The 138807-nt window shown below is 46.4% G+C and overlaps 11 protein-coding genes and 1 long non-coding RNA gene across 15 annotated transcripts; 10 read left to right on the forward strand and 2 right to left on the reverse strand.

Moving 5' to 3' along the window:
- The first annotated feature begins 1869 nt into the window (after window positions 1-1869).
- HOXA11 (homeobox A11) lies at window positions 1870-13055 on the forward strand. Of its 2 annotated transcripts, XM_069860252.1 has the most exons (3): window positions 1870-2261; window positions 10566-11103; window positions 12503-13055. In XM_069860252.1, exons 2-3 carry the CDS (start codon window positions 10584-10586, stop codon window positions 12733-12735), a joined length of 753 nt encoding a protein of 250 aa, XP_069716353.1. In that variant the 5' UTR covers window positions 1870-2261; window positions 10566-10583; the 3' UTR covers window positions 12736-13055. The 2 variants fall into 2 exon arrangements, with proteins under 2 accessions (XP_069716353.1, XP_069716352.1); XM_069860251.1 differs by lacking the exon at window positions 1870-2261 and having other exon boundaries at window positions 10289-11103.
- Window positions 13056-21869: 8814 nt separating this feature from the next.
- On the forward strand, window positions 21870-25268 carry HOXA10 (homeobox A10). The gene is made up of 2 exons (XM_069859070.1): window positions 21870-22812; window positions 24228-25268. Exons 1-2 carry the CDS (start codon window positions 21999-22001, stop codon window positions 24500-24502), a joined length of 1089 nt encoding a protein of 362 aa, XP_069715171.1. The 5' UTR covers window positions 21870-21998; the 3' UTR covers window positions 24503-25268.
- Window positions 25269-30705: 5437 nt separating this feature from the next.
- Window positions 30706-32824, forward strand: HOXA9 (homeobox A9). 2 transcript variants are annotated; one of them, XM_069860254.1, is made up of 3 exons: window positions 30706-31251; window positions 31425-31514; window positions 32487-32824. In XM_069860254.1, the coding sequence occupies exons 1-3, from the start codon at window positions 30879-30881 to the stop codon at window positions 32723-32725; spliced, it is 702 nt and encodes a 233-aa protein (XP_069716355.1). In that variant the 5' UTR covers window positions 30706-30878; the 3' UTR covers window positions 32726-32824. The 2 variants fall into 2 exon arrangements, with proteins under 2 accessions (XP_069716355.1, XP_069716354.1); XM_069860253.1 differs by having other exon boundaries at window positions 30924-31514.
- A 2786-nt stretch (window positions 32825-35610) lies between these two features.
- On the reverse strand, window positions 35611-40009 carry LOC138722337 (uncharacterized). Its single transcript, XM_069860399.1, has 3 exons — window positions 39942-40009; window positions 39332-39893; window positions 35611-35784 (listed from the first exon to the last, which is right to left on the reverse strand). Exons 1-3 carry the CDS (start codon window positions 40007-40009, stop codon window positions 35611-35613), a joined length of 804 nt encoding a protein of 267 aa, XP_069716500.1.
- Window positions 39948-43294, forward strand: HOXA7 (homeobox A7). The gene is made up of 2 exons (XM_069860236.1): window positions 39948-40449; window positions 41474-43294. The coding sequence occupies exons 1-2, from the start codon at window positions 40074-40076 to the stop codon at window positions 41755-41757; spliced, it is 660 nt and encodes a 219-aa protein (XP_069716337.1). The 5' UTR covers window positions 39948-40073; the 3' UTR covers window positions 41758-43294.
- A 1148-nt stretch (window positions 43295-44442) lies between these two features.
- On the forward strand, window positions 44443-88301 carry HOXA3 (homeobox A3). The gene is made up of 6 exons (XM_069860229.1): window positions 44443-44581; window positions 56408-56512; window positions 69685-69879; window positions 73478-73540; window positions 84564-85152; window positions 86624-88301. The coding sequence occupies exons 5-6, from the start codon at window positions 84681-84683 to the stop codon at window positions 87391-87393; spliced, it is 1242 nt and encodes a 413-aa protein (XP_069716330.1). The 5' UTR covers window positions 44443-44581; window positions 56408-56512; window positions 69685-69879; window positions 73478-73540; window positions 84564-84680; the 3' UTR covers window positions 87394-88301.
- Window positions 44445-52197, forward strand: HOXA6 (homeobox A6). Of its 2 annotated transcripts, XM_069860235.1 has the most exons (3): window positions 44445-44581; window positions 48864-48969; window positions 50466-52197. In XM_069860235.1, exons 2-3 carry the CDS (start codon window positions 48945-48947, stop codon window positions 50723-50725), a joined length of 285 nt encoding a protein of 94 aa, XP_069716336.1. In that variant the 5' UTR covers window positions 44445-44581; window positions 48864-48944; the 3' UTR covers window positions 50726-52197. The 2 variants fall into 2 exon arrangements, with proteins under 2 accessions (XP_069716336.1, XP_069716335.1); XM_069860234.1 differs by lacking the exon at window positions 44445-44581 and having other exon boundaries at window positions 48322-48969.
- Window positions 52642-54870, forward strand: HOXA5 (homeobox A5). Its single transcript, XM_069860233.1, has 2 exons — window positions 52642-53422; window positions 54452-54870. Exons 1-2 carry the CDS (start codon window positions 52855-52857, stop codon window positions 54700-54702), a joined length of 819 nt encoding a protein of 272 aa, XP_069716334.1. The 5' UTR covers window positions 52642-52854; the 3' UTR covers window positions 54703-54870.
- Window positions 65952-68221, forward strand: HOXA4 (homeobox A4). Its single transcript, XM_069860232.1, has 2 exons — window positions 65952-66562; window positions 67056-68221. The coding sequence occupies exons 1-2, from the start codon at window positions 66022-66024 to the stop codon at window positions 67382-67384; spliced, it is 870 nt and encodes a 289-aa protein (XP_069716333.1). The 5' UTR covers window positions 65952-66021; the 3' UTR covers window positions 67385-68221.
- Window positions 88302-90808: 2507 nt separating the features above from the next.
- On the forward strand, window positions 90809-95069 carry HOXA2 (homeobox A2). Its single transcript, XM_069860230.1, has 2 exons — window positions 90809-92959; window positions 93848-95069. The coding sequence occupies exons 1-2, from the start codon at window positions 92473-92475 to the stop codon at window positions 94591-94593; spliced, it is 1233 nt and encodes a 410-aa protein (XP_069716331.1). The 5' UTR covers window positions 90809-92472; the 3' UTR covers window positions 94594-95069.
- A 34-nt stretch (window positions 95070-95103) lies between these two features.
- LOC138722266 (uncharacterized) lies at window positions 95104-98848 on the reverse strand. Its single transcript, XR_011337683.1, has 3 exons — window positions 98701-98848; window positions 96365-96463; window positions 95104-95537 (listed from the first exon to the last, which is right to left on the reverse strand). It is a non-coding gene; the product is annotated as an uncharacterized lncRNA (long non-coding RNA).
- Window positions 98849-98890: 42 nt separating this feature from the next.
- HOXA1 (homeobox A1) lies at window positions 98891-101586 on the forward strand. The gene is made up of 2 exons (XM_069860231.1): window positions 98891-99758; window positions 100203-101586. Exons 1-2 carry the CDS (start codon window positions 99134-99136, stop codon window positions 100559-100561), a joined length of 984 nt encoding a protein of 327 aa, XP_069716332.1. The 5' UTR covers window positions 98891-99133; the 3' UTR covers window positions 100562-101586.
- Window positions 101587-138807: the final 37221 nt, after the last annotated feature.

A 138807-nucleotide genomic window follows, 5' to 3' on the forward strand; every position in this document is an offset into this window, starting at 1 on the left:
ATTATTATTTATATTAACCCCGTTATCGAGATTGTTTAAAAATGATGGTGGGGAAATTATTGTCCCTGGCTTGCATAAAGATATATGCGTGAGGAGCTTTATTTGCAGACGTAAAAAAATAATTTAAAAAAAGCGCCGGAGAAAATATTTGAAAAGAAAACAATGGCAAAATTTAAAAAAGAAAAATATACATAAACAGAGTAGTGTATCTATTTTCTCAGCTCCTCTAGAAATTAAAATGTTGCATGTAGAAGCTGATGTGCGGTGGGATGCAAAGAGACAGAGGGAGAAAGTTATTACTCTCTGTTTAGCGTATTTATTGAAGCATTAATGTCAGAGCAATATTTCATTCCCAGTGGTAAAAAGCAAATCATAATGAAAGGGAAAAAAAAAAAAGTTGAGTTGAGTTTCACGTCAAGTAATTCTTGTGGGATTCGGCGGCATATACTTTAATTCTCAGTGTCTGGGTGTGCTGGTTTATAATCATCTAATTCTAGGCGTCCTCGGTCCCTCCTAACCGTAATTCCCATGAGCAGAAAGTGGCCTTACGTCTTTGACTGAAGGGTACAGCAAATATTTTGTGCTTTTTCCCACTGAAAGAATTATCCGGTGTTTAATCTATTCCCGCCTCGAGCTCTTGGCAGTAGCAAAGGTGGTTTGCTATGGGAAATAAACCCTGACAGGAGCATATTTCCAAAAAAAAAAAAAAACAAAAGAATGATAAGTAGAACTGTAGAACTGCAAAGCTGTATCTTTTTTTTTTTTCCACCGCCTTTTGCTCAGGAAGGCTCACGCTTAAAAACCCACGACAGCTGAGGTGGCTTCTGAAGGGAACGCAGAAAATATGGTGTTCGATATCTAACTGCTTAGAAACTAAACTCTCCCTGTGCTTCCAGAGCAGCGAGTGCATTCTGTATTTGCCTGAGCGAGCGAGAAAGCATCTCGGCCTCTGGCCTATGAATTAGTTATTTAAAAAAAAAAAAAAAAGGCTATGTCTTAAATAAAACCCCATTCCTGCTGCATTTCAGCATTCTCCGTGGGCAGCGCTGGCAATAAAATCAAGACAGCGTTTAATACAAAAAAAATATTGGCAGGCTCTAAAAGGCCGTTTGTTGCCATTCATAACTTTTAGATGCGTTTTAATGCACTTTAATGATGATTTGAAGAGATGGCCTTCCGCCTTCTCGGTCGGTAAAGAAGTCCCAATAAAAGAAGGGAGGGAACCGAGGGGATTGTCCCCCGTGGGTGCTGGTGGCCCGGGAGCCCCGGCCGCGGGGGTTTTAACCACGCCGAGAGCCCTTCCCAGCCCCATGGGCCCCCTCCCCCTTGAATGCAGTTGATTCACGAACTAGGCTACGAAATGCAAATGTTCATTAAGTCTTTCCTCCCTCCCTCCTGCCTCCCTCCCGCCTCCGCACCCCCCTTGAAAAAAAAAAAAAGAGAAAAAAAGATTTTTTTTTTTCCCCCAGTGAATAGCTTCAACATGGCGTGCTGAAAGGCAGAAGCTTTACCCGTTCCTAGATCTGAACTGTGATTAAACATCCCCAAAGAGAGCATCTCTCTTCCTCCCGCCGCTCCCCCCTCCCTCCCCTCCCTGTAACGTAGAGGAAAGCGCCCTCTTCTACGTAGGAAAGGTCAAGTCCTACAACGCACAACCCACGGTCATTACTGTACTGTGACCCGGGCTGTACTGGGGAGGAACGGACGGGTGTCCCGTGATCAAAAATACTGGGACTCTCTTTTTTTTTTTTTTTTTTTCCTCCTGCGCTGGGAATCCATGGAATTAGGCAGCATTTTAGCCTCCTGCAATCACCTTGTGTGCAAACGGCCATCGAAAATCCTAGGGGACCAGGAGTGACAGAGACCAGGAGAGACAGAGAGAGAGAGGAGAAAGTAAATAGCAATAATAGTGGTAATAATAACAGGAATCATCGTTGTTAGCCTGTGATATTGCTGCGTTTTGGCTGAAGCTGGCAGGAAGGACGTTGTGCCCTAGTGGCTACATTTCTCTCTGTCTGTAGGAGCATCAACTCGAACCAAACAAATTATAAATCTCTAAATCAACAGCAACCCGAGTCACTGAGAGACCGAGGAGGAATCTTTTGTGGACCGGGTATTTTCAACCTATAGGAGAGGAAACAACAAAAAAAGTTGCAATCCATCCTCCTTGACCGGGATGTCTACAGCCCAGCGAGGAATCCAAGCTGTCAGTCACCGCGGAAACATATTTTTGAGCAGGCAAGAGACTTCTGGATGCTAAGGTAAGATTTTCATGCTCTTCCTGGAAGCGGCTTCAATGTTTCTTCTTTCCCCTTGCTGCTCGGTGGTGAATTAAGCAAAAGAGCCAACAACAAGCATCCTCGCAAAAGCCCCTTGCATGGCTGGAGCAAAGTCATGCAAAGGCCTTTGTGGAGGGTTTCCCAGGCCCCCCATTCACCCCATTCCCCTTCTCCCACGGTGTATGAGGCAGAAATGATGCTTCTGCTGCGGGGAGGTGGGTGAAGAAGGTCTGTCTGGGCTAATGCTAATGGGGACGGAGAGCACCTTGAGAAATTAAGGTCGTTTTCTCCTAGCTTGGGTGCTGGCTCCACCTTTCCCAGAGATGCTGCTTCCCAGCATAGGTGGGAAGCAAAGAAGGCTCTTGGCAGGCAAGTGGGCCAGAAGATGCTGGGTCAGAGCCTTAGAAGTAGGCAGATTTGCAGACAGAGCTGCTGGTTGCTTGGCTTTCTGCTGCGCCGGGTTATCTACCTCTCAGCCTGCGTGGAAAAGCTGCTCTTCGGTTTTTTTATTCCTGATTGTTTTATTCCCGTGTGTCTGAAATGATTTTAATGGACGAGGGTGGCCGGCTCGGTGTGGAAGGAGGCGGGGGAAGGATGTTTAACCTGCCTGCTTTTCGCCGTTGCCTCTGTGTGTGCGTCTGGAGAGAAAAAAAAAAAAAATGCCAGCCGGGTGTTGTAACCTGCCAGTTTAAATTAATCTGAACTTCGTCGTAATCGCCTTGATTTGCACGCGCCAAGCAAAGTGCTTTTATTTATTCCTGATCGTATAAATCGGCCTCTCCAGTCGGCTTGGGCGAGGAGGGACACAAAAGCAGAGCGTTTCAAGGCTGGTTTTAGCCTTGGAGATGCCCCAGGGTAGGCATATATATTAAAAAAAAAAAAAAAAAAAAAGATAGATTTTAATACAAAGACGGATGAGCTTGGTCTCCAGGCAGTGGCTGGTTTATGTTTAAATGTGCGAGGGTTCGCAGACTGAAAATACCGTGCTGTACAGTCATTCGATGGGAAAATCAAACCGAAAGAGAAAGGAGGAGAGAGCCCCACGCTCCGCCTGGTCTGACTCGGGGGACTTTGCCCCAGTTACCCCGATCTCCGCGGTGCGGGCTCCGATTTCTGCTAGAAGTGGTGTTAACGTCGGTGTTTGTTGAAGATTTGGGAAATAACGGGAACGGTGAGAGGGTTTCTACCCCGGCACAGGCAGGAGCAGCCATATTAGGCTTGCAGGGAGAGCTATTTTGATGAGTATCTTTGCGTGAAATATGAGAAAACAGACAAGAAGCGGTCCTTACAGAGCCATATTCGAGCATCCTCAACCGCAGAGAGTGTTTTAAGCTCGTGTTAGACAAATAGCTTCCTGCAAAGGTACAAATACAGGTACCGTTATTATAATGCAGTTCTGAGAACCCATCGAAATATGAAGTTGGGGCTTTGAAGTCGTTGATTTGACAGCCCCAGTAGAGCTAATACTTCCTGTACCCGCCCCTTGAAACAATCTCGCTGAAGAAAAGTCTTTCCCTCGGTGGTTTTCACGATACGTGGGTAAGACTCTCCTATAAAGTTAGCAGCGTGGGACAGTAAAATCTGATGTGTTTCTTGGCGAGTTGGGCAAAATAAAAAAAAAATAAAAAATACCTTTATAAATCACTGTTAAAATTCAACGTGCATTAGAGACGACCTTATATCCTATAAAATCCGCTTTAGCTGAGAATCCCAGTCAATTACCTTGACTTGAATTTCTGCGGCGAGGTGTGTGTCTTGGCATCGCAGGCGCAGTCGAGCTACGAAGAGGTTGTCTCGGCATTGAGGCGTTTCTCTTTCTGTACTTTTTTGCTCTTATATACCTCACTACTCTGGTGTGTCGCTTGCATCCTGAATTTTTAGGCAGAAAGGTGCTTGTTTGTCAGAGGCGAAGCAGTAGGATTTTTTTTTTTTCCCCTTGCGCTGAATATATTTCCTGGATTAACAAATCTAAGGTCAAGTTCAAGGCATCAGTTCTAGCAATACTTTTAAATGTAAGTTGACATGGGAATGTTTTAGCGGACTTTTTCCTCCCCCCTCCCTTGATATGTAGGATAAAGCGGAATTCCGAGCTGCGGGTGAACTTTGCATGGGAACATTGTCTGGGATGTGGCCCATCCACAGGGATAACCGAGTCGTTTAATAACACCGCATTTTCAAGGCGATGCTGGGTATGTTCCCTGAACCGCTCTAATTAAACTTCACGTCAAATATATCGGCGTGAAAAGAGGACTGGAACCTGCTCACAACAAAAGGCGCTAAGACTCGGTTCTTTGTGGATCTAGATGCGAGTCGGTGGAAAGTGCCTCTTTTTTTTCTGTACCGGCGGATTATAACCAGGGAAATTTGCTTTCTCGCTCGTGTTAGAGCTCTTCTCTTGGTCTAGACTCCCCTCTCCCGCAGCCTTTTTTTTGCACCTGTATCTGGGTAGACGGGGGGTGGTGGTGGGTAGATGTCTGGATGTGCATTTTAATGTCTCGCAGAGCGTTCAAGGGGAGAAAAAGAGACATTTATGGTAGCGTCGTCAGTCAATCAATTTCTGATAAACGTGGCCGCTTCAGAAAATACCCCTTATGCCTCCCTTACTGACAAATCTGCCTCCATTCTCCTCTAGGAGCAAGCTACGGGAATTATATATGACTAAATTTTAGAGGAGTAAATAACAAATTTACAACAAAATTTTAGAGGCTGGAGAACCAGGGGGTGAGGGAGGAATGGTGTTCTCCACGCTTGTGGAGGCACCGGGATTAGACAACAAACTGTTTGGCTGAAAAGGGGCAAGAAAATAGTCGTCGAAAATAAAGAGAAGTTACTAGTCTGGAACAAGCTTCCTCATTAGAAAAAAAAAATAAAAAGAAAAGAAAAAAAAGCCCTCGGTATTACAGCTTAATGCAGCTATTGGAGTCAGGGTCTGCCTTCTGATAGAGCCCTCGGGTGTTCGTCAGAGCAAAGGGATGCAAAATATTCTGTTTAGATCTCTGCAGGTCCATAGCCGTTTAATCCTAATGATCAAACTAAACGGGAGAATTGGAGGAGGAAATTAAAAAAAAAAAAAAAAACACGCCCTCAGAAGATTTTCCCTCTCAGCGACTTAAAAAGACACAGAGGGTGGCGGAGGAAAGGAAAGGATTTCGTTAATTGATATTAAAAAATCAGTCTAAAATACTCTGCTCAGATGGACGCAGACATCCAAGCCTTCGAAATAACGTAACGCGATTAACTACAACAGCAACGAGAAGTCAGAATAACCTTGACTGAAATCTTGTTTACATCTGCTCTATCTCTTTACACGCATTCTGCAGTTTCCTAGCAAAATCACAACCATACCGCTTCAGGTTTTGGACAATAGATAGTCTGTCCCCTAGCACAGCGCAGGATTCCCATCTTGCAGAGATAAAAAAAAATAATCACCAATTATTTAAATTATTTGAAAAATCTTGGCGAACTATTGCAACACTTCCTTTGTTTCAGTGCTAAGGGAACATGTTTAGTTTAAAAAATAAATAAATAACAAAAGAAAAAAAAAAAAGATGGCTACGTATAGCTCCTTTCCATAACAGACAAACAGAAGAAAAGCCAGTTAAGAACTTCTGAGCCCGAAATATGTAAAATCCAAACAATAAGCACGCTTTTCTGAAGCTGCGTTCCTGGCAAATTTTGCGAAGAATTATCGCCTTCTGGCCTTATTTTCATTGGAAAAGGTGGGAAGGGGTTGCGCTTTTCGACGCTAACAACGTTGCGAATTCCCTAATATTGCATGTTTTTTCTGACAAGCCTTTGTAGACTGTATTTAACCCTCAAAACACCGTCCTAATTCCTGAGATATTTTCTGCTCCTCGAGCCGTAACACCCCTCAGACTCCCCATGCGAGAGGAGCAGCAACGACTGAAACCAGCGATCGTGCAATATTTTAATCGGCTCCTCTTGACGCAAATTCCTTTTAGCACACGTTTCTCCTGTGAATTACAGGCACCCACCCTGCCGACAAGGTAAAGGGTCGGCTTAAATTTTTTTTTTTTTTTTCCCAGGCAAAACAGGGTAGAAAAAGACAACAATTTAGATACTATAGAACTTGACCTTTTGGAGACGAGCGGCTGTAAGTTAAACAGTTCCCTTTGCACACCATCTGTATATATAAAAGCTGGGCTATCGAGGCGTCCTAGCTCTGTTTATATTCCTCCAAAGAAGAGATGTAGCTTTTTTCCCCCTCGCTTTGTTTAGTTTAGCTGTGGGTAAACGTGCTCGGAGCCTCTCCAGCTCTTGGCCACGCTTGTCCCTTGCAGGGCTCCCAAATTCAGAGAGGTTTTACCCTCTCTAATCCGTCCGAAATACATGGGAAGGCGTAACGAATGCATTTGGGCTTCTCCAAACGAGATGCCTGCCTTTGTTTGTGTTGTTTTTCAGAGAGGTTAGCGAGGGGAAGGCTCGATTTTCCCCCTTCCTCCACGCGGAAGTCCCAATTACAGTATTAAAAGAGCAATTCGACATCAGACCAAATAATCAACATTGATAATTGTGCTCAACACAGCAACTTAACAGCAGGCTCCCTGCAATTACCCGCACATTCCGGGGCTTTAGGCGTACATTATCTCTGTTTCACTTAACAGCAAATAAAGCAGAGCTGCAGCCTGCGCCTTGGGTGTCGACTGCGCCCCTCGCAGCCTTCCCCATCACCCTCCTCGCGGGAGGAACCGGGAGGCGTTTTTGGGGTCCCCCGGCGTTGAGAAGCCGCTGGAAGAAACAGGCTTGCTTGGTTTGGGGAGGGGATGGGGGGCGGGGGGGGAAGATCGAGCGATTCCAAAGCAGGCATCGGGGCTGCACGTGTGCGCGCTGTGCACGCACCCAGATGCCCAGACACCCGCACACCCACGCACACACACACACACACGCCTCTTTCCAGCTGCCTTCTCGCCCTCCTTGCCTTAATTTCCCTTTGTTCCCCAAGCTCTGGCACGGCGGAGCCTCGCACTGCGCCACCAGCCGCGGGGACGAGCGGAAAAGAGCCCCATATACAAACCTGTGCCCAGCTCTGCTCCCCACTTCTAGCCCCAAGGTTTGAAATTTATTGAAATTGCAAAGGCGGGGGTGGGGGGGGAGCTGCTGCAGGCAGTCCGAGGAGGTGGCGTCCTGCGACTTAAGCGCTGGGCAGCTCTGTCCTGGCTGCCCTGACACAAGCTGAAGTTGACTGCCAAAGGGCTATAAAACCGCAGGTCAGTCTAGAACTGTTTTCGGCTCTCCTAGACGCGCCGTGTTCAATTATAGCCTTAAAAGCCCTAATACAAGTGCAAGAATTTGTTTGCCATCACACAGAGGCGGGGCGAGGCTCTGCAATGGTGGCGCCTTTGTTATCTCAAAGTCACTGAAATCCTTATACATTCCTTTTTTGTTTGAAGGGAGGGGTGTCTGAGTGCGTGGAGGGTATGGGGAGAGGTTTTTCCATCGGCGGAATTGAAGGCTAAGGGGGAACACAGGGAAAATCATCAGTGCCCCAATACCAGGGCTTCCGACCCCCCAAACCCCACCTCCCCCCCTCCACCGGTAAAAGCCAGGGGGGAAGTAAATGAGAGCAGAAGTAGAGCGTTAAGAAAAAAAAAAACAACAATCAGAGTTCTTGCACGCCACCCCAAGTTACAAAAAAAATATTTAAAAAAATTTAAAAAATTAAAAAAAAATAAAGAGAAGGAGAGAGAAGGAAAAACCCCAAACCTTTTTACAATCCCTAAACGACACTGCAGTCTTCTGCTAGCGGTTTTGACGACAAGGCAATCTCTTTCCATCCACTTTCTAGCAAATCTGTTAAGCTGCAAGATTAATTCATTAATTTCAAGTTCAGCTCGCAGACTTGCACTAAGCGTAAGAAGTTCTTGCAGCAAACCAAAATAAAGAGTTCATTACAGGGATACGTCCGGAGCATTTGATTTGTGAACAGTAACCCTTGTAAAAGACGAAAAAGGCACATAAACATTAATGCTAATAAATTAGTTTACTCTACTACAAAGTAATTACTTGATAATATTGAATTTACAGCTTGGATTCAAACGCAACAGTTAACTATAATGTAGGGAAAATACATAATGAGAATATTTTCTCTGTGCACAACATGATTAGATTTGTTATTGAGTCAGTTACGATAAGCTAAGCAATAAATAAACAAATCGATGTTGACATTTAAATACCGAAGATCTCCAGAATTTACTAGAGAACTTTCCCCGGATATATAAATACTTCTACAGCACTGCAGAGGAAGAGGGGGGAAAAATCCAAATATTCTTTCCCTAACATTTTCGTTTCCCTTCCATCAGCCTCCAAAGCCCACGGGGGCACAGATCTTGAACTGCGCCTAATTTCCTAAGAGCACCGACTTCACAATAGCCTTTTGCTGTCCTGTTTTTCTATTTTGATGAAATCCAGCCGGAACCCAAATATTTCTTTTCTGAAATCGAGCATCAGAATAGCAAAAAAAAAAAAAATTTTTTCCGAGAGCCTAGGGATGTCCATGCCTCAAAAGGTGCTGTATTCTTTGGCGTATTTCTCTGTTTTCTTTGGCTCTGCTCATTCGGTGGGGTGTGCATTTTTATTGGCAGGGAAGTACTTTTCAGTCTCTGCCCTGTACAATCCGCTTTCTATATCATCCCTTTCATGCAACAATAGTAAAAGTTTAACCACGTTTTTAAAGAGGGTCTCCCTGGGTCTCAGCCTTCAGCGACGGTTCGAAGCAAAAAAAAGGAAAGTATCTCGGCACGGCGAGTTTGTTCTTAGGGGTTAACAGTATGTCAAATAATTTTAACTAGGCTCCTGGCAATTAAACCCGGAGTATTTGTCAAGCCGGGGTAACCCAACATCTACTGGTTTTCCAAGTATTTAGTGGCAGCGTTGAGGCGGAGGGATCAGCAAACACTCTTTTGCTCCGTGGTCTGCGATTTAAAGGGCTGCCTGGCGATGCGAACGAGGCAAGGGACGGTCTGGAGCGGGTGAGGAGAGGGAACCTGCGTCCTGGGAACCCGACATCGTTAACTACCTCTAGCAAAGCTTGGCTGGAGCCGCGCGGGGTATTTGAGGTTAATATGTAAGTAAGGGAAGGAAGGCACTAAGCGCTTCGGAAGTGAACATGAATGCAAGCATGTAATCTATTCACCATGAAAATCAGTACAGACTTGACCCTGGCACATTCTTCTTAGTAACGTTTCCAGAAAAAAAAAAAACCAAACCACCAACTCTGCGCTGCGAGGGCTTTTAATTTTTTTTTTAATTTTTTCTTCTTTTTTTTTTTTTGAGGAGGGTTGGGGGTGGGAAGCCCAAGCTGAAGGAAAGCAAACCTGAGGGGAAAAAGATAAAAAAAAAAGGGGGAAGAAAAGAAAAAGGAAAACAAAAGGAAAAAGTAAAAGGAAAAATAAAAGGAAAATAAAAGGAAAAAATAAAAGGAAAAATAGAAGGAAAAATAAAAGGAAAAATAAAAGGAAAAAATAAAAGGAAAAAACAAAGGAAAAAATAAAAGGAAAAATAAAAGGAAAAATAAAAGGAAAAAATGAAAGGAAAAATAAAAGGAAAAAAATGAAAGGAAAAAATAAAAGGGAAAAAGAAGGAAAAAAGGGAAAAAAAGGAAAAAAGGAAAAAAAAAATGGGGAAAAAAAAATCCGGCCAATTTCTTCAGGAGCGTTTCTTGCTCGAAAGCAGCTTCCCAGAACCAGAAGGAACCGTGCCTGCATCTCTCCTGCGTCCTCCTCCTCGGAGCCCCAGCGAGCGGACGGACAAACCGAGCGGTCTCCCCTAACCCCGGGGGGACGGGCTAAAGCCCCGCCGCTCCCGAGCCGCCGGGTGCCGTGGGGCAGCGGCGGAGGGGGGGGGGGGCTTTTCCCTCCCCCCCCCCCGAGGCGACAAACCCCCCAAACGGGTAACCTGCGTCGGGCTGGGCGCTGGGGACGAGCTGTTGCCGTTCCCCCCGCGACGGCCACAAAGGGAGCGAGCGGGGCCCGGAGCCGCCGCTCGTCAATGTCAACGTCGGGCCACGTGACCGCACCCCCCGCCGCCGCCGGGGAGCTTTCCACGTCAGCCGACGTCTCCCCATCTCTCTTACTTCACGGAGCCGCTTCAAAGGGGCAGCTGCGCTAGAGAATCATGTTAAGCTCAGCTAATGCGGAGAAGCCGAGGTAGCCCCTAATGATGGATTTTGATGAGCGTGTTCCCTGTTCCTCTAACATGTACTTGCCAAGTTGTACTTACTACGTCTCGGGTCCTGATTTTTCCAGCCTCCCTTCTTTTCTGCCCCAGACCCCGTCTTCTCGCCCTATGACATACTCGTACTCCTCCAACCTGCCCCAGGTCCAACCCGTGCGAGAAGTGACCTTCAGGGAATATGCCATTGATCCCTCCAGTAAGTGGCACCCCCGGAACAACCTGCCCCACTGCTACCCGGCAGAGGAGATCATGCACAGAGACTGCCTGCCGGCCGCCAGCACCGCTAGCGTGGGCGAGATGTTCGGGAAAAGCAGCGCCGGCGTCTACCACCCGGGCTCCAACGTCTCCTCCAATTTCTATAGCACGGTGGGCAGGAACGGGGTCCTGCCGCAGGCTTTCGACCAGTTTTTCGAGACGGCTTACGGCGCGGCGGACAACCCCCCCCCGGCGGACTACCCGGCGGACAAGGGCGGCGAGAAGGCGAGCGCCGGGGCGCCGGCGGCAACTTCAAGTTCGGAGGGCGGCTGCGGGAGAGCGGCGGAGAAGGAGAAGGAGAGGAGGAGGCGGCCGGAGAGCAGCAGCAGCCCCGAGTCGTCTTCCGGCAACACTGAGGAGAAATCCGGCAGCTCCAGTACGTATAAAGGCAGCGCCCGAGCGCTTCTAGGCGAGGCGGCTCGGGACCCGGCGCAGCGCCGCTGTTAAATTTTTATATGCTGTTTTATAAGCATATAAGGTTTACGAAGGGCCTTTAGGTTTCCCCCCAACAAAACTTTCTTATAAAAGGCGAGATCACGTGTTTAGTGCTGAAATTGGCCGTGAAATACCCACCGGGCAATGGATGCCTTTAAAAAAAATTTTCTTTTTTTTTTCTTTTTCTTAAATAATAATAATAAAAAAGATCTCTGTGGTCAACTCTCCAAAATATAGCGACGTATGTTCGGTGCCGGCGAAAGAAAGGAGATCCCGACTCCTTTGATATCAATGTAATCCAGTGATTTTATAAAAGCCATGTGTTGCACCAGAAGTCTAGTTAGGAGCTGGATTCAAAGCCTTGGCCGTTTTAACGATTGCGCTAGAATAGCGTTTAACAGATAAAGTAGCCGCCTGAACTGTAGCAATATATTAAAAGAAACAAATTAACCTAAAGCTGGCCTTTTTGTCTAAAGGAAGCCATTTTACTAAGGCACTGTGGCAATTACGTGTTGCCTTCTGTCCAACAGTTTGTTACTTACAATTGTTATTCAATCTGTCAAAGCCTGATTTTTTTATGTGGGCTTTTTAAAAGGCAAAGCTAGTGTAGGGCTCGGGGAAAAAAAATACCTCGACAATGAACTGTACCAGAAAAGGAAGTTTTTAAAGGGGTAGCGGCTACGTTTAATGCAAAGAGCTCCTGAACCTTGAAACCTTTTATATTCTGCTTAATGAACTTTAAAACCGTAATGGCTAATCGAGAGGAGAATACCTCGATGCGGTGCTGGAAAACGTCCTTTTAAAAAGCCGGTTGGCGGAGAACGAGGCGACTTAGCCTAGGGCTCAGGGTTTTTTCCCCTGCTGGGAAAGCACAGCCGGGGTTAGCCTGGGGAGCGAGGATGGGGAGGGAGCGGGTTGTGGCTCGGGGAGGGCTGGGCTCCCCCCGCCCGCTGCAGGCAGCCAGGTGACGGCTGCTCCCGGGGCTGCTCCGCTGTGTCTGGCGCCCGGCGAGCAGCCTACAAAGGCTTTTCTGCAGCTCGTGAAACCCGCAGGAACCCCCCCCCCCACACCCCGGCACCGCTCCTTCCTCCGGCCGCCCTCCCCGCGGAGCCAACGCGGCCGGATCCCTGCGTCTCCCCGCGGGGGGTTCGCGCTGCCCGGGGCTGCGGGTCCCGGGGGGTCCCGGGGGGTCCCGGTCCCAGCCCTGGACCTGCCAACGCCGCTCCCCGAGCCGGCAAAACGCGTCTTTTCCACACGAATGGGTTTTGCTCTCCCACCCCCCCTGCTCAGCCCCGGCCACCCCCGGGTCTCAAACGCTTCTGCCTTTTGTCGCTCCACAGGTGGACAACGGACCCGTAAAAAGAGATGCCCCTACACCAAATATCAGATCAGAGAGTTAGAGAGGGAATTCTTCTTCAGCGTCTACATAAACAAAGAGAAACGCCTCCAGCTCTCCCGAATGCTCAATCTGACCGACCGCCAAGTGAAAATATGGTTTCAGAACAGAAGAATGAAAGAAAAAAAAATTAACAGGGACCGATTACAATATTACTCAGCTAATCCACTACTTTAAAACTCGTAGCGTTTTTCAAGACGAGATTAAATTCAGATTTCGCCCTTGACAAGGTCAAGCCAAGGGGTTACATGGAGGAAGGAGGTGTGTATCTGACGGGACTAGAAGAATCCGAGGTTTTACATACATGTAAATCTACTCTGGAACTTCAACGATGAAATTTTTTTTATACCTATCTATCTACATATCAACTGGAATCGCTTTGATTTTTGACACACGTGGCATCCATTTCTAAACGTGCACGTCACCTCTGAGTGCAGGATCCATACCTCACCTTTCCAGGCACTGCGGCTCAGCCTACCCACCGCTTTGGGCAGGGACAGGGGGCGATAGGACCCCTCTGTCCCCGGACTAGCCCACCCTGGCCCTCCCTCGCCCCTGTGCTGCTGTCTGGACACGGCCAGATCGAGCTCACCCAACCAGGACCACTGCAAATAGAAACTCTGAGAGATAATCTTTTCTCCATCCTTAGCGGAAAATGTCTAGGATGGAGGGAGGGCTCCACTGCCCATGGGGTTGAAAGGAGAATTTAATGGGGGGGGACACAAGGACAGGACAGACAGAACTAAATGAAGGGGGGACGACATGCCTACACCTTCACGGGGCCAACCGCGAGCAGTTGTAATGTGGATGTAGTGATGGTTCTAGTAGCGTTTCCTTTGGGGGTGAGGGGGTAGGGGGAAGAAAGAGAACTAAATGAAAGACTTAAGTATTTACTTTTAAAAATCAGGTATAAATTCGCCATATATCCTAAGGAAACAATCACTAAAAAAAAAAAAGATTTAGCAAATTTTAATTAGCTTTCGTTATATTTATGACAACTGGCGATGCGTTGCCATCTTTTCGGAGACAAATCATATTTAAATACTAAAAGCAAAACGACAAAAAAAGTATGAATTCCAGCATTTTCAAAGAAACAACTCCATAAAGGAAACTAACCTTCTGGCTTCTGGCTTCTGGCTCACAAACTTTCTTCAGGAAATACCTGTGGAGAACGACAGTTTAGCAAATACCACACAACACTTAATTGAAACTTGGAGTTGTGCAATGCACTGACATTGGATCATTAAAATAACTCGGTCGCATGTTCGTTTAAAGGTGACTAGTGAGGAGTTTAAACAGAAGCCAAACGATGTAAATATGGTAATTTTTGTTGTTGTCTGCTTTAAATGTCACGAGCTCTACTTTGTCGCCCAGTCGACATATGCAAAGAATGGAGAGTTGTTCGGAGTTATTTTAAATATCTATAAATATATATATTTCCCTGCAGGAACCAAAGCGTGAAAAAAATGCAATTTAAAGAAAAAAAAAAGAGATAAGAAGGAAAAAAGGAAAATATTTAAAATTCTATATCAGTTTACAAAGGATGCGGTGTTCTATCTTAAGGTAATTTGCTGTTGAGAATATCTGAATGTATATTTCATACAGGAACGGTGTTTTACAAGACTTGTAAATAATAAAAAAAAAAGAACCCATGACCTATTTTGTTCGAATGCCTTTATTTTTCCCTTGTTTGGTTTCTTTTTTTTACTTTCTTTGGGGCTAAAGGGCATGGGGCGTCTTTACATGTGCAACAAAGTGGTGATAAGAATGTTTTTTGATTAATAAATTTACCAAATGGATGTGATTTCTTTGACACGGTTCACAAAATGCAATATGTTTATATGACATCACTGTTTTCAATATGTATCATCTATATGTATATACAGTATTCTTTTAATATACGAAAGTATTTGGTTGCATGTATACAGTGGAACAGCGCACAAGGAAAATAAAAAATTGGAAACTTTATATTTTTACTCTGGCGTTACGTTACTGCACGTTCTTTTAACCGACATAACTCTGGGACCCAAAATTCCTCATGACCTCGTTCAGTCATTTGGGGGGAATTATTCTTCTTTTGTGAACTTCGCAGCTAAATCATCTACTCTGGAGGTAACAAGTCAACCTAAGGCTTGTTCAAGCATCGTTTCAATGGGCCATAGGAAAAGGAAAAGCGTGTTCATAGCTTGCTGTGCATTAGGCCTTTTCCTTAAGCTGCTGTAGCCAACAGGGCAAGGTCCTGTGCTCCAAGGTCTGATGTGACACTGCTGTTTGCTCCAGGAAAACTGATCGGGAAATGTTTGTGGTGCCAGTAGCATTTAGGGCAGGTTTATGAGCCCAGCGCCAAAGGGAAGGTCCAAGCCTGGCGATGGATGTGGCTAAAAGCGTGAGAGAACTAAGAAAATTGTTGTGTTTGGGGGGGAAAAAAAAAAAAAAAAGAAAATCCACACGGCAGTGTGGTGGAAATGGACTGTTTGAAATTGTCCTTGATCTCCAAGGCAAGGAGGGGGTGGACTGCGGCGGGCGGAGGGGGTGAATGGGAGGAGGGATGGAGGGAGAAAGTTAGGAGGAAAGGAGGGGGGGGGAAGAAAAAAATCCCAGACCCCAAACAATAGCTGAGATAGGAATGTGTTTTGGGAATCTTTAATGTTGACCCCAATCCTAATCGGGAAAAGAAAGTACATTCTGTTTTCGCATTGTTTACTGGCTTTGAACTTCTGTATTGCTTGGACATCACCCATAACCTTGAGGTGAAGGACTTGGTGACTTGGGGCCTTTGTTGACATCCACCACCCAGCCAGACAACTTCTACCAAAAGGAAAAGCTAAAAAGTGAGGGGGGAGAGGGGGACTTTGTTTATTTGTTTGTCTAGCATGCAAGGGGAAATGCCTGCTAAAAGGAGATGGACAGACGGACGGATGATGGGACAGAGGGACTGATGGAGAACTGAATGGCAATGAAAGTTGAAGCCAGCAAGCTTCCTTTTCCTGGTTAAAAATTAACTGGCATTCAGAGCCAATCCCAGAGACAGTTAAGCCTTGGAGTTTCTCTGGTCGGGGTTTTGATTTCCTAGCCCAATAAAATCGCATCCTCTGTCTTGCTTTGACAATGTGGCCATAAAAAGTGTCCGTGACTCGTCCGCTCGCCTGGACTAAAGGCATCGCTATAAAGGTTGCAGAGCTTCTCCGGGAGGTTTCTACACCGGGAGGGTGAGCGATCACAGCCCCCAAACCACCGCAGCCGTCGATCCGACAGCCAGTCCGCACCCGCGGAGCTCCGCGGGTGCGGACTGGCTGTCGGATCGACGGCTGCGGTGGTTTGGGGGCTTCTTTGCCACCAGATGGCGATCTTCAGATCAATGTCAAAGCCGCCTGGGGAGAGGAGAGCAGCCCTGGAAAGAGGGGAAGAGAAGAAAAGGGAAAAAAAAAAAAAAAACCACAACCCAAACCGTCTTGGCCTTTGTTCATTTTGCATCCCTGGAGCCGCACGGGGAATTATTGCACTTCACCGGGCTCCGCGTTGCAAAAAAAAAGCCGCTCGGGATGCCACTGGGGCTTCTCGGTGGAGTTAAAGTTTCCTAAAAAAACTAGGAAAAGCGAGAAGGTAAGTGTTTTATGCATCTTCCCTGGGTGGAGGGCGCGGTGAGCGGAGTGATAAATAGAAAGCCACTGAGCACCCCGAAAAATAAGCGTAGGAAGGGGATGCGATGCTAGAAGTTGATCATTGCGTTGTGAAATAATATATAGAAGAGACTTTCTAAGTTGCAGTTGACCTTTTATTCTCTCTCGGTAAAGTTTTGGCCAGCCGCGTGGAAAATCCACATTATCTGGAAATTTTTTTTTTTTTTTCAGAGTAGCTCATAGCTTTCCTCCAGTTATAAAAAACACTGTAGCACTGGAAATATTATGAAACTTGACATTTATGTGTGGAACAGTAGGTGTCTTCAATCAAATAGATGTATGGCAAGGCAGACTGCGAATGACAGACAATTCTGACGATCTTATTGGACTTGAACTGTAGTTTAGTTGGGGTCGTTTGGTAACTTTAAAGGGTAGTCTGCTTCCTTGCAGCTGGACACAGGCTGCGGTAAACAAGTTTTGACATACTTATGCTAAAAGCTATTCACGTGGTTGCATATTAAGTCAGCGTTCACTCAAGATCAGATATGGATATCTTCAATCTATCTGTTTGTCTATCTATCTTTCTATCTTTCTTTCTAAACCAGCACATGTGCTGTAAACAAACAATAGTCACACATTCTCATGTGCTTGGGGCTGCTCTGGGTTGTGGCTTTGAAACTCTATCCTTGCTACGAGTATCCCTAGCTCCAGGTTACTTTTCTCACCCATAAAAGTTTCACATGTTTTTGTTATGTCTCCATTTGAGATGGGTGGGAGGGAAGGTGATATTATATGGAGGGTATACTGGTTTGGCTACATATTTTAATCCGCGTGTTTCTTAGGAGAGAGGGTACACAATTTTTAAATATCTGGGAAGAAAAAAAAAAAGCAAGAAAAAAGGATCATTTTGACCTTGCTCTTGTATGTAAAGTAATTCAGCTTGCCTGCAGTGTGTTTCAAGAAAGTGCCCTCTAAAATTGTGCTTCCAGAGGGCTGTTGCAAGTCTAGTTAAAAGCACATGCTCAGTTAGCAGAGAGCAGTTTTAAGGTGATTATCGGAACCTATCGATTCCATCAAAGATGCTCCATTAAATGCTCGGGGATGCTGATCTCTCCTGACCTCCCAGCCAGTACGAGAGAAGCTCCGTCTCGGGAAGAAGTAGAGCGGTTTGAGGGTCCCTTTGCAACATTTCATTTTATACCAGTCAACTTAAACTCAGCATATTTGATCAAATATTTATTTTTCCCCTCGTTGTTTCCCTGCCCCATTCAATACTTGGCTGAATAAATCAAAGGGACCCCAGCAGCAGTTAAAGCGCCCTCTGGTTACGAATTGTTTACTGACGGCCGCGGTCATAGGATAATATTTTAAAAAAACAAGCTTGTTTCTTACAATAACTGTTTATTATTTCACATGATTTGGGTTTGCATGTTCTGGAGAGAAGAGGCGAAGCCAACTCAGTGTCTACACTGTGTTTAATTAATCGTGTACTCAACTTCAGCTCACATACCACATCCAAACCCCTGGGAGGTTTTTCATAAGCTCATTGGGTTTATGTTTTGTTGTCTTTTTTTTTTTTTTTTCCTTTTGGTCACAATCTTTTCATTAAATGCTCTGAAATCGAAATTTCAGGCCAACGTGTGTGTCTTAGAGCCAAGCTATACCGCAAGCAAAAAAAAAAAAAATATTAGCACATGCACCCAGATCTTATTTAAAGGAAAGAGGAGGGAAAAGGGGAGAAGGTATAAAGTTTCAAATGCTTAATACAGCTGCACGGCCCATCTCTCGCAGTAGCAGGGGCACATTTAAAACAGGGACTCGGGTATGTAAGATTTTTTTCTCGACATATATATAACCCGATACCGTTGATGCTTCTGCACGGTGTTTGTAGCTCTCTGGACAATAGAAATCCCCGTTGTTGTCTCCAGCACCCGGGGAGTGGCAAGGAGATAAAGCCCTAATGAATTGGTTTGGGTGTATTTTGTCCTGCCGCACGCTAGAATTCAGAGCTCTTCAGTATTATTTGCAAAATATGTTCCTAATCCAAATGAGTAAAACGATACACGTACACTATAAAACGTAGTTAGGAGAACAAGCCTCCGGATGGCTGGAATAAAATAAAATCTCAGCCTAATTTTTAACAGCATAATCCGCCAAAACAAGCCAACCTCCCCACCACCCCCGGCGTGAAAGAATTTCTAGTAAAGATAAAATTAGTAGGGCCGTCATTTGTCACCTAACTTGGCACAGACGCAGTTCCTAAACCTCCTGTTTGAAATCCGCCTTGTTTGGAGCAAATCCAGACCGAAGAAGAAAAAAAAAAAAAAAAAAAAAACGAATCTGGCACACACGCACGTTCCTGACAACTGACAGTTCCAATATTAAATAACTATGGCCTGATTGCATTATTTTTTGGAGCTGCATAGAGTGTAATCCAGGGCTATATTCCCAGATAGGCGGCGCAGGGACTCCTGCAACAGACTGAAAGGCCATTTGCCTTTTCACAAATTGCAGTTTGCCCGTGTATACAAACACGAGCATATTTTAATTAGCTCGCAAAACGCGTCTCTGGATTAACAGCGCTGATCTTTTGGGTTATATGGGCCAATAATAAAAAGATAAATCACGCTTTAACATGCTGCATTTTGAGATTTCCAGTCAGAGTTTGCTTAGGCTGAGCTGTCGGGTTTTATTTATTCCCTTTTTTGTTTTTAATTTTAGTCCAAACAATAAAACGGCTTAACGACGCTATTAATGCATCTATTATATTTTTCTTGGATCAATAAAGTTTTATTTTGATAGCGTTGCGTATCTACGCCGTGAATTTAGATTCTCCGCGAAAGAACCCTCTCGCCGGTTTTGGTATTTATCAGAATTTTATTTGCTCGGTTTTATAGACCCTCGGATAGCTTTACTTACAGAAGTAGAATTTTGAAGAAAAGTATTTCTTGTCCCCTGGCGTCCACAATATTCTTTAAAATTTCTTTTAAATGGGGGTTAATCTCCAAGGGACACATTGTTAAGCGCTGGAAATGCAGTAGCTGCACCCAGCGCCTGCCAAATTAGCTCCGTTTAGTCAGAATTGACCATTATCTTTTATAGTTACGAATCAAGTGAGCGTTATTAGTTTTACTCCACTGGGTTTGACGACGCTGGTTACTATTTGCCTTGGCCTTGTTAGCGATTAAAGAAAGCGGAGATAATGCAGCTCCGAGCTGAGTTCATGATCTAGATGGAGTCGGTGCCTTGACCATCAACAGGACAGCAACAATCAGCCCTGTGGGCAGCAGGACCTGACTCTGGGGCAAATCCCAGACCTCTGCAACAAAATCTAGGAGGGGAGGCTAAAGAAAACCTAAAATCTTCCAAATCGACCTGGCCTTGGTGCCTTTTGTTTGATTGCCCTGCATTCGCTCGCACAGAGGGAGCAGAAACCAACCCGCCTTTCTTCCGAAGGATTTCGAGCCGCTTTATTTCGGCTGACGAGAATCGCAACATACGTTTATAGGCCTTTCCACCCTCTTTAATCCAATTTTTTTCAAGGGAGCCGCTTATTTTAAAAACAGCTTTGGAAGGATTTCAAGCGCTGCCTCTCGGTTCAGTATGGCTTTTTTAGGTTTGCAATCCATTTCTATTTAATTTGGCAAATGCAAAATAAACATACCGCAAGAGCGGGCTTCCCCGGAGTAATTTTTATACCTGCCTCGCGTAGAGAAATGTATTTGGAAGGCGGCGTCGGGGCTCACGTTTCATTTTATTTAGATCTGTATTTATAACGCTAAGCCTATTGATAATAGCCTTCCTGTACATCAGCCAATAAACCGGTGCCTTATGTGGTATTAATTTTGCTAGCGGTGATATGGCCCTCATAGGAATCTGATAAGAGTTTGTCCATCGCACATTAACACATCGCGGGGTTAGTCGGGCTGGAGGAATACGAGCAGTATTAGGGGAGGAGAAGAGGGAGGTACGGGGGGGGAAAGGGAAAGAAAACCTCGCTGGGTTTCCACAGGCTGTGGGATCTCCCCTTGTCCCCGCATCCCACGGGGCCGCTCAGAAGGAATCCGCGCTGTGATGTTCTCCCACTGGAAAAATCAGGCGCTTTTCCATAAAGCCTTTCTGGTTTTTTGGGGGTTTTTTTTTGTTTTTTTTTTTTTGCAAAGTTGTAGCGGCCTCCGTGCGCCCCGGAGCTGGGGGGAGGCTGGAGAGGGACCCTCGCCTCCCGCCGCCAGGAGGGACTCATCCTTGGGAATGTCACCCTGGGGATGGGAGAGAGTTTCCTCGTCGTAGGGACCGCACCACGTGGGGACTGACAGATCCGTGGGGCTGGGGGAGAAAGGGAATTTAGATTCCTCGGCCCCTGCCCCTGGGGCAGTTTGAACGCCAAGGGTAGGCGCCGGGGGATGGGGATGAAGGGGGGGGGGGATATCGGGGAGCGAGGGGCTCGCCCCGCTGGAATCGGAGCCCGGCCGTTCACCTCTCCCCCTCGGCAGCAGGAGAGAGGGGAGAAAGGGGAGAGAGAGGGGAGAGAGAGGGGAGAGAGGAGCCAGCCCTGCTCCTCGGGATGGGGGGACCAGTGCTGGGCAGCCCCAGGCTCCCCCCGCATTAAAGAGACCTCGGGTCCGCTGGCCAGGCAGCCAGGCGACTTCAAAATGGCTTAAGCGAGAGATGATGGAAGTGAAAGCAAGACATCATTAAGCGATTCATTAGAACAAAAAAAAAATATGTCTGTCTCTCTGCCTGCGTCCCTGTCTGTCTGCTACCTCCGCCACAATTGCGTATTGACCGGACAGGGCTGTCTAGTATCTCAGGATTCAGCTACTTACTCTTCTTTCTATTATTTAGTACGTCGTTTGTGAAAAAGACCGTGTTTTTGAAGGGGCGAAAAGTGGATGACCCAAAGGGGGACGCGGGGGGGAAGATATAAAAATGATCGCCCAAATATAAACACGTCAATAAACAGGGCACGCAGCATCCTGCGAGGATCCATTTGAACCGCTCGCGTCTGGATTCTTTCTGTGGCGTATGTCTGGCTTTATATTTTAAATGGTAATCAGAGCTCGGGAAGAATCCAGCGTTAACTAAAGCATTAAGAGCTGCGACCGCACAATCAATCCTCCCGGAGTGGCATTACTCCCTAAGAGATTCTTCAGCGCAGCAGCGAGCGTTTTATCTCCAGGAAATTTAAGCCCAGGCTGGCGTCGTGGCAGTGATGCTGGGCTGGAAGCAGCCCCCTTCCTCAGTAGTTTAACGCGAGAGGCACCAGGCCCCTTTACGGTTTCCAATGATCCGTGATAAACAATAACACGTCTTTTATTTCTCAAGAAACGAGACAATCAAATAAAATGAGCAGAGCCCGAGCATAAAACACAGGGCGAGCCGTAGCTTTTATTAATTTCGTGAGACGCGCAGACCGCGCGGGGAGGGGAGCAGGCACCGCAGCCGGAAAGCCCAACCGCGGAGGAGAGGGGAGCGATAGTAAAAGCTTCATCTGGACACCGCTTCAGCCTCGGTATAATAAACATCAGGACATTTTATAGCGGAGCGAGCGATAAGAGGGGAGCCGAACTCGGAGGCAGCCCCAGCAAAGCCCGTCGGGCGCAGGCACCAGCCCGTGCGGGCGCCTCTGCGCATGGAAATCCATATTGCACATTAATATACATCCATCTCCCAAATTCAGAGGTCGACCTGAGAGCAGCTCGGTGCATACGAAACCAGACTGGGAGGGGTTGCTGGGGAGGCCCGGGCTTCCATTGGCTGCGGGCGCCCGCCGTGCTGCGGGGGTATCTCTAATCATATTCAGCATGTTTTGCACAAGAAATGTCAGCCAGGAAGGGCTATCTGCTCCCTTCGCCAAATTATTCCACCGCAATGTCATGCTCCGAGAGCCCGGCTGCAAACTCCTTTTTGGTCGATTCCTTGATCGGCAGAGGGGAAGCGGCGGGAGCAGGAGGAGGAGGAGGAGGAGGAGGAGGTGGCTACTATCCCAGCAGTGGGATCTACCTGCCACAGGCGTCCGATCTGTCCTACGGGCTGCAGAGCTGCGGGCTTTTCCCGGTTCTCAGCAAACGCAATGAAGGCGCCTCTCAAGGCGCGGCCCCCGCCTCGCACCCCTACGTGTCAGGGATGGAAGTGTGGCTAGAGCCCCCCCGGTCCTGCCGCATGGAAGAGCCGGACAGCCAGCAGGCCACCTCGTGCTCCTTCGCGCCGAGCATTAAGGAGGAGAGCTCCTACTGCCTCTATGACTCAGAGAAATGCCCCAAGGGCTCGGCGGCCGCCGAGCTCGCTCCCTTCCCCCGGCTGAGCGCCGAGGTCAGCCCGGGCGGCGGCGGCGGGGTCCCCGTCCCGGGCTATTTCCGCCTCTCCCAGGCTTACGGCGCCTCCAAGAGCTACGGAGCGGGGCCGGCCGGGGCTGCCCCCTTCCCTCCGCAGCCCCCCGGCCGCTTCCAGACGCCTCCAGCTCTGCCTCCGGTGCCGGACGCGGGGAGGAAGGAGGACGAGGAGCGCTCCCCCAGCCCCTTGGCGTGTGCGTCCCAGAGGGAGGACGAGACTCAGGCTTCATCTTCCACCGCAGAGGAGCTCTCCCCGGCTCCGTCAGACAGCAGCAAAGCCTCTCCCGAGAAAGAGCCCGTAGGTAAGCGAATGATGATGGTGGTGGTGGTGGTGACGATTTAAACAAAAAAAAAAAAAAAAAAAGGAAAAAAAAAATATTGAGGATCCTAGTGGCACTGAGATGCGAAAGGAGAATCCCAGCAGCCCCGCGGGGCTGCCAAGAAGCGCTGCTTAGACTGACCTTCTGAACTTTATAATATTCGGGCATGGGGTTGCCGTAAAAATTAATGTCCTTCCTATAGTTTAAAACCCTCAGAGCCTCCGCTCTGGGCAACTTTAGCGTGCATGCTGCTTAAACATATAGAAAAACAAGATCAATCTTCCCGCTGTGATGTGAAGGTGCCTACCAGATAACAGAGATGTTTGTAAAGCATCCAAAATAAGCAATAGGCAGTGCCAATAAATAAACCTATTAACGCGGTAAGTTATATTTTACGATCCAGAATGCTTTTCGGAGTAACAGCCGCGTTGAAATGTGCCATCTATGAAGTGCTATCAAATTAGACTGATGAATGCACCGCGAATATCCTTCAGCGTCTACACTAGATAACAGGGTTGTTATTTATTCATTTGCCTATTTATTTCCCTTTCGGGTCCCCGTGGCAAAAAAAAAAAAAATCAAAAAAAGAATCAAATAAATACCCCTAACACAACAAACCTGCCCTTCCCTGGGCTGCAGACTTTTAAGACGCTTCTCTTCGGACGCATTTCAGATTCCCTGCTATTCCTTCAGGTGCCCCGTTGTAAAATAATAAGATCAAAACAAAAAAAGAAAGTGGGTTACTAATAGCCAACCCCGAACCACGAACCACTCCGAGTCATCGAGGGATCGGTAGTTATCTCTTTCCCAGCTGGTTAAACCGATAAGAATAAACACCCTGCAACGGGGGATCTTTAATTTATTGGGATATTTTCCTCCCCGAAAAGGCTGGAAAATGGAGGGCCAGGGCGAATCGCCCCGGGAAAGCAGGGGCTGAAGGCAGGGAGGCTCCGGCTCTCAGCTCACCTTGTTTTCCACCTCCAGAGCACAAAAGTTCAGATCCGCAGGCTTTGTCTTTTTTGGAAGCAGGTGCCTGGGGGGAGCAAAAGGACCCCAGGCCGTTCAGCAAGCCGCCCCCCAGTATCAGTGGTGTCGGAGCGGCCAAAGGGGAGAAGGTAAAAGCCTTTTTTTTTTTGAGGGGTCGGAGATGAAGCGCCCGGCGGCTCCCACCGACCGGCCGGAGGATGCCTGGAGCTTCCTGAGCAGAGAGATTTTTCCCTGCCGGCTCCAGGACTTTTGGGAAACCGCTTTGAAGCTGTCGGTTCTCACAAGGACACCCCGCATTCCAAGTCCTCCGCGCAAACACCCACTCCTCCCACCCAATCCCCCCCCCCTCCTCAAAGCTCTTTTGCCTCCTACTCGCTGGTAACGTCCCTTTTTTACTTTCTCAAAACTAGGCAATTCAAAAGGAGAAAATGCAGCAAACTGGCTCACGGCAAAAAGTGGCAGAAAGAAACGGTGCCCCTATACCAAGCATCAAACTCTCGAGCTGGAAAAGGAGTTTCTGTTCAATATGTACCTGACTCGTGAGCGTCGCCTAGAGATCAGCCGCACAGTCCACCTCACAGACAGACAAGTTAAAATCTGGTTTCAAAACCGCAGAATGAAACTGAAGAAAATGAACAGAGAGAATAGGATTCGGGAGCTCACAGCCAACTTTAATTTCTCTTGATGAACCTATAAACACTTTTTTTTTTTATGGTTTAAAGAGCCAGTATCATTTTCCTAGGCTGCAGCCATCCGCACCTGTATGGATTAACGATTTTAGACGTTCTCAATGTGTCCTTATCATCTTAAGAGCTACTGGGGAAGGGGGGGGGAAGCCAACTAAAGCTACGCTAATTCACAAAATTTGTGTGTGAACCTCCCCGCTTTTTTCAGCCTTCCCCGGGCCCGATTTGTTCCTTTAAGCTTTGAAACACAGAAATACCATGTCAGGAGCTGCAATTATCTTCCCTCTCATCTCTCTCTCTGAAAAGTAAACAAGCTCGGTTAAAGGCTCATTCTTTTAAATTATAAGCCGTGTAACTTGGACTGTACATAGTAGCTGCAGAAAGAAGAATTTAAGCCTTGCCATATTTCTATATATTGGGAGCTTCCCCCCTTCTGTTTTCCTTTTCTCCCCCCTCCCCCCTTTTTCCTTCGAAAAGCAGGACTTACAATAATGAAATGCAGGCATCCTTTAAAAGGGCTTCATGGGAACGAGTGTTAAGAGAGCTTCTTTTTTTTTTTTCCCCTTTACCTTAAAAGACAATATTACAGCTTTAAAATTGGCCAGGAAAATGAAATCTCTTCTCTTTAAAGGTATAAAAGAGTTCGTGTTGCTCATGGACTAAATTATGACACTTACCTCTGAATTTCTCTCGCTCTTTCTGGTTGTAGATATTTACTTAATGTAGTTTTGCTTAAATATGTGGAATTAGTGTTGGTTTTTTTTTTTTTGTCTATAAATAACGTTACCGTTGGTAACACATGACAAGCACACAGAAATCCCCCCTTCAGAAGAAAGTAGTCACTTTTTCCCCACTAATTTCACTGAAAAAGCATACATCCTGAACATCAGAAGGACTTCCTGAGCCAGAGTCTGAGATTGTGAGGGAGAATATGTTCGTCTTCCTTTATACTGTGAAGTTACATGCATTAAAGGGTCAAACATATAAGTGAAAAAGTAAAAAAAGACAAAAAAAAAGAAAGAAGGGGGAAAATATAAATACAGATATGTATAAATGTCTATTATTATTAAAATGCCGATACTGTTTTAAGCAAATGCATTCTATCGTTATTATAAATGTTAGTTCTAGCTATATCTAGTTCTTACCTTAAATCGGAATAAATTAATATTGTAATGCTGCTGTGCGTGAAAAAAGACGATGTTTATGTTCTCATAGAAGAATAAAAACCCGTGGAATGAATCCTTTTAATTTCACCTCTTTTTGTGACTGTTTATCCTCAGGTTCCACTTTATGTCTTCGAGAACTTTTACAACAGGAATAGTTGCTTAAACCCCCTGCAATTACTTTAGGAATCTATTTAAATATTACCTAGACGGTCGTAATTTGTCTGGGCCATATAGCGATGGTGCTCTAAGGTTTGTCGGCTTTTGTTCAGTTTTATGACTTGCTAGTATATCTGGATTGTTGCTGTCTTGAACGAGTGGTTTCAGTTGACTGAGGAGCTGCATAGACTGAGGAAGCAAATTACTATTTCTTGAGGGTAGGGAAACGTGTGGTGCTTTTTTTTTTTTTTTTTTTTTTTTTAATAATCAAACACCTACAAACGTGCGGAGATCTTTAACGCCAGAGGACGGTGACAAATTTCTAGCTTTATCTCAGGGCTGAGAAGAAATCGTAAAGGTGAGCGCATGGGGAGGGGGGGGGGACACACATCAACCTCTCCTCCCTGCCAGTGGGCCCCTCTAGACAAGGCTGTTCCCTACCTGCTTGCATGGGGAAGAGCTTATTTCACCCAGGCTGCTTTTTTCTGCATCCTCCCTTCCTTGCTGCATGTTTAGCTCGTAGAGTCTTGCACAAAGGGGAGGCCAAGGGAGGGCTGGGAGAAGAGAGGCAGCAAACGCCTCCTTGCAGGGTATGTGGATGCCGGGAGGAGGGGGTTTAGACTTTGAACCCGGGCTGAGTGGGAGCCGTTAGTTTTTCGTGATGTAACACTCGTGCACGGCCTTTTTCTTCGCGATTGCATCTGCATGGAGACGAAAAGCTGCCTGGGGCGGGGGCCGGGGCGGGGTGGGGGCTGTTATTATATTTTTCTCTTGTTTTCCTTAACCTACCCGAGGCTTGGAGGGGGGTGGGGGGGGCCGCGGGAGGCGAGAGGGATGTTTCAGTCACCATTGTGGTTTTATTTTCGTAGCGGGAGCCTTGCGTTTAAGGACCACGGCAATGGGGAGAGTAATAATTAGCGCCTGAGAACTGCTCTGTGGTTTAGGTAGTTTCATGTTGTTGGGGCTCCACCTTTCTCTCTACAGCACGAAACTGCCTTAATTACTTCAGTTGATATCATCACCAGGTATGCTTGGTGCAAGGGTCCCTACAGCCCGAAGAAATCTTAGCTCTCAAGCGATCTGTAGGCGTCAAGTCCCAATGCCATTGTTCCCCCTCTGCAACGGAGCCTCCTTTGATTCCTCAGATAAACACGGCGGGCGAGGGGGGAAGCTTGACAAGTTCTTCAAGGTTAGCTGGCTCCTAAGCGAGTCCCTGCCTGCTTTTGCGGGGTTTTAATCTCTCTCCCAGGCTGCATTCAAGGTCAGGTGCGTTTTTTGCATCCTGCTCGACGTGGGTCGAGCTCGGGGGGCGAGGGGGGGATGGGAGGGAGGGAGGCTGGTTTTATTTTCTTCCGTCTGGATTTATTAAAAACCGGAGGTCCCCAACCCTGCCTGGGGAAGGGGGTGGGGAGAGATGGAGCCCGCCGGCTCCGCGCCCCATCGAGGGTGCCGAGTCCCCCCCCTCCCCGTCGGGGGGTGCCCGGTGCCCCCCGTGCCCGTCGGGCCCGCTCCCCCGGGGCCGCCCCGCAAGGCCTCGGTTACGATCACGATCCGCGGCGGCGGAACGGGCAACAGCGACCTCTCCGGGCCCGCCGCCACCGCCTTTTGTGTCCGCGGCGCGACCGCGGGCCGGGGCTGCCTCCCGCCGGGCTCTCCGCACCGGGAGCGGGGCACCCGCAGCACCGGAGGAAGGGCAGAAAACTCTCTCGTTAGGTGTTTATTTCTATTTATTTTGTGTGTGACCTCCATCAATTTGCCTCAAAACAGGAAAAAAAAAAATATTTTTTTAAATTAAAAAAAAATTTAAAATTTTACTTTTTTTTTTTTAAAAAGCCTGCAAACTTTTTTCGAAACTCCAGCCGGGGCTGCTGGAGCTCAGAGGAGCTCGGATAGCGGATTTTTTTCTAGACCCAGCCTACTCGATTTCCTCCAGAAGCAGACATCCTCGGCTGGGGCAGGAGCAGAGCTCTGCGTTGCAGTCAAATTTAAGTGCTTGTGGCTGCCTCTGCACGCCTGGCGGGCGATCTGCTGGGTCTTGTGTTCCTACGGGCTGTATGTTTACAGTGTCTATGTCTGTGCGCGCCTGTATGGCGTTTGGACATAGGTTTATTTCCCATTTGAATGGCATCATCCCGATTTTTGGACCGCTTCCCCCGAATTCTGCATCATTTTTTCTCTCCGCTGTGCCAAAACCCCTCCGAGCGGTCGTAGCACCGGCGATTCCCTGAGAGAGCTTTGGAGCGGCAGGAAGCCCTGGGAAAAGGCGATCCTGAACTTCCCGTTCAGATCTCCAGCGCCCGCGCATTCCTGCTCCGCACCCGCGTACTCTCCGCGCCCCCGTGGCTGATGAAGCAGCGCTTGCCTGTGTCCCTCGCTTAAAATCCAACGGTGTCTGTCCTCGTGCAAACGGGGGTTGAGCCCTAGCGGAATGGGAGCTCTGTTAATCTGATTATTCTGGGATGGGAGGCAGGGTGTATTTTCATTCAGACACGATCGCTCCAGCCGTGCTTCATTCCTGGGAATTCCGACTTCATATTGCAGTTTGATGTGAATATCTTTTTTTTTCTGCCCTGTACTGAGTCTTTTTTTTTGCCTCCGTGGGAGTAAGAATCCTTAACCCACCAAACCTTAGTTAATTTGCAACGCAAATTGTACGAAGCCCACGCTGCCCCTGTTACACTTCGTGGCTCGTATGTGCAATGTTCTTTGGGGATAAATGGTTCTAAAAAGGCGAAAGGAGAGGCGAATTCGCCAGCGTTATTATCAGCAACGCGACCGCGTGAAAAATGTCTGTAATTATTTGCTATATTTTCTCTCTTGCTTTCTGTACACCCTCTCCTGCCGCTTGGATGCCGGCCGTGAGTAAACGCAGAATTTTACAGGGAAATAAAAATGCAGGCACTTTCTTTTAAACGTGATTGTTATTGTTATTCATTTGCTATTAGTTTTGGTGAGCAACCAAAAAAATTAAGCCCGCTGCAAGTTGAGAACCCAAATTCGAACATAAACATCCAGGACTCCTGCAGCTAAGATTATTTTTTCTGAATGGAAAAAGGAAGCTCTACAATCACATTTCACCACAGCTGACTCTTAATAATAAATACAAATGACGTCGAGTTCCGTCTTTCCAGGAAAGAAATACAATTATTTTTTTCTATTGCGGCGTGTCTATACGATGGCCACAAAAAATAGCAGAGGAGAGCTTTATTTGCATTTTTTAAATTGTTAGAAAATAACGGGCTCCTTGTTTGTGGAGATCTTGCAACTGTTCCGTAATTTTCGAACTCTAATGGGGGATAATAGTTTCATTATGGTCCTTTGTAATTCTGAATGGGAGGGAGAAAGCGTTGTTAAAATAGGATCTCTGTAAGATTTCGGATTAAACTGTTGGGAAGACATGAAAAGAAAAAGGAAGAGAGAAGGAGAGAGGGGGAGAGAGGGAGAGAGGCAGCCCACATAGCGATGTAAAAACTAATTAGAACCACACTTTCTCATGCACAATATTTACACGTGATTTTAATTATTACTCAGCCTTCCCTACCATTTGCTGGGCTCTATTTACAATCAAAGATATTTCGAGGAAATTGAGCCTCTCGCGGAGATTTTCGTGTCCCCCCTTCCCTGCATCCCATGGACCGAAGGGGCACGAACAGAGTGTCCGGCGGAGAAAAATCAGGGAGTCCCAGGCGCGTTTGCAAAGAGCTCAGGCACGACTTTAATTCCTAACACTGGACTTGGATCTGGCCGCCTCTTCCTTCTCCCCCCCTCGCACCCTCCCCTCTTTCTACAACCCTCCGCTCGGTTTCCGACGCCGCTAGCGTGTGTCCTGCAGTCAAAGGAGGTGCCAGCAAATAAATAACTATATTTGCACATAAATTTGATTCAGCGGCGTGCGGGACGGCCGGCTGCGAGCTCTCCCCTTTGATAACCGCCCTGGGAAGCGGGGAGACGGCTCCTTTTCTCCCCTTTCCCCCCGCTGCTTCCCTGCGTAGAGAAAGAATTAATCGTCGTGATAAATCCCGGCTCTGCTCCTTCGCCCCCGGCTCCTCTCCCCGGCCCGGCGAGGGGGTCCAAGGGCTCCCGTCCAAGGGCAGGGGGACCGCGAGGAGGGTGTTTGGGTCACTGTCGCTCTCTGCCCGGTGGTGAAGTGCAGTTTGGTGAGGGGCCACCGAGCCGCCTCCCGCCCGGGTCCTCCTGCTGCTCGGGGGTAAGAAAAAGGATGCGTTGGATGCGTTGGATGCGTTGAATTTGACTTTCCGCTGCCAGCCCCGAGCCGAACGGAACGCTATTATTTACAGTGGGTTCCCAAACTAAACACAATAGTATAATTTAACCTTTCCAAGCACTCGTAAATTTTTACTGCTGTGAAACACAGCGATGCAAATGAGCGCGCTCATAGTTACTGACTTAATAACAACCCCGTGGCTCCTGAAACAATAACTCCTTATGAAATATAATAAATATATATTTAAATACAGTATCCCGCAACTGCTATTTTGCTTTTTTTTTATTGCTTCAATTATTGTATAATTTTATGTGAAGGTCTCCGATCGCTAGGGTGTGTTTGCTTTTTTTTTTTTTTTTTTTTTCTCGCGGGGAACACGACCTACCGATGGGATGATTAATTGTGATATAAAATAGTCCGCTTAAACGAAAAAAAAAAAGAGAGAAAGAGAGAGGGGGGAGAGAAAAAGAAGGGGGAGAGAAAAAGAAGAAAAAGAGGGGGAGAGAAAAAGAAGAAAAAGAGGGGGGAGAGAATAAGAAGAAAAAGAGGGGGGAGAGAATAAGAAGAAAAAGAGGGGGGAGAGAAAAAGAGGGGGGGGAGAGAGAGAGAGAAAGAGGGAAGGGGGGGCCTGTAACATGGAACCCGATCTTTTAATCTCAGTTGGCCGCAATTAAAACAAACCCCGCCGTATAACTCCAATATCCCTTTGCATAAAAACATATGGCCTCGCTATAAAAATTATGGCTGGAAAACAGTGACCCATTAATAGCCCGCGGACTGATTTATACTTTATTGTTCTGCTCCCCCGCCACGTGACCGGGGCAGCCAATGGGCGCCGGGGCTGCCCCCAACTTATTACTGACTCTACTTCTCCGCCGGCACCGAGTCGTTACCGTGAAACCCGCAGCCCCGAACCGCGGCGGGTGCCGCCGCCCGCCCCCGCCATGTCGGCTCCCGGGACCCTCAGCAATTACTACGTGGACTCGTTCCTGGTGGCGGAGGGGGACGAGCTGGCGGCGCCCCGCTACGCCCCCGCCCCGCTGGGGCCGCTCGAGCACCCGGAGCTGGCGCCCTGCAGCTTCCAGCCCAAGGCGTTCGGGCCCCCCTGGAGCCCCGCGGCCCCCGGCGGCGCCGGCGGCGTCCCCGCCGTCTACCACCCGTACGCGCCCCGGCAGGCGCCCGCGGCCCCGCCCGACGGCAGGTACATGCGTTCGTGGCTCGAGCCCCTGCCGGGCTCCCTGTCCTTCCCCGGGTTACCGACCGGCAGGCATTACGGCATTAAACCTGAACCGCTGGCGGCCAGGAGGGCCGACTGTCCCACGTTTGACACTCACACTTTGTCTCTCTCTGATTATGCTTGTGGTTCTCCTCCAGTTGATAGGGATAAGCAAAGCCGCGAAGGCGCATTCTCTGAAAGCAACGGAGAAAGCGAGGCAAACGGAGAGAAACCGCAGATCGATCCAAGTAAGTGGGACTCGCCGGGGTAATGGACTTCGGGGCGCTGCTGGGGCTCGTTCCGCGGCCGCTCCGGCTCGCCGGGCTCTGCCTCCCTGCTGCCTGCAGCGGGAGCCGGGGCGGCTCGGGCTTGCCGGCCTGAGAGGGGAGCAAAAACCCACCCTACCGCTGCAACTCAAACAACAACAACAAAAAAAAAGAAAGGCGAAAGCCGCCCACCCCCGCCCCAGCCGCCCCGGCAAACTCCGCGGGGCAGGGAATGCCTAGAAAGCATTGGATGTGAAGCTGATCCTTTTTTTTTTTTTTTTTTGCGGCTATTGCGGGGCAGGGAGCAGAAACCTCGCCGTTGACTTGTTGTGTGTCCCCCCCATCGGTCCCCCCCTTCGCCTCCTCTGTGGAAAACCCAGGGATGCTGGATGCTCGCAGGGCTGTGGGCTGGTGGCTGAGCGCCTGGGGATGACTATCGCGATTAACGCCGGGCGATGAAGGGTCCCGATCCGGCGAGGCTTTAATTCTGCCAGCCGCAGACTGACCCGCCGGCTCCCTGGTCCTGGGAGAAGATCGAAATTGAAAACTGAAACAATTTCGATGACGCGTTGGTCTGGCTGGTCACTCCTCGGGCTGGGAGTTTGAGGGGGGTGGGGTGCGTGGGGAGGCCAGGAAGGAGGGAGGGAGCTAGCAGAGAGAGAGAGAGAAAGGAGGGGAAAGAGTATTTTAAAATTGCATCCTCCAAACAATAAAAAAGACGAGGGGAGGAGGGGGCGCTGGGTTTTTTCCGCGTGTAGTTGCGTGTGACCTCTCCATGTGTCTGTGTTTTGGAGTCCATTGTGCCTCCCCCATCCCCTGTGCCTGGGGAAAAATGAGAGGCACGTCCCAAACCCCAATATCGGGACAGCTACGCGTCCTGGTCCTCTGTGGATCTTCCTCCCCAACCTCCTCCTTCCCCTCCTCGAGCCTGAACTCCTGTTGTTTTCGTTGCAGATAATCCAGCTGCAAACTGGCTCCATGCAAGGTCCACCAGGAAAAAGCGGTGCCCTTACACCAAGCATCAGACGCTGGAACTGGAGAAGGAGTTTCTGTTCAACATGTATCTCACCAGGGACCGTAGATACGAGGTGGCCAGGCTCCTCAATCTGACCGAGAGACAAGTGAAAATCTGGTTTCAGAACCGGAGGATGAAAATGAAGAAAATCAACAAAGATCGAGCGAAGGACGAATGAAGGCGACACGTGGGTTAAATTGAAAACGCCTAAAGTAAAAAAAAAAAAAAAAAAAAAAAAAGAAAAGAAAAGAAAGGAAAAAAAAACAAAAAAGAACAATGTTAAAAAAACCCAAACAAACAAACAAAAAAATCCTCCCCTCGAGCCCTGCCATGCAATACGTCTGGGTCCAGGCCTCATTTTTTTCCCATGGCAAATTCTGGTTATGATTGTACCTTGTTTATCACAGAGGCCATTTTGCCAGGAGAGGTACAGTAAGACTTTTAATTTTCTAATAGGAAAGAAAAAGGGGGCATTAGCACGAGAAGGCTGTTTAGCTGGCTTGTATAAATCTACCTGTTTCTTCACTTATGGAAAGAAAGAAAAAAAAAGAAAAAGAAAAAAACTACCTTTTCATAATGCACAACTATTTACGGACTGTATAGTTTAGTCTACGTAGTTAATTTTATTCGCTCTTTGCGCGGCAGAGATCTCTCTGCTCTAATACTTGAACACTGTGTTTTATTGTGGTAATTATGTTTGTGACTCAATTTATGTGCTTGGGTGCTGTACCGGATGTAATGGTGTAAGCTAGAATTCAATTTGAACTCAGGTTGTTTATTATAAAAATTGCATAGAGTATAGCTCTGTAGTGTATTAAGTCTTTTCTGTATAATTAGACACTTAACCTTTGATTGTAAAATATATATTATATATATCTCTCAATGCAAGGAAAAAAAAAAATTAGAAAAAAAGTTTGTCCGGGATGTCTGGGAATTACGGTTCTCAAAATATGGAAGCAAGTCATTTTAGTATGCACAGTTGATATATATAGAGTACTGTCTTTGTCTGTTGTATATATAATCTATATATTAAAAAAGTAAATAAACAGACTAGCTTAAATATTGTTTTTGCACCAGTGAGCAGTTATCAGATTTCGGAGCTATACGTATATGTGAAAAGGGTAACTACCTATGGTTTACGTTTTAATTTTAATCGAATGATTTGATGGTTATTGTAATGAAGGTTTAATTTTATTGATAATAAATTATACGCTATAAAAACCTGCATTTGGTTATTGTAAGTTTGTATCGATTTAAAAAAAAAAATAATAAAATCCGGGAAGTTATGTTGATGCAGAACATACACTGTCTATTTTGAAATAGTTACCTCATGGCCTACTGACCAAATCGTTGTGTTGAAATGATATTTAACTTTTTGCCAAATAAAATATATTGATTCTTTTATATATATATAATTTTTTTTGTGCTGATTTGACATTATTAAGGAGAGGTTGTTGCAGGGCACCCCGGATCCCAGCAGCAGCGCCAAGGCAACCCCAGAGCAGAGCCCAGGTGATGAAAATTCGAATTATAATGCCCTTGCTCGGCCGAGGGGAGGCACGGCTCCCCAAATTCTAACCGTGAGGGGGGCAGCCCCGTTAACGCCGGTTTCATGAATTCTCCTGGTGGGGCGGGGAGGGTTTAGGACCAAATCCAAGCGTCCGACGTCCCTTAGTGTGAATAATAATAATGTAAATCAGCTCGGAGAGCGACATTTAAGCTGAAGATGGTTAATTAGAAAATGTCCAGCACCGAGTGTTCTTCCACAAGCTCTGGGAGAAGCCTCGCCACACCAGCGCCTTCATTTTAAATTCCCTTCTAGACATAATTGCCCATGCAAAATATCTTATTTCAATCGTCACTAATTTTTTTTTCCCTTCCCTTGCCTTCGCGTTTAGTTGTTTTTTTTTTTTTCTTTTCATTTTTAAATGTCCCGTGGCAAATAAAAACAACCCGTTGCGTTTTACTGGCGCCGCAGATTATATATGTACGTATTATATATGTACGAATAGATAGATATAGGTGCAGATAAAATTTTACTGACAATTATGGTAGAATTTATGGTGTCAGTATTAGCTGCTGATTTAGCCGAAGGAAAGAGGAGGGCTGGCAGCAGGTTAGAGGAAAGAAGACGAAACAGGATTTAAAAAAATAAAAAAAAAAGGGTTTCTTTGGAGTGGAAGATTTCCACAAGCAGCCGCCCCCCACCCCCCCATCGCACCCACCCCTCCCCCGCAGCCCCAAGCCAAACCAAGCTCAGCAACAAAAGAAAATAGCCAAGTGTGTGAGGTTGCTGAAATGTACCCTTGTTTTGAGCGGACATCTTACTGCTCAGAGCAGTTATCCTCCAAAATTCGAACTGCAGCACGCTCCTGCGCCACACCGACCCTTGTCTGCAAATAATGTCGAATAACAATAAAAACCTTCTTGTTTTACGGGGGACGCTCACATCTATGTATGTATTTAAAGCAAAATAGGACGGAACACACTTATGGTCTTGGCAGAAGTTGTTGTTAGGAAAATTCAGAGCCATACAGTGCAATAAAAGAAAATGACTGCTGTAACCGTTTATGGGGTGTAAAACGCTGCAGGGCTAAAGACAAAACTTAGGGAGCCGGCAAGAAGTTTACAGATGTGCAGAACTGCGGGAGGAAAAAAAAAAAAGGAAAAAAGAAAAAAAAAAAAAGGTTTTCGGCTTCAACGGAAAAAAAAAAAAAAAAAAGAAATCCGGGGTAAGATTTGATGAGTTCTAATTAGTGAAAGGGAGCTCGTTCTGGTGTGCACACATAGAAAAAGCCCCTAATTGATCCCTGAGCCAGTAGTTGGGGATGCTGGGACGCCCTCTGTTGTTGCAGACGGAGGCAACTTCAAAGAATCCGCATTAAGAGTGTGTAATAAATGACGGGTCTGCAAACTGTCTGGAATTCGGCTCTTAATGAGTTTACAACTGTCCAGCCACAATTAAGATTTTTCTCCCAAAGCCTTTTTCATTTGTTTTGTCTGGCTGCTTTAGATAAAGCGGGGGAGCGGAAATAACAACCTTTTATTGGCCTCTCCCCGTGCTCAGACCCGGCCCGGGGTGGGGAGGGAGAAAGGAGGCGGGGGGGGGGGATTATTTATCTTCCCGGCTCCGCGGAGGCGGCTGCGCTGGCGCCAGGGGGGCGGCAGGTGGCGCTGTGACCCCGCGGAACGGCCGCCACCCGCCATCAGGAGCCTCGCCCGCCTCCCCGACAGCTCCTAAAATGTCGACTTGATGGGAGCCTAACCGGGCTGGGAAGCCGCTGGTTTAGCTCCAAATCGGTTCCAATCGTTCCCCCTCCCCCGCCACCGGGTACCGGGAGCGGGGTGGGGGGCGCCCCGACGCCACCGGGAGCGGTTGGGGGGGTGTTTACCGCCTGGGCACCTTCGTGGCTCGCGGTAAAAGGAAAGGTTGGTATGAACCGAGGGAAAAAAACCGCATTTATTATCCTAAAAGCACAGAAGCATCTCCTATGAACTCGTAGGATGGAGCCCTGGCACTCAGCTCTTTCCCTTGCCCCAAATCCTCGTCCTTCTCCAGCGAAGCTCTGAGCCTCCAAACGGCCTTTTCTGATCTCCAGAAATGAAATATTTGCATAAATGGGGAGTTGAAATGAAATATTTGGAGAAATAGCGATTTGAAGGGGTCGGCTGCGATGGAAGAGGGTGTCCGCACCCCCGAAGAGGCTCATCCCCAAGGAGATTCACCCCCAGATTCTCCTCCACCCCGTGCGGAGACGGCCGCGCCGCAAACCCCTCGTTTGAAAATTATTTACCGCGAGTGAAATCCCTCCACAGCTGCCTCTGATACAAATAAAAAGCTCGGCTTGTGTCCCCAGCAATCCCAGCTCAGTGGGACCCCGTGTGATTATGTGATACAGATGCGAGCAGGCTGATGCTCTGCAAACTTGACGCGTCTCTCAAAGTCGTTCCTAACTTCTCCTCGCCTTCTATTCTCATTTCCCCGAGCCGTTTTCGTATTTTTTTTTTCTTTTCCGTTTTGCTTTTGTTGGCTTTTGCGTCTTGAGAATGAGGCTCAGTGGGGAATTGTGGAGAATTTTCAGATGGCCGTTGCCAAAAGAGATGGGGGGAAAAAGTAATTGGAAGGAAAATAAAAGAGGGAGGAAAGGAAGCATAAAACGTGGGATGAAGTATGTACTTCGTATTTTTCAAGTTAAAGCCAGACAAGCAAACAAATCGCTGCATAGTATTCCAGAGCAGAACTACTTTCCCTGCATTTTATTTACATTTCCTTAAATCACAGCCAATCTGGGTTTATCGAAATTAAGAATCGGGAAGGAATGTGAGCAATGAACTATTTTTTCCTTGCCCAGATTGAAAGATTTAATTCTTTCTAGGGATGAAGGGTAGCAGCCACTCCCTGCTTTCTAACAAGAGCTTTCCTATCAAATGTCTACAACAGCATTGCTAAACTTATTATGATTCATTATTTTTTTTTTCCTTCGGCAGTGAAATTATATTGAAATTAAAAAGTGTTTATGCATCGTCATACTAAGGAAGAACTTGGCACAGTGCGCTCCATTGTAATCGTAGATAAATTACAGTGAGGACAGATTCCAAAACAACAGAATAATCCCTAGTATGAACCGCATCAAGCTCCTGCTTAATACACAAGCCATAATCATGTAGTGCTCCCAGGTCGCTTATAACTTATGAGCACCGGTTTATCACTCCCTTTTACTTCCCGGAAAAGCTCAGAAGGCAGAGAGAGGTAGTCCAGAGCTCACAAAAAAAAAAAAAATTACAATTAATCCCGCCTAGAGAATTATTTTTAGAGCGTGCGAGAATATTATGATGACTGAAAACTCGCAATTTGCGCTCGTCCGCCGTTCTCTCCACAGGAAAATTCAAATGAAAAGTGCGTTTTCAGGCGAGGGGATCCAGACTGGTTCTGCGTGCGACAAAATGAGAGATTTCAGAGGCTGTTTCAAAGGCACCGTTATGCATAACGCGCAAAGGGTGGGGAAGGTAAATAAGGTCGGGGGGACCTGTGTCTGGGTGTCGTTTTAGGATTTATTCAATTAAGAGGTTTTGAGAAATCATAAAGATCTGGCAAGGGGAAAAAAAAAAAAGCAAAATATTAAAAAAAAAAAAGGTGCCGGCAGTAAACACAAACTCACAAAGAATGATACATAAATGTGTAAATTGCACAGGATCGGAGAGCTCGAAATGCAACCACCCAGCTAATGTGTTCAGTCCCCCGCTATCCATATTTAAGCGTAGACATTGGTTATATTTGCTCTTTCTTTCTTCTTGCATCTTGATGTGTTGTCACCAGAGGAGCAATTTATTGGTTTAATGTCATCTACTCCAGCCTCTTTGATCTTTTTTAGTCGTCGTCTTGTTCGATTCGCATTCGTTTAACTTCTCGGGCCTTTATTCCTTTCCAGCAGGCTCTTCCGCAGGCGCGTTCCCATCGCAGGGATATTGTCTAATATTGTGGAATTGGAAGAAATAACAGAAGGGGGCTCTTTCCACAGCTTCTTCCTCGAGCCTGCGAATAATACTTAACACTTGGCAAATATCTAGATATATTCGGCACATTTGCAAGCTCGGGAGCCCCAATATCTCAAGGATCTGGCTTTAAAGAATTTACTCTCCTCTGTCACTAACCTATATTCATGGGGCTGCAATAACCACGCATAAAGGCTCCCAAAGGGAGCGTGTGTGTGAGTTGGGGGGGGGGGGTAGCGGAGGGGGGAGAGGGTGTCCCACCTTTACAAAACGTAAAGTTTAGGGTCCGTGCGAAATATCGCCGAGAACGATTTTAACTGGTGAGAAAGTCTTTGTACACGGGGGCACCAAACTATAATTGAAAGGAGAATTTCCGGAGCAATTCCATTGTGCTCCTTCCAGTTTATGATGTGCAATCCAGGCAGGCAGTAAAACCCGTCTTTGCCAGGACTCCCTGTCTGAGGGAAGGAAACTCCTTTTACGATCCGTTTAAAGGGAGGGCACGGTGCAGCATCCTCAATGGGGAGCCCCTCGCATTGTTGGGGAGCCCAGCGCTTAGAAAAGCACCAGCGCTCCCCGACATCTGAGCGCAGCGCGGCCGCCTCACGCGTGGGACCCTAAGGTGGGTAGGACGGCGAGGTAAAAGGGGCACGAAGGCAGGCGGCCGATATTTGAAGCCATTTCTAGACGATTTTTTTCCAGTTGTGAGAGTTTTGGTTTATTTTGATTGCTTTCCTTTTATTTAAAAAAAAAAAGATTCAGAAAGTTGAGCCCTTGCATCTTTTTTCCTTTTTTTTTAAAAAAAAACGTTCAGAAAGTTAAGTCCTTGCGATTTTTTTCTCCTTTTTCTTTTTTCCCATATTTTTATTTTCTTTTAAAATTTTTTTATAGTCTTATATTCTTATATTTTAATATTTTTTATATTTTAATATTCTTATACTTTATATTTTTCTAATTTTCTAATTTTATATTCTTATATTTTTCTATTTTTCTATTCTTATATTTTTGTATTTTTAATTTTAGTATTATTTGTATTTTAATATTTTTTATATTTTTATATTTGTTTTCTCCCGGGGGTGCGACGTCTTTCTTTCCGGGGGGAGGGGAGAGGAACGGACAGGGCTCTCCCAGGGGTCTCCCTTCAATTTTCGGGGCACCCCCTCAGCACGCTGCGGCGGGAGCAGCGCCTGCTCCCCCACAAGCCCTGCTTCAACCACACCTCGAGGGGGGCGAGCAGCCTCCTCGCAAGCCTGTATTTTATCATCGTTTCTCCACCTTTCCTCCCCCCTACCCCGATCCTAGAGGGCCCCGTGGTGCATGCTTCCCCGCGAGGGGTGGGGGCACCGAGCGCCGTCGGGGGGGCTGTCGAGGGGCAGTCGGGGGGTGTCGGGGGGCTGTTGGGGGAGGGCCGTTGGGGGCATGTGATGGGGCTGTCGGGGGGGGTGTCAGGGGGCTGTCGGGGGGGGCGCCAGGGGCCGTCGGGGGGGATGTGATGGGGCTGTCGGGGGGCTGTTGGGGGGGCTGTTGGGGGGGCTGTTGGGAGGCTGTCGGAGGGGCTGTCGGGGGGCTGTGTGGGGGCTGTCGGGGGGCTGTCGGGGGGCTGTCGGGGGGCTGCGGGGGAGGCTGTTGGGGGGCTGTTGGGGAGCTGTCGGGGGGGCTGTCGGGGGGCTGTCGGGGGACTGTGTGGCGGCTGTCGGGGGGCTGTCGTGGGGGCTGTCGGGGGGCTGTCGGGAGGCTGTCGGGGGGGATGCCGGGGGGCCGTCGGGGGCCGTCGGGGGCCCGGGGGCGGCGGCTGGAGGGCGCTGCGGGGCTCGATCCGTGTCCGGGCCCCGTCGGGCCGCGTCCGGCACCACCTGTGAGGCGGGCGGGGATTGGCGGCGAGGAGTCACATGACCGGTCACGTGCCCGAGGCAGCTCGGTCCAAAAGAAAATGGGGTTTGGTGTAAATCTGGGGGTGTAATGTTATCATATATCACGCTACCTCGTAAAACCGACACTGAAGGCTGCCGGACAACAAATCACAGGTCAAAATTATGAGCTCTTCGTATTATGTGAATGCGCTTTTTAGCAAATATACGGCGGGGGCTTCTCTTTTCCAAAATGCGGAGCCTACTTCTTGCTCCTTTGCAAGCAACTCCCAGAGAAGCGGCTATGGACCAGGCGCGGGTGCCTTCGCCTCCTCCATGCCCGGCTTGTACAATGTGAACAGTGCCATATATCAAAGCCCGTTCTCTTCCGGATACAGCCTGGGCTCTGATGCCTACAACCTGCATTGTTCCTCTTTTGATCAGAACATTCCCGTCCTCTGCAGTGAGCTAAGCAAACCCAGCTGTGAGAAAGCGGAGGAAAGCAACCTGCACAACCAGGCTGAGCCTAATTTCCGGATATATCCCTGGATGAGGTCTTCAGGTAGGGGCGGTTGGAGAGGGCTCGGAGCCGTGGCAGCCAGGCTAAGCGTGTCGCCAGAATTTACTGTCAGCACAGCCTTGATGGTTTTAATTATAGCCGAGGCGCCATGGCGTAGAGAGCCCGTGGCATTGTATGTAAATGAGTATCATAAAACTTTTTATTGCCCAATTAATGGGTTCTAGCCTCGTAAATTTATTTAACTCCGTTTGCTATGGAATTTTAGCGTTGCCTCGATTTTGCGCTGTTTGCCGTGGAAAATGGGGAGAGTTGGCTGCCCCCACGGGGAAGTTGGGCAAGGGGAAAAAAAAAACCTGGCTGGCTGGGGAAGGCGGAGGGGAGAGGGGCGTCCAGGAGCGGGGGCCGGGCTGCTGAGGGCTCTGCCAGCCCACGCTGCCGAGACGTGCCACTCTCGTCCCCCCCTCCGATCCTTTCCACGGAGATAAGGATCTATAGAAATGTACTAAACAGGAAAACGGGACGGGGTGGGTGGGGGGGCACTAAGGCGGAGGGGGGGGGAGAGACGCTGTGTGAAAAAGGAGACCTCTCCTCTGGAGCTAAATGCGATGTATTGTTTACGATCCAGGCGGGGTGGGGGCGGGTGGGAGGAGGGAGCCCCCGACATTAAAATAAAATAAATACAGCCTGGCCTTCCAGCTTTTTTATTTCCCATTGCGAAACGCGAAGTCTGGAAGGTTTTAGGGGAAACACATCGCCTGAGGGGGAAAAGTTCCTCCTCCCAAAAGCAATTTCCTCCCCCACCTCCTTTCCTAAATGCTTTTCTCTCCACCTTTTCTTCCAGGTCTCGAGCAACTTAATTTTTGCCCTGCCTGAGTGTGGCTGCGATGTCTTTGTTAGGGCAAAGCGGGAGGGCGGGTGAAAGTGGGAGAAGGGGATCGTTCCCTCTCGCTCGGCCGCCTTTTGTTTGTTTGTTTATTAAAATGATAAGACAAAAAAATAGAGCGAATAGAGGAAAGTTTCCAGCTCTCTCCCTGCCTAACCCCCGTCCGTGTGTGCCTGTCCGCAGGTCCAGATAGGAAGCGAGGGCGCCAGACCTACACCCGCTACCAGACCCTGGAGCTGGAGAAGGAATTCCACTTCAATCGCTATCTGACCCGGCGGCGGAGGATAGAGATCGCCCATGCCCTCTGCCTGACCGAGAGGCAGATCAAAATCTGGTTCCAGAACCGCAGGATGAAGTGGAAGAAGGAGCACAAGGAGGAGAGCTCCGGCACCCCGGCTCCCACCGAGCCCACGTCAGCAGCAGCCTCTGTCGAGAAAGTGGAAGAAGACGAAGAGGAGGAAGACTAAGGAGTCCCACTCGAGGAAGATATCTCCTAGTATAATGTCTGCACGTGACAGTTGGAAAAACTCCCTTTAAAGGAAAAAAGAGAAAGACTCATTGTTCCTATTTAAAGAAAAAAAAAATTAATCCCATTTAATATTCATCTTGCGAGCGTTTGCAAACATAAAAACGTTTCTTGGGGTGGTTTTCCAGCCCGCTCTCCACTTTCCCTTGCTCCTCAAACCTGCCCTGTGCCGAACCTTTCGGTAATATCTGCTAAGAGCATCCTACAATCATTTGTTTGGTTTTTTTTTCTTTCACCCGAACTTGAGTGGGTTTGTCCAGGGGACATTTCAGTGAGAGAACTGCAGCTTGCACAGATAGCAAACCATGACCTTTTGAAGTAACTACCTGACTCCATAGTCCCAAACACGTGTAAGGGGGAAAGTGCATTAGGCTCACATTAAGGAAACTACCTAATTTTGAATAAGTAGCTCTGCACTTCTCTCTCGTGTTTTTTTTTTTCTTTTTCTTTCTTTTTTTTTTTTTAATTGTTGTTAGAAAAGTATCATAACTAACAGCTACACTAACAAAAGGTTAAGCAACAAATAAGGGGGAGGAAAGATCTTCCACAAACCACTACAATCTACAGCAATGATTTGTACTACCTATTTTTCAGACTACCTATATATCTTGCTCCGCCTACCTATCTTCAAAAGTATACTGTATTTTAGTAGCCAAAAGAAGATAACATTACTAATGTGAATCGCAAAATGCTTTTAGGAATGTAAGTGTAGTCGTTTGAAAAGCACGCATCAATAGCTTTGGTATAGAATTTGGTACCGAAAAGGCTGAATATATTTAAATTTAAAATAATATATTTATTCCAAAGCAATTATAAATGAAAACCATATGCTGCAATATATCTTTGTTCTCGATTCTTTGCTATTCCGAGTGAGGAAGCAAACACACGCCAATATTGTACAAAGCGGTTTAATATCTCCCGTTGGCTTCTACCTTCGGCTGCCTCTGCTAAAGGCCGTTTTCTTATTCTAGGTTGATCTTACTTTATATAGCGGAAAGTGTTCTTTGAAAAGTGGATTTAAATGACCATGTAACCACCTTTAAGAAAAAAAAAAGTTTGTCCTGATTATCCGAACGTGTTAATATGTAATACCATGAATTTTCCTACGATAGCAGATACTGTATATTTGAACAGTTTTGTTTTGTTTTGTTGTCATTTATATTCGTCTTGGAGCTCATTTGTAAGATCATATCATAAATTGGGAAGTATGTAATTAATTTGGAAACTTTGTAGCATGATGTATTGTTAAGAACTCTGTATAAATCCGTCTTGAAGGTTTGGCTAAAGTTTATTCAAAAATTGTATGTTACAATGTGTTTCAATGTGTTCGTTGTGAACATCTGAATATGCCGTGTAAGTATTGGAAGTGGAAACAAAAAAATGTCTGTGAACTCTCTTTGGAAGTGATACCGTGTTCAAGTATCTCCCACGATAAATGTGTTTTATGTTACACAGAAAATAAATATGCTTGTTGGCAATGAATTGTGTTTCTTTATTAGGGAAACAGTTCGAAGGAAGCATTAAAAAAATAATTTACACAGACAAATAAAGAATTTAGACCATATAAATCTCTTTTTTTCCATAATCGGAAGGAAAAAAAATTCAAAGTGATGAATTGGTGGGAATCAGTCAATTTCTCTACCTCGACTTCGTGATTATTATTTTTTTTTCCCTAGCGCAGTTGATTAATAAAGCGGAAAGCCTCCTTTATGGGAGGGCTTCCCTCTACCGTGTTCCCGTGTCCTCTCAAAATCATAATCCCAGCCCAGGCGATCGGCGATCAAGCCGAAATCGCACGCCGTGAAATAATATTTGGGAATGAACGGAAAGTGGGATCCGAAACTTTCAAATATAAATGATCTGGTCGGGTACGTGTGTGGGTTGTGAAAGCGGCTTTCGGGGGGCATCAGGGTGGCATTAAAAAGGGGAAAACACGCCCCGCTTTGGAGAATGTGTCATTATTGTTAGGTGCCACGTAACGTCAAGGAGATAGAATATTTTCAATATTTAAAAAATAAAATAAAATAAAACAAAATAAAATAAAATAAAAAGGTCGCCCGAAAAGTCCCTTTATTCATCCCGGTAAATACAGGTAGAACCAGAGCATCCTTTGCGCACAAGTTCCCTTTTTCTACTACGCTCCATTCCTGGTCAACGCACTAATTGCAATTTTAATAAAATTAGTACAAAGTCCAGGTCTTTTAAAAAAAAAAAAACTCCAGGGCTGCCTCTGTGGTAAGATGGCGCCTCTCTAAGACCTGCCTCTTCTTAGTGATGAGGAAAAGGCCATAAATCCGTTGTTGTTTATGAAAATTTACAACTTTGCAATACAACTTTATGAGTTGTTCGGTTTTTCCATTGGTCGCCGTCGGTCATGTGGATGGTAACCGTGAACATGAACTTTTTTATAATTTCCCTTGCGAGAATAGAGCCGCATTCTTTTGCTGAGCTCTGTCCTGCTTCGGATCTCTCTGGCTTTTTCAATCCCCGTTTCGTTTGTTCTTTGTAAGGCAATAGCGCACCGCGTGCGCGGAGGTTCGGCGTAAGCAGCCGCCTAGGACACAGATCCGGGATGGCAATTTCCAGTCCCCCCGCTGGAAGGTGTGGCGGATTGGATTCAAAGCTCTGGCGTGGCACATTTTCAACTTGCAACCTGGCTAATTTCCTGCTTCTTCTGGCACCAAAAGGAGGGCGATTCGTCTCCTGTGCAGCCAAAGCGACAGCTGTCAAAGTCGCGGGGGCTCCTGTGAGCCAGAACCTAAAAGGTGAGAAACGTATACAACACTGCCGTAAGCAGGGAAACACGGTTTAATACCTTTAAATATTAGACGTGTGCAATTAAACCAAATGCAAATGCTACGGAGCAAAAATAGAGCAGCTCGGTTGATTTCGACTTAACTATTGCATGCAAAAATACGCCTAAATAAAATGTCTATTTTATATTATTTAGCACGAAAAACGTGGATTTTTTTTTTTTTTCACGAAGTTAATTTCTGTTTGCATTTGCTTGGGGCTTGTTCTGACTTCAGGTTATTTTCTAAGAATTCAGATTTACAGCATCAATCCGAGGATTTTTTTTTTTTCACTAGCACTAGGAAAAAAATTAACGTTTAACCCCAAACGTTAATTTTTTTTTTTTAATTTCTTAGCATTAACTTGCGGCAGCTAAAATTGTGATGTAATATATTTTTTCCTATTTCGAGGATGGGGGAAGCGTTGCTCAGCACAATGTCTCCTGGCTCCCCCAGGAGAAAGGTTATTTCTAGGCGGGGGAAACAGCGAGAACGTGTCTTTGATTCTCTTTATCAGATCAAGCGCTGCCTGCAAAATCCCCCGCTCCGCGGCTGCGGAGGGTGGGGGGGCGGAACAGCCTTCCCTGTGCTTCCCTGCGCTCCTCGGCTGCGCGGAGCGGGCTTTGCAGCTGCCAAACCGATTTTTATTTTTTTTTTCCGCCTCTTTCTCTCCTTGTTGTGACTGTGACGATGCGGCGCTGGGGCGGGGGCGCGGCGGGACAGGGTGCGGGGTGGGGGGGACCCCCCGATATCCCCCCCCCTTCGCTTCCTCCCGGCCGAACGAGCGGCTCGGGGGTGTTTTTTCAGCGTCGTGGCCGGCTCTGGTTGTGCTGGAGGGGCTGATAAAGCCTCGGATTTGCATTGCTGTGCGGTATCCGCCGGAGTGGAGCTGCAGGGAGCGCAGGATTATTTATTGCGCGGCCGCGGGGTGCTCAGTGCTGCCACGGCGTGGCCGAAGCGCGGAGGAGGGAACGGAGCGGCCTCCGCAGCCCTTGGGAAGGGGCAAAGCCAGGCAGAAGAGAGAAAAAAAAAATTAAAAAAAAAATTAAAAATTTTTTTAAAAATTTAAAAATTAAAAAAAATTAAAAAATTTAAAAGCAATAAATTAGGGAAAAAAAAAAAATCCAGCCTACCTTTCTCTCCGAGAGCATCAGAGCTCGCCCCCCGGGCAAAATATTCCAGCAGGGCCGGCTCTGCCCCCTCCCCTTTCCCTGCGATCGCTGTGTGTCAACTGTAAAATCTCACGGAGGGGGATGCTGGGGGGACCCCCCGGCTGGGATCCCGCTCCCCGCCAGCCTAAACAACGCTTCGCTTTGCCCAAACTGTTTGGATTAGGAGCTATTAGTTAAAAGGTCGGTTCTGGCGGCGGCGCGGAGCGGGAGGAGGGTTTGTAAGTGGGTTTATAGGCGAGGAGAAGGAGGTTTTCAGGCTTCAGAGGGGAGCTGCCCCCGCACCTGTATCCGAGGGCAGCCGGCTGGGTGCTCGGAGGGAGGAGGAAGGCGAAGGGTTTGTTGGAGGAGGTGCTGGACGTGCAGGAAATTCCGAAAAAAACCAAATAAAAGGCGGACGAAATTCGTGGGTATCGCCAAGTGGGACTTCGTTGCGGTGGCAAAATGCAGCGCTTGGCTTTTTTTTTTTTTTTTTTTTGGCTTTCCCGGCGCGAAATGGGGAAAGAAAACTGCTACGGGATGTGTCCCGGGGTAACAGATTATTGTAATTCGGGGTTTTCTGGGGGTGAGGGGAGGAGCGGAGGGGACGCCTGAATGTGACTGAAGCGGAGATTGCAGTGCGGATTGTTTAGCTGTCACTGTAACTCCTTTAACACGACCCAGCCAGGAAAACATGCGCGTTTCATTCCTTTGAATATTATGTGATCAACGAAGAAATGTTTTTGCTGCCTGCGGTCGGGCTTTCGACAGTTTGAATCGGATCGAAACAATAACTTGATAAACAGGAAAGAAACAGAAAGAAAATAAGACAAAAAGAAGGAACCATTATGTACCGATGCTATAAAATGTTAATATAACTAAGCCTGACGCGGTTTGGATTTTAAATTTTGGTCTCTGTGTGATGGGTTCAAACAAAGTCTGCCTGGCCACAACTTTTTTTAAGTAGGGCTGGCGCGTTTTTCGTCTCCGATTATCCATTTTTTTCATGGTGTGTTTTCGTTCTGACCTACGCTGGCGAAAGTCTGCTGGTTTTAAAGCCTCTTTAGCGTGCTGTGTGCTTGTTTGCTGGGATTCCGTCCTTTTTAAAACTCTGTTTGCGCTGAGTAAAAAAAAACCAACTTTTTCTAGAAAAGGTTGGCTCTCAGGAAATACACGTTTCTGAAATGACCTCCCAAAGCAGGCAGTAGTTGAGCTGTAATTCTACCAGGTGTGTTTATAGATTAGCCAGGCTGAAGAGGTTAAGGAAGTTGAAAAAAAAAAAAATAATTGGAGGCAATCAACATTTGAATGTGAAAGTCCAGCTGAGGCTGCGAACAATACAAACTATTGTGAGGAGAGATTTTAACTCACTGCTGTTTTATAGGTATCGTAATCTGCCCCCGGAAATGAGACAAATAGGCTCCCAACAACAACAAAACTCGCCTTTGAAATCTGCTTTAGGAAACGGGGCTCGTACGAATGTCACTTTTCGTCAGAGCGCGTTTAAAATTAGGCTATTCAAGCTATTGTCATGGGCACGGATTATGAGTAAACACAGCTTGGAAGGAACAACCTCGTGTTATCTCCAGGAACCGCAGGGTTACGGCTGAATTAAAAGCGCCTCAGCGAATTTCATCAGCACTGTTACTGTCCCTGCCCTGGGCCGAGAATTATATTTCCGCTATGGGGCAACTGCCACGTTAAAAAATGAAGGTGGAAATGTTTGTTTCATGTATTATGTTTTTTTTTTCCCTTCTCGGAGACACGCATCCGCGTTTAATCAAATTGTTCACAGCAATAACGAAACCGATTGGCTTCTGCTGACTCATTAGCGGGACTGTATTAATTAGGAATAGTCCTACTGGCTCCGTTTTGAATTTGAATGTTTGATCCCCTCGGCTCGATTCTGGAGTGGGGGGTGGGTCGGGGAGAAGAGACACGTGGAACTTCATCTGAGCTGCTCGCGGGGGGGAGCCGGGAGCCCTTCCAGCCCTTCCCGGGGCCTTCGGAGGGACTCGGTGGGAACCCAAAATCTCCTTCCCGAAAAGGCCACCGCTTCCAGCCCCAACCGCCACCTCCGCGTTAATTATAGGGGATTTCATTAAGATACGAGAGCTCTTCCTCTCAGGAAAGCTGCGTTCGGCGCTCTCCTTCGAGCTCCGGAGGAAATAAACACAGAAATCGCCTAAAAATAAAAGTCCTGGATGCGGTTGTGGCACCGCGGTGGGAAAATGGAAGGAGGCCGGGCCGCCCCCCCCATCCCCCTTACCCCCCCATCCCCCTAACCCCCCCTCCTCTCCAAACTTTCCCTCCGCACCCTCCACGCCCGGAGAGCCGGGGAAGGGGGGTGGGATGGGGGTGGATTCTCCCCCCCCTCCCCTTCCCTCGGGGCTGCGCGGCGCCTGGCGTGGGGCCACCAACTTTTGGGGGCGCCCAGGGGACTTGGGGGCGGGGGGGGGAGGGGTGCGGCGCTGAAGGCTGTTTTCACTGCCGTTATGGTTATTATTATAATTCTTGGGGTGGTTTAGGCCGGGGAGGGGCGGGGCCGGTCCCCGCGGGGCTGCGGGGCGGCCGGTGGGTCGGTGGCGGCGGCCCCGGGGGAGCGGGCGCCGCTCGAGCTCCCATTGGCCGCCCCGCCGTCAGCTGCTCCTCTTTTTCTGCCGTCGCTTTTGGCGCTCGGCCATCCAGAAACAAACCACTTCGAGGACTCCTAATAGTTATCGCCAGATGTACTAATACACAACAAATCATCACGGGCCGGGGAAGAACCAGGGGGGGAAGAGCAAATGAGTTCCTATTTCGTGAATCCCGCTTTCCCGGGGAGCCTGCCCGGGGGCCAGGACTCTTTCCTCGGGCAGATCCCGCTTTACCCGTCTGGCTACGATGCTCTGAGGCATTTTCCTCCTTCGTACGGGGCGGGCAGCCTGCAGGACAAGCCTTACACCTCACCTTGTTTCTACCAACAGTCCAACCCCATCCTTGCTCATTCCTATGAGTACGGAGCCTCCTGTTTTTATTCAGACAAGGACATTAGTAGCGCCTCTCCCTCCGGCAGTGGCAAGCAGAGGGGGCCGGGGGACTACCTGCCCTTTCCTCCCGATCAACAGCACAAATCCAGCGGCGTCCAAGCCAAAATTGTAAATGAGGAAGGCACCGACCGGAAGTACACGAGTCCCGTTTATCCCTGGATGCAGAGGATGAACTCCTGCGCCGGTAAGGAATTTCGATATACTCCAGGATTGGGGGGGGGAGGGAGTGGGGGAGGAAGGAAGGCAAGGAGGAAGGAAAAGTTTGCTTCCCCCAGCTCTATTTTTTTGTCGTTGTTGCGGTTGGTTCGTAGATAAAAGTGCAGATCGCTGGAGAGATGCGGTTCCTGCAGGGCAGTGTGTAACATGAGACCTTTCCCAGGTTATTTTACACCTGGCACGTTGGCACCTTGGGAGTGGGGGGCCGAGAGAGACCGGCTTGGGGGTTTGGTTGGTGAAAGTTACTGGGGAATCCTTAGGAACCAGAGGGAAAAAAAGAAAAAAAGACAAAAAAAAGGGAAAAAAAATGAAACAAAAAGGAAAAAAAAGGGGAAAAAAAAGAAAAAATAAATTAAAAAATAAAAAAAGAGGAGCAGAGCAGCTTGACCACTCTCCTACCGCCACCCCAAAGCCTCTGCTCCGCTTCTTCATTGTCAGAGCGCGATGCAGGGAATATGCCCTCTGTACCGAGGATCCAATGCATTTGCGGCACATTCCTCCTCGCCCCCCTCCCCCCAGCTCATTAGCCTCTAAGTATTGGATATTGAGAGCACGTTTCTGGGGCCGTGGGCGCACTCCCATGGCATCGCGGATTTTCCCTGACTTACAAGTGAACTTCACATAATTGAACTATTCTGTCCAGGGATGGTGCTGGGGGGAGGGTTGCATCGCAGTGGCGTTTATTTTTAATAATCCCATATTAAGATGTTCACTTCCAGCGTTTGCTAGTTCCTCCCCTCCTCGCCTCTCCTCTCGAGTTTATGTTTGTTGGACTGCGGGTCGTATTTCTTTTTTTTTTTCGGAAAGTTTAACTTTTAGCAAGACCGTTCTGCTGCTTCCTTGCATCCGAGGGCAATAAATTCCGAAGCAAATGGCAAAGGCTCTTCTATGATCTTTAGCTGATGTCTATAATTACACTTAAATTACAGACCCTCTGTAGTCACAGCCATGGCAAGGGGGTGTATTTGTGTAAACACACCCGCATTTGCTTGCACACACACACACACGCACGCACACGCAGCTCTCCAGCTCCCACACGTGTGCGTGTATGTGTGTGTGTGTGTGCGCGCACAGACTCTTGAACGCGCAGAGGGCAGACGCTGCTCAGCGTTTCACACGGGTGCTACCTACTCCGCTTTCCCTGGGTCCGCCTTAAAGCCTCTTTGTATCCCAGCTACCCCACCACCGCACATCCGCATTTACAGGCAGGAGAAAAGGAAAAGAGACACAGACATTACAAAAAAAAAGAAAAAAGAAAAAAAGAAAACAATAAGAAAAAAAAAGGGGAAAAGGAAAAAAAAAAAAAAAAAGGAAAAAAAAAAAGAAAAAAGCCTCCAGGAAACCAGAGCAGCCCCCACCCCTCTAATTGTGCCTGCGAAAGAAAGCAGAATATTCTAACTGCTCTTTCTGGTCTGAAATCACTGGGCCCTGTCCAATGCGATCGTTTTGTCTTTACTTCTACAGGTACAGTATATGGAACTCATGGGAGACGAGGGAGGCAAACTTACACCAGATACCAAACGCTAGAGTTAGAGAAGGAATTTCATTTTAACAGATACTTAACCCGAAGACGACGCATTGAGATTGCAAACGCTCTCTGCCTTACTGAACGCCAGATTAAAATATGGTTTCAAAACAGGCGGATGAAGTGGAAAAAGGAAAACAAATTCATAAATTCCACACAGCCCAGCAGCGAAGAAACAGAGGAAAAGTCAGGGGAGTAGAACCACGTTTAATAAACGCTACCAGGCCTTTCCTTAGCGCTTACTATTACTATTATTATTTACCATGTGTTCCTTCTGCTACTAAATTCCTATAGGTTTGTCACAGTCTATTAATTCCCAAAAGGCTTGGTTAAAAGATGTACATTTGCAATCAACTGTGACTTTCTTTAATATCTGTGGAAGCCCTGGCTTTTGAGCTACAGGCATGTCTGTATATAACCACTTTTCCAAAACGTAGATGGTGTTGGTTTAAGCGTTAGAGAAATGCCCCAGATCTTTAGATATCTGAAATGAGCATCTGTGTGTGGGTGAGTGTCGTGAGTCCATTGTGTGCCTGTGTGAGAAGAGATGAGCGAGTGATTTTTTTTTTCCCCTTTAATTAGGAATGTTCGTGTTGTAGAAGTATGAGAGATTTTAGAAAATCTTAAGTTTACATTTTTGCTAACTCCCGCTATGTCGGGCCATCTCGTTATGCTGCGTTTGGGAGCTTATGGTCTGCAGGGGAGAAAAAAAGCCCCAACTTTTACACGTGTATAATATACTTAAATAGCGAAAAAAAAAGAAGAAAAATCCTTTTTAAAAATCGTTCTATAAAACCCTGGGTATAAGCTGGCAGTTAAAGCGAGGATGAATTGCAGGGAGATTTTTTTTTAAACGCCGCTAAACTGCCTAATCTGCACTATTAGTATTAAAGTAAAAACTCGGCGTTAAACTTCAGGGGAAGCGAGGGAAGATGCTTCAAAGCGGGCGAATTTCTGTGGTTCCCGTTGAGCTTACACTGAGGTTTCAGCGAGCTCGGCTCTGCGCTGAAGGGACTTTGAATTATGGACTACGTTTCTTGGGGCTTCATGGGCTTGGGTCGGTCTTTCTTTATTTTCTTTTATTTCTTTTTTTTTGGTTTTTGTTTTATTAAGAGAGCTGCGTCTGTTATATTAACTCGGGGTTATTCTTCCCAGCTTTTGTGGTGCCTAAATTCCCATTCGCATTTCTTAGCACTGGAGCAAATAAATAGGTACTTTAAAAAAAAGTAGCTGCCATGAAATGTTACCGCTTCGAGTTCTGTATAAGTAAACTAAGCGTAGAAAAAAGATGTTGATTAATATATGTATTATATCTCTTTATAGTTTATTGTGTGTGCGTGAGTGTGCCTGAGAAACTGTGTCCAAATACACTTGTATACGCTTCGAGGCTCTTTTGTTTGGAAGGCAGCGCACTTTGGGCTACAATTCTAAATATTTCAGAAGCCAAATCTGGAAAATACTAATGCAAAATGGCTACTGCCGCTCTTAGAGGCTTTTTTTTTTTTTTTTTTTTAATTTCCCGAGAGGCGAAAAATAACGGCGGCCGTAAAGCTGCCTGGAATTTGACCCCCTGGCTGGGAAAAGGCTGCACGATATTTGTCTTTCATAGGTACCTGCCCTTGCAGAGCGACAGGACCCGGGTGCCTCGAGAAAAAAAGGGATAAAAAAGGGGGGAGAGGGTAAAATACGAGATATAAAAATTACGAGATATAAAAATACGGTGTATAAGGATGGAATATATAGAAATACGATGTATAAAAGCATGTATAGAAGGGAGCTAAGCACCGCCAGGGAGCTCAGCACCTCCAGCATCCCAGGATGGATCGCCCGGGACCCGTGAACCGGCGCCGACGAGCCTCGCCCGGAGGAGGCGGCGGGGCCGAAGCGGAGCCCCCCCTCGGCCCTCGGGGCCCCGGTCCCCCCCCGGCCCCGGCGCCCCCCGCTCCGCCGTCGGGGCCCCGTCACCCCGCGCCGACCCCGCGGAGCCGCCGCCGTTCCCCGCGCCGCCAGCGGGTGGCGCTAGAGGCCGGCGGACGGCGGGGAGGCGGCGGCGGGAGCGCGCGGCGGGAGCGCGCCCCGGGCCGCCCGCGCCCTCCCAGCTCCCCCACCAGTGCACGAGTTTACCTCTAGAGGTCATCAGGCAGGATTTACGACTGGACAACAAAAGCACGTGATGCGGAGCCGTACCCCATATTTGGGTGCCTACGTAGGAGGGAACCGAGTACATGTCCCAGTCATTTCCATAATTCATCATAAATTGTGCAAGGGGTGCTATAGACGCGCAAAACGACCGAGAGCCACAAATCAAGCACACATATCAAAAAACAAATGAGCTCTTATTTTGTAAACTCATTTTGCGGTCGCTATCCAAATGGCCCGGACTACCAGTTACATAATTATGGAGATCACAGCTCGGTGAGCGAGCAATACAGGGACTCCGCCAGCATGCACTCCGGCAGGTACGGATACGGCTACAATGGGATGGACCTCAGCGTCGGGCGCTCCGCTTCCTCCCACTTTGGTGCCAATGAGAGACCCCGCAGTTACCCGGCCAACGCCACCTCTGCCTCGACAGAGCCCTCCAGGTACAACCAGCCCGCGGCGGCTTCCCACTCGCCGACCCCCGACCCCCTGCCCTGCAGCGCCGTGGCCGCTTCGCCCGCCGGCGAGAGCCACCACGGGGTGAAAAACTCCCTCGCCAACTCCACCAGCGCCTCCTCGTCCAATTCCAGCAGCGCCACGCACCTCAGCAGGGACGGGGTTGGCACCTCGTCTGGGACTGAGGAAGACGCCCCCGCGAGCGGCGAGCAGGCGAGCGCCCCGACCGACCAAAGCCCAGCCCAGCCTTCACAGCCCCAGATCTACCCCTGGATGCGAAAGCTGCACATAAGTCATGGTAAAGCCGATACCCTCTTCTTTCTTTATTTCTCTGGAGGAAAAAAAAAAAAAAAAAAAAAGGAAAAAAAAAAAAAGGAGGATTTGATGGAAAACGGGTGGCCGCGCCGAGCGAGGTCGGGGAGAGGGGGAGAGGAGGGCGTGAGAGCGGGCAGCTTGCGAGCACAGCTCGGCTCCCTTCTCTGCCAGAGCCCCCTCAAAACAACAACAACAACAAAAATAAGAAAATCAGAAACGCCCGGCCCCGAAAAATCCCATCCCCGGGCAGCGGGGAGCAGGCAGCGCTTTCCCGAAGAGGGATCGGGAGCTGCTCCCGGCTCTGCTCTGGGAGGGAGAAGCTCCAGTGGGAACGACGCGGCTGACCCCATTTATTTTGCCGAGCCATATTAAAAAGAGAATAGGAGAGGGCGAGGAGGGCACTTTCCGCTGCTGGGAAGCCGTGGGGGGAGGGGGGGGTCTGGCGAGTCGCCCCAAACTCCGGGGAATCAGGCTTGGAGGGACACGGGGAAGCGGAGCAACTTTGAGCTGCGGGTACCTGCCCTGCCCTCGCTGCTGGGGGAGCAGCCGGGGGGCTCGCAGCCTCCCAGAGCCTTCCCCAGCTCAGCCGTGGGAAAGGGCTGCTCGCTTCAGATTTGCTTTTTCCCAGCCCTGAAAACCCGGCTAAGAGCGGAGGAATCCTCCCAAACAGCTTATCTGAGGGAGGCGGGGGGGGGGCTGGGGGGGTGGATGGGGTGGATGAAGTGGATGGGGTGGGGAGGAATTAGCCTCACGAAAAGAAAAAAAAAATAATCAAATTTTAAAAAAATCGAACCCCAAATTCAAGCGAAAACTTACCGAGACCACCAAAATCCCCCTCCCCCAAGCCTTTCCTAAAAGGATCTGGAAGGGGAAACTTGTTGAGCGTTTATCCAAACCAGAAACAAAACCAAACAGGACAGAGAATAACGGTCCTGGTCTCTGGTAGCTGCAATAAGACACGAAGGCTCCGAGTGGCTGCTGAGAATCTAAATCATGTACTTTTCTCTTCCAGACAACATAGGGGGACCAGAAGGGAAAAGGGCTCGGACTGCTTACACCCGCTATCAGACCTTGGAGCTGGAAAAGGAATTTCACTTCAATAGATACCTGACCCGCAGAAGAAGGATTGAAATAGCACATGCTCTTTGCCTCTCAGAGAGACAAATAAAGATCTGGTTCCAAAACAGGAGAATGAAATGGAAAAAGGATAATAAGCTGAAAAGTATGAGCATGGCAGCTGCAGGAGGGGCATTTCGTCCCTAAGCGTTTGATCAATTAAAAGTACTGAGCAGTATTAGCTGACCCTGCGTCTCATGTCAGTACTAAGTTGACTTTCTAAAACTTCCTTGTGTTACTTCTGTGAAGAAACCCTGTTCTTGTCGCCCTTATTCATCTTTTAATCATGAGCCTGTTTATTACCATTCTCTCGCGTGTATAAGTAGATCTGCTTTTATCGTACATTTCTTTGTCTTGAATGGCTTTGTCTTGAAAAAAATAATAGATGTTTTAACTTATTTATATGAAGCGAGCTGTGTTACTTGAAGTAACTGTTAAAACAAAACAAAAGTAAACAAAAAAGAATAAAAAAAAGAAGGTAAAAAAAGAGGAGAGAGAGAAAGAAACCCTCCCCCGGTTTAGTACAAATGTTATGTGTTGCACTCAACCTGCTTAACTGTGCATGTGTGGTCAAGTGTTAATGTCTGTATAGCTCCAAGCTGTTAAAAATATTTTTATTCAAACTACCTATATAATTCCTGTGTAATTAATGCTGTTGTAGAGGTGAAATGATGAAATCAACTGAACTTGTCCTACGTGTAGTGAATAGTGAATCTGTGACGAAAACTGTGATTCCAAGCAGTATGTCCTTGCTGTGCCTTTGTATATGACTCTTTGCACGAACTCTTAGAAGTGGCTCTTACTAAGCGCAGCTTCTGTGATGTATGTTTTTTGTGAACAAAGTTACAAATATAGTCAAAGTCTGGCTGTTTGAGCAAACTGTGATCAGCTTTTTTTTTTTTTTTTGTATTTGTTTTTAAAAAAACCTGACTGGAAATCAACAAAAAAATAAACTTTCTATTGTAAAGTTTTTGTGACCTGGTTTGTGCAAAGCAAGAAGTTGTGCTTCCTGATTTGCCTCTGAAAAAAAAAAATTAACCCGTGCAGAGTTTGTAATAATATTTTACCTGACTCCTGCTGCACGTTGCAAATTCTAGATGTCGCGGTTGTCCGCTACCAGTATTTTTAATTGAAAGTTTGACCATAATTTCCTCCTTACTGGTTTATCGCTAGGTGGAAAACTGCATCGTAGGACCACAATCAACACCCTTTGTGGGTGAATCAACTGTTAACTCTTTGCTAATGGTTGAAAAAAAAGCACACCAACAAAAAAAAAAAAAAAACAAACCATGTGCTTTGTTAAAACACGCTGCTAACTCCAAGACGTGTTCGCATCGCTCTAGAATTTCTCCTGTGGTTTCACGAAGTATATTTGCAGGACAGCCACGTCCGAGCCCTTTGCGTCTAGTAGTAACCCTCGCTCGCCACATTCCCAGTTTTCACCCTCTAAAGATTTTTGGTTTTCTTTGCTACGATTAGTTTGCTATAAACGTAATGTTACTTACCCCGTCAGAGCTTGAATGGTTAACTCTTCTGAGCTTCTAAGAGCAACTAAAGATTTGCACATTTACTGACTGGTTACATTGATGCCTTCCCTTAAAAGTTATAAAACAGTAAACTTTATAAGCCCCAGTTCCGGCTATATGACATTTGGGTGCCAAATGAATAGGGTTTTGTCTATGAATTAGATCGTAAAATCATCCATAGCACAGACAGATAGGCTCACTGGCTATAAAAAGTCACGTGGTGCCATTAAAGTAAGTTTTATGGTTTTGGGGAGTTGACATCCAACATTATATACCACATAACATATAATCTCACTGACGCTGGACTTCATTTGACTCTTTTGCAGGCTACGTGTGCCTCCTGGCCATTCAAATTGTCAGGTTTAGGGACAGAAGTATCCAAACCACAAGTTCTCAGTACTGTGTGAAAAATGGCTCCTTGCAAGTCAAAGGTAAGTTTTGTGCACAAGTTCCTTAAAGTTTATTTGTACAGCGGGGAAGCCGAGGCTCCCGCTCGCTCTCGCTGCCTCTCGCCTCTCTCTGTTTTCTTTCTGTTTCTCTTTCCCTTTTCCTCCCCGCCTGGAGCTTTTCAGGACGGTCCCACCGAGCCCGAGAGGCAGGATCAACCCCTAATGATCCAGGTTGCGCTGCAGATCCCCCCCCATCCCTTCCCTCGCAGCAGCTCGCTCTCTATTTTAACGATCAAATCAAAGTAAACCACAATAAGCGACTTTGGCAGAGATGGATTTTGGGGCCTAGCTTTAATCACTTTGACTACCGCAAAAGATAATTACTTCCTTTGCTCCAATAGACTCTCCAAGTTTGGAGAGGTTTTGTTTAGCAAAGGGTATTACTGGAGGCGATTAAAGAAAAGGGAAAACAAAATAGATAGGACTTGATACTATCTTATGGAGGCATGATAGAGATGGAGGCGTGTTGATACGGTAATAATCTTAGGATTGGTGAAATACGTTGCACATCAGAGCCAGTATTAAAATGGCACAGACCGTACTGGAGTACTTAAGATTCCTATTTTCTACACGGGGTTGTGCAGAGAGCTTTGGCTATGTCTACATGTCCATCTGCGAGCGCGTAGTGTATTTCGGGGGCGTGCGTTTGTAATGTTTCTGTAACTTTTCCCAGATCCTATATGTAAATGCATAAATATAAATACATTGAAATGATGTGCGTGTGTGCATGCATGGACAAATTGACGTATACGCCTGTATAAAGCCGTGCGCATGCATATGGGTATCTGATATGGGTATATTTATGTATACGAAGGGTGTGTATGCATGTATACATATATACGTTCCTAAGACTTTTTTTTTCCTTTCTTCAAAGCGAACCAATTGACTGTAACTTGTAGCATTAATACAAGAGACTACAGGTCATTAGAGTGCTGCAAATTATGAAATACGGGCTTGGTTTATTGGAGATTGTAAATATCCCCTTAGCTCTGCTCTCTCCTTCTCTGCCTTATATTGCTGGCTGCCATTGTGGGGTAGGCCCCAGCTGCGTGTTTACTTCCACATTCTTTTTATTTAAGTGGACTGTTCTCACTAGAGTGTGATTACTCAGCAATAAACTTTATGGCCGGATTTAACTTTAGTCTTTGAATTTCCAGGACTTGAATGAAAGGGTGAAAGGAACTGTCTTTCTCTGGGTAGCATTAAGGCCTGATCCTTATCCTTAGAGCTGTTGCTGGGGCGAGTGATCTCAGGAGGGAAAAGATTTGAGAATTGCCTGCAATATATATATATACACACACACACATATACATGCACGCATGTGTGTGTATGTATATTTATACACAAACCAGCTGTGAGCATCTCTTTCTCTGCTTAGGTTTGGAGTACCAGGGCTTCAGCAGATCGCATTGTTTTCCTTCATGTGTCATAAACTCGGGTTTGCAAAAGAATGGGGAGGTTTGATGCGGGCTGGGAGATGGGCTTTGTTTTATTTTGCTAGTGCTACCCCACTTGAATGTTGCGGTTTAGGTTTTATTTGCCACTGTGAGAAAGGGACAGGGGTACAGGAGGGTAAGGCTGTCGGATACCTCTGCAAGGTCTGCGCATTGGTGCCTGATCCCTGGTTTTAATGTATTTATTTGCCTTTAAAGTTAAAGAAACGGTAGTATGTAAGCTTGACTCAGCTCAAAGACCTCACCGGTTTACGAATATTTAATATTTAGAGTCAACCCCCTGTGCAGGGTAAATGGAGTCCAAAGCCTTTGTGTCTGCGTATCATTCCTATGAGCACTAAACAAACACATATGTACGTACTTTATATTTAAAAAATGGGAAAGTCTTTAAAAGTGAATATCCAAATGCACATTTGAAAATCATTTCCGTAGTAAACAGCTGGAGATTTTATAGTACACAAGCTGTCACATTTTTATCAATAGGAATACCAGAAAGTTATATATGATGGGAGTATATTATATTATACTATATTATATGCCATAAAATTTTATAGTCTGAGGCAAAGGCATGAAAACCCTTTAAAAGTTTGGGCTTCATTTAAATACGGGTCGTTTTCCAAGGGAAATTCCTCGCTTGTAAATGGGAATGATACTAGAAACAAAGTGTTCCCGATTACCCAATGCTCAACAACACTGCGTTATTTGAATTATCCGGTGAATACACAAACGCGTACCCGTTGGACTGGTATTTTAGGAATATTTTAGGAATTATCGCGGACTGCAGTTTTTCTTTGTCTAGGGCAAAAAAGATTTGTTACTACGTATTTTCTCATTTTTGAGTATGGCTTCTGGAGCATATTCCACGTGAGGTAGAGCACAGAGATTCCAGAACTGCGGGAAAGAAAAATATTCCCAAACTCCGTGAGATATAAACACGCTCGCACTGCAAGAAACTCTGTAATAACAGAAGAAAGAGAACTACAGAGAACAACAACTCCGTATTTCTGGCCCTCCCCTGTCTTAAGCAGGACAGTTGAAGCCAGTCGAATCCAGAAACGCATGAAGATTTCCTAATCCGCTTTGAAATCTGAAATTCAAACAACCGCAGAGTGCCGAACTCTACCGAAATATTCCCCGGTCCTAATTGTTTTCCGAAGGAAAACGTCATGGAGAATAATCGCAGGGAATCAGGAGAGGGGTCTTATCTCCGCACATTATTTTTCTGCTGTGTTTGGGGGATTAATGCGTGCGAGTTTGTTTTACTTTAGGCAGGGCAAGCGGCGTTCTGCGATTTGAAATACAGTTTTCCTAATCCTTTGAAAGAAACACTTGAGTGTAGTGTGTCATGTCTAAGCGCCAGGCCAATTAAAGATTAAGCAACTCTCTTAATGTGTGTAACTAGTGACTTCGCGAGGCATAACTTTCTCTAAACCAGAAGTATAACAATTCGATGGAAAGTCAACCGTAAATTAAAGCTCTGCAGCCTCGTCTGAGCCCTGCAAACGCCTTAATTGCAGAACATTACGGGGAAATTATTATTCTGCCATTTCCTTACATTTAATAAGTGTGTATGTGTGGCAGGGTGACAATAGAGGGGTTTGCAATCTGCTCCCTGGGAAATTGAATGGAACAGATCAGGAGGGGCGGATCAGGAGGTTTCGATTTCAAAACCTGGATACTGGAGCACTGCCTCTTCCCTCCCCGCAAATACAGACTTAACGCATTAAAAGCAGACATAAGTAAATCTCCTGATCAAGTTAAGGCATAGCTTTCCTTTCTTCGCTCTCTCTCTTTTCTCCTCTTACAATCTCCCCCAATTTGTTGCTAAAGTTGCGAGCCACAGCGCAAAAAAAATCCAGCTCCCACAGCTGTCTGGTCACCTTTGAAAATATTACCCCTTTCAAAATAAAGCATTCTCACTAATGTCTCTCTGGAAGGCAAATGCTCATGGACCATCGCAGTCACATGTTCCTGTAGCCACACGCACAAACAATATCAAACCTGACATGGAAAGCGTGTAAAATCTGCAAGGATTTTGCCTTATAGCATGCATAAGGAATCTTTCCCACATCCCCTCCCCAAAAAATTGTCTTTTCAATAATAATATTTGCTATGAAGGTTATTGGGTAATTATTGCAATTTTGTGGAACAGTCCTTGCTTGAGGTGAAGTCTGTCTCTGGATAATAAATGGCAGCCCGTGCAGTTCACTGCCAGGTTAAGTAAATGCAGAAAAGATAAATCTGCACACCCTAGGAATCACCAGCAGAGCTCGCTTTAGACCAAGTTCACAGTCAACTCGTTTGCCTAGACAAGGCTTCGCAAACAATTAGAGTTGTTTCTTTATGCTTAAATCAAGGAGAAATGACTAAGACCCTCGCAGCAGAGTGCTGCATTTCCACCCCCCTCCAACTCGTCGCTGCGTTCCTTCCAACCTCACGCCCAGAACTTACCCAGCATTTCACCTGCAATTGTAACCATAAAGCGCCTTTGAGTAACAGGCTCCCCTCCAACGCTGCCGAAACTGATTTAACAGCACTTTACAAAGCTGTGAGATTAAAGTAAAGGCTAAAAAAAAAAAAAAAAAAAGGCAATAATTAAAAATGCAAAAGTATCCGATTTTTCAACGGTAAGAAGACAAAAAAAAAAAAAGCAAAAAAAAAAAAAGCCCTTAGAAAGCTGGGGGAAACGGCAGAACTATTGAAACAAACAGTGCGAGTCTCTTACTCCTAAGAGAAGCTGCATAGCTTTTGTATATCTTTGTGGTTAAGGGCGTTACAACTGCAGGTCAAAAAGTTGAGGGTCAAAAGTTTACGTTTTGCACCACTCTTAGTCATTCGCCCAGACAGAGTTTGATGTCAATGTTATAGCCGAGATCTTGACTATCAGCACAAAAGATAAAATAGCTTTGAGTTACGTGTGTATCACGGTATGGACTCCAGGTGAACCCTACTGGCTGAATGACCTCAATTACCGAGGAAAGGATAGAAAATTCCTCTTTTCAAGAGTAATACGCGTTGTATTTCATCTTGAATTATCGGCCACGTTTGTGCGTGAATATCTCGGGTTCAGGTAAACACGCGTGTTACCCCCTCAGCAGCTGCGGGTGCTGCCTCCTCCCAGAGGCAGGTAGCAAAACGTTTCCCCGCTTGTTTATTATATAATAACCCTCTTTAAGAGGTTTAATGTTGAGCCTCCTCACTTTGCAAACTGACAGGGAGATAAGATAGCAGCGCAGCTATTAACGCGTGTATCGATCCTCGCCGCGCCTTTGTTTTTACCCCCATTTCTGCAGCCCCCGCTAAACTGCGCTTAAACAGGACACGCTGGCGATAATCAGGGTTATTTATATGTTAGTTCCGAGGGAGCTCGTTTAAAATGCGGAGCCGAACGGCCGCGGTGAGCTACCGGTGGAAAATGCTGCGGAGAAATCGCTCCGTGATTTGGAAGGATCTCACAGCCTTCTGGAATTACCCGAGGCAGCAGTTTCCAGCGAAATAAGAAGCAGGGAGGGTTGTTTTCCCTCCATCCATCCCCCTTTGCCCTCCCCCGCCCCCCCCCCCCCCTAAAAAGTTTGGTGGAATTTCTTTGCGCGGAGAGTTATTCCCACGTTGCTGGGATTTTTTTTGTTCCTCGATGTTGAAGAAGCTTCAGCTCCTCGGGTAGGGAGAAATGGCCAATATCGCACAGGGAATTTCATTCTGAGGGAGGTCACAGCAAACCGAATTCAGCCTGAGGTGTCGATGGAAGAGGGCAAGGATATTCCCAAATATTCATAAGCGGATAGGAAGGATGTGGAGGGTGCCTAGCTGCCTTTCCACCCCAAGCAGGAGGCTACACCGGCCTCTGTGTGAGCTGCTACGCGTGAATTATTTCCCAGAGGCACAGCTGGATCGTGGCAGTCAGGCGCTATTTCTTGGGAACAAATATACGAGGAGTTAGATTTCAGATTAGCCGAAGTGATTATTGGAGATTTTGCCTCAAGTACCTGCTGAAGCCTGGAAAAGTCTCTAATGCGAGGACTTGCTCGGCGTTGCTCACAATTTGCTGCTGTTGGTCCCTTCTAGGGTGTTTGGGGATCCTGCCCTCACTGGAGATAGTGTACAAACTTTCACATCCAGAACATTTATTTAGGGTAAGAGCTAAGCCCAATAACAAGCTAAAAACCGTAGCCAAATATCTATTTTGTTAGAGAATAGCAGGCCGATTGTTTCCAAGAATAACAATGCGTCTTTGATATACCCAGAACGAAAGCTGTTACTGCAACCCAACTCAAGAGTAGGTGACGGATTTCCATTTCTTTCCTCACCAAAATAATTAGTGGCTCGAATTCCATATTTTTCAATCTGGTTTAGAATAAAAATATCAATGGGAATATTTTCCAAGAAGTTGAAACTGCGACTTCAATAAATATCGACTCTTCGGAATCGTTTAAATTATTCCTTAAAAAAAAAATAATAAAAATAGGCGACAACCTGGATCAGAACAGTTAATAATTTGAGACGAACTCTTTCTGTCCTTTCACTCTCTGCGTTCGGCACACTCTGGCGTGGAAGCTGTGCTCAAAAAGACCATTCATTTCAAACCCGGGCACAAATCACGTTTTACGTGTGTTTATTTAACCACGCCAGAAGAGAGGGAGCAGATCACTCCAGCCAGCCCGTTGTTAGGAAGAGCCCCCAGTGCCGGAGAAATCACCCCTTTTACCCAACGCTGAACTTGGGGTGAAGCTGCGAGCATCCCTCCAGCAGCCACTGTAGGAAAGAAGCAGCCTCGGGGGCTGCATCCTTCCTAGGAACAAAGGAGAGAATACTGTCCATACATTCCATAACGTTTACATTTTCCCGCGATATTTTCTTAATTTTCCCTCAGAAGTAGTGACCTGGGCAAAGCACCCCCGCTATCTAAAAGACACAGTTAGAGAGACCTTTTAGAAAAACTAAGTCCAAGGCCGAGGTGAACTTCAGGTCACCGCGTCTAACAAATATGAAAATGTCGCCTGGTGAAGGGCACGCCTTGTTATTTAACAAAGACTGTCAATGTGTAAGATTAATAAGAAACAAAATGCACACGGTGTCACTTTTCGGTCACTTTGAAACTCGGGACAGCCTCGCATTCAAGAGGGGAAAGCGAGGGCTAAATAGATTCAAAATGGTTCAAATCAAATTCAAACCAGGCTGGTTGGCGCGGTTCTTCCTCCTCCTCTTCATCCTCTCGGTGGAGGATGCCCGGGCACGGCGAAAGGTTGACGTGAATTATTATTATTATTATTATTATTATTATTATTACTACTACTATTACTATTACTATTACTATTACTATTACTATTACTATTACTATTACTATTACTATTACTATTACTATCATTATATCTTTCGGGATAATCGCGTTCTAGCCGCGCGTGTGGAAGGAGCAGCAGTGATTGCCTGTTTCCCAAGAAAAAGGGGGATTCCCCCTTCCCCCCCATTCTCCCCCTCTTTGGGTATGTATGAGGTTTGCTCTTCTGGGTGCATGGAAATTAACTCTCTCCCTCTCAACTTAATTCCGGTGGGGTCCTCCGGCCTCGGCCGGGAAACTGTGGCTCCTTTATTAAACGATTAAAGTCTCCTTCACCACTGAAATAGAGCCTTTAGTCCTTCTGGGAAAATAAAATGGCCTATTTTCCCTCTCCTTTTCTTTCTTTGAGAGCTTAGGATGATGCTACAAGTTTGTTAAAGGGAAGTACCGGGGGTAAAAAAAAAAAAAAGAGGTTTCTGAGATTGTTTATTACAGCCATAAATCTTGCAGTAAAATGTCGAAATGGCCGTGTGCAAGATAACACTTGGTGGTCTTGGCTGGGTTCTTGTTTATGATAACAAAACCACAAAGACATGGAACAGGCCTTTTGGAGGTCCTGCCTCAGCACATCTTCGCAGCCTAATAGAACCACACGAAAAAAACAGACTTGAGCTGAGCAGCTCAGGTCACCTTGCGGATACAGAGTCGTATACAAAATTTCATCCTTCTTTCTGTAACCGAGCGCCAGAGCCCCACGGTAGAAAGAGGCACAGAGAAAAAAAAAAAAAAAGAAAAAAAAAAGTATATTTTGAGATCTAATCGCGATAAATAAAACGAAACAGAGCCCAGTCAGCTCTCCCAATACAGCGCGGAGCTTACAAACCGAGACATCACTTTTCGTTGTGTTTTCTCGTGGCTCGGAGCACGACAGCTGCTCTGGCCACAGTGTCCCAGGACTTATGCCGAGGATAATATTTCCGATAACCCAGTGTAATACATCTGGTGCTGGCCGGCAGGTATTTGTCTGTCTGTGTCTGTATGTCTGCATGGATCTCTTTACGCCGGGAAAACGCTCTCTGCTTCGTGGTGGACTTGGTCAAACCTTTATTTTTTACAGTCGTGTAGATGGGAGCTTTATTCTTTTACTCCATGGGTTGCTGTTGTTTTCTGGTTTTTCTTTTTTTTTTTTTTTGTGATGTGTGAGGTTGTTCTTTTCTCCTAATATATATAAATAAAACAATCTCCTCTTTCCTGTCAAATGGGTGTTGTTGAACGGCTCTCTGCGTGCATGTGTGTAACCGCATTTCCTCTCCATGCAGAGTAAATAGAAACTTATCTGTTACCCCAGTTAAGGAGTTTCCTAGATGTGCTGTTGGAAATGAGTAAGTAAATGTGTTTTAACTCTCTTTACAAATTAGACATTCGATAGGAGGAGGAAATGAGTGATTGTTTAGATAAGCACCCCAGTTTACCCAAGTGCTGGAAACGTTCTAACATATTACAAGCCGCCTGCAATTTGTGTATAAAATATAAATCGATACGATGTGTGTCTTGTTAGATAGAATATATATTCAAATAGAATTTTATTGCATGTATCCATTATCTGCAAAACTGTAAAAGACAATAATCTGAATTTAAACCAGGGTAACTGTTCATGTAATATCTTTAGGAGGGCAAGATCTAAACCGTATCATATTTACGCTTGATAGATTAGATGTATTTTTCCCATACCAGCAGATGAGATTATCCGCTCGGCAATTATGTTCTCGAAGGGTGCGGTAAATATTTCTATGTGTTTATACGCTTTCCTGAAAAGAAAAAAAAAAAAAATCCGAAAAGTTCTGTAACTCCGAATGTGCCAGAGTACCTGACGTTCCTTAAATATTCCCCCGCCCCCGCTTGGAATAAGAGTGTAATTAGTTTAACCATCAAATTTCAATTACCTAAGGTCAGGGCGGTTGCCTCTTTTCCCTCTGAGTTGCAAATATCGTTAAAAGCCTCAATTTTAGCCGCGCAGAAGTGCTCTCTCCCTCCTCCGCCAGGGTTTGCGAGCCCCTTCTGCGACAACGCTAGCGATTTCTCGTGGAAATAAATGAAAATTCGGGGATGAAAACTCAGAAATAAGCAAGTCGCTGCCGCCCTCTGCCTGCGCGCAGCCCCGACTCCAGGCGGGTGCCTGGAGTCGGGGCTGCGCGCAGGCAGAGGGCTCGTTTGAAAATATCGCGCAGCGCCTTGCGCGGTCCCTGCCTCCTCCCTACGCTCCGCTACGCGGAAAGAAGCGCCTGGGGGGGTGTGTGTGTGTGGTGGTGGTGGTGGGGAAGAGCTGTCAGAGCTCGGAGCGGGTTTTGTCTCGCTTCCCCGGAGCTGCCCCCGCGGTGGATGCGCGGGCGCGGAGCTGCCCCCCTCCTCTCGCCCTCCTTCCATTTCCTGATCCGGGGGCCGCGGCCCCGCGCGGTAATTGGCGCAGGCGGTCAGGTGGTGGCTTGAGGGGATGGGGGGGGGCGCCGGGGGGGGGTGTTGTATGTGTTGTAGGAGCTCCAGGGGTGGGAAGAGAGGAAGGGAGGGGAGGGAAAGCTGGAGGCCTAAAGTTTGGGGGCGAGGAGCACTTGACAGCAGCGGGAGGGGGGAGAGGGAGGGAGGGAGGGGAGGGAGACGGGGAAGGGGGGTGGTGGGGGGGGGGGGGGGTGGAAGGGGAGGGGCCTCGCCGAGCGCAGAAAAACGACAACGCGAGAAAAATTAGTATTTTTGCACTTCACAAATTAATGACCATGAGTTCGTTTTTGATAAACTCCAACTACATCGAGCCCAAGTTCCCTCCCTGCGAGGAGTACACGCCGCACGGCGGCGGCGGCGGCGGCGGCTCCGGCGGCTCCTCCGCCGCCTCCTTCCACCCGCACGCCCCGCAGCAGCCTCCGCACCTGCACCCGGGCCCCGCGCTGCCCGAGTACTTTGCGCGGCCGCGCAGGGAAGCCGGCTACCAGGCTCCCGCGGCGCCGCCTCCCGAGGCGCTGTACCCGCCGCAGGCTCCCTCCTACCCCCAGGCGCCCTACAGCTACGGCAGCGCCGCCCCGGGCCCCGAGCAGCCGCCCCCGGGCTCGTCGCCGCCGCCGCCGCATCCCGGCAAGGGGCACCCCGGGCCGCCGCAGCCCCTGCTCCCGGGCCAAGCCCTGCAGCAGCGCCGCTGCGAAGCCGCCCCCGCCGCCGGGCCCCCCTGCCCGCTGCTGCCCGACAAGGGCCACCCGGGCCTCAAGGGGAAGGAGCCCGTGGTCTATCCCTGGATGAAGAAGATCCATGTGAGCACGGGTGAGTCGCCCCGGCCGGGGGGGAGGTGGGGATGCGAGGAAAGCGGGGGTGGGGGGGAGAGCCGGGATGAGTCGTTGCTTCCCCCCCCCTCCCCACGCTTTTCCTTCTCCCTCCGCGTTTCCTTATTGGAAAAAAAAAAAAAAAAAAAAAGTGAGAAACCTTTTGTATCCGGGGTCCTTTATCAAAAGATTTACGAGACGCCAAACTGTTAGGGCAGTAATTATAGCCCCCATAAATTTAATTGCCCTGCAGTGGCTCTGGGCCATGTGTCTTTGAAGCTTTTCTTCTAACCCAAATGCCCATCACCATTTTTTATTGCTCCTCGATTGTCCCCGCTGTCGATAGGCTGCGAAACAATTTTTCTTGCCGTTTATGTATCTTACGTGAACCTGGTGTCAAGTTATTATATAATGATTATGTTCCATCGCTTTCCTCCCCTCCGTCTCCCTTTCTTTCCCCTCCGCGTGTGCGTGTGTGTGCGCGCACGCTCCAGTCAATCCCAACTACAGCGGAGGGGAGCCCAAGAGGTCCCGCACTGCCTACACCAGACAGCAGGTCCTGGAGCTGGAGAAGGAATTCCACTTCAATCGCTACCTGACCAGGAGGCGACGCATCGAGATCGCGCACACCCTGTGCCTCTCCGAGCGCCAGGTCAAGATCTGGTTCCAGAACAGGCGCATGAAGTGGAAGAAAGACCATAAACTGCCTAACACCAAGATGCGCTCCTCCAACCAGTCCGCACTGAGCCAGCAGCCCAAAGCACAGACACAGGGTCACCCCCATCCGCTCGATGGGGCTGCCCCCAACTCAGCCGCGCTATAAATACGCTTATTTTTTAAATATATATATATATATTTACCTATCTACTGGGGTTTTCCAGCCGCCCCGTGGTGGAGACTGGCCGTTTGGACCAAACAACTGTGTAAAACAAAACAGGAGCGGGAAAGGAAGACGAGACGTGCCCAAGAACGGGCACATGTTTAAACCAAAACCTGGACGATTGTCTACATTGTATATAGATAATGGTTCCATGCCCATCATTTTTTTTCTATTTATGGAAATGGTCTCTTGCCCTCAGTGTAAGAGAGGGCTGGATGCTGTCACGGACGAAATCTCTGTACCTAAGACGGACTCTTTTCTCCCTCCCTCTCTCTCCTTTTTTTTTTTTTTTTGAGAACACTTTAAAAATAAAAGACGGTTAAAACAAAGCAAAGACCTCGTGAGACACTTGTGTAAAAGGCGTTGACTCGAATAGCGCTGTTTCGTGGCGTGTTTGGGGATTCCCGTGTGCGTGTGTGTGTGACACGGGAGAGGGAACGAACACGTCCACTGGAGGTTAGACACTTAGGAAAAACGTCCCCTTAAACTGTCTAAAGGAAAACGTTTTATGTATCAAAGGTAACTTAACTGGTTTTAAGCGTAGCCCCCGCAGTAGCTGTGATCTATTAGGGTTTGGTGGGTTTTTTTCCCCCCACATTCCCTATTGCAATTATTTAAAGAAATATTGCTATAAAAGCTGTTGCTGTCTTCATATTTGGCACCATCTAAATCGTTTGGGTCCGTGTACAATTTGTGGATTTTTTGGTGTAATGTATAACAGTGCCAAATGCTGATAATAAAGATTATTCTGTACAAAAGAATTAAATGCTTATAAGACAAGACCACTCAGTGCTGTTTCATCCACCTTGTGCTTGGCTGGTGTTTGGAATGGGAAACAACGGTGTAACGCATTGTTTCAAATTGGATTCGTCTTATCAATAAGGTTGTTTTAATTATAGTGAAAACGTCGTGACACGTAATTGCCTGGCCAGGGATAAAAAAAAAAAAATAAAATAGCGCTGTAGGACGAGAAAAGGTCTTGCTCCGTTGTATAGGTGAGTGGTATTCTCTCCAGTGGAATTATATCAGAACTAGCCCTGCTCTCCATCGCTGTCCCTGCGACTGTTTTCAGCTGCGTTACAGAGAAACTGAGCTTCTGCTTGGAGCCAATAAGCTCCCACGCCAGTTTTTCCTGGAGAAGTCACACATGTTCCCCATGATAACACTAAATCTTTAGCCAGTCGTGATTTATTCATTCATTTTCACCCGATGATGATTTCTCAGTTGGCTTGCACCTTTGAGAGGGAATATATGGGTGGCAACCCGGAGTTTCTCTAAGCTGCCTTTTCTGCTTCCTTTTATTTTCTTTTTTTTAAGAGTATTTCCAAATGTGTTGAGAAAGCCTCGGCAGAAACGTGAATTTGGGTCCAACTCGAGAGGTTTGTTTGACCGGGGTTGTCAAAATGGTTGTGACAAAACGGGGTTCAAGCGGTTCCAGCTCAGGCTGCGCATCTTTTACTGCTTCCAGGGAGCTAAGGAGCAAAAGCAAAGCAAAGCTGCTAATGAGGAGGTTTTCTCAGGGCTTCCACAACAGGGAAATACTGAACTGGGTAGGAAAAGGCTTGGAAAGGAACTTTAATGCTAGTAAGTCTTCCAGGGAAGGCCCAAAGGCCAAGATTTATTTACTTACCCAAATACATCCGAGAGGGATTTTTGGGATCTTTGTGTGAGTGAGACCACCAGGACAGAGTGCATCATCACCCCTGGGTGAGGTAGAACCAGGCCCCAGTGGTGTTGCCAGCACCCCTGTCTGGCCACAGAACACAGAGCATCCCCGAGAAAAATGTAACGTGCAGAGCACGTTCAGCACCGGAGAGGTGGTGGTGGCTGTAAAAACCCTCAGCGAACTGCCATCCCCAAACCTGACCAAGAAACAGGCCTGAAAAGCATCCTTCCACTCACATATTGCTGCTTACTAAATCCTGAATTGCCAGCTGCCACCTTATAAAGGGAGAAAAATATAGCTGTAAGTGAGGTAACTACCAACCACAAGTGTGTAACTCTTCGTTTTGTTTATTGCTTGAGATTCCCTCAATATATTTACAGCCGAAATTAGCACAACGGAGCGAAATACCAGCTGAAATATATTAACTAGTGATGCAGGATTTGTTTAGTGTGCAGCTTGTGCGTATAAACCTGATTTGCTCCCATTGTAAAGAGAAATGAAATCACGCTGCAAATAGCAATTTTAGCGAGAATCATTAATCACCTCCTACAATAAATACTTCTTTGTAATTCAACAGCGGTTCTGAAAGGCATTCTCTTGGAAAAGTCTGTGAAGACGCAAAGGATTTTCCTGGAGAGGAAAAAAAAAAAAAAAAGGTGGTCATGTGTAAAGACACAGCATCTTGGCTCTCTGCTAAAAAAATGTGCACTCACTCGCTGAAGATTGAACGGCGGACTGCAAAATACCCCATGGCAGATTATCGTCGTCTAAGGTAAATTTTCCTTTCCCCTTCCCCCTCTGCCTGTGCTGGGAGCAGCCCCTGCTCCTGGGGCTGGAAGCCCTCTGCTCCCTGTCCCATACCTCCTGCCTTTACAATAACTTCCAAAATTACATCGTCCAGTTTAAATTCTCGCATTGTGCTCCCTTTGCTAAGGCAACCGGGAGTTCACCGAGAGGACAAATTTTCTATCCCATTAATTGTTTTTTTTAGAGGAGCAGACTGACCCTTCAAACCCTTGACCTTTAAAGACAGGATTCTTTTTAATCCGGCACTTGGACCTAAATGTCCCTTGCCCCCCCCCCCCATTCCCTCTCTCCCGGTGTCTCTCACACACGGATTTATCTCCTCTGCCCACAAAGGCTAGCGTGGCCCAAACCCCTGCAAGTGGAAGTTTGTCAATATTTCAAAGAAAGACCAAATCACCTCGGAGTCAATTTGCTGGCCGCAGGGAAGGCCACGCCGTTAACCCCGGTACCCACCTCCCCCTTCACCCACCAAGAAAAATGCTTCATTTCCAAGATTCCCCCCCTCCTCGTTTCTCCTGCGAGCTCTTGCTATACCTGGTGTTTTATTACACGGGGAACTCAGCTGTGACAAGCGCCTTGCGGTATTTAATGACAGAGACACCTCGCATTGGAGGATTACCCAATGCTAGGATTTTTTTTTCCTCTTCCTCCCCCCCTTCTTTTTTTGTTTCACTTTTCCCTCCTTTTTCTTAGCCTTTTTTATTGCTTTCTGGTTTTTGTTTTGTTTGTTTGGGTTTTTTGTGTGTGTGTGTAGTTGTTGTTTTTTTTTTTTAATTGAGGGTGCTTGCCTTCCCATGCCCTTCTTGCCCAGTGTTTGTAAACTAAGAAGGCGGGGGGAGCCCTCACACAGGCAGAGATCTTGACAGGCTTGCTATGAAACCCTGACCCCCCCTCTCCTCCCCCTGCCCCGCGCTGGGGACCGACCCGAGGAACCCCGCTTCTCGCCCGGAGCCCCGGGGGCCCCCGCACATCGCGGCCCCGGGGAGGGGAGGGGGGAGGCTGGAGGCTCTTTACCGGCTCTCGGAGGGGTGGAACCCCCCGGGGCCGCCCCCTCGGGTCCCGGTGGGGTCGGGGCTCCCCCCGTGGGCAGGGGAAGCTCCGCAGGCGCCTCCCCCTGCGAACAAGCAGCACTGACCCTCGGATGTCACCCCTGATGCTCCCCTGTCTCCGACACCCCCTATTCCCGCTGCACACAGTGAGGATTGGGGTTCAAGCGGCTAGTTTTGGGGTGCAGAGCTGCCCCATCTCCCCGCACAGGGCAGGACGAGTCGGTGTTATCAATGCCCCAGCGCTCCCCACCCCTAGAAACTGAGGAGCTGTCAGAGGCAGCAGAGATTAGGGGACCCAAGTGCGAGGAGCCCTGCGCTCGCAGATAAAGGTGTTGCGTCTGTTCTGGGGGAGATATTGAAATTTTAATCTTTAGGGTCACGTGACTCATTAAATAATTAATGCAGATAGTCAGGAATGGATCTGTGGCCGTCAGTCCTCACTAGGAGTGATTCTCTCAGAAGTGAAACTCAACTCCTTATTACTGCAGTTTGTTTTTCTTTTTTTTTCTTCTTTTTTTTTTTCCCTTTAAAAAAAAAACCCACCTGATTTATCTTGAAAGATTCTAAACTTCTTAAGCAAGCAGTAGGGTCTGTGTTGGTAAGTAGGGAGTGTGTATTTCTAGCTTGATGACTTTAATTGTTTGTGCTTGCTTTGTCTGCTGAGCATTTGCTTAACAAGTTTAATATTTAGAAATGTTAAATCTTTGTTTTAGCTGCCTTGTGGTCACATTACGGCTTTTGGTGATTAAGTGTTACCGAGGCAAACACGTTTGATAATGTTCTAATTCACAGTGTGGAAGGCTGGATGCCACAGTGCAGGAGGACCTGCTTTGTTCAATTTTCCTGGCGTTAATAAATCACCGGCTCCTAATGCAGGGCCAAAAAAATCGCTGGAAAAGCAGCGAGCATTGTAAAGGAAAAGTCATGGGCGAATTTCTCTATGACTCATTAGTCTGAGCGATTTATGTACGAACTTAAAGTGCCGCAATGAATATTAGAATTTGGGACAACAACAAATTAAAAAAAAATGTCATAGCGTTTGTAAAGTGCTTTATTGCTACTTAGCAACTCTTTCGAGAAGCAGAGTAGTTGAAAGGACTGTGGCAGCGTAAAATATGGTGGCGTGACTTAATACCTCCAGAATAAATAACAGAAAGTCTCTGGCACCGCTTTCAGGTACACGCTCCATATTTAACACGAGTGGAGCAAGCCAGTCACGACACGCTTGATTGATGATTATTGCCGTTTGTAACGCGGCTATTGATTAGGGATCAGAACGGCTAAGGTATGAGTTTGAGCCTAAAATGCCAGGGGGTTCCCCCTCTGCTGGAGCCGAGTGGAGCGAAAGGTAGAGCTAAGAATAACCCCAGGCAGCAGCTCCCGGGCTCTGCGATTGCAGATTGAACTTTCCATTTTCTTTTGTGTTTGCCAGTAGATCTTAGCAGTCAGCGCTCTCAAATTTATGAGACGGCAATAAACAGCTTAGTAGGCTATTATTGCATGATTTTTATGTAGGCTGGAGTTCAACACCAAATTTAAAATTATTAACGTAATTATGGAACTACTAAATTACCAAAGCAAAGTCTCTGCTCGAAAAGTTCTCCCGAGGCAGACTTAATATTTCTAAGGCTCAGATGGCACCCTTCCACAAGGACTGTGTTATTTAATTATTAGCATTTACATTTACTGACAATTTTAAGATGCGCTAGATGGCTTTTATTAGCGAGAATGGATACGGGGGGTCCATTATTATATCTGACAAAATCGTGTGTAAACGTGATTCAGTAAGTACGCGAATAATCTGACTATTGTCTTCTTGGATTTCTTGGATTGTACAGTACTGTTTATTCTAGGGGAAAAGAAGCAGTCCACGTTTTTTTCCGCCCTTCAATGGCTTTCAGAGTGGCTTTTTTTTTTTCTTTTAGGGAAAAAAAAAAGCAGAACAACAACAACAACAAAAAAAGACAACTTTGGTCCCAATCCCGCTCGAGTGAGGCCAGTTGTTAATCTTTTCTGAAGCTGGTGGCGGCAGAATCGGGCCCCGGCTAACCGTTTGAATAAAAGCCCAACCACAACCCGCCCGGCATTTAAACTGGAACCCTCTCCGCGTTTTATTCAGCAGAGATGAACACCACGACTTGTGTTTAATGTCTGTTCTTGATTAAATGATCCTAAACAAAGGTTTCCCAGAGGAAAATAAAGCAGACATTCATGTTACAAGAGTTTGGAATGACAATATTTCCAAACACTTGGAGACAGAAGGCATAGCTGTCTACAGGAAAAAAAAAAAAGAAACACCAAAAAAAAAAACACCCGCACGCTTTTATTTCTCAGCTCTCCGTGCTCTTCACCCGGGTGGGAACCCACGCTCCGAGCCGGGAGCCCTCTCCATCCCTGCCCGCCCCACTCCAGGGCTCTCCCACCGCTACTAGCAACCCTTGTATTGCCTGTGAAGGAGCGAAATGCCTCCTCCTGCACCCCCCCAGTAAGGCTCTGTTTGTTGCTTCTTTACAGGGAGCCCCGAAAAGAAGCCTCTGGGCTGGGGCGGTGGAAGCTGGGAGAGCGCAGCTGGAGGAGGTAAGAGCCGCGGAGCCTTTTGCCTGGTACCTGCATGCGGAACGAGCCTGCTGGAATGAGATTTTTTTTTTATTTTGATTGTTGTGGTGGTAAATATTTAACCTAGCTGGAATTTTGGTCCGGATTGGCTCTATTCATCTTCCGTGGGTGGTGAATGCGCGTGTCTGCACAGACAAAGAAGCGTAGGGGACCTGAGCGATCGCCATCCTTATAAAGGCATTTGGGGACAGGAAGGATGCAAAGTCATCCGAGGAGCCAAAGAGGTTGAGAATTGCTTTGTGCGTTCTTAGCTCCTTCCCAAACCTAAAGCGTAAGGCGAGGGAGAGCGGGTTGGAGCCGTTTCTGCGCTGAGTGGCTTTATCGCGGCTTGTTTGTTCGCCTCCTCCTCGAGGAGTCTGACCTGCAAACGTGGAGCGCGTGTGGGGATGTTAGAAAACCTGATTTTTCTGCCTGAATGCATGCACCAGAATGAGTTTGGGATATTTTTCTCTCCTGGCCTGCTCTGCACCGGGCTGGGATCGGGGTTTGGTGGCTCCAAGTTGCTGGAATCCCTGATGCGCTTGGTCCTTGAGCAGGAGCAGCCTAATTAATGCTTTTCCTAGTGATCACTTTCTTATCCCGACCGCAGAGAGGGGAGAAATTAGCTCAAATTCCTGCTAGATTTACCTGCTTATTTTTGGCCGCTGATGTACAATTAGTGTGTTTTACTACCTTTTAAAAGCGGCCATAAATTACGGGACTACAAGGGCTCTTTGTGTTGGCTTAATGGGCTGCTTAAATCTTAACTACAAAAAAGGCGCTGCAAATGTCTATTCGCGCTTGGGTTAGGAAATTAAAAGCGAAAATACGGTGGCATGTATCCACAGCATCGCGTGCGGAGATATTTGGGATTCCTGAACTGACCCAACACTCGCAGGCTCAGCTGACTCTGAGCAGAACTTCAGCCACAAAGGCGCAGCCGATAGCTCTATATTCTTTTTATCTGCTTGGAAACGATCAAAGACCGACTTTATCTCTATCAGCCGCACAGATGTAGGTAAACAAATCTGCGTCCCAGAAGATTTCGAATCTTTCGAGGAAGCAAGGGAATAAATACTTAGAATGTAGGGTGATTCCTATGTCGTCTCCACATGGGAGTGATAGGCTCGCTTCTTAACAACTGGCATAAAAACAAACTTGAAAGACAGTAAAAATTGTGAATCTAATGATATTGAAGGTAACTTTAAATAGCATTAGTGCTGAGAGTGGCTATTAATGCCAGAGCTGGCACAAAGGGTCCCTCCTAATGAAGGCACGTTATGAACTCGGATCTGTTTGTTGTTACTGAGCCTGGAATTTCAGCTCAGCTCGAAGCCATGTGTATAAAGTATAGAGAAATCAGTAGCAGACCTGCTGATAAACTCCACATTTTCCTGCTAGAAACCATGTTTTAGGTCTCCAAATCATCGAGGTAATAAAACACAATGTTCAATGTCCAGGAAGAGGAACAAAGCGGTGTATGGAGTAGCAGGGGAAATCTTTCAAGAGTCTTTCAAGATCATTCGAATTTTTATTTGAAAACTCATAATGGAGATGCTAGAGCAAAGAAAGCTTCCTCCAAAACCCTTTCTCCAAAACCCGTAGAAGGGAATAATAGTCAGCTGCCGTCCAGGACAGCAGAAAGTTAAGCAGACTCCCCCTTCTGCTCTCTCAAAACACACCCTGTGTAAGGTATTCACATGTCAAGAAGTTACTTTTCTTAAGAATTAATTAGTTTCCCCCAAAACATGCACAAAGTTAATTGTTAAACAGTAGTTTTAGCATTAACTTGACCATTATTACTAATAAAGATGTTCATAGAAACGGGTTTTTGAAGCCAATAGCTACAGCAAGCGTTAAGGCATTTAAGCTGACTTATGATTGTGATTTATTGCTTTTGTAGTTTCTATTTGCTCAGGACTGTAACTTCTAAAGCCATCTTTCTGCTTTTGACGCAAAGCAGTCGATAACTTTTTACAACAGCCCCAAGAAAGTCCTGCTCTGGTTTTTTTTGGGTTTTTTTTTTTTTGCAACATCTACCCCATTCCCCATTAATTTCAGTTTCATTGTTGCAGAAGAACTTTTCTGTGTATTTCTGCTATAAGCTCCATTTAAAAGAGCTGTGAATCCATTTCAAGGAACCATCAGCCACGGTTTACGTAGAGTACAAGGGCTGTGAAGTTACCAATAGTGCTGATAGTTATAGACTTGGGCACGTTGTGTGTGGTTCTCTCTTTTTCCAAGGTGTATAGTTTTATTCCAATTCTCAGTGAGAGATAATATATGTGTACCCTGCCACTAACTTAGTCATTTCCACATGAAAAAAGTGCAAATTCTTCCTCTGTTGTAGCGTCACGCTGACTTTGCTGCGATGTCTACTACTGTACATTGTTACTCATAGGTTTAAATTCCAGTAGCTCCCTTCTGTAATCCAAGCGAGAGCATGTAAGGTTCGCCCGTAGCACTAAAAATCATCTTTAAACAGGCATCTCCTTCCATTCTGTTCAATGAAGTGCAGGTGAAACAGTAAGAAGCAGTTAGATGAAAGTTTTCTCCGAGCTCGTGGGGGGTGGTGTAAAGATTTAGGCAAGGGTTTATACATCATAATGCAAGATGCTGGAGTCAAAGAAGTGGACCCGGAACACGTTAAAAGCATCACCTATCTGATTTTCTTTGACTCCTTCAAAAAAAGTTATGTTTGAGGGGTTCTTTTGTTTGTTTAGCTTATTGTGTCAATAGCACAAGTCAAACAATCTTACAGAGAAGATATGGTGTGTTCGCACACAGGCGAAGCCGCCTGGCTAGGGGGCTGCACACAACTTTGCTCTTTTCTTTTTTTTTTCTTTTTTTTTTTTTTTCCCCTTAGACAGAGAGCTCCCCTCCTCCTTTTTTCTTTTTCTTTTTCTTTTTTTTTTTTTTCCATCGTTAGAAACCTATAATTTTGTGCATCACTCAAGCTAGCTGTATAGGAAATGCGTAAGCACAGGTTTAACAGCAAGGTCCCAAAAGGTTTTGCAAAATTCAGAGCCTGGCCAGTGGAGGAAGGTGTATTCTTCATAGTGTGTTACAAGGACAAAAATCAACTAGCCTGTTAGAAGAGACTCTTTTTTGCCTTTGTCAGGTAATTATAGGTCTTTTTAGTTTCTACAGGAGCCCTGATGTAGCGTGTGGGAGTTGAGCAAGCCCTGTACAATGGCAGGGAAGAAGCAGCTGGGGGTGGGGGGAAGGCTGGTAATCGTCCCACTTAGAAGTGGGTTGGAAATAATAGTATGAAGCTTTGGGCTTTCTTCGGGGGTTGCAGAGGACACGCGAGGTGGAGCAGAGTGGCGGGCCTGGGGAGCAAATGCCGGTTAATTAGGCTAAGTATCAAAGTGCAGCGTAATCCCATATTATAAGAAGAATTCCTCTTACCTTCCAATGGGCTTTGTGTAAAGAAATATTGGCGTGGGAGGAAAAAGAATCAAACCAATCTCCCCCCCAGTCATCTGGATCTCTTGGATTTTTTTTTTTTTTTCCCCTCCCTTGAAACTCTTCTTTAACGTACTGGGTTAAGGCTTTAAAAAGCAAAGGCTCGCGCTAAGAAACCTTGTTCCTTCAATGATTCCCCATTTCAAATAAAAGGATTTAAGTTGACGTATGACCACGTGAGCACATAATACAGCGCATTATTGTGGCATTTGGAGTGGAGACCCGGTCTGGCTCCGTCTGCGATTACGCTTTTCCAGTTTCTGTCCAGAGCAACCACTGCTTTCTATTATTTTTTTTTTTTTTTCCTCCTGCCCCCATCTCCGTCCCCGCAAGAGCTGGCCATTTCGCTGACAGCTTTCGTTCCTTATGGAAAGGTTATTGTCGAGCCGAGAGGACGAAATGCTTCGTTAGAAAGGATGGATTTTATTTTAAGGTATTTCCGTTGATTGTTCATTTATGGGGTGAGTTATTGCTGTTCGAGGCAAAGGTCAGTGGCGGAGGCTGGAGCGAGTGCGGGTGTGTGCGGGCGGGTGTGTGCGCACAGGCTGCTTCCCCCTTTGTTTCAATTTGCTGCGGTAAATATTCAACTCTCCCCTCGCAGCGAGCAGAGCGGGGAGAGTTTGCTTCTTTATTTATTTTTCTCCATAGAGATCCCAGTTGATGGCCAGCTGCCTCCGCTCCAGCCCCTCCATTGCCATCTTATCATTATTTATGATCGGCTAGAGATTGGAAGGCTCTTTTTTTTTTTTTTTTTTTATCGTTGCGTTTGGATCTTTTTCTCCCCCTCCCCAACTTGATTATTTTATTTTATTTGTGTATTTGCGTGTTTATTTATTTATCTATTTGGGGAAGTCGGGGGGTGGGGGATGCTCCTCGGTCGGGGTCGCGCTCGGGGGTGCGGCGGTTGTTGTTTTATGGGTGTTTGCTCGGCCGCGAGGAGTATGAGATCTCTCTGCCTTTTTATTTATGATGCTTTCCTGGTACTTTGTTTACTGCGCGTGGAGGGCTTGAACGGGCTCTGTGGCAAAGCTTCCCCTTCCCAAATGAACCAAGCGGCTCCTCTTTATTTCTCTGCGGGGAGAAAGAACCAGCCCTGGCTCCTAACAATAAATCGGCCTTCGAAACGTGGGCTCTTTTTCTCTCTCTCTGTACGAGCGGGGATCTGGAAAGTGAGAATAAAAAGGGGAAGAACAGAAATTATCTTCTAGGAGGACTAAATTCGTATCCATACCGTGATTTACATAAAAAATGATATATTTATCTGTGTAAATATGTATTTGGATATACTTATAAGTGCGTGTGCTATATATAAAGAGTGCACTTTAAAGGAGGAAAATTAAAGATTACTTGGCCATCCAAGGAAGGCAAAGTTCTATACAAAACAACATTTTCCCGTTGTGTCCCGGCTTTGGGGAAGGTTGGAGCGCTGGGCTCGGTTTCCTCCAGTTCGCTCGGACCTTCTCGCCTGTTCCTGCTGTACCAGTTTGCGCCCAGTTACCGATGGCTTCTAGTTACTCATCTTCTAAGCGGTCAGAAAGAGAGGGAGGAAAGAGGGCAATGATAAAAACTCAGATAAGAGCAAAGGAGAGAAGGGTTATGTCCACACAGAGCTGTTCGCGGCCGTTCTGCAGAGCAGAGAAATTGGGTCTGGTTTCTCGCTTTCTTACTCTTTAAGCCGCTCTCAGAGCAAGATTGACCTAAAGAAATGCTATTTCCCCTTCTCGCCATACTGAAGCACGTTGTTCTTTCTTACACCCGGCATCTCTCTCTTTTGAGTGAGGGGGGGAAAGCTGTTTCTCTCCAAGCTGTGTGTCTAGAAGCCAAGATCAGCTTTGCCATATTTTGAAATGGGCCAAAAAACGCGCCTCAAAAATAAAGTGCGAGCTTTAATTGCAGCTCAATTACTTGGCAGCGTTTCCTGATTTATGACCCAGTTCGGATGCATACTGACCCAGTTAAAACACTCATAAATAATACAGAGCAAAAGAAAGCAAGAAGAGTTTTGGAGGAGGGGGATTTTGGCGAGATGTGTAAATAACCTCAGCCTGCTGGGCTAAGAGTCCATCGCCATTCTTTAGGGTTATAGAACATAAACAATAATTCAGATTAACCGCGGCTTGCTTCCATAGTCCAGTCCTCCTCTAAGGCAGCTCCTATCCCCTCCTGACTCTCTAACGACTTGCACAGGCATCACTTCCAGAATTGGTCCCTTTCTCCAGCAACTCCCCGCCTTGCTATTTCATCCCTTGAATTATGGTGCTGCCTGCTTCTATTTCGGAGCATCCGAGGGCAAAGTGCTTTACAGACATTATTTTATTCGGAAACGAAGAGTAAGTCCATGAATCGGGGGGGAGTCCCGCAGAGTGGGACCCGTCGGGAAGGAAAAGCAGCTCATTTCTGACCCGAGATCAGCCCCAAACGCTGTCAGTCTCTCCCCGAGCTGAGTCCTATCGCTCTCTGCGGAATGGAGTAGAAAGAAAATATTCGACCTCTGGGAGGGAAAGACAGATAAAAGCAGCGGGGATCTGTGCGTTGGGACACTTATCCCGACATCATAGGAGACATAAAAAAGAAACAATCATCTTCTCGTGTTTAAAATGACCTCTTTGGGGAGAGAGAGGGCGTGGGGAAACGGAGTAAGAGGCGCAATGTCGCAAAACACTCTTTGCAGGCAGCAAGACGAATGGAGGGAGCAGCTCAGTATTCCTCCGAACCACTTCGGTTCTCACGAGTCGAGTCCCTTGCAGATCCCTTCAGTTTTAAAAAGATGCCCCCCCAAACTCCTCGTTCCCGCTTTTAAATACAGACACGTAGTGAGAATATCCCGCTGGAGATCACCGCAAAGTTTAAACCCTCTTCTAGGAAGAGACGGCCCAGGCTTTCGGCAGGGATCCCCGAACCGGCAGGCTCCCCGGTGTCCGCAGGTCTCTGCTCTCTCCTTCCCAAATCCTCCTCTGGGCTCCGGGGGCTCCGTCGGGGCGCAGCGCTGCCTCTCGCTGTTTGGTCCCAGGGCAAGAGGGCGAAAGGCAGATCAGCAGTTTCAGAAGAAAGTGTGGGGTTGATTATTGACTAAAAAGACTTTTTTTTCCCCCTCTCGATTCAAGGGGTCGTTTGAAGAAAAACGCATACGCGGGATTTTTGCCTCTCCTCTCCTCCTACGCGGCCCGCTTCCCCTTTCATGTGGTGCCTTCTCACTTATGCCATAAGGAGCAAGTGTTTTCTGTTTTAGTGCTCTGTTTACAGCTTTGGTGCGCGGAGTCATAAATCTTGCATAGCCATAAATGACAAAAACCATTGGTATGCGTAAGAGGCCACCCCAGCCTTATAGTGTTTTTTATTTCTCGCTTCCCCCACGCTTTGTTTGTGCTTTAAGATGACGCCGAGCTCCCTCGTGCTTTAAACGGGCTAGTTATATTTTTAATACCTTAATTAACGGAGTAGCGTCAAATTTACACTTAGGCGCTATCCGGAGCCTCAGCTTTAATGCACAGAGGCCATAGTCCGGCTACTGTCTGACACAGGGACGAGGGCTACAACTTGATTTAAGTTCTCGTTTGCACGGTCGCTGCGTGTTTCTGTCGCAGGGAAAAAGCGGGGGGGGACGCCAGCACCTCCCAAACTCAGGGGGATGGAGAAAGAGGCGAGCGCCTTCCTCAGCTCCGTCGAGGAGGAGGAGGAGGGAAGCTGTGCGGTGCCGGGCCCAGGTCCATGGGGGGCTGCTGCCCCCCCCAGTCCCCACGGAGGGCTGCGGGCACCCCAACCCGCCTGTGCAGCACATGTGTTTGTGTGTGAGCTCCTCTGTGCCTGTCCCGAGCGCTGAGGGATATTTGGGGGGTGGGAGGGTGTCTGTGTGTACATCTGTGTGTGTGTGTGCGCTCACGCATGCATGAGTTAATAATTAGTAACTCTAATGATTTCCAGCGTGGCTCTGAAAGCATCGCCCAGAGCAGGGGATCTTGGTGGGCTTGGGTTGGCTCTCCGGGCTCTGCTCCCCTCCTCGTGCGGGGCTGTGCGGGGCTCCCGGCGGCGGGGAGCGGCTGAGGGGGGCTATTCCGCAGCAGCCCCCCAAGCCCACCGGTACGAGGGACAAGCCCAGGCCCCCCCCCCAGCAGCACCCCCGGAGGCTGGTGAGAGCGACCCTTTGTGAGCGCCGTTTGTCTTCATTAGCATAATTTTCCTGGACTTTGGTGACGCCCGGGTGCGGGGGGGGGGGCCGCACTCCTTCACTGCCGCGCTCCTCCGCTCCCTCCCCAGCCCCCACCCTGCCCCAGGCTTCCCCAGGCGGTTGCCTTTCTTTCTTTCTTCCTTCCTTTTTTTTTTTTTCTTCCCCCCCCCTTTTTTTTTTTTCTTTTTTTTTCCCCGCATTCCCCTTTCTCCTTTCCTCTCTCTCCTTCCCTTCCCAGAGCAGCTCTGGGAAACATCCTTATCCTCGGTGGCAGGGGGAGTCCGGCACGCCGGGGACCGGCTCGGAGCAGCCCGGAGCGGGAGGGGAGGGGGGGAGGCGGGTGTCCGGAGCGAGTGGCCTCATCCCGTGCGGGGCAGGGCTCGCTCCTCCCGGCCGGGGGGTGCGGGGGGGTGCGGAGGAGCTGAGCTGGTGCCCACAGGCAGCCCCTGCTCCCTGGGTTGTGTCTCCTCCAAAAAAAAAAAAAAATTCAAAAAACCAAAAAATCAACAAAAAAAAAAAAGAGAGAGCGAGCGAGCGAGAGCATGCTGGCTTCCGCCTCAGTCGTCAGAAGTTAAGGTAAGCAGGCCACAAATACGCTGCTATCAGTCGTGAATGGCGGAGTTTATGTCCCAGTGATTTATGACCGTAGACTTAAATGTCGGTTCAAGAAGAGTTCACAAGCTGGGGCTTCCTTCCAGGCAGTGACTGATACCCTTACACTTCGTGTTCAGGCAGCTCTCTCTCCTCTCTTTCCCCCCCCCTCCCCCCCCCGCCTTCTCTCAACTTTGCCTTTATCTTTCAGGAAATATTTCGGGGGGGCTGCCTGGTTTTTCGTCCTAGAGTCAGAGTTCGGGGCTCCGCTGGGCGTTACAGGGCAAAGAGCTGGGGGTGCTTTGGGGAGGCGGAGGGAAGGAGAGAGCTGAAGTGGGGAGTCAGGGAAACGAGGGGGACTTGTCTCCCCCAAGCATCTCTCGTTTGCTGTCTCTGGGTAGGGGGAGAGAAGTTGGTAAAAGGCTCAGAAGTGTATTGAGCGAGTTGAGATGGAGGCTAATTAAACAGGCACTGGAAAATTTGGGGGCCCAACTATGTTTGTAGAACCTGGCCTTTTGTCTCAGAGAGGGACAGGAGAGCTCTCCGCATCCCAGGCACCGGCTGGGGTGGCAAACTCTCCCCCAACCCCTCTCTCCCGTTGGACGCTGCTATTATCGTGAACCTTGTCGCTGTTAATCCCGCTATTCCCGTTTTCGCCAGGAATGCCCGGACACTCCTCAGGTTACCCCTGCTTCTCTATAACTTCGTAGGAAGCGATTAACTTGGCGATGACAAAGGCGGGAGCTGATTTTTTTTTTTTTCCTTTTTTTTTTTCTTTCTTTCTTTCTTTCCTGGCTGCCAGGCGGCAGAAGCTTCGATAATATTTTACCTTCTGAGTAAAGTTACCTATTGTTTGCGGGCAGGGGCTGAGGGAGCAGCGCATCCCCGCATCCCCGTCCCGCCTGCGCCAGCAAACTTCCAAGCGGCGAGAGGAAGGCGAAATATTTGATGTCGCGACCATGAAAGGCGTGTGGCTTTGTAAAATCACCGCTGGCTCATTATTTCCTCTTTCTCCTCTGGTGGTGGTGTCTCTCTTTCAAAGGAATTGAGAAAAATCACACCAGGCCTCGATAACATCAGGAAGGAGAGGCGAGGAGCTGGAAATTGTGTGCGCGCCTCAGATCTCCATCGGCTTTTTAGCTTAATAACATCCAAGGAGCTTAATTAGTGCAATAAGAGCGTAGCCGCCCTGTTGTAGGTGTGTTACCTTCGTTTTGTTACGGTCTAACAAAGGGAATACTGTTTTCTAAGAACTTGTATAACTTGAAAGGCGCAGAATGAGCTCGTTTGGTGCGTGTGTTGTGCAAGGCTTTTCGCCCCTAAGCATTTGTCCTCGTTAGATGTTTGTGAGGAAAACATCCAGCTGCTTAAGTACAGGGAAAGTGGCAAAAGGAACGCGAGCTCTTCTGATCCGAAGAGACGCGGTTGTTTGTCAGCAAGAGGGACGGTGAGAAAAACACTTTACTTTCTGAGAACAATGCGACTGCGTGTGGAAAGGGCTCCTGGATCCGAGATTACGCGCAGGTCGCCTCTCTCATTCATGAGGGCGAATCTTTAACTGCTTGTTTTCAGGCAGGTAACCGACTTTTATGTGGTGGGAAAGAAGGAAAAAAACCAAAAAAAAAAAGAAAAGAAAACCACAACAAACCCCAAAACCAACCACAAACCAGAAAGAAAGAAGGACGGGGGACAAAAAGTGGCGGGGGGGAAGGGATTCGCCCGGGCAGGAGAAGCATTCTGTGGGTTTGTGTCCACCCTCTCCCCAGCCAAGTGACCCTCATACATCAAATTACATAGCAGTTTCCAAGACAGAACCTATTATCGCTAAGTTGGAAGGAAAGTTCAAGCCGTGGTCATGGAGATGAACGCTGGTTTTTCAGGTTCCTGGTGTGTTTTTTTCCCCCAATCCATCATGTTTTAACAGGTAGGATCTAGCTGATTCCACGAAAAGTTAGTGTCTTGAAAATAACTGCTGAAAAAAAACAAACCAGCAGCCGCCAAAGCGCCCAGTTTGCCCCTTCTGGCCTCGGTGAAGGACCCTGGCGCGGTGCTGGGTGCAGCTGAGGCTGCAGACCAGGTCGCGGGTGGGAGATGGTGGCGGGGGCTGCGTGGAGCGGGGTGCGTGACCTGGGCTGCTCGAGGTGCTGTGGGAGCACGGAGGGGAGAAGGCACAGGCTTTGTTTGTTTTCCTGTCGAGCATTTCATAGACAGGCCAAAAGCCATCACTTGGGATCGAGGTGCGTAAATATCCTTGGCTAGGAAACCTTTCCACCCTGCTCCTGCCCCCTGCCACACATAGACAGGAACAATCTAATGTATTTCTTTGAAGTTGTATGAAGCCATAACCTGGAGAGAAAAGCTAAAAATAAAACGACGCCGGTTACGGGAGAGGGTTTGATCCTAGAACTGGAAGGAAGGAACAGCCCAGCCCCTTCACATTACTGATTCCTCGATCACCCTTATCTCAGAGACTGGTATTAAAACAGCCTCTTGGTGATAAACGATCAACCCCGTTGCGATGTGGTGCCCTGCTCTGTTTCTTAGGAAGAAAAAAATAGAAAACCCTAGAAAGCCCCTATCTTAGTGCAGCAAAACGCATATTTGTAGCTGCCAGTAAATCCAGGCACCTTTTATATCGAAATGCTCTGCGCCTGAGGCCAAGTCATGCTGCTAAATATTGCTGACCACTTTTTCTTTTATGGCTTTCATGTCACTTAGCTATTGAAAGTAAGATGGATTTGTACCATTTCTTCACCCTGCTCTGGTCTCCCCACACCCCAGGTCTGCCCGGAGAGGCCATTGGAGGAAAAGCGCCACGTGACAGAGGGGTGCCAATGTTATTCTCCAAGGGTGTCAAGACCCTGTCAGTTTGCGAAATAAATATTGGGAAACAACGAAATGCAAAAAGCGACCTACTACGACAGCTCTGCAATCTATGGTGCCTACCCCTACCAAGGAGCAAATGGTTTCACTTATAATGCGAGTCAGCAGCAATATCCTCCATCTTCATCACTTGTGGAAACTGAGTACCACCGCCCCGCGTGCTCCCTCCAGTCCCCCGGCAGCTCTGTGTCCCACCACAAGGCCAATGACATCAGTGAGAATTGCATGAGGACCCTCCCCAGCCAGTCTCTTCAGCCCCCTGGCCTCGCTGACCCGCAGGCCCCACCGCAGCCGCCTCCGGCCCAGCAGACGCAACCGCCACCTTCATCGTCCGCCTCACCATCTCAAAATGCCAGCAGCAACCCTGCCCCAGCCAACTCCACCAAGAGCCCGGCTCTTAACTCGCCTACCATGTCCAAACAGATATTCCCGTGGATGAAAGAGTCTCGGCAAAACACAAAGCAGAAAAACAGCAGTTCCAGTTCAGGTACGAAACATGCTCCCCACTGTCCCTGGGTACCCCCGGGCTGATCACTCATCAGTCGGGCTGGAGGGCAGCCCCGACCACCTTCACTTTGGGGGTGGGTGGGTGGGTGGGGGGATGGGAGGGAGGGGGCTGTTTTCCTCTCCGAGTTGACCTCCTCAAGACTTGGGAAAGGGATTCCCACTGTTTGAAAGGGGAGCTCAGTGAACAAAACACTCCCTGCAAAACTTTCCCGGTCTTGCAGGATGGGTCCAAAGTGATTTTGTTTGCCACTTGTGCCCTCCTACATCTATCATGTTTCCTAAGTAATCCTCCCTCCAGTAAATTATGTCAGTGCGGAGCAGTCGAGGCCTTAAGCCAGAGGCCTGTCCCGAGTACTTTGTTGGCATGGTGCTGTTAGATTAATAAGACAGTGACCTATCTCTGCTGAAGTGTAACAGGAATAAAATAGCTCATAATCACGTGCAGGCAGGATCAATGCCCTGCATGCACTCAGAATCTCTTCCTATTTTAACAAGCTGATTGGCAAAGTTACAAGCCTGGTAAATGAAAATCATTCTGGATTGCCATAAACTTCAGCCCATAAAATATTATTTGAGGGATGGAAGTGTGTACTAATGTTTTTATTACTTGAGGAAGCCCAAATCGGTAACACCAGTGGTAGCTCCAGTGCCCAGGAGTTGTGCTTGTATTAACCTCTTCCTCTTTTTTTTTTTTCCTTAAATGTGCCTTGGAAATAGAGTCTAAGCCTTTAGAGAATGTCTTTGCCAGTCAGCTTTTTAGAACTCTGCTAACATCGCTGTTTACAGCCTTTCATGTTATCTATTTACTTCATTAGAAAGCAGTAACAGTTAAATACATCTGTATGCCTATATGCAAGCCTAGCCACTGTATGTTCTTCTTATGTAAATTATACTTCCCAATCACTACCATATGTTTATACGACATGTTAGACGTGATAGAAACACTATACCATCAATTCTATGTTTATATGTTATAGTGTTGCATATAGATACCTAACCTTCAGGCATCTGTAGCTGATGTGTATATATTGGGATTTTCAGAAGAGGAGGGCTGCAGGTCTTTACAGCAATGGAGAACAGCTAGTTCTTGAAGACTCTGATCCTGCTATGTTAGCAGAGCCATAGGTTCAGCTTCAGAGTTTCTAAACCCTGCTGTATTTCCCTGAACGTTTCTTCACGCAATGCTCAAGATTTGTTGTACGCTGTCATTCTTAAGGGAAGAAGGTGTAGTCGTATAATGACATTAACGAGACGGAGGAGTCTACAGAGGCCTGTAGGTTGGCATGACTGAACTTGTTCCATGGGGGGATAACTCCTTGCACGTGTGGATGTCCATTTCGCATACAAGAGATGGGCTCTAGAGCTAGAGGTTCTGGTGTTGTCCGCTGTTGTCTCTGGTTGCCATGTCTGGGTTTGCCATGCTGATTGTGTTCTTTGTGTGATTTACATAGGTGAGAGTTGTGCTGGTGATAAAAGCCCTCCAGGGCAAGCCTCCTCTAAGCGAGCCCGTACAGCTTACACAAGTGCCCAGCTGGTAGAACTGGAAAAGGAGTTCCACTTCAATAGGTACCTTTGCAGGCCACGAAGGGTAGAGATGGCTAATTTGCTCAATCTCACAGAAAGACAGATCAAAATCTGGTTTCAGAACCGCAGAATGAAATACAAAAAGGATCAAAAGGGCAAGGGCATGATGACCTCTTCAGGAGGACAGTCCCCAAGCAGAAGCCCTGTCCCTCCAGCTGCTGGGGGATATCTAAACTCTATGCATTCTTTGGTAAACAGTGTACCCTATGAGCCCCAGTCACCTCCGCCATTTAACAAGCCTCATCAAAACACCTATGGCATCCCTGCATCGTATACCACTCCTCTTAATAATTGCCCACCTCCTCAAAAGAGATACACGGGGACGGCAGCTGTGACACCAGAATATGATACTCATCCTCTTCAAGGCAATGGTTATGGGAATCCACATATACAGGGAAGCCCCGTCTACGTAGGGGGCAACTACGTGGAGACCATGACCAATTCTGGGCCTTCCATCTTTGGTCTAACTCATCTCCCTCATCCTCCCTCTGCCAACATGGACTACAGTGGGGCTGGGCCAATGGCAAACAATCACCACCATGGACCTTGTGATCCGCATCCAACATACACAGACCTTACCGCTCACCATCCTTCTCAGGGAAGAATTCAGGAAGCGCCCAAACTCACCCATCTGTAAAAGACAGGAGTAACTAAGTGGAACACCAAGCCCTCACCTTTTGGAAAGTACTCGTCCTTTCCCTCCCTGTTCCCACCCCCCATGTGCCTGTCCCTCTCCTTCTTGTTTCTTTTGTTTGTTTCGGTTTGGTTTGTTTCCTTTGGTAAAAGAGTTTTCTAGTTTATGTGACGTAGCAATATTTGTTGCTTGAATTGCTCTATAGTTTCACTAGTGGATATTTATCTTCTTGAACTGTAGCCTTGTGTCTCACTTTGGGAGTGTGCAGAGGCTTTATACTTTACCTTCTACACTTTTATCAAAACAGGGTATATGAACAAATTTTCTATAAAAGGAATTCTTAAATGTGAATTTGTTCGTACATGATTGATCCCACGGGGAAGCAATTTTTTTTATTGCACTTCTTTTAAATAGCGAGAAAGACATCAAAAGCGCTTGGACAGGGACTCCCTGGACAGTTATTAATACGTGTAAGTCTTTCAATGTGTGTATGCTGGTGAACATTCAGATTTATTTATATTTTTTGTTGCAAACATTGAATAATCTAAGTGTTTAAAATTTTATTTATCCCCATTTGTTCATATTTATATATATATTAAAAAAAAATCTGTACCCTGAATATTCAGGAGGCATTTACCTGGCCATATGTTAGGTGGCATAGCGGCACGCGTAGGAAATATCATCTGAAAGGAAACCATAACTCCTTTTATTAAAAGTGATTATAACGCTGATGATGATGATGCAATAAAATCTGGGAAAAAAGATCACGGTTTGGACACTTCATGCTTGTAACACTCAACTAGGCGGAAAGCGTGTGAAACCGAAAAGGCTAGGTTTGTTTTGAAAGTTATACATTCCTTGCTGCTCACGTTCTGAAAAAAAAAAATAAAGTTTTTATTCTGAATAATAAAGAGTTAAGAACACGTTCTTCGCAGCGCAGGGGAAGGGAGAGCCCTTCATGACGTGGGGAAACTCGTCTGTAAACTCACACGAGGATCCTCTTGCCCACCCGAGGGCCCGGCGACGCCTTTTCAGCGATTCCTAGGCAGGGAAAGGGATATTTTTTTTTTTTTAATCTTCCTTCCAGCGGCGGGGGGGGGGGACCGTGTCCGCGGGGAGCGGCCCCTGCGCCCCGCGGGTCTCTGCGGAGCTGCGGATAAAGCCCCGCGTGGGCGCGGAGGGGCCGCCTCGTCCCAGGGGGAGCGGGGAGAGCCGAGCCCCGACGGCGTTTGGGGGCGAGGATGGGGGAGAGAACCCCCCATCGACCCCCAAAGGCGGCTGGGGGCGGGGGGGGGGATGCCGAGCGCCGCCGCCTCCGGGAGCGGCTCCTTCCATCCCCGCCGCCAGCCTTTTCGCTTTTCCTCGAAGATGTTGCTTTTGTCTTTTAGATGTATTTTAATTATTTATTTATTTATTAAAACCGGATTATTTTTCATTTTATTTTGGGGACGTTTCAATTTTTTTTCAAAAAAATTTTTTATTTTTTTTTCTGAGCCGCCTTCCTTCCCCACCGCAGCCTGAGGCCGTGGGGGAGGGGAGCCTCGCCCTCCATCCCTTTCTCCCTCCCTTCCCACGGGGGTGTGGATGCGTGTCCGTTTGTCTCGCAAAAGAAGGCGGTGGGGGGCACTCGGTACCGCAGAAGCGGGGGGCCGCCCCGACCCCGAACGGGCACCCGCGGAGCCCTCCGCGCCCAACCGGCTCGAGGTGGCGGGGGGGAAACCCTCCAGCATGTGCTTAAATCCGTTTTTTCCTTCCTTTCAGGCGAAATGACCGTAATTTTTAGATTGAAACTCGAAAGAGAAATCAAAACGGACCTTAATAGACTAGGTAAAATATCCCCCCGCGCGTTTATAAAGACATATTCCTGCGTTGTGCAGGCAATAACGCACGCTGCTCACCATCTGTATCTTTTAGAGCACAGAAAAAAATGTCGCCATTTTGGTCTCCTGCTGAAATATTATTAATCTTTGGGCTTTATCTTGTTCCCAGAACCATCCTCGCCTGATGCTGAAACGTGGTCGCGCATCCATGAATCTATATAGAGCTTTTCTGCATAAATTGATAAAGCATGCTCAGTGCAAGTATATTTATATATGTATATCTAGATATGTAAGGAAAGGTTCTGTAGTCTGATATTTTTCATTGAAATCTGATTATTACCCGATACAGACCGACGACTGATTATTATTTTATAGGCGAAGGAAGCATTTTTTGCCACATTGCAAGACGTTGCTCGTTTCAAATGAGCGTCCGTATTAAATTCCAGCCGGCCCCCCACCCCTCGAATCGCTTAGATTAGATACAACAAAAGGTAACGGTACCGTCGGTGATTCCTACTGCCTGGCTCCTTTAACACCACGAATTACATTTAGGAAAACGTTCAAAGAGAACCAGTTTTGCGTTTTGTCCGCCTCCCACTCCGAATAATTTATTTCATTTTTTTTTATTTTGCCCCCTTCTTTCTAAAAACCGTATTCAATCCCTTTTTTCGGAGCCTGTAGGTTGCAAAGAAGTTGTATTTTCTAATTTAAATTTCATCCAATTAAAAGGTACCTCTGGAGGGAGAAGTAATTGATTTGCCCAAGAATTTCACATTCCCTCTTCCCCTCTCCAAAGGTTTTGTTCCAGGTGGTTTTTGTATTAGACTGACCACAAGAAACAAATGTGCAGAATAGAGACACCCACACAGGTTTTACTCACAAAGCCTGGTTAAAGTCCAAACCTCTCTCTTTATTATTTGTCATCCTGCTGTTAATCCCGAAATTTTCCAGAGAGGGGGGGGAAAAGAAAAAAAAAAAAGAAAAAAAAAAAAAGGAAATAAAAAGAAAAGCTCGACCCCAAGGTAGGCACTGAGAATCAAAATAAAACCGGACTTTTCCCACAAGCAGCCCAGTCCTCTGGCAGCATATTTTAAAAGCAGCTTTTTTCCTTGTTTACTTGGGTTTCTTGCTCTGCCTCTTTTCTCGGCCACATTTGATCTTGGAAAGAGCAAGAAGCTTTAAATGTGTTCTTAAGGGCCAGGAGCTGTCAAACCTTTTGGCGGCCAAGATTGATCGCGCGCAGGCACCGCCAGAGCTTTGTTTGGACTAAAAGCAAGAAAATTAAACCCCTCGCATTTTTTTTTTTTTCCAACAGCATCGATATTTGTAAGGCATCCCTTTTGAGGGATTAAATGACAAGTCTCGTTCTATATTTTATTTAAACAAGCAACCTCCAAAAAGCCCATTTAAAGCCTCCCAGCCCCTCCCCTCCCCCTCTCTCCAATGCCTTCGCAGATATGCTACATCTTGTGGGTGCATTAAGTTAAAACCGATTTTTAAATGCGGTCTCGACGCAGACTGATCCGCTGAGTGCTTGGGGTCTTGTTTTCTACCCCCCTCCCTCCTTTTTCTTCTTCTTTCCCCCCCCCCTTTTTTTTCCCCCCCTTTTGATTACGAAGACGCTTGCCGACCCCTCGTTGGCAGCTCCGAAAATCAAGCAGGAAGGCACCGCAGCATCGCTCTGGGGATGCTCCCCGGCTCCTGGAGGACACGGAGAGCGGCGTGGAAGCTCCTTCCCCCCCCAGCGCACCCCAATCCCGAGAGGAACCCCCAGCCCCGCAGCGAGGAGAGCCCCGTCCGGGCTGCCCAGGGCGGCTGGGACCGTAGGAGCCTTCAGGCTGATGCTTGTGGCCATCATCGCTCTCCAGCTCGCCTCAGCCTGGCTGGAAAACTGTGCCCAGAGCATCAAATATTGGGGACTTGCCTCGACTTAGCAGGGGCGGCTGGCGACGGCGAGAGCCAAGCGTCGGGGGCTAGTGCCGTCCCTCAAATCTCAGCGTTCTCACCCTGCCTAGCCCCGTGAAAACAAACCCGCTACCAGCCCACATATTTCCTGCTCATCGAAAATACTCACCAGACCCAGCCTACTACGGTTATTAAGCAAATTATGCCAGCGGACGGGAGTATCGTTTGTAAGCTAAGGCACAGGATTTGGATTTTTTTTTAAAGAAGAGGCAACAGCCAGGCGCGTTCGCAGCCTCGCGATTTGGCTCGCCCAGAGAGGTGCTCCTAGGGTTATGTTTTACGGTCCAATCCCGGGAAGCCAACTGGAGAGGGAAGTCATGAAGCACAAGGGCTGCTGCCTGTGTGACTCTTCCCCTAGAAGCAAGGTTAAACAATGACTCGGCACCGGCGGCTGATTATTCTCCGTACTGTACACCCGGTAGTCACCAAAAGAGAAAAAAAGGCAAAGAAAAATTTAAAAAAATAAAAGGGGGAAAAAAAAGAGAGAGAGAAAAAAAGGAGGAAAATCAAAAAGACAAAAAAAAAAGCAACTAACCACAAAAAAAAAAAAAACAACCACGAAAGGGAAAGGAGCCCATCGAGGCTGAGTCGGGAAGGAGAAACTAGTTTTGGAGGAAGTACTATTTCCTAGGAAAAAATCAAGACCCTCTGTTTCAGAGTCCTGCCTGGGTGCAACTTCTTATGCGGGGGCCTGGCGGTGTCAAAACTTTGAAGATTAATGGATTACTTTGTTAATGACTCAAGGCGTCAGATTGCGGTGCTTAAATGATTTGTGAGGTGCAAAGCGTTTTCCTGACAGTCCCAAACAATGAGAGGAGAGTGCGCGGGTGGAGGCGAGGGAGGCAGCAGGCTGCAGGACAAGCAGCCACACACACACACACACTCACACACACACTCACTCACACACTCACACACACTCGCAGCCTCTCACACAAATATATCCACGCACACGCACCCTCCCCCCGACCCCCGATCATTTCAGATTCGGACGCCAAGGGGATAGATACTCGAGATATCATTTCCCTCTTTAAAAAAAAAAAAAAAAGTGTAAATAAAGCCTTTCTGGCCCCCAACGAGGCGTTCCTTCCCGACTTTTTTGGATCAATCAAACAGACAGTGGCTTCTTTTGATTAAAGCCCAAATTGTCATTGGGCAGAGGCAATCATGTGACAGCCAATTCGGTCCAATTTCAACCTTGTCTCCATGAATTCAATAGTTTAATAGTAGCACGGTCCCCATACGGCCGTAATCAGTGAATTAGAAAAAAAAAAAAAACCCACCCCACCAGCGATCTTCTATGCTATATTTTTTTCTCCTCTCTCTCCTTTTTCCTGGGCTCTCCCGCCCCCCCCCCCGGAGCCCCCTGAATCCGAGGGAACTTTTTCTCCGCGGGGGCTGCCAGTGGAAGGCCATGAATTTCGCATTCGAGCGAGAGATCGGGTTTATCAATAGCCAGCCATCGCTCGCTGAGTGCCTGACATCTTTTCCCCCTGTCGGTGATACATTTCAAAGTTCATCAATCAAGAACTCGACGCTTTCACACTCGACACTGATTCCTCCTCCCTTCGAGCAGACCATCCCCAGCCTGAACCCCGGCAGCCACCCTCGCCACAGCCGCCCCAGGGCGAGTCCCCGCGGCCGCAGCGGCAGCCCGGGCCCCGCCGGCGCCCCGCCGCCCCCGGAGTACCCCTGGATGAAAGAGAAAAAAGCATCCCGGCGATCCTCGCTGCCGCCCGCCTCGGCCTCCTCCTCAGCCGCCGGACCCGCCTGCCTCACCCACAAAGGTCAGTCAGTCCCAAATCCTCGCCGGCAACCTCCTTCTATTTTTTTTTTATTTTTTTTAAATTAATTTTTTTAATTTTTTAAAATTTTTTAGATTTTTAAATTTTTTTTTAATTTTTCTTTTTAAAAATTTCTTTTTATTTTTTAAATTTTTTAATTTTTTAAAAATTTTTTATTTAATTTTTTTTATTTTTTTTTTTATGGCTCCCCGCATCATCCCCCGGCTTCACCCCTCCATCTCCACTTCCCACCCCCAAACTTTCCCCCAACTTGCCCGACGCGGGGGATGATTTATTTGAGTTGGAGCTGACCTCGCCGTCCTAGACGTTGGGATATTTGACAGTAATGAAGAGTGATAGATTGCTCCCGCTCAGCTAAGCAGCTGATGCATTAATTATAAATCGCGCTATGGCTAATATAAAGTTTGCCGCGGTGCGGGGAGGTCGGGGAGCTGGGAGGCAGCGGGTTTGCGGAGGTGGCCGAGGGGCGAGGGGCTCCGGGGGCTCAGCAGAGCAGCACAATGGGGTTTAGAGCATCCAAAGGCGGCCATTTTGTTGCAGTTGCTGGTTTATGGTATAGGGACATATAGATCTAGACACAAACGTGCGGAGAGAGCGCTCCCTCCACCCCCCCGGGATGCGATGTGCTCGGGGGCTGAAATTCAACCCGTGCATTTATCTGTTTTGGGTGCGGGAGCGGGTGGTTTTGCTTTTGCTGCTCTGGTTCTGATGCTTTGGGTGGTGGTTTTCTTTTTTTTTCTTCTTTCCTTTCCTTTTATTTTCTTTTCTTTCCTTTTATTTTCTTTCCTTTCCTTTTATTTTCTTTCTTTCTTTTTTCTTTTCTTTCTTTCCTTCTTTCTTTCTCTTTTTTTTTTTCTTTCTTTTTAACAGACCCCCTTGAAATCCCCGATAGCGGTAGCAGTGGATCTAGGCGGCTGAGGACAGCTTACACCAACACGCAGCTTCTGGAGCTAGAGAAAGAATTTCATTTCAACAAGTATCTCTGTAGACCAAGGAGGGTTGAGATCGCAGCCTTGCTGGATCTGACTGAGAGACAAGTCAAAGTCTGGTTCCAGAACAGGAGGATGAAGCACAAGAGGCAGACCCAGTGCAAAGAGAACCAAAACGGCGAGGGGAAATTTAAGAGCCTAGAGGACCCCGAGAAAGCAGCGGAGGAGGAGGAGGAGGAGAAATTCCTCTTCGAGCAAGCCCTCAGCAACGTGTCCGGCGCTCTCTTGGAGAGGGAAGGCTACTCTTTCCAGCAGAATGCCCTCTCCCAGCAGCAGGCACCCAATGCGCACAATGGCGAGTCCCAAACTTTCCCCGTTTCGCCTCTAACGAGCAATGAGAAAAATCTGAAACATTTTCAGCATCAGTCACCCACTGTTCAAAACTGTCTCTCAACAATGGCCCAGAACTGTGCAGCTGGCCTCAACAATGACAGTCCTGAGGCCCTAGATGTCCCTTCTTTACAGGACTTTAACGTTTTCTCCACAGATTCCTGCCTACAGCTTTCAGATGCAGTTTCCCCCAGTTTGCCAGGATCTCTGGACAGTCCCGTAGATATTTCTGCTGACAGTTTTGACTTTTTTACAGACACACTCACCACAATTGACTTGCAGCATCTGAATTACTGAGAAATTAAAGACGTCCTCTCCAAGGGTTCTGCTTTCTCCTCTTTATTCTTCCTCTTTATTTTCCCGTGAATTAATTTTCCCCTCTCCTCCCTTTCCCTGGTCAGTATTTTCTGTTTATTACCTCCCTCTGCTGTGCCATTTTGCTGTTTCTTACGAAGTTTTAGTTGTGTTCAATTTTAACCTAGCCACATTCTAGGTCCTTCTATGAAAGCAATATATGAGGTCTGTAAGAAAGTGATCATATAGGGATTGTATCTTCACTTTCTTTTTATTTTTGTATTGCATTAGGATGCGTTGTCATAAGTATTTTTGGTAGAATAAATTCTTGTTTGCTACAAGGAGCTTTCTCTTTTTTTCTTTCTCCCTCTCTTTCTCTCCTTTCAAGACTGATAACACGACGGGTATTTCTCCCCTCCCTCCTACTCTGAATTTACTAATAACCGAAATCCAACATTCTGACTACGAGCTGTCACCTTTTGGCAATTTAGGACATCTATTAGAGAGAAAAAAAACGCTTTCAAATTCTTTATTGCAAGCTCTCCCAAGGAAAAAAAAGAAACCAAAGAAACTAAAACCATTCACAGCTTTGATGGAGACCTCTTCCTTTTAATGTATAAACGTAGCATCTTATCTCCGTGAGGATACAAAGCTTGGAAATGCTGAGCTGTAACAAAAGCATGAACGAGCACTTTCTCTGTTACAGGGAAAACACGAGACTCAGTAGGATAAGCGTCTCCTGCAGAAACTAGCCTGTTACATACACGAAAGGCTTTTTTTGGGGGGGGAAATAATCCCGGTTTTCTTTTGGTTTGTTTGTTTGTTTTTTTGAAGTCGTGCTCAGTTGCCAGCAAGCTGTTTCAGCAAGCATATCTTAAAAAAAATCAGAGCTCACAGAGAACACGCTTGGTTACTTCTCCTGTGCTGAGCGGTCCAAGAAATCAGTCCTGGAAGGAGAAGAAACGGAAAAGTTAGTGGCTGTAAAATCAAAAGGGTGGCAGGAACGCAAGGGGTAAAAAAAAAAAACACGTTTAGGGAGGAATCAGCCCCTCACTCGATCCTTTCGAGGGGAGAAGCGGGGGGGCCACGGCTGAAGTTATTTTTCTGTTTAAACCTTTTCGCAGGCGAAGGATCGATAACGAAAAGGGGAAAATCTGACTGTAAAGTTATAAATTTCCTCGGGGCTCCTCACCTTCCGTTTGCGGCACAAACCACGGGGCTAGCGGCGTTGCGGGACCCCAAAGCGGAGGGGGAGCCCCGTCCCTGGGACTAAACCCGAGCAACAGATGCCGTCGGGGCTCTGCGCTCCGGGGCCGGGGGCGACCGCGGCTCCGTGTGAGCGTGTTTCATGACACAAGCGAATGGGGCTTGAAAGGGGAGGGGGTTTATAGCCGGGGTTCTGCTCCCCGTTCACGCGGGGAGTGTTGTCTCTCGGCTCTGCAACACGTTGTGGAGCCGGGGTGCGTGGGTTATAGCTGGAAGGGCTGAAGGCAATTCTTCCGAAAGTCATAAATCAAGCTCTTTCTATGAATGAGGATGTCATCAAAGAGATCAATTGCAGGAACACATGCACAAATAAAAATCCTCTTACGTATTTGCCGGGGCTGGGGATCCCCGTCTAAAACCATTAAGTGAGAAGGCGTTTAGTCATAATTCATTTTTATTGCTCTTTTAAAACAACAGCTTGGCTGAGCTGCGGGCGCTGTGAAACCTCGGCCCTGCTTCTTGTCCTTTCTCCTCCAGCCCTGTCCCTGCGGAAAGCGAGCGGCCTTACCGGCATTTTAACCCCTCTGCCACTGGGTTAAATTGGAATGGAACGTGCACGTATGGCTTGGGGTTTCTTTTGTGCCCGGATTTCTGGATGCTGACAACGCTAAAAAAAAAAAAAAAGAAAAAAAAAAGGAAAATACGCTGCAAGATTCAAACTTCTGGCAAACACCACTTAAATAAATGGGGGGATTCATCCATCAGGAGTCGCCTCCAAGTCTCCCGGTGAGCCCTGGGGCCAAAGAAGGGGCACACTCCCACGGAAAAGCCCGAAGAGCCGGGGTCGCCTCCTCGGTCCCAGTCCCGGGGCAGGAAACGTGGAGAGGAGCCACGGAGGGGCCGGGCTGGAGAAGGGGCAGCAGCTCCCCTTCTCCGGGCTGAGGAGGGAGGGGAGGATCCTCTCTGCTCCGGCCCTTCTCATGATGTTGCCCCCACGCACAGTACAGGCAGCAAAGCCCCAAAGCCCAGCCAGAGAGACAATGCAACAAAAGAGACAATGGCACGAAAAGGGAGGAAAAAAAAAAGAAAAAAAAAGGATTTCAGGATGCCGGAGATTGTGAGAGAGGTGCTGTGATTCGGCAGTATTTATGGGCAAAATGGATCTATTTATAGTAAAATAAACATTTTTTTTTCTTAGCCGGTTGAAAAGACACTGAAAAGATGCCAGCTCTTTAATTGGTAAACAGTCCCAATGGCCTGCCTTTTTCCCTCTGCTTTATGCAGTATTTACCACAACTGGTTTACAAGAATGAAATGGATGTGTTTACAGCCATAAGCGCAGCCAAAATAGTTGCAGTATAATGTCATAAATGCCTCTGGGGTGTTGTTGTTCTTGTCTTGCACCCCGCCCCCATGGAGTTCAAGAAACCGAACCTTTCCAGAGGGCCTTTAACCATATGTGTCTGTGTAGTAAATAAGAACAAATAGAAATATCGTGGTGGAGAGAGCAGCCCTTAGGTTTTGGCCGGCAGCAGAGAGACTGTAGAGGTGGCACAGGATAAGAGGTGACCTAATAGCAGCAGGAGAGCTGTGCACCTAGGAGAGGATGTTGTAGTTCATGTGGGAGGGAGGAGCTTGAGGGTTTGTGTGTGTGTTCGTGAGCAGAGAGTGGTGGCGGGGTAGAAGAGCCTTTTGGATTTAAAACCAAGCGAGAACCGAGCGTGAGAACAGAAGGACGTGGAGGCCGGCTGGACGTGCACCTGCAGAAATAGAGGGGGCGAACCCTCCTGGGATTGGTGGCGGGAGATATGGCTTTCCATCCCTCTGTCCCTGAGATTATCGTTTCGCAGGATGCCTCTTTGCAGCTTGGTGGTGCCGCAGACGGGTGGGTGCCCCGGGACGGACGGATGCCCGGCCTTTACCTCGCCTTTCCTTTTCCGCATACGTAAACTGAACATGAGGCTGCAACCCACATCCCACCGCCCTCCCTCCTTCTCTATCCACGGACCCTTTTTTTTTTTTTTTTTAATCCGGTCGGAGCGGGGAGGGGTAGGTTTGTGTCTATGCAGAGCGCGGTTCCCAAGGGTCCTGGGGCCGCCTGTGCCACTGGCCATCTGCCACCTCCCAGAGAAGCGCAGGGACAAAGGGCCCTGGGCTGCGGGTCCTGCGCCTCCTGCCGCTCCCCAGCCCCTGCCCCGGGCCACCTCCCCGCACAGCCGGGCTGCGACCCGCGGCTCTCCGGGCATCCTTCCCCTCGCCCGGTCCCCGGGCGGGCGGCGGAGGCGCCGCGGGGACCCAGCAGATGGGCTGCGGAGCCCCCCGCCCCGTCATCCATCCCCCTGTCCCCGGCTCCTCCTCCCCTGCCCCAGCCCCGGAGCCCGCCGGAGGTGCGGGGGGAGCAGGGATGCGGGGCCGGGAGAGCACAATGCTCGTCAGTCCCGAGTGCCGCTCATTTCCATGTTAATGTCCGCGGCCGCCTGGTGATGCGGCTGGACAAGCCCCTTTAACTCTTGGCGTCGCGTCGCGCTGGGATCGCAGAGGGGCATGAGCCGGTGACATCTCTCGATCCCATACCCGTCCCCATCTCAACCCCACCTCCACCCCTATCCACACGCATATCTTCGTCCTCGTCTCCGTTCTCCGCTTTACCTTCACGCCCGTCCCTATCTTCATTCCCATTCCCACAGCATTCCCCGACCGTATCCACGGTCCCATCCTCACCGCCGCCCCTAGGGGTGATGCTCTCAGCGCCGCCCCTGCCTCCCTTCCCCCCCAAGCCCCCTCCCCGCTCCGCGGGTCCCCGGCCGAGGGCTGGAGGCGGGGTGGGGGCGGCAGGGGTGCCCAGCGCCGTCCCGACGGAGCCGCCGGCGGCGGGGGGCGCGGGGGGCACCCGGCAGCACTCACCCTGGAGGGGACGGGCCGGTGGGCTCGGCGGGCCGGGCGCAGCCTCCAAGTCTCTCTCCTGCCTTCCCCTCTCAGCCGGCGGGCGGGACCCTGGGGGCGGCGGGGCCACAGCCCGGCCCCCCACCCCCCCTCCTCCCCTTTCCCCCCCTCCCCCCCGGGGGGCCGCCGCCTCCCTGCCCCGCGGTGCCGCTTCGCGTCGCGCCGTCGGAGCGCTCGGCGTTTAAATGCCCCCGGCGCGGCGATCTATCAGCGGCGGGAGCCGGGAAAGTCCCGCAGGCGCCGCAGCCATTGGCTGCCGCCCCCCACGTGCCTCCCCGCTGCCCGCACCTTCGTGTCATTTTCCTGCCGGCCCCATGGAGGAAGTGGGAAAGTTGCCGCGGCCCCGCCGGACGCTGAAGACCCGGTGGCGGCGTGACGGAGGGACGCGGCGAGGATGAGCTCCTTCCTCGAGTACCCCGTCCTGGGCGGGGAGCGCGCCTACCACCCCGAGCACGGGATTACAACTTTCCAGCCCTGCGCCGTCAGCGCCGGCAGCTGCGGCGGGGAGGATCGCTTCCTCGCGGGCCGCGGGGTGCCCGTCAGCCCCCACCGGCACCCCCACCCCCCCCCTCCCCACCACCACCACCACCACCCCCCGGCGCAGCCCGCTGCCTACCAGCACCACGGCGCCTTGGGGGTGTCCTACGCGCACCCCGGCTGCGGCCCCACCTACGGCGCGCAGGGCTTCGGGGCGCCCTACAGCCCCTACCCCCTCGGGCAGGACGCGGAGCTGGGGGGCGGCTTCCCCCCCTGCGCCCCCGCCGTCTACTCGGGGAGCATCTCCTCCTCCTCCGCCGCCGCGCAACACCCGCACCAGGGCTACGCGGGGGCCCCCGCGCAGTACGTGCCTCCCCCCTACGGGCAGGAGCAGCAGAGCCTGCCCCTGGGCACCTACAACCATCCCCTGTCCCCCCTCCACGCCGGCCCCCGGGAAAACGCCCGCTCCCCCTCCGCGGAGACCTCGCCGCCGGCGCAAACCTTCGACTGGATGAAAGTGAAGAGAAACCCACCCAAAACAGGTCAGTGGCTGGCGGGGGTTGGCGGGGGGGGGTGGGTGTCGGGGCGGGAGCCGCTCCTGTCTGTCTGTCTGTCTGTCCCTCTCCGCCGTGGGTACGGGAAGGCGGCGCGGTGCCCCGCGGGGCGCTGGGCGGGTTGGGAGCCTCTGGGAGCGGCCGCAGCCGTCTGCCCGCGGCTCTGGAATCCAGCCCCGCTTATCCCCGACTCCCCCTCTCCGCCTCTCCCGCGGTCATATTTCTTGTAATTCATAAACCACTTATCAAGTTCCCTCTGACACTAGAGGCTGACTCCGGTTTAGCGCCTCGCACTCCATCACTCACCCCGCCCGGGGCTTCCCCCTTATCCTAAGAAGTTTCTCGCTCCCTATCGCTTAGCCCGTGTGGACATATCGATTACGTCGCCTATAAATCATTTGCGCTTACTTACCGCTGCGTGTCCCCTCGCAGGCAAGGTTGGCGAGTTCGGCTTCGTGGGGCAGCCCAACACCGTCCGAACTAACTTCACCACCAAGCAGCTCACCGAGCTGGAGAAGGAATTCCACTTCAACAAGTACCTGACCAGGGCCAGGCGGGTGGAAATCGCCGCCTCCCTCCAGCTCAACGAGACGCAGGTGAAGATTTGGTTCCAGAACCGGCGCATGAAGCAAAAGAAACGGGAGAAAGAGGGGCTGCTGCCCATCTCCCCCGTCAACCCCGCGGGCTGCGAGGAGAAAGCGGCTGAGGACTCCTCGGACAAGTCCTGCTCGTCTCCCTGCAGCGCCTCGCCCGCCTCCTCCGCCTCGGACACGCTCGCTGCCTCCAACTGAGCCCCGACGTGCCCCGACGGCCGCCACCGCGATGCCCCCGTCCCCGCGGCTCGTGGCCGTTCGCCGCGGTTCTCTCGGTCCGTCGGTCTGTCGGTCGGTCCGTCGGTCGGTCTCCCCTAAGGAGGTCCCGGCGGGGCCAGTCCCCCCCCCGCGGTTCCACCACCCGCTCGCTTCCCAGCTCCTTGGTGCCAAGAGATTCTCTTCCGAACCCTTTCTGCCCGAGGAGCCGTGTGGGCACAGGCATAAAGTTCTCCCTCAGCTGCAAGGACGCTCCTCTGAGTTTCCCTGAGGTGGTCTAAGGTACATAACCTCATGGAGAGATGCACTATTGCAAGCGTTTACACGACTAATAGGACTTTCATCCCCTTAATTTAACGTATTCTTCGTTGGTGTCTATGAGTTTGTTGCTTGTAAATACTTTGTCCCAGAGATTTATCTTTTTACAGATTTTTTCTAGAAATGACATTTCAATTATCAGGTTAAGCAGGGTGAGTGCATTCGCCAAACTGGATCCACTTTTATATTGGTAAAGTCGATGCCCGTGTAAAGTAAACGTCTTAAGCTCAAGCAGATACCTCAAAAAAAAAGCAGCGTTATTTCTTTAAATGTGACAAACAAGGCTTCAATTGCACTAGGTTTTGTAAACCTTACCCGGTGTGCTTGCCCCCACCCCCCAAAACTGCTGGATTATACTCAACCGAAGGGTATAACTATCCAAAGGACCTCACCTCTTCGTATTTTCACATTAACCCTCCTTTAGACTCGATGTCTTTTCAGCCTACTTGTGAATGTGACAAATGGCCAAATGAATGTATAATTTCTGTGGTTGGTGTCTGGACCATTGCATGACGCGCTGTGCTTTGCTGTACTGCGGGTACACTGAGTTCTATCAGTTGTCGTGTGTGAGAGCAAAATGTCCTCCTGATTTTCTGTACAATCATGAAAGGCTCTGGGATTCCACTGGTGATGGAAGCCAGGGCAGGATTTACGGGTCCTTATAATGTCTGTAATAAATATATTCCGCTTTCAGGTAGCCCTCGTCTGCCTACCTCTGCGTGACGTCAGAGCTGAGTCACTGACTGGACTCAGCGGTTTGGTTTCCCTTATTTTCTAGTGCTCGGGCCTTTCCACGGGAGAAAGGGAGGAAAAGTTTCCCAGCGTTACCCCTCATGCACTATTTTACCAGAGGCAGAACTCCAAATTCCCATCCTGACTGACAACGCCAAACTTCTTCCTTCCCTATGCTCAAATAACATTATTTTTAGAAAATATAAGGCCTTCCTCTGTAACTGGGAGGAATTTATGATCCCGATCTATTTCTAAGGCACAAACACGAGAACTTCCTGGGTCAAGTGCTAACCTTTTCACCTCGGGATGGATGCTGACACTCGCATAAACAGAGCACGCTTCAAAAGCCGAAACTGTCTTCAGCCAGTCTCTCCTCACATCGCAGGCCCCTCGCCAAGGGCTGCACTTTTAATTAGCCCAGGCACTGAGCTGGTTTGGTTTCTCTCTCCCCATCCCCTCCCCAGGCTGCCATCCCCACCGGCTGGTGGGTGCCAAGGTGGGACAGATCTCCCAGGTGCCTGGCAGGGTGCTTCTGTCCTTAATCCCAGCCCATTTCCCATCATCACTTAGAATCAGAATCATAGAACAACCAGGTTGGAAGAGACCCACCGGATCATCGAGTCCAACCATTCCTATCAAAATGATTTTTTATTTTTTATTTTATTTTTTTTTTTAAAGAGCAAGTTCTCTCAGGTAAATATAAAATTTCCAAGAGGTGTCAATTGAACTAGGGGTTGAGGTCGATGGGAGAGCGCGTAGGGAGAAACCGTGTGCAGGAGGGAGCAGAGACGCGCTCAGCTGGACGGAGGGTTGCCTCACGTCATTCTCCTCTCGAATTTGAGCGCAACCAACGCGCATCATCTCCTTCTCCCCGCTCCTGGGTTGCTCCCGGCGCTTTGCGGGATGCGCAGGGAGTCAACGAAGTTTTCTTCGCTTTGGTGTCAACAGAGACAAGCCCTGATCTGCAAGTCGCGGCGGGCATATCAAGAGCTGAGCTATCTGCAAGGGAGCAGGGCTGGCTCCAAAGGCTCCCGCCGATGCCTCCAGTTCTTTCATTTCCTCGCCTGCCATATACTTTACCTTTTGTTTATTAGTGTAAAGGCACAAAGCAAAACAGATGGCCTTCTTCCAGAGCCTTGGATGTGTTAAAGTGGCATTTGCATGCCAATGAGGGCATTTCAATATCGAAATCTGGATCTCAACATTGCTGGAATCCGGATCTGCAACCCGGCTCCCCCGGTGTTGACTTTATGGGTTAGAAAGAGTGGCCATAAATTATAACCTAAATGCCAGAGACAAGACCCTTGTCAGTGCTCCAATCTGAGGTGAGCGATTCATCGGCAAAGAATCCCGTCTCCTTCCAAGCCCAGACCCTGCGTTATCTAGTTTTCTTTTTTTTCCCCTGCAATCCTGATCGATTTCAAGCAAAGACACCCTAAAACTCGCGATCCTGACCCATTTAATTAGCGTTATTATTATTTCGATACGAATTATTTCGGGTCAGGGTGTGTGGGGAAGAGAAATTAAAATCTCTTGTTTGCAGTTTCTAGCTCAAAAATATCGCTAAAAATATCACAGCGAGCTGTGGCCTGATGGAGATACTAATTTGTCCTTCAGGTCGTAGAGATCCTCTTGGTTTTACACCTCTTAAAATTTGTTTTGTTTTTTCTCTCTAGAGTCTGAGGGGGAAAAAAATAAAGGAAAAAAAACCCAGCACAAAAAAAATAATAAAAAAAGCAAAGCGCGTCCAGATGTCAACCGGAGTTTAGCATCTTCCTATCATACTTAAGGCCATTTCTGCTGTTCACTTTTAAAGTTTACTTTTGGAGGCTATTGAGATGCTCTGGTGTTTTCCTCTGGGGCAATCAGATTGAAACCGATCAATATTTACTCAGTCTGAAAGGGCTGTTGAAAAGGCAGCTAACAACAAACTGCTTAGCTGCTCTCCCCTCTTTAATCTCAGGTTCACCGAAAGTTCAAGCAGAAATGAATTCGGTGATGGGTCACTTTAGAATAAGTCCCAGTGGTTAATCGCGCAGCCTTGGTAAAGGCGACAATTACAGAGTCATCCCTCTCCCTCTCGCTGTCTCCCCAGCAGCGGCAACTTATTTTTTTTTTTCTCGTTTTTGCCCAGCGATTTTTATTAAATCTTGGCCGTTTTCCGCTGTTTTGCGGCATCTCCAGCCGGTCCCCGCAGCGAGAGGCACCGCGGCTGCGGGAAATAAGCCCTCCTGCAAAGGATCCAGCGTTTTTATGGGGCAAAGGGAGGGATGCTCGGGGCTTTCTCCCCGACTGGGGCTGGAGGGAGGCTGGAGGGGGGCTGGAGGGGGGCTGGGGTCGCGCTCGGCAGCTGGAGGCGCTGGCGGATCCGCGGGGCTTTAACTCCGCTCTCCATCCTCGACGGGAAAAGATTAGAGAGAAATCAAGGCAAAACGCGCTGGACGTCGCTGCTAATTGCAGGGACTCTCCAAAGGCCAAAGTTCACGTAATCACCGCATAAATGAATCCTTAATAGGGATTTATTAGCACCTCTCTAATGGCAGCTCACGTTTGGGCTATAGACCCGAGCGCGTTATCACCGGGAAATTGCTCCTCGGGAGCTGCCTCCTCCCGGTACCCGGGAACTACGGGGGGACCCCGGGCTCGAAAGGCCCCGCGGAGGCGCCGACCTGCGCGTCGCAGCGGGGAGGTGGGGGCTGTGATGTTGTTTTTTTTTTTTTTGGAAAAGGAATAGTTTCATTTTTTTCTTTTTTCTCGCTTAAGCCTTAGGAGAAAGATTTCTTGTTTGTTTTCCCTTAGCAATTAGCGCTGTGCGGTCGCAGTAAATTAGTAACCGTTAAAAGGAAATACATAAATAAATAAATACTGTATGAATAAATAACAATACTATATATATATAAATAATTTTATTTCCCTTCTTTCCTTTCTTCCTTTCCTTTTTCCTTCTTCCTTTCCTTTTTCCTTCTTTCTGTCTTTCTTTCTCTCATTTTTTCTCTTTCTTGTCTCCTTTTTCCCTTTCTCTCTTTCCAAGGCAGACATTCTTTTTCTCCCCGAGGCACACTACTTGGCCGACTTTCACTGTTAAACGTTATTCTTTTATGGTTTACGTGTCATAAAATATTACAGGTCACAGTTACTCCTGTTTCAGACCCAGAAAGACCATTGAAATCCATGGGAGCTCTAGGAAGAAGTCGTCTTCCCTCGCGCCTAGGAATTTTGGGGCAAACTTTGTTGATTTTGATCATGCGAGGAGTCCTCTTAATCATTCGACTTCAAAAGGATCACACAATTCAGTAATACGAGCAGAAATTGGCCCGGAAAAAAGCTTCTGGACTATTTTTTTATAGAGCAGCGACATATTTCAAGCATTTGCTCCACACGGAGAATGTTTCAGCCGTGACTTTTACAATCGTTTTGGCTTTCCGATCTGCTTTCCTTCTCGTAAAGCTAAACCAGGACTATCGATTCTTATAAAAACGTGGCCGAGTAACGATCAGCATCGGTTACGATGAAACCAACAGCCAGTTAATGACTTCTCCGGGTGGTCAGCTCATAAATACAAACTCAGCGTGTTGCGAAATTCTCCCTCGTTCCAGAAAGTAAAATTAGCAGTAGAAAGAAATCAAATAAAACCAAATAAAAGCCCCAAAGAGGCAGGTCGAGCAGACGCGAAGCCACAGGAAATTTTGTCTATGTTCACATGGATCTAAGATGTGGCGGAGCCAGCGGGAAGCGGAGGAATTAGGAAAAAACACAGGGGCTCATGGAGTGTTTCTCTCGCAACAGTTGTAGGATGTGTCCGAGCGGTTGGGAGCCGGGGGACCGCCTGCCCTGGCTCTTTGCATCCGATGAGCTTGGTTTTGCGCGTACGCGCTTGTGTATTTTCTAATTCCAACCTACGCGGGGTTGGAGCTCGGCGGGCCACTGCAAAAGGAGAAGAAAAAGGGAAAGAAGGAAGAAAGGAAAGGAAAAGGGGAAGAAGGAAGAAAGAAAAGAAAAAGGAATGAAAGAAAGGAAATAAAAGAGGAAAGAAGAAGAGAGGAAAGAAAAAAGCTATCGGTTATTAAAAAAAATAAATAAATACAACCCCCCCAAAATTAAAGGAAATATCTACTTTGATTGAACGCTTGGCTAACGCGTTTTGTGTCGATCGATTGCATTCGCAGCTGTCTTCGGGTCTGATCTTCGGGAAATGACTAATACAAGGGAAATTCGTTGTGTGCATTGGAATAACAAGGGAGCGGGGCTGCGGCCGCCAGGCCACTCCGCACCCTTTCGCGCCGCTCCGCGCCCGGCTCCATCTCCTCCGGGGGGTGTCCCAGTGGTCCCCTCCTGCCCTGCCGGCTGGCTGCGAGCTGCTGGGCAGTACCCCTGTGCTGGCATGGCCAGGGGTGCTGCTCCCCGTCTCCTTTATCTATTAATACAGCCATCACCAAACCCCGGATAACCTCCTTCTCCCTCTGTCAACACCCCCCCCGCTCCATCCCGTGCTGAGGGAAGAGGGATGGGACCTGCCACCGGGGTCCTGCAGCACGGGGATGCCCCTTTTAGGGGTAACTTGGTGACAGATGTTGACGTTTCTAGGGAGCTCGGTAAACAGAAAGCTGGACTGGACTTTTTCATAGCCCATGTGGTTTTCATCATTCCCCGTCAGGCTCAGACCAAAGGCAGAAGCTTCCCTCTTCACACTCCTCGTTCCCTCTCATCTTCAGCAGTCACTCAGCCCCTGTGACATGGAATAAAGAGCAGAGAAAACCCAGGAGAGCGGGTTTATTAAGTAATGAGAAGGGATGGGGGTGAGGATGAGGCTGGTGGCAGAAATGTGGGGCAAGGGAGGTGCAGGAATCTCTCCTCCACTGGTTGCTAGTGAGCCTTCAGGTGCAAAGTACATCTGTGTAAATCACAGGCTCTGCCTGGGGACAAATTATTGGGAGCACAACGGAGGAGTCTCAGTGAACAACCACTTGTCCAGGCTTCTCGCTGCATTCATAAGCAGGTGAAAGTTATGGAAGGGATGAAGTCACAAGGGCGGGGATTTCTACACAATTTTATTTGAAACTGCTCTGTACTAAGAAAACAATTCTTTTCCTTGACTTTTGCAACGGGTCTACTGCTTCAATTAATTCCTGTGCAAGATATCAGTGACAGTGGAAATGCCACCCGTGCTTCAATTTGTATTCTCAGCACAGTTGTGAAAAATTCTTGCTAGTATCTTGCAAAGGTGGAGACTGTCATCAGACTAGTCTCTTTGCAGGAAACCAAATCCTGGCAGCACAGCTCCGTAATGTCAGTGGATTCAACCTCCATGCGTGGTTATGAGGACAGACAGGTCATAAGACAAAATACATTGGCTGGGGTAGCGCTGTATTCCTCATGCTGAGCTGAGGGGAAAAAAAAAGTGAAAAAAACCCCAACACTGTCTAGAAACTGAAAGGTGATCCCATCCAAGCTGAGCCATCAAAAAGCCACACATATTTCGCTGTGCAAAAATGTTATCTTGGAGGAACAGACCTTCCAGCAAATGGTGTTAGCATGAACAATACGTTTAGACATGGTATTGGGTGTTGCAGAGAAGCAAGACCCCATGGGGCTCTGTAATTTATTTCACCCCTCCTTGGATATTTAATTTTTTGTATTTCTGACAGTGCTAGCAGGCAAGGCAATGATCAGGGAAGGAGAGAGTGAGGCAAAAAGCATCTGAGAAGACCTGTCCTCTAGTCAGAACAAGAGGAGGAACGACACACCTCAGCTCAAACTGTGCTGGAGATGTGCAAGTTCTTCACGCACAGGAACACTAATGTTCCCCCAGAACTTCTGTTCATTCCAAGAGGCATTAACTGAGCTTGTTTCAAGTCAGCTCATGAACTGAAAGATATAAATGCTAGCAGAGGCTTGTACCTGACCACGCTTTTACATTGACTTTGAGTGGGACCTACTGTGGCCCATTGCCTAGGAAGATCCAGCTCACCTGAGACCCACAGGTCTGCAAATCAAAAGATTACATATATTTAACCTGGTAATCCATCTGTAAAGAGCTTTTCTCTATTCAGATCACATCTTTTTCACTCCAATGTTTGAATGGCACAATATATATGGAACGTAGACAAAAAACACTAGAAATTCTGGCGAGGCTCCTCTAATGAAACAGTTTTATTACAAATCAGATTAAAGACTCTAGAAATCCAGACGATCTCCCTGTAATTCGCTTTTTGAACACAGTGATGTGTTTTGAGACTGGTCAACCACACAGGTTGACTCCCACTTTCACTGGAGCTGAAACAGAAGACGCGCCCATTACCCTGGGCTCTGGATCAGGCCTCAGCTGCAAACTCTGTATAAAACCACAAGCAAAAATTTCCCTTCTGCTTTGCACTGAGAAGACATCAGGACAGACTGTGCATCAAAAGCAGAGGAAGCCTAACAAGCAATTTTCTGGTTAGATATTCAAGGCTTGGGTTTTTTGCATCATACATTGGAACTACCATGGTGGAATCCTGTCTCTGGAAGGGGAAAGTGATGCATTTAAAATATTTGCTGCTATCAGAAAGAACACTTTTGCTCACCCTATGTGTGAATCAAAATAAATGCAGACCACTGAGGTTTAAATACAAGTCTTAGTTTCAACCATAACTATGATCCGATTCAAACTACAGGAATGGAGGAGACGTCTTTACCAGGATTAAATACAGACCATACAATGGGACTATATTCTGCAGACCATTTTCACTAAAATCAGTGGAGTTTTTCCTTATTACAGACAAGATTTTTTTGAGCCACTAGCCATTTTTCAATGTGACATTTTACAATTTAAAATAATAAGTGAAAATTAGTTACCACAAATGCAGCTTTTAAAGCAACAGTGAGCCGATGTTAACATTGATTTCTCTCTGTGTGTCTCCTTCTTTCTTTCTTTATAAAACTTACGTACTCCGTCGATACAATGCTACCCACTTTGATAATAAATCTGTTGTTTCAAGCTAGGATGCTACCATTTCCTTTTCCATGTAATTTATAGTTATATTGATTCTAAAGCTGTGGTTCTCTATTTCCCTCCTGTTGTATTAAAAATGAGTTCTAATTGCAAGGCAAATGATCTTTGGTCGAAGGGCCTCAGTGAGTATTTTAACAGTGGCTAAGGAAATTTAGTTTGATTAATAGAGAAATGAAATCTCTGAACATTTTAAATGATAATTTTCAGCTTAGGAAAAAAAGGAAAGACAGAGAAAGAAGGGAGGTTAATGGAGCCAGGGAAGTCCTCCATAGATCAGGATGAGCAGATGTTCTTTTGCTTCTCTGTCAACATCTCTGGTTTGTTGTGCATATAGAAAAACAGGCTTTTCAACTCTCACCAATTTCACCCTGTTGCCAGCTTTGCTTGCCTGCAGGATATCTGCTTATCTAGCATGACAGCAGGATCAGGCCTCCTCCCCTTCGGTCTAGAAGCAAAACAACCTTTCACATGGGCTGCGAGGTTTGTCACACTCCCGCCTCCCTCACACACACGCGTTTTCAACCCTTAGATCTTTATTTCATAAAATTCCTTTTCTCTTAGAGACTGAAAAACTGGCCAGGAGATGAATGGAAGAGCTGAGCAATATTAACTGCATTCCGGTGTGTGTTGGCGGAGAGGAGACGAAAGGAACCTGGCCCCTTCCTCGAGGGCAGCGAGCACGTTCAGCCATGTGGGACGGCGGTGGCCGCGCAGCTGCACGGAGTCCCCTGTACCCCTGGTGTGTGCTCAGAGGGATAAGGATGCTCTTAATTCATACAGGAAATTCAAATAACCATTCTCCTTCGTGAAGCACCTGTGACAGCTGCCTTGTTTGCTAACGTGTCTTAAGTGGCCGCGTTGAAAAAAAAAAGAGTGATCTATGGGTGCATGGGTGTGTCTTTTAGGATTCATGAGAGCGAGGCATGTTTTTTCATGTTTTTAATCCTTAAAGCACTTCTTTTGTTTGCTGCAATTCCGTATCACTTCAAAGCAGCAGCACTAAAGGTGATGGAGTCCAGCCTGAGCATTAAAATTGTATTTGTTTGTCTCTAAATATTCTCCAGGGCAAGGAATATATATCAGCCTTTGGAAAAGAAGAAATCTGCATTTAAGTGAAGATTAAATAATCTAAGATTTATCATTCACCTCTTGGATGGTAGGAGGTTTTTTTTTCATTGTAGTAAACTATTTACAGTAAAAAAATGCCAGCAGGCATAAAATAGAAAATTCCCTTTCAACACAAAAGGTTTAGCTATCTTTGTGTTATATAAAATGCCCTAGAAGTTTCAATGGGGAGTTTCTCAGGAAATGGACTGTGGAAGTAGTCCTAAAAGTCACTGCTGTAGGGTGAACACTGTCTAAACTCAAAGAGAAGAGGGAGGAAGGAACGAAGTCTGTCAGCAGCCCTGTCTTGAGGTTACCTGCTTGATATGAGTTTGTCCAAAGGCAGGCACCGTGCTCTGCTCCAGAGATCCTGCCAGCTAGATCTGAAGGACATTTCTTGAGCCATCACGTGTGAGCATCCCTTTACTAGTGAGTAGGCTCACGCGCGCTTAGCCAGAACGCCACTACTGGAAACACTACTTTTTTCTTGTCCAGGAAAATGAGTTCTGGACATACTCAAAAAGTGAAAAGTTGAGAAGTTCTTATTAGGAAAACGTGGGGAAGGAATTTCTCCTTGTGCTCGCTCTCTTATTTAAAAGAATTTCTAAAATGAAGCTGTATCCATATGTTTCCCAGATGCTTATCCACACCTATGACACAAGCTCTTCAGGTAACAAAGTTGCATTTCACAGGAGCATCCAATAGCGCTGCTGTTCCTCAATGCATTTTATAATTCCTCGAGGTACTTTCTTTCAGGTTTCTGCACTGTTTAGTGCAGCTTGGATCTCATCCCCCGTGTGCTTTTGGGTGTAGCATAAAAATTTGCTTTTATTTAAGAGGTATGTGAGTCATGTGATGGTAAATGAAAGACTTGAAAATTTTTAATGCATTTTTTAGAAAAGTAAAAATGTTTTTCCTTCCTTCCTTGCTTGCTTCCTTCCTTCCTTCTTTTCTTTCTTTCTCCCTCCCTCCCTCCCTCCCTCTAATTCAGGCAATCTGAAAATACTATCCTTGTCAGCCATCTGTGACTGTAAAATACACGTACCTGCACTTCCCTCCTGGAATGCCTCACAAGATTTATACTGGGATGTGTGGGAAGGGGTGGAAAGGAAGATGTACAGTATCCCCAGATTTCTATCTGCCTTTTCACTGCGGTGTTTTAAAGTGAGGCTTTGATCTGATCACCGATAACTCACTGAGGGCAAGGATGGTGTTATACTTTTTTTGGTATCAATTTGCTGTTGATTTCAGGTCTTCCCCTCATTTTTTTTCCCACTCTGGAATTCACAGACTCAGACTCCTGCTGCAGGGAAAACGTGGGAATTGTTTTTTCCCTTGCCACAAAATATTTTCTACTAGTTGCCTCTTTTTTCTGCCGTCTTTTCTTCTGTTTTAATATCTTTGATAAGCGTTACCATCTGCTTGGGCGCCTGGTATTACATGTTGTGAACAAGGCCAAGAGTTTTCAGGGGCTGGGACACAGTGTTGTTTACTATTAGGCATAATGAAGATTGTTGTCTTCGCCTGGGGCAGGTGGGCTGAGGCTGGAGCGCACACAGAAATGCAGAACATGTGCTGGGGTTATCTACAGTTCTCTGAAAAGGATGCTGAGCTCGTGGTGCTTACTGTATAAGCGAGGACTCTTCTCCTGCCATTCTCTGGCCCCTAACATGCTTAACTTTAGAAAGACACCACGTATTGCGCTGCTACTAACTGGTCAAAAAGCGCTATCAATTTTAGATGTGATAGGTACGTGTCAGAATCAGCACAATTAACTGGAATGACAATCCTGTTAAATGTGTTCATGCCGTTACGCTGGCGATAAAGCATGTGTAAATTCACAATTAAGGCCTGTCTTTCTTCTGTACCTTGGAGACTAGTGGCAAACATTAAGAAGTTGTATAGCATCGGGAGCTGAAGGGAGGTATTTATCACTATAAAAACATCAGGTGATGCATTTCCCAGATTATCGGTCCTTCGTATGCAAATACTCTTTCTGCTGGAAATTTCAAGCTAAGTAATAATTATATTCCTGATCTGAAAGGTGATATTTCACCCTCTGAATTTGTGTTTTCATCTGCAAGATGGATGTGGACTATATCATTTAGCTACCTTGCATAAAGGTATTCAAAATAGTTCTCATTTCACGTTATTCATCAAGCTGCATGTTCTTTACATTGGGCACATTACATATTGCATATCCAAGGAGAAATTTTCAGGGATGCTACAAGGCATTTTCCTACATTGTACGCAGACATTACAGCTCCTGCTACAGTGATGGCTGGAAAGCATCAGCACGAGTAAGATAAAGGTGATTTAAAGTGTGTCTGTGAGTCAGGCAGGGAACTGACAGCCATCTTTAACCAGACTGACCCTGGGATGACCCTGAGCTCAGCTGGTTGTGAGATAGTTGGGTCTATTATGGGACAAAGGATCATATGTCTGACAGGATGCAGAGAACACATTACAGGATCACAGCTGAGTAACAGTGCAAGACATAATGTACATTTATTTGATGAACAACACAAGCAAATCTTGCCAAGAAAATTTAATTTCTACTATTTTGTTTATTTCAAGTCGATCTTTCTGCTGCCTGTTTCAAGAAACTCATATTTACTAGCCCTTTCTCTTCTAGGAACAAAACAGATGATCTTGCTAGTGAAATTTAGAAAGCATCCAGGATGTACACTGATAAATTCATATAATGGAGTTGCACATTTCTGTTGTATTTCCTGCTTCCCATGTGGGCTCAATCTACATCTATTTGACATTAAATTCCTAATACCTTTGCCTCAACCCACATATAATTTGGTCAAGTGAGGCTGGAAATGTCAGAACAAGCACAGCAGTGGTTAGAGAGAAAGTCATGGGCTTGAAACTGCATGCAGATCTGTATGTGAGTGACTGCACTCATGTTAGCAGTGCCAGGAGACCAAAATTCAATGTGACGGGGTTCTCAAGTAGGGAGAGAAATACTTAAGTACATTTCCAAGATGAATTACTTTTGCATCTATTCTTAGGGATTACACTGTGGCAAGGGCTCTGATATCCTCAATTTCAGCACAGGCAAAAAGGCTGATGGAGATGTGAGTAATCTATATAACCTTGCACATCAAAAATTAGATCAGCTCCAGCCTCTCCTCTGCGGAGCTCATTGTGTGCCACAGAAGGGAATAATTGCCAGGCTAAAGAGTGGAAGCTGATGCTGGGGAGAGACGGGGATCACTGGAGCCACTTGGCCACCAGACTCTGTGCCCTGACCCTCCTGCTGACTGCACCAGTTCTCTGATGTGTGTCTCAGTGCCCTAGAGGAATAGCCTGGCACCAAGGGGGAGTGCAGTGCTACGTGGTCCCCACCAAGCCCCTCAGTCAGATCCAGAATCTCTGGCACTGACGAGAAACCCTTTGTAAGTAAGGGAATGATCCTGTTGGCCTCAATGGGCTTCATGTCATGTCTCAACTTCTGACAAAAGAACTGACCCCCAAACCAGAGTGGTTGACAATATTCCCCCCCAGCCTCCAGCAACGTTCTGGGCAAGAGAGCTGGAGGGATGCGGAAGGGATTCAGCACGTCTGCCAGAGGATAAGTCTTCTGTCCCCTTGCAAGGAAGGCAGGACCACATTTGCCACAGCTCCTGGCAGTGCCGATCCTTCTGCTACCCTAAAGGTGCCACAGGGTCTGGCGTAGCTGAGTGGGAGGCAAAAGCTTCAATCAGCAGAATGAAAATTGAGAGTTAACCCCCTGCCTTCCCTGCTGCCCCCATGGCTGATGTGGAGGGGTGATGAGAGAGGAGAGATGAAGCACCGTGCTGCAGGCAAAGCTGAGAGCAGCGCTCTACCTCAGCCAGCTTTCGAGGGGATGGGGGGGTTAATCTGCTTCCCAGGCCCTGTTGTCAGTAGCTGCATGTCCTATCGCTCCAGGCAAGCTTGGATCTGGCTCAGAGTCCTACACAAACAGCTCGCTCTTTACAGAGCTACTGTGCTGGGTGACCTCTTCTAATGTATTGCTGGTTTATATTTGGGCTGATTGCTTCCAAAGGGGAAATGACACGAAGTGAATCAGTGTGACCTCATTAGCGTGGCTCACACTGGTAAATGGATGACCACCATTAGGAAGGCTCTGTTGTGGCAGTGCTTCCATCGTGTTACCTGTGGATAGTATCATCATCTTGCTATAACCTGCTGCAAAGATTTATGCACTATGCTAACTTGCGTACTACAGCTGCTTTCTGTCTTATAAATATTGACTTCTGTGCCAAAAACAACAACTCGGTACAACAGGAATTAATCTTCTGCTTGACTGATGCATCTTTACAGCCCAGTTTGTCTTTAGAAAATAGAGCTCAAGAGAGTTTTATGATTCAGAAAAATACTTCATAAGTAGACCTAAAATATAGGCTGTGATAAGCAAAGGCATCATTAAAGTGATGTGGGGGCTATATTTTTCCTTCTACATTTTCCTCTCTGTGCCATCTGTTTGTCATCTTAGCTTGTGTGAAATTTTAAAGAAATCATTAAACTCTGTATGCTGCAGTTTTTCTGATAATTTATCTATCACATTATCCAAATGGACTTAATTAATTTTGATCAAAAAAAAAATCTTTACGCAATATGATTTATCAAAACACTTGCAAATGTTATGCCTTTTGTCCTCAGCTATAGCATTAAAATACTACGGAAGCAAAATGAATCTCCCAATTGATGTTCAACACTAAAATGAATTCAAAATGTTGCAGGATTTTGGAGTTGACAGAAAGTAGCAAAATAGAGTCAAGGTACTAAAAAGATTAAAAGACAGAACATCAGCTCATCTTCACCAAGATCCTTCTAGGAAGACTTGTGCACTATAGCGCCTAAACAAGGACCATACATAGGTACATAGGAACCATTTGGGATACTAGATGAACTTAGAGTATTTTCACAAATTCTCTCTGTTTAAATTCAAGTATTAAGTTTTCCAGTCACAGACACACTTTATAAACCTGTCCATACTATGCATGAGAGTGAAAGAAAGTGAGTACTCCCTGCTGTGGCAGAATTTTTGACTCGACTACGGTCTTATGGATCATGTGAAAATTAGAAAGTGTTATGGCTTAGGACAATATTGACTCAGGTACGTTATCATGTATTATGGTTTTACTCTCTACAGGCCAGATCTGACTGACTTGCAACTGAATTTTTGTTTGGATGGAGACTTCAGTGCTGATTCTTTAATGATTTCAATGAAGCTCACCCCCATGTATTCCTGAGTATGTGGGCTGGTGGCAGGACTTCCACTCCTGGGAAGTGGTCAGGAAGTCACTCCAGGACTTTCGCTCCTGGGGTGAAATTCTTATCTCTAAAATTGAGAAAGTCACTGGGTTTTCTCCCAGTCCCCACCCAGGCAGCTGTTTGGTTTGTGCAATGACAATGCCTTCAGAGCCACTAGCTCGTGCTCTCTGTATATCTCAGAAAATGATGGAAAATACTACAGGTGCATTATATGATCAAATTAATAGTATTTCAGAAAGCTAACTGGTTATATAGCGAAATTAAGCATTCAGGTTTTATGCCTGATAAACCATTACCTTTCTTTTTTTATAGTTGATTTCCATGCCTGCTCAGTGCTTACTTGCAAGTAGATGTTTGAACTGGCTAAGCCGTATGGCAGTCTCAGAAATGGAATTCTAAAATTTTCTGATGTCTTATCCATGGGAGATGAATATGCGCCTGCCTTTAAAATTATGGTGCTAAGTGTCTTCAAATAAGAGCTTTTTTTCTCTCTTCAGGGCAGACTGCTAGGCAATGTAAGCCAACAGTGAATTTTAAGCTTCATCCCTTTATAGGTCCTAGTAATGCAAATATTCTTATAGAGGAAAAGAGTATTTATTTTGTGGACAATCCTCTAAAAAAAAAACCTGAACTGATTAAAATCACTTTCAGTCAATAGGAATTGTAATCAGTAGGAATCTTCATCAATAAGGCTTTGAAAATGTTAACTGAAAATTCAATTTCTGTTGTGATTATAAGCTCTACAGCTATTTAATTACTTCAGGTGCCATGCTGTTATTAGAAAAAGGTTCATTCACAGTGAAATGCACATAATTGAGTAATTTTTAATATATAGTTCCAATTCGAAGCAGTGATTAGCTTACCAAAATAGAAAAAAAATTAAAATAAAGAAATGACATGCTGGAATCCTTAAGTGGGTCACAGCCAGAAACCTGTCTTCTGTAACTGCCTGATAAACTGTGTATCTAATTATAAACACACCAAAACGCAGATGTCATCTTCAGTAAATACGTGTTCATGCAGCACATTAATGGATTCATATTAAGAGAATTAACATATTTTAAACTGTAGAAATGGTTAATGTATGGAAATGAACACGAGCTGTAGTTTAGATGCGTGAAGTTTCAGACTTTAGGTTGCAAGGTAGGAAACTTTATGATGGCTTAGTCTTAATTCTGAATTCAAAGCAAAGGCTTTTTGGTTCTTTTTTCAACATCTCCTACAAATGGGACAGCGATCAACAGCACAGTAGGAATCAGTATTAATGGCTATTGTTTTGCATTTACAGAAAGTAAATTCAGGCACCGGCACTTAGGTATTAGAGTATTCCTGTGGTATAGGGATCATCATCAGCAGCTCTGACTGAAAGGTCAGGTTCAGGTGAATCCTTCCCTTGCCTACAAAAGGTGCCCACTCCCTAAGCATCACTGGGGGCTGGGGGCGCTGCTGTGACACTTTATGCTCTTTTGGGAAATTGTGATTTCATTACATACTGGGCAGAATAATCTTTTTGTTTCTAAGAAAGTGAACGGTTTTTGGAAAGGGTTTTCTCCCTTTATCCAGCTTTAATCTTGAGATCTTAATCAAATAACCAGATCTCAGTCAGTGATATGCGGATGATGGTTTGGGTTTTCATCGCTCCCTTGAGACACAGTCAACTAGTATTTCAGTCCCTGGCAGCATTGGGAAACTGTTTGTGGGGTGCTACCTGATATTACAGACTTGCTTAGGCTCTGACATTGTATGCACTTGTGATTCCATGCCACATGTATAAAGCTAAGCATCTGGATTTCTAGGATCAGAGCAAAGCTATGAAAAATCATCCTGCTGCTTCACTTCCAGGTGAGTCCTCAGATGGCAGCTGAGCTCTCCAAACAGAACGTGTGTGCATGGCGTGTTACGAACCCCTCAAGTTTCTTGTAAAGTCCCCTTGAATTATGAGTTATCCATTTCTGGGCTTAAGGTTCAGCATGACCATTCACTTACATTTAAGAGAAGAAGCAGAGATTTTTCCTTTTCCCACGTTTCCCTCCTCGCTTTCCTTAGGTTGTGTTAAGGTGAACCTGAATGAGGCAACTAGCAGAAAGTCAGCAAAAAGTGAGTAGAAGATCTAGCCTTGAGCCCTATTCACGTTGTTCTGAAAAAGCTGAAGCTTGTCTTAACCAGAGACCATGGCAGAAGAGAGGCAGGAACTGCATTTCTCTGGGTGTCAGGGAAGTCACTCTTGGCATGTTTGTTTTTCTTCCTCAATTTCAAATGCTTGTAAATTCCTTACAAGCTTCTCTAGGGCTGAAAGTTTTGATGCTTGATTTCAGCTCATAAAATACCTTTTTTTTCAGGTGAAGTTTTGAGGAAAATTCTTTGATCGAACTTTGAGTCACGGAACAGTGAGACAATGAACCTTCTCACAGAATACAATTTTAAAAAAAGCAAACAAACAAAAATACTCCAGAGAAAGCGAAAACCTAATTTTGATGTCCGAACGTTCTTCTGCAAAGGCCAATGTCCTAGCCCAGCTGTAGTCCCACAAAACTCAAGGAATGACACGCAATGAAGGCTCTTGGGTAAAAGCTCAAGTTTGGAAAACGGAACGCCAAGCTAGTCAGGAGTGAGCCTGGAAGTGGAACTCCAGTGCCTGAGAGATGGTGTGCTGGCAAGGACCACCTGTGTATCACCACAGAGCGAGTGGGGCGAGTACATCTGGTGCTGGAAAGGATGAAACTGGCACTGGTGGGTTAGTTATTCCAAGGACCAGACAATTGGGAATGAACTCTATTCCCTTTCTGAGGGCTGAGGGTTCACCAGCCCAGCTGAAGTGCGTTTACACCAATGCACACAGCATGGGCAATAAGCAGGAAGAACTTGAAGTTATTGCAGGGCAAGGAGACTACGACTTCTATCAAGTTAAAGAGATGTTTGAATGAAGAGATGGGGGGAGTGTATCTGAATTGTTAATATGGGCCCATAGACACAGATGGATTTGGGTTTCACAGTGGTAATCACCCCTCTCTGTTCCAGTAGTGACTGGATGAATCCTTAACTGGGCTACAGAATGTCCAGACATATAGATGTCATGTTAGCTGGAATGCTTCCTTGTTTCCTACTGGCTGTAGAAATTCAGTGAGTTTTAATCTCTTTCATCTGATAGACTTCCCAGATCTGGGCAGATATTGATATGGATACACAGATTCTATTTAAAATTCAAATGCTTATCCTCCATAAATCACTGAGTTGATTTTGTTTTTTAAGCTGTGAAGTGCTAAGCATGTTCTGTTGGTCTGATTTCAAATAATGACAAATAAAAGCCTGTAAAATAGCTGATGCCACGAAATAATACCAGCAGGAATATGCAATGAAAGCAAAGTAATAGTGTTTACAAAATCAAAGCTTATCACGCTGTGTAAAGCAAGCTTTTATTTCAGCTGCTTTCAGATCTAGGCTCTTTTCACTGTTTTTTTCTTAATAACAAGCACACATCTCATACTGGCAAATAGAGCAATGCCTATTGAGAATAATATGCCCACTGTTGTCATAATGGATCTCCATTGACACATTTAACAGCTTGAAGATATACACTTCAGATACCATAACTTACACTAATTAATCTTTATTACATCATTAGTGCCTTGTAAAAAAGAAGCAGAACCTCTGCAAGAACATGTCATTGACATTAATGAATATGCCTGACATTCGTAAAGTTAAAGCTAAAATTTATTTTGAAACAGAGATGCTCCAAGACCCTTGTGCAAACAGTGAGTGGATAAATGCTGCAAACTGAAAACCTGTTCTTCGTTATTGTAGACTATCACTGCAGCATATTCTTATATGATTATGAGTTACGGGTTTCTGTGTTTAGAATTCAGAGGATTACTAAAGAGATTATCTGACCTGCCAATCAAACTGATATCTTGATGGCTTGGAATACTGCTACAGATTTAGTAAAGTGCCTTTGCTCTAATGCTCATTCTGGGTGTCATGGTTAACCAACGTCTTAATTACATATGATGAATAATCTCTTCAATGGTTTATTATTGTAATACAAGTCTCAGTAGCTTCATAGAAGCAGAATCCATGACTGGGACTCACTTAGAGCCTCAGGGTCCCACTGAAGAACTGGTGTAATAAAGAATTCAGTAAGCCTTACCCATATTGAGTCGAACGAATTTGCTTCTGGCCTGCTTTGGAAACTAAGCACTTTCAGGGCTGTCTAGGGGACTCCGATGATGATATAGAAAGTTCAGGTGCAGCAAGCACAAGCTTCATCATGGCCAGACTCCTGGCCACAGAAACTAAGTAACTGATGTTGATATAATCCATTCATATTTACTGCTGGTACTATACTGATGCTTATAGTGAAGGCAAGAATCCACAGCACAGTTGACTGCAGAGTTTTCTCATTAAGTAGTGACCTACATCCAAATGTCTAGTAGGACTTGGGGGTTTTGCCATGCCCCATTGTCTCTGGGTTAACAAACCAATGCACTGGCAAGTTAATCTGTCTTCTTTATCTTACCCTCTCTGATTCTCTACATCAACCTTTTGTTCTCATCCCTCCACCTGTCTGCTTATCTCACACAAGAGGAAGAGCATTTTGGGGAGAGGGGGTTTTCTAGGTAACGGTGGATACATAACTGCATGCTACCTGAGCACTCACGGTGTGGAATATGTGGCATTTTGCACTAACAGCAATTAAGATTGCTCAGAGATAAGAGCTGGGTGGGGTGGGTAGCAACCTAGGCACCAGAGAAGGCATGTATAGATACTCACCAAAATGCAGCAAAAAAACCCTGAACTGATAAGAATGAAAAAAACCCCACATCAGCACAGCACTTATTCGTTTACGTGCTTTAGATTTCTCTACATAAACAAGCTCTTGTCCTTACAGAAGGTACCAGGGATGAGTTTCAAAGGGATGCTCTAAAATGGCCAAGGGCTCATTCTTACAATGATGGAAACTCATTTACATTGTGCAGTGCACCCTCATCTAAAATGTAGATACCTAAAAATCAATGGCATTAATTCTCTGTGTACTGAAAACAAACACAACAGTCATGGTGCTTAATGTATATGACCCATTCCTCTGATCCGCAGATGAACACAGAGGTTAAGTATTGGACATGCCTTCTGTCATTTTCTGCCATAGCTGAATACAGAGAGTACAAAAAGGACCATACTCCCAGGTGGTGTAAGCTGATGTAGTGTCCCAAACTTATAGCTAGGCTAAGTGATGGGAAACAAAACATTTCTTTCAAGAAGATCTAGGAAAAGAGCCAAAAGGGCTAACAAATATGAATTCCAGTAACTACATTTTCTTCACCATGACCAGGCTCTATTTGTAGCCATTTTCCATGGAAGTTCTTGTTTTCCTGTCCTTAGATACAACTATGTGTATGAAGCAGACTGGAGTGTTTATTTCAGGGTTGCTCACAGGCTTGCATCCAAATAGGAAATAGAAATGATCTGAAATGATGACAAGGCTGCATGGACTACCATGAGAAAATCACAGCCAGGCAAGGGAAAAGATGAATAAGATTTGGGAGGATATATAGCCACAAAGTGCCAAATTACTCACAGTTGGCATTAAATTAAATTTTGGGTACATTGTTATAGGCTTTCTTATCATGTGCCTAATTGAACTTCTACCAGTTGTGCCTGGTATGTGTAACAGGTCCTCTGAAACTGAGACAGAAAGCAATGATCTGCAAATACTAACTGTGCCCTGTAGCAGCTATGACTTAAATGAGAGGAATAGAGAAGAGAGCTACAAAGTTTGTTGTAGCTCATCGATGCATCCCTGGCGTAGGAAAATGACTGGTGAAATCATGATTCCCACTGATCCTTACGGTGGGGTGGGCCTCCTTGCTTTGCCATTTGCACAATGGGGTAGTTCTTTTGCTGTCGTTGAGTGTCAAAAGACACTTCGACTGAAGAGGAAAAAATCCCCCATGTTTCTTACTTTGCGCTCAATAACATTAAATGAACAAAGTGACCTTGTATGCACATTATCCAAAATGATGTGCATGCCGTGTTGTTCCCAGCTCAAAGAAACAGCACTCTGCTTTAGAAATAAAAGAGTAGAAATCGGTAATTTAACGGCATGTTGCAAGCAGTTTTCAGCTTTCCCTGCTGTGAATCAAATCCATGGCTTCTTGCCTTAATCAGGATTTTATTCAAATAAGTTTCATTGTACCACAAGAAACAAAATTGGCAACTCATTCTCTAGCTATAAGCCCTGTTGTCTGGAGGGCCAGCTCAAAGCTTCGCAGCAGTGTTGGAAAGATTGAATTTTGCAGCCCCGAGGTTGGAGGACTGGGCTTGTCCTGCTGCTGGATGGGGAAGGACAAAAGAAGGGCTGGAATGGAGGTGAGTCCTGGAGAGCCAGGCTTGCTATTCCTGCACCACTCGGGGTGGGACATCTGCCATACTGCCTTACTTGACTTTTCAGGGCTCTGCTTGGAGGTAACACAAAAGTTAATTTGCTGTTGCTACCAGTCATCTGCTTGAGGTAACTGCTGACTTTGCCAGAGGCAGTGCCAGCTGTGGTTATTAGTTTGTTATGTTGAATATAATGTGTAAGGCAGAGTGAATACTGGGGTTGCTCTGAGCCGCTATGGGAGAGTGGTTTCTACTGGCAATGTGCCTGTAGAACTGCCTTTCCTCCCGTGAAAGGTTAGCTGTTCTTATTTACTACTTTATGAAGGTATTATTTCCACCTCCTGAAGCAGCGCTGTGAAATGTGTGTCTTGCCTTTGAACTCAAAGATCAGGATAAATTCTCCCCTTCTCCAGAGTTTGACTTACGTTGGGAAGGGTGAAAGGGAGAGAGGTAGCCTTAGTTTGAGCCTGATGTGGTTTAGATTTACTGAGAAATGTTAAATTCTGGTTCTATCTTGGCTTCTCCTTCACAATCATCATACCTAGTGGGCCAACGCCAGCCCTGCACGTCTCCTTCATCTGTGCTTGCCTGTAGGACTCTCCCTTCTTGGGAGGAATTCTTCGTTGCTCATTGCTCACCATAAATGAATGGTGTGGACTGAAGGAAATACAGATTTTTAATTCAGGTGGTTACCTAATATACCCAAACTTGAGGAATGTGTCATGTTTTATTGGTTCTAACTCTTACACCTAGCTGTTTTCAGCTGTCAGGAACAAAAACCTGTTCCTGTTCCTTAACTGGTTGAAGGGACTTTGTTAGGATAGGACTTTTCTTCACAGAAAGGGTCATTGGGCGCTGGAACAGGCTGCCCAGGGAGGGGGTTGAGTCACCTTCCCTGGAGGTGTTTAAGGAACGGGTGGACGAGGTGCTGAGGGACATGGGTTAGTGTTTGATAGGAATGGTTGGACTCGATGATCCGGTGGGTCTCTTCCATACCTGGTGATTCTATGACTCTATGATTCTATGACTGCATCAGCTTGACAAACAAGATGGCCTAATCTTAACTCTAATCACAAATTCTCAACTTGAATATAGATACTGCAGTAATTCTGGGGCCAGGCACGCCTGTGTTACCAGACAGGGTTGACATTACTTCCTTGGGGCTAACACAGCCTGCACAGAGAGGTGCAACCTTCTGGTGGCATCTGTGGCTATTCCTGTGGAAGAGGTTTTGGGTGTTTCAGATGAATCTCTGGCTTCAACAATCCCATAGGACTGCTGGAGTGATTTAGGGTAAGAAAGGATGACTCAAGGTTGGTTTTGCACATGGAGCTTTCCTAAAAGTTCTGGTGTCGCTTGTGATCAGCACAGGCAACGTGCAGGCTGCCTACCCTTAGGCTAGTGAGTGCTGTATCTTAAGAATAAACTGGGGGTCAAAGCAATCCTGGAAGACTCTCTCTGGGGTTGCTGCTGCTCTGGGAACAGTCAGCTGCGAACTGCTGGTCTTTCCTCTACAAACACTTCTGCAGCTCATAAGATATTCTATGATGAATATTTGAAACAGCTACAGTCTTAGATACTTGGGTTAAAGTAGTAATTATAGCTAATCACTGAAGGGGATAATAAGACACTTCTAGATATCAGATGACCATAACACAGTAATACCTGTCTTGTCACATTTTATTGTCCAGTGATATGATGGAGGTTTTGAAGATAATTGAATGGCAAGCATTCATCAGCACAACGGGTGATTAAAGGAGCAAATAGCCTAACAAGCATGGTCAGGTACTGTGTACATTTCAGCTGTTCATTTTGCTGAAGGCCAACAATTTATGCTACACCCAGTGGCTACTGACTCTTTTCAGACCAGGTACATGCAATAAAACTGGAATGTTAATTAGGGCTGACTGCAAGATCTTAAAGGGACAGCGTCCTTGCAGACACTGGTGATATCTTATTTTAAGTTGTTTCACTGCTTAATTTTAATTTAAACCATGGTCATTGTAATGCTTATGGAAAAGAATTAATAAAAGAGGCAACATGTTTTGACACATATTGAACACCGTCATTTCAAAGCGAAATCATTTTTTCTTGCAGGTGAGATGACATAGCAAACATTTAAAGTAATGCCTGTAGTTTACGAGAGAGACACTGTACTAATAAATGTGGAAAAATGCCAGCGTTGTGGAATTATTGACAGACCTGATATAAAATTCAGTTTCTCCAATACTATTCCAGCCAAACAGAATGAATGGGATATTAGACTCTCAGGGTCTGTGACTGCAGGTATATCAATCACTAAGCAGCTTCCCAGCTATGCAGTTAAGGTGGAAAGGCCAATGTTATGCTTTATAGTACAAGCTTGACAGTACTTTTTCTACAGCAGGTAGCTATCTTGCTGCTTACAGGATTATTATGCCTCACTATGTAAATACTGGTATAATATGTTCCCCTCTCCCCAACTTTGTTACTGAAGCAGGGATCCCTGAAACTTCGGAACAGTTCAAGAAGTAACTCCACAAGGAATTGTTTAAATGTCAGCTGTCTAGGCTCAGTTTCCCAAAGGTATTTAAGATCTAACTCTCCAGTGCCTAAATTCCCACCAAGGCCAGAGGGAAGTCAAGTACCCCTACAGGATTTAGGATTTCAGATGTCATTGTGAATTTGACCTCTAGCATCCATAAAGCCTCCTGTTGAGTGACATAGAATGTTTCCTGCTCTCCAGAGATAAAGCATATTGGCTAGCTACACTAATCCCCATCTGTCAGGAGAGAAAAAAAAAGGTGGAACTGAGATCAGTAGCTGGAAAGCAAGTGTCTCTCCAGTATAACCCTAACTTGCTGGACCACCAGTCCAAGCTATGCTTGGAGACTTGCCACATCTTCTGTTTTCTCATGGACTGCACGTTGACAGCAGCTGAGATCCTCATGTTGCCCAGACTCTTCTGACATGAGAACTGTGCAGTGATTACAGATGAAGGGTGTTGGTTACATCTGTTGCAGGGCTGCTCCATTCTCTCTGCTAAAAAGCTGAACTGCCTCAGGCCAGTTCCGTGTTGTTAGTGGTTCTCTTACCTTTTCTCACACTTGGTCATGAGGCAGCACATTGAATATTTGTCCTCTGTGGATCTTGGCTGCCAAGCATGTCCTCAGCAGCTCATGTCCAGCTAGATCACCTGGACAGCAGGCTAGGAGGGAAAGATACTGTTATGATGAATTTTGAATATGATTAAATGCACAAGAGCTTAGGAGGTTTTAGCTTTGTAGCTCTAAAGATCATACACCTTGTAAATGTACAATGATTCCTCCTCAAGGAGATTTCCATGTATTTCTTCATTGAAGAAGTGGACATCACCAAACCTGTGGAAAAGCTATGCCATGTTTTGTCCGTTTTTGTCTGACGCCTTGATTTTTAGACTTCTAGGTTTATATTTTCACTCAAGTGCTACAGACTTCTTGTACATATTCCCCTTTAAAAATCCAAATCAGTAAAAAGGTATCAAGGTTTACCCTCTCCCTGTCATTGAATGAGGACATGAATAAAAAAATAGAACAGCAAGTGAATGATGTTTAGGGAAAAAAAAAAAAGAGAGCAGAAATAATGGAGGAAAGTGTGTAGAAAAAGTAATTTATGGAAAGTAAGGATAAGCATTTTGGCTTATTCTTATATGAACCTCTGAACCACTTTTTCTTTTTATGTACCTTTTTTTTTTGACTTTCAGCAAGACAAAGACTGAGCTCATGGCAAAGTGCGAAGGAGAGGTGGGCCTGAGGAGGAGGATGTTGAAGTGCTAGGGTCTCTGCTTCTCAGAAGTGGCTAATCTTGGTGTTCCAGTCAGGTTTTGTTATCGTATCAGCCCCATTCTGCCTCCCCTTGCTTTTGTGTTTGGATAGCACCTCCTGCAGTGAGGGGAAGGCTGCTAGTCAAGGAGGTGTTCACATGCCTCCTGTGGCCTCGGCTTCTCAGAGTACATTGTCCTTATGGGCCATTTGTCACCTAGCCTTACATTTGAGATGAAAGAAACGATCCTTTTAAGTGAACTTTCCCATCTTTTCAACTCTCACTTTATTTCCAGCCACCACAGTTGAGCAATATTGAATCCTACAGGGCCAGGATATCTCAGGTGGGGCTTAATTTTGGGAACTCACCAGTCCCAGCTTATTTTAGCCTTGTTCTCTTCTGTGTGGGATTAGAGTGCCTCTGCTGTCAAAATTACTAATAGACCCCTGAGGCGGAAAATGTTTCTTCTGTAATGATATGTACTGTGCTACTTCACATCTGGAGTGCTGCAGGGCCACTCTTTTGGCTACCTCTCACTTTGCTGGGCAGAAAGAAGGAAAAATCACTGTCCTTCCTGGTACACCTTTAACATACTTTAGTTCAGTTTACATGAAATACCCAGGAGTGAGGACAGAATGACAGCTACTGTACTGCGTGAGCTGCCCAAAGGTAGACTCTGTTAATACAGAAGTTAGACAGCGTGACAGACAGATGGGAGATAAGCAAAAGGCTATTATCCCAAGGTAAAGTTATTTCAACATACTGCCAATAACCCCTACATACAATTTGGATGAGAGGTGGGAGAGGCATGACTTCAACTGAGATCCTTTGACTGCCATCTACACTTTTCAGTGAGGCTCTGACACTTTATCAAAGGCGGGGGGGGAAGAAGAAGAAAGATCAGTCTTTATATTCTGGGCAGATGTCCAATAAGAAACTCCAGCAGAAGATTAAAGTCTTTAACATGAAAGGGAGACCTAGTGCAATGTGTAATATCTAGCAGTTCTAAAAATAAGAGTGTTTGTCAAGCTTGCAACAATCAGGTTGATTGCTAGCCCTGACAGCATGACGAACAGCTCACAATCTGGCACTGGAGAAAAATGTTATTCAAATATCTTCACAGGCAAGCTGGCCTTTGCATTTATGGGAGAGGGACTGCCCAATAGCTCCAGTGTGGCCTGCCTAGTCCCTCTTCCCAGCTATAACACCCCAGTTCCTGAGAACGACAGTTTCTCAGGTGCCAACAACAAATACCTCTGCCTGATCTTGAAAGCATGACCAGACGCTTCTAAAGGTCTTGACACAGAGTAGGAGTGTCTTACACGTCTGCTGGAGCATCATACATTGTGACTGAGTTGCTCTGACTGCCATCAGGAGAAGGGGAAGGACAAGCCCAGAGAGGTGATGATTCTACAGTGCCAGAGGTGGGGCTAGGACCTCTCTCCACCCTAAAACACTGAGAGCAGATATTTGATCAGAGAAAAGTCTGTATGCAGAGGATGAGTGCTTGCGCACTTCCTTTTGAATGCCAAGTCCTCCTCTGGGAGATGGAAAAGAGCACTAGACCAGATCCAACAATGAGGGCGGGTTTTGGGGGAGGAAGAAAACTGGGACAGAAAAGCCGTGGAACTTGACCGTAGCCACAGAGGAAGCTGATGTTTGAAGCAGGAATCACATAAGGGATTGCTCTCCTCCTGCTGAAGGAGCACTATATATCAGTTCAGGATATGGGAGAACCTACCAGTTGTCAGAAAGTTGCTTGGTATTTATGGCCAGATATCTGAACTCTGGCACACAAAGGAATTAAATTTGCTTTCTGGGTCGGAGCTGCTGTCTTGGGGCTGTAAGCATTACCTCTGAAGCAGTAACCTGCTCCTGGGCTGACAATGCTTCTCTGAGGGAGGCACCCCTTTCACAGGGACTGAGCTTCAGTCAGACCTGGGATCAAGAGCAAAATATGTGCCCTGCTAAAAAAGCCCCAGACATTTGTTCTTTCTGAGAAGTATGACTGACCTGATTTTCTATTGGAAGGAAAAAGGTTTTAAAAGCTCACTTCATCTCTTTCTAACTGGGGATGAAATCAGATGGTCAGCACTTTCTGTCAGCCTGAGACCTTCAATGAATTCCCTGGGAACACCCTGTCCCTTGTCTCTCCCGGGTAGCCTTCCTGTGCACTCCATGAGTTCCACATTTGCAAACCGCTCCCTTCATTTCCAAGTGGCTTTCTGATCCCCCTCAATGCATGGGATTTTTTTTTTGTTTTGCTTATTTTTTCTTTTCTGGAGGCCAAACACTGAAATCCGAACATGAACATAATATTAACCTTACTAGACCCTGTTATAAGCCAAAAGAATAGTAACATGAATTGCATAGCTCGTGTTCTTTACCACCTCATTAAAATCCAGGACAGACAAATGCAGATGACCAGAACTGCAGGCATTTACAACTCTTCACGTTAATAAAATTCCAGAGTACTTTATTAAAACATTGCAGCTCCACCCACTCTCCACGGCACCTCTGGGGTTTGTGAGCCTGAGGAAAGAAAGCATCAAGCAACAGAAGTATTTCTGGTTCTGGCAGGCATCCTCAGTTCACAAACAGAGTCTTTGATTCCTGTAGCTTTTTTTTTTTTTTTCCTCTTCTTTTAAATGCAGAACTTATGACTTCATACTTTCTTCCTGGGGCCAAGTAGTGCTGGTTCATACTCATCGCTGCACTTCACTGCACATCACCTTCTACAGTAAATAACTTCTCATGCTCTGTTCCTGTGAAAATAATACACAAGCTCCTGACTCCTGTTATCTGTGCCAGGTCCTATTTTTATGGTAATTCACTAGTTTTGTAAAAAATATAAAATGTTTTAGGGAAATACAGGCATAGAGAGCTAGCTGGACTAGCTGGGGAACACCCAGTTTCACTTACTAGAGGTCAGACCAGAGTTTATGTGTTCCTTAACAGTTCATATGCCAGTCCACAAAGCTGTTGCCTGTGCTGTTGCGAGCCTGTTGCATCTCTGAGGGAAAGGCAGGGAATTGTACTAAACTTGCTATAGAGAGAGGCATTAAATATACTGTGTCCATTGAGGGGTTTGAAATGGTTTAGAAAGTTTAGGTAATGAGTGACCTTGTGGTAGCATTTTGAGTGAGGACTAGGAAAGTGTTCCCATATACAAACAAGTCCAAAATATCTCTGGTTTGTGGGAAAGACTTGTTCAATTCATCTTTGTAAAGCAAGGAATTAGTTAAATATCTCTAATTTATGTGCTCACTCACTCACAAGTGGGAACTGCAGTTCCTTGCCTCCTTGACCTTAAAGAGATGTGTCTGGGTTTAATGACTCTAATTCAGATGGTGTTTTACCCGCAGACACTGTTGGCAACATCAGCCTTTCTTGCACCACGCAGTAAGGGTTCCTTACCCTAGGAGAGCAAATCCAAACTCATACCTAGGAACAGATCCAGTGCTAGTCTAACCATGCTCCAGGAACTCACTTCCGAGCACCCATTGTGACTGAATCTACCATCGGTGAGGTGTGTTTTGAGATCCCAGCTGTTACTCTGGGCTCACCATGAGGACAGGAACAAGAAGTTTTCAGGAGGGAAAGATCCTGTTCTCTGCCAGTTTCAACACTGCTGTGTGATGTGTAGGAGGCAGCAAAGCATATCCAGAAACCAGCTAAGCTGGAAGAACAACCAAACCTTTTGTGAGCGGGATCTCCACTTTCAGCTGAGTAAAGGCACTAATGTTTCCTGAATGCATTATTTCTGACGTTTAAAAATGCCTGTTCAGTAAAACTTGGCTTTATTACAGGTGGTATGAATTTTATCATTGATTTCAGCAGAGTTAGAAGTGCACCTTGGACATACAGACCCACAAATCATCTATAAAAATCCACCTATTTAAACTTATTCCAAAATATTTTTGTAGTCAGGTTTACAATACAAAATGGAAGATCATACTGCCAATTTGATTTAGTCAGATGCTGGAAGTCCTTTTGCATTTAAGGCATGATGCTTGGGAATAGGATGACAGACACTTTCAGTCTTTAGTAGCACATGATAGAGCAAGTGCCACCTGTTACAAAAGCTGTCAGCACTTTCTGGGGTGGAAGGGTGATCGAACAATGAAAAACACTCATCTGATCAAGTCAGGACTTATGATGATATGCTTCTGAGTACATTTAACTGTAAAAAAATACACAAACATGAATGCATCTATCTACACCACTGACCTTTGCCCCTTAGCCAGTGAGTTCCTTTATTCCTTCATCCCCCTTTTATATATTTTACTTGCAAATGTTTTATTCCATATTTACTTGCAAAGTTGCTTTTCCCATAACATTTCCCTTGATCACCTCTTTCATATACCCCATGACTGAGTTGTTTTTTGTAGTCAGGTTTACAATATAAAATGGAAGATCATGCTGCCAAATCTGTGTAAAATAAAATCTGCACAAACTGACCAGGATGAAGTTAGTTTGTTATTTTTTTCCCAGTTGTCCCTCTTCTCTGCTGTTGCTTCAGGTTTTGGATTAAGAGAACCAGTTTCCAGCCAGGCTGTGTGGGCAGGAGACCCAGTAGGAAATGAAGCCCATTCCTCTCTACAGAAGTGCCCGGGAGGATGACCTACTGTTTAAAAAGTCCTGTTTGTCACTAGAGGGATGCATATGGCTAGCTTCCATTTTTCCATGCTGCCCTAGCTTAGGGAGAATATTTTTCCTCTCTCACTTGTAAATAAATTTCATAAATTCCCTGAAGGTTTTGGGTGAATTGTGCCAGATGAACCTTCTTTGTTAGGATATTTAGCACAATTAACATACAACACCTGTTTTGTTATGACAACATTTCCCCTACGTACAACCAATCCACTGTAGTCACCCAGAGCCTGAGGACTTACTTCACTTTATACTTAAGGTTTTTTTCTGTTTGTTTAAACAAGCATTTAAGGCCATGCAAGGTGGAAATCCCGACATTCAATCAGGTTCTGGCAAGTAGCTCAGAGACTTGTAGGGCAAACCAAGGAGGAGACTGCAAAGATGCATTTCTACCCTGTCTCTGGCATGCTTGGAGAAATGTGGATGACTAAAATGAAAGTGACAGAATACCCTGGTGCTTAAGCCGTGATCTTGAAAAGATCTTGAAGGAGATGAGCTCTTAGGGCTATCCAGGACCAGCCTGATGTCCTTAGCTCTTCCTATGACTGCAGGAATTGAGCAAATAAGGTGCTTCTTGCAGGCTCAAGATTTGAAGCTCCAGAGCTTGTGAGGAGCCTGGGAGGAAAGGGCAGAGTTTTTTACATGCTGGAGTGCAACAGGTTCCCCCTTTGTAGGCCTGTTCCCCTCTGCAGGCCGAGCAATGTCTGCACTGTCATCCCTGTTCTCCTGACCAGAGTTGAGCCCCAGCTGCCTCCATTTGTCCTCTCTAACCATGTCACATCCTCCTCCAGCTTGGCTGTAACACAACTTCTTCAAAGGAAGGATGTAGTGTGGAGAAGGTGCTGGTGGGCAAGTCACCTCCTGCCTGCACACGTGGTTCTGATGCAACATCCCCAAAGGGCCAGGAGACCTTGGACATGTGGATGCAACCAGTGGTTCCACTTTCTTGGGGATTTCTGCTGAAGGCATGGAAGACACAACAAGGAAATGTCCCGTCACAGCTCAGCCCGCTGCTCTCCATCATCATAGAATCACAGAATCATAGAATCACCAGGTTGGAAGAGACCCACCGGATCATCGAGTCCAACCATTCCCACCAATCTCTAAACCATACCCCTCAGTACCTCATCCACCTGCACCTTAAACACCTCCAGGGAAGGTGAGTCAATGTGTGAGAGGCAGCCTGTGATTAGAGATGCTCCTGATGGAGCATCTATGTTGTGTAAAATCCCATTGGTATCACAGATAATGTAGAATCACTGAATTATGGGAAAGCTGAGGCTGAAAGGGACCACAGGCAGTGGTCCAATCTCCTCCTCCAAACTCACAGCAAGGTCAGCTATGAAAGCAGATCAGGTGGCTCAAGGCTTTATCTAGCCAGGTCTTAAGAAACTCCCAGGATGGTGACAGTACAACCTCTCTGGGCAGTGACTTCCAGTATACAATTGTCCTCATTGTGAAAAAAGGTTTTTTCTGATATTTGTTCTGAATCTCTTGTTTCACTTCTTAATTATTGCTCCTCATCCTGCTTCCACGCACCTGTGAAGAGATTCTGTCCCCATTTTCTCGACAACTTCCCTGTAGGTACTGAGGGGCTGTCTTTATTTCCTCCCAAAGCCACCTCTTTATCAGGCCAAACAAGCCCTGTTCTCACCAGGCTAGTGTTCCAGCCCTGACCACATCACTGGTCCTCTGCTGAGCTTACTCCAATTTATCAATGTCTGTCTTGGTCATCTAACACGGAACTCACATGTCTGGGATGGAGACAGAAAACCATCAGCTACAACAGGACTACATGAACTGGGTTTTATTTTGTGTGTAATCGTAGGCACAGTGAAGTTTTGCTTCACTTTCAACTTTGTAAAAAAGTCACATGTGCTTAGAGCAGGTTGTCTTAGTTTGTTACTATCTTTTGGATTTTGGTAAAACTAGTTATTTTTTCTAAAGAGATACAGCACTAGGAACTCCATACATGAAGTTTCAAAGCATGTAAAAGATGCAGAGAACTACTGCTATTTTGGAACTTCTATATCTGTCAGATTTGCAATGCAGAGATCTACAAGATCTACTGTTTGGTTAATGTTTTTTTTTCAGAAATAGGAAGCATCAAAGTAATTCTCAAGTTGAAGGCTTATTTTTCCAAAACTTCGTTGAATCACTGTGAAAACTCTATCAAAACGCCAGATTTCAGCACAAGGTTATTTTTCCATTATGATAAAAATGCTTACATTGAAAGATGAGTCAGTTAAAAAGTTTATGAAGCTGAAGTAGTTGTTATATTAATATTGAGTTTTCTAAGGGGTGGATTTTATTGGATAGAAACTGGCATGCCAACACGCCACCAGCTGCAGCTGGCAATCTGATCCCGAATGCAATTTCCCAACTCAAAAATTACAAATGCATTCAAAAAACAATTAGAAAAAAAATCATGGTGAAAAGGCCATCAAAACCAATTCCATAAAAGAGATGTAGGGATACCGGGTGTTCTTACAGTACGGATTGCTGGGTACCAAAAGGGTTTACTGAATAAAAACATGCTTGTCCTGTTCTGACAACGTTCTCCAGTCACTAGGTGCCAGACACCGAGTAAGACTGGACTGAGCTATGTGGATCCTTGCTTTGGCACAGGTCTATCACTATAATTTTTGTTTTTTCCTTCCTCAAACTAACGTGCTTGCTATCATCAGTCATATTGTTCTTTTTTATATAGCAGAGACTACAGTGCTTCTGTTTTTCAAATGAAACCACGCTTAACTTTATTTACACACATCTTGTGAAATACAAACTGTGTGGTGTGAATCATTGCTGCGCTTAGCTTCTGTAAAAATATCTGTTTGACACCCCAACTGACATTAGTCACTGAGAAAAGAAGTATTTAAAATGTCTACGCTCCAACTTGTTTTTGCACAAGAAGTCACATGCCACAAATGCACATTTTGTTTTGAACTACAAACTTCAGACTTTTTTTCTCCCTGCGAGGCATATTGAGCTACCACTGCTGAGTGGCGCAGGGGATTTAGCAGGCACGGTTAGCAAAGAACCCCCTGGAAATCCCATCAGTGTGTCAAGACTGATGTTATTGATGTATATGGGGAGACTTCTCATTCCAACCCCTGCTGTTCCTTTAGAAACCCAGAGGATTGTCAACATGGTTAGAGAGAGTTCATGAACTCTGGTCTGTATGAATGCAAAGTATCTGGAACATTGATATGGAAGTGGAGACTCTCTTGCCTTTGTTTCTATTCATGTTCCTTTACATAATATTTTAATGATTAAGAACCACATTTGGCCCTCTGATATGCCTGCTGACTCCTCTGAAGTCACCTGATTGTGAACAAACACAGAATTTAATCCTGAATTTTGTAAAAATGAAGTGATAAGAATTCCATTTCTTCCAACTTCACAGAATTTTTAAATATAATCATCCCCTCTGGCTCCTGCCATCTCTTTTTGATTCTACTAAGAAGAAAGAGAGCAAAGGGAGCTTAAAAGACACAGAACAACCCTGTGGATCCCAGGTGGTTGATTCACCTTCTCTGGAGGGGTTTAAGGGATGGGTGGACGAGGTGCTAAGGGGCATGGGTTAGTGTTTGATAGGAATGGTTGGACTCGATGATCCAGTGGGTATCTTCCAACCTGGTTATTCTATGATTCTATGAATTTTGGCCCCTTGGTACTCTAAAGTTATAGAATTAGTTATGACATGTACAATAACTACTAAATTGTTTTTAACACCTTATAGTTATAACTAATAAAATGTTTATACCTAGCACATGATTAGGAAAACTGCTTGATGCAGCTCTAGGGTGACAGATCAATTTGGGAGAGTAAACACACACTGTAGCAGCAACCTAGTCCTTACTAGGAATTTGTTCAAAATAATAGCTGGGGCAGTCACTTAATTTTCACAGCTATGACACTGAGTAACTTCTGAAAGGCTATGAAATGGAGCTCAGACATGGAGAAAAGAGGCATCCTTGACTGTCCTCCCTATCGTACCTTCTCGTTTTGCTGCCTTGCTTCACGTGCTTAGCTATGGCAAAGTTTAGGAAAGTTCTAGCCTGAGACTGCAACAAAACGCAGTGATTGCAGGTGTGACGGTTGATGAAGATGGTAGCTGGTGTAACCTGATACTGCATTTTCTCTGCGGTGAAAAAAAAAATAAGAGATTTATTGACAGCTGCTTGTGGATACAGGATTTTGTTCAAACCAAATGCTAAGCCAAGCCTACTGCTGCTGACACAACTGAAGCTGACAGCTCATATCTTGGAACTGAAGGCTAACTGAACATGTTGTCTTTCTGCACCTAGAAAGCATGTGGCTAGATGCACGCTGAGGAATATTGCCATTTCTCATTAGCTCTGCCTAATGAGGGTCTGTAACACTTTTTATGTTTTTGTTCTGTTTTCAGTAGACATTTATCCAGTGACACACTCTCTTGCAGTGTAAACCTACCTGTCTTTAACAGAAATAAAACACATTTCAACCAGCTACATTTTGCCACTAGACATAACATTGCTTTGCTTATACTGCAAAAGATCCTGTCAATTTTTTTAAGAGTGTTGCATGATATTACGCTTCTGGGTCTTGCTATAACAAGTGAAGTCAGGAATTCCCTTCCCAGAGTGAAGCCTACACTGCTGATGGCTGTATTGACATGGAGATGATGGCTGAGAGTAATGTATATTAAAGGCACAGCACCCTGCTGAGATTGGTGATAGTCATTCCTGAAATGCTTAAAACAATACTAAATTTTTCACTCTTTTGTCAAGCAAGGACATGCTTAGTTGGAATGTATCATAATTTCAAGAGTTCAGGTCTGAACCTAGCTTTGGTTTATGTATCATTTAGACAGGAGTACACATGCAGACTCCTGAAGTTCTTCCTTGTGTCTGCGTCCACAATAAGTGGAAAAGGCAACACAGTACAGTTGGCTGCAGGCTGTGTGGGATTTCTGTTCTCAGCAGCGCCAGTCCACCTGCATGTGAGTTCGCAGCAAAATCCAAACACAGCTCTCCCACTATCTAAGAGGGTTTATCAGTCTCCAGGAGGAGGGAACCTACTGCCTCTTCTGGGCACTCGTCTCTCCTGGGTGATAAGAAAGATGCAGATACACTGTTTGTCTGCCAGAAGGAATATGACACAGAAACACTGATTTTGCAGAAGGCTGTCAGCTCAGAGAGACAATGAAAAGCAAACCTTGCCCCCCGCTCTTTCTTTGTCCTAAGGTGAAAGGATCGCTGAGACCAGTGCCTTATAATTGATCATTGTTACTGTCTGCTGTGATTAACTTTACTAATGTGAGACCTTAATTTTAATTTCCACAACCGTAATATCCCTGGCTGTGGTGCCATTTTGGGGATAGGATTTGCAAACGAATAGTCCTTTGAGGTTACATAGTTGGTCCCTGGGTATTCTCTTCACATTTCAGGGAGCAAATCTTGGATTTGCTCATCCAGCTGGAATATAAATGATCATTTCTGCTGCTGATGAATAAAAGAGAACAGATCTCATGTTGTCCATCAAGTGTTCAAGAAAAATACTTAAATGTAGCAACATGTGTTCACCCATGTGCTCTTAGAATCATAGAATCATAGAATAACCAGGTTGGAAAAGACCCACCGGATCATTGAGTCCACCGGATCATCGAGTCATCTTGTTGGCTGCCTGGACAGGAGTCATCCCTTCAACACACTAGAGGTTGAATCTCCCAGAGAACTTTTTTACTAGCTTCGAGCTATTCTGTGGTCAGAAATAAATTGTTTAAAAAACCCAGACCCGTTTAGCTGTTTTATCACTGAATTTATAATTATTATCTTATAAAATTAAATTGCACAAAGTCCAGTGGCTTGGAACTTTGAAGCATAACTTTCATGCAAGTCTTCATTTCAATTTCTCATCAATAATTCTCAGAAGGTGGCTTCACTTTATGGCCAAGAGCTGTGCTTTTATGAAAGGCATTTTATTCCAAATAGCACATGTTTTAGGTGATTTATATCTATTTTTAAACATAACATCTTAATATGCACTCTACCTTATTATGGATGTCTGTCACTCACGCTTCAGTTCAGCAGAATTACTGGTGAAACTATGACTAATAAAATTGGTTCTGAACCAAAATTCAATAACAGCAAAGTTAATTACATGTTTGCAAGAGTATAAACTTACAGTTTGATCAATATGTAAATTCTGACCTTCAACGGTCTTTTCAGCCTTCTTTTAAGCTTTTAGTCTTGCAAAGATTAACTTAACTGCCTAGAACTTCCTTTTATGAAGTTACCAGAATATGAGAACAAAGAATTTCAAATAGTAGCTTTATGTTTTTCAGAAATTTAAAAACCACAAACTGTGGATGCTCTAAGTACTCATTCATCTGACTGAATAGCAGCGTTAAACTGGGGTATATTTACTATAATAACAATAGCTACTTAATGTTTTCGATGTTTATTTTAATATGAATTATGCTATTAACTATATTAACGGCATGCTCAAAAGACACCGAGAGTCCTGTCTGAAGTGGAGAGTTCTGTCTAAGGGATTGTTGTCAAGTCAAAGCATTTTTGAAGTTACTGGTCTCCCAGGGTCTTTCTCTGACTGAATGACTACTTTTTTATCTACCTTTCCTGAAGTGGATCTAAAGATACCAGTGCACTTGTTTTCATCCTGCTGCTTCTGGGGAATCTATTTCCCTTGCAGATTAAACAGGCCTATCATCCCTTGTGTTTAACATTGCTACGGACAGTGATAAGCTTGACACACACAAGCTTTGTTCAGGACAGTGGCGAAAACACATTTTTGGACACACAACTTTCTGGTTAAGCTCTAATCTGACCTTGGGATGACATGTTGTTTGAGTGAACCATTTGCAGAGTACTACCAGCTGCACCACAAAAATTCACGAGACGTTTCTATGTAGACATTCATCATCTGTATGTTTGCTTGGTTGGTTTTGTGTGTTACATTTATGTCCTCAGAGCCAGCAGGGAATTGCAGTGACTGGGATGGAAGCAGAAGGAAGTCCTAGCTCAGACATGGATATATGCTATTGTGTAATATGAGGCTGTATTTTTCTGGAGGATTTGTGGTTACAAAGCAAACCACAAAACCAAATCAACTGGATGCTTTCTAGCACATTTGGACTGAGTGGCTTTTATAGTGGGACATATGCTCTAGTTCAGCTCTTAGGTAGCTTTTAGGCACTGAAGTAGGTTGCTTGATGGACAGAGAAAGGTCTGACTTATTTAAAAATAATCTTCAGAATTTCACTCAATGTTTTTAAGTGATTATTTCCTTGGAAAGATTATATCAGTGATTGTGAATAACAGAGAGAATTTTATTTGGGAAGTGTGGAATCTTATGGCTTACATAATTGTAGCTTTGCTGCTGGAGCCTCCCCCCATGTCCTACCATCCCCCTGTTGCTAGACCTATCAAAGATCCCAGTCATTTCTATTTTCCTTTGTAGATGGATTTATCAGTGCTAGAGCAGAAAAAGTCCTATCCCAGGAAGGTTTACTCCTTCATTCTTATTGGCCACAGGAAACTAATTTCTCTCCTGACTTAAACTGATATCCTCTGTTATTGTTAGTCTTACCTAGGAGCTTCCATATGCTTCATGCAATTAATTTCTTGATTGCTGTCTTCTTAAGATAACAGATTTACTGAAGAGAATAATAATAATAATAATAAATAACTGCCACAAACTCAAACATTCTAACTTGCTTTAGCATCAGTAATCGCTTCAGATCTGACTAAAGGGGGAATAAAGTTGCATGGGAATAGTGTTTAAAAATATACAAAATCAGTATGTTATATACATCATAGGATCATTAGTAGTCAGTCTATAACAGCAAGGAAAGCTAACTCTGAGTCCAGCCCAAGAGGTACTTTTCAGAAGGTGGTGTGGTCCTTCCTGATCTTGAGGATCTCTTTTCCCCCAGCAGTGGGGAATAAGCGGCCCCAAGCAGATTGTGTGAGGCCCTTGATGCTTTACAGAACTGGCTGCAGCATTTCTGCTGATGAAAAAGCCAGAGATGTATTACTGCTTGTTGCTGGAGGATAAAATTAAGTGTATTTTGCATGGTGTTTGATAAAGACGGCTAAAAAAGGCTTGGCAACATATAATAAACATAATTTTTGCCCCTATTGATGTGATTTAATTACAATGCTGAAATAGAAAAGCAAGTGTAAAGTATCAGGCAACGCACAAGAAGTGAACCTGGTGAGAATTACTTGGTCATTGAAATCTAAAAGTCAGGAAAGCTTCGATCTTCTGGCTCACCTATAATTTGTGCACCATAAATGTAGACTGAAGTCGTTAGGGACTTTGTAATGACAGTGCTGTCTATAACAGTATCATCAAGCAAGACATTGGCATAAATCATTGGCACTTTGCAAAGTGTCACTTCTGTCAACCTCCCAGTGATGTGATCTTTAGTCTTTCAAATCTATAGACTGGCATTTGGATCAGCTAAACACCTAACATCCTGTCTTGCATATTAAAGCTGCATTAGCCAATATCTAAATGCTGAAGTAATGCCTGCTTAAAAATATATTTAAATTATTTGCATAATGTATTCCCACTACTTTAAAGCTTTTCTTTAGGGCATAATTGTACAGTCTGGCCTCTGTTGATGAATTCACAGCTATCTTAATAATAAATAAAATTGCTATTAATTGAAGCAAGAAGTCCTGTAAAATGACTTAGTGGTTGTCAAGAAAAATCAGATACTAAAATAATCACAGTTTATATAACACTTAGCAACAAATGTTATGAAGACTAAAGATTTTCAGTTTGAAATAGTTTTAGATACAGGCTTTTTATGGATAGGAATTGTGCTAAGAAGATAATTGAGCATAAGAAGTTTGAATAACAGCTGAAATCGGACAACAAGCAAAGAAAGCTCTCTTCCATCTCTCCAATGAACATAAACACTGGAACTCAGTAATGTAGTACCTCTCTGAACAATACTGAAATCCTATTGGAATTGTCTTGTTTTCCAATG

The sequence above is a fragment of the Phaenicophaeus curvirostris genome, chromosome 6 (genome assembly GCF_032191515.1).
Source record: "Phaenicophaeus curvirostris isolate KB17595 chromosome 6, BPBGC_Pcur_1.0, whole genome shotgun sequence".
NCBI lineage: Eukaryota > Metazoa > Chordata > Aves > Cuculiformes > Cuculidae > Phaenicophaeus > Phaenicophaeus curvirostris.

Coding starts and splice junctions, on each gene's coding strand:
- HOXA11 (XM_069860251.1), top strand. CDS start 10,455: ATGATGGATTTTGATGAGCGTGTTCCCTGTTCCTCTAACATGTACTTG. Junction 11,104..12,502: donor GGAGAAATCCGGCAGCTCCA/GTACGTATAAAG, acceptor GTCGCTCCACAG/GTGGACAACGGACCCGTAAA.
- HOXA10 (XM_069859070.1), top strand. CDS start 21,999: ATGTCAGCCAGGAAGGGCTATCTGCTCCCTTCGCCAAATTATTCCACC. Junction 22,813..24,227: donor TCCCGAGAAAGAGCCCGTAG/GTAAGCGAATGA, acceptor TCTCAAAACTAG/GCAATTCAAAAGGAGAAAAT.
- HOXA9 (XM_069860253.1), top strand. CDS start 30,995: ATGTCGGCTCCCGGGACCCTCAGCAATTACTACGTGGACTCGTTCCTG. Junction 31,515..32,486: donor GAAACCGCAGATCGATCCAA/GTAAGTGGGACT, acceptor TTTTCGTTGCAG/ATAATCCAGCTGCAAACTGG.
- LOC138722337 (XM_069860399.1), bottom strand. CDS start 40,009: ATGATAACATTACACCCCCAGATTTACACCAAACCCCATTTTCTTTTG. Junction 39,894..39,941: donor GACCGAGCTGCCTCGGGCAC/GTGACCGGTCAT, acceptor CCCGCCTCACAG/GTGGTGCCGGACGCGGCCCG. Junction 35,785..39,331: donor CGGGGCCCTCTAGGATCGGG/GTAGGGGGGAGG, acceptor TCGACATTTTAG/GAGCTGTCGGGGAGGCGGGC.
- HOXA7 (XM_069860236.1), top strand. CDS start 40,074: ATGAGCTCTTCGTATTATGTGAATGCGCTTTTTAGCAAATATACGGCG. Junction 40,450..41,473: donor TCCCTGGATGAGGTCTTCAG/GTAGGGGCGGTT, acceptor GCCTGTCCGCAG/GTCCAGATAGGAAGCGAGGG.
- HOXA6 (XM_069860234.1), top strand. CDS start 48,543: ATGAGTTCCTATTTCGTGAATCCCGCTTTCCCGGGGAGCCTGCCCGGG. Junction 48,970..50,465: donor GAGGATGAACTCCTGCGCCG/GTAAGGAATTTC, acceptor TTACTTCTACAG/GTACAGTATATGGAACTCAT.
- HOXA5 (XM_069860233.1), top strand. CDS start 52,855: ATGAGCTCTTATTTTGTAAACTCATTTTGCGGTCGCTATCCAAATGGC. Junction 53,423..54,451: donor AAAGCTGCACATAAGTCATG/GTAAAGCCGATA, acceptor TTTCTCTTCCAG/ACAACATAGGGGGACCAGAA.
- HOXA4 (XM_069860232.1), top strand. CDS start 66,022: ATGACCATGAGTTCGTTTTTGATAAACTCCAACTACATCGAGCCCAAG. Junction 66,563..67,055: donor GAAGATCCATGTGAGCACGG/GTGAGTCGCCCC, acceptor CGCACGCTCCAG/TCAATCCCAACTACAGCGGA.
- HOXA3 (XM_069860229.1), top strand. CDS start 84,681: ATGCAAAAAGCGACCTACTACGACAGCTCTGCAATCTATGGTGCCTAC. Junction 85,153..86,623: donor AAACAGCAGTTCCAGTTCAG/GTACGAAACATG, acceptor TGATTTACATAG/GTGAGAGTTGTGCTGGTGAT.
- HOXA2 (XM_069860230.1), top strand. CDS start 92,473: ATGCTATATTTTTTTCTCCTCTCTCTCCTTTTTCCTGGGCTCTCCCGC. Junction 92,960..93,847: donor CGCCTGCCTCACCCACAAAG/GTCAGTCAGTCC, acceptor TCTTTTTAACAG/ACCCCCTTGAAATCCCCGAT.
- HOXA1 (XM_069860231.1), top strand. CDS start 99,134: ATGAGCTCCTTCCTCGAGTACCCCGTCCTGGGCGGGGAGCGCGCCTAC. Junction 99,759..100,202: donor GAGAAACCCACCCAAAACAG/GTCAGTGGCTGG, acceptor GTCCCCTCGCAG/GCAAGGTTGGCGAGTTCGGC.